The sequence below is a fragment of the Acomys russatus genome, chromosome X, assembly GCF_903995435.1.
Source record: "Acomys russatus chromosome X, mAcoRus1.1, whole genome shotgun sequence".
Classification (NCBI taxonomy): domain Eukaryota; kingdom Metazoa; phylum Chordata; class Mammalia; order Rodentia; family Muridae; genus Acomys; species Acomys russatus.
In genome coordinates, this window is record NC_067169.1 from 122809465 (window position 1) to 122944796 (window position 135332).

The 135332-nt window shown below is 49.0% G+C and overlaps 5 protein-coding genes and 1 long non-coding RNA gene across 9 annotated transcripts; 3 read left to right on the forward strand and 3 right to left on the reverse strand.

The window, feature by feature from the left end:
* Positions 1-23357: 23357 nt before the first annotated feature.
* Positions 23358-26014, forward strand: Dusp9 (dual specificity phosphatase 9). The gene is given in 4 exon segments (XM_051142144.1): positions 23358-23393; positions 23396-23852; positions 24394-24843; positions 25143-26014. Coding segments are annotated over 4 exon segments (1269 nt in total). The 3' UTR covers positions 25469-26014.
* An 11311-nt stretch (positions 26015-37325) lies between these two features.
* Pnck (pregnancy up-regulated nonubiquitous CaM kinase) lies at positions 37326-41361 on the reverse strand. 4 transcript variants are annotated; one of them, XM_051141257.1, is made up of 12 exons: positions 41280-41361; positions 40443-40512; positions 39981-40112; positions 39568-39642; positions 39333-39471; positions 39032-39155; positions 38750-38825; positions 38543-38655; positions 38383-38461; positions 38224-38311; positions 37953-38097; positions 37326-37681 (listed from the first exon to the last, which is right to left on the reverse strand). In XM_051141257.1, the coding sequence occupies exons 2-11, from the start codon at positions 40508-40510 to the stop codon at positions 37960-37962; spliced, it is 1032 nt and encodes a 343-aa protein (XP_050997214.1). In that variant the 5' UTR covers positions 40511-40512; positions 41280-41361; the 3' UTR covers positions 37326-37681; positions 37953-37959. The 4 variants fall into 4 exon arrangements, with proteins under 4 accessions (XP_050997214.1, XP_050997216.1, XP_050997215.1 ...); XM_051141259.1 differs by lacking the exon at positions 41280-41361 and adding an exon at positions 40998-41183; XM_051141258.1 differs by lacking the exon at positions 41280-41361 and adding an exon at positions 40976-41183.
* Positions 41362-44673: 3312 nt separating this feature from the next.
* LOC127184781 (uncharacterized) lies at positions 44674-53861 on the reverse strand. The gene is made up of 3 exons (XR_007830169.1): positions 53407-53861; positions 46276-46582; positions 44674-44806 (listed from the first exon to the last, which is right to left on the reverse strand). It is a non-coding gene; the product is annotated as an uncharacterized LOC127184781 (long non-coding RNA).
* Positions 53862-54908: 1047 nt separating this feature from the next.
* Positions 54909-62961, forward strand: Slc6a8 (solute carrier family 6 member 8). The gene is made up of 13 exons (XM_051141164.1): positions 54909-55291; positions 56895-57026; positions 57871-58120; positions 58537-58669; positions 59784-59918; positions 60011-60114; positions 60226-60350; positions 60855-60967; positions 61086-61223; positions 61302-61404; positions 61502-61602; positions 61681-61851; positions 62193-62961. Exons 1-13 carry the CDS (start codon positions 55030-55032, stop codon positions 62331-62333), a joined length of 1908 nt encoding a protein of 635 aa, XP_050997121.1. The 5' UTR covers positions 54909-55029; the 3' UTR covers positions 62334-62961.
* Positions 62962-67852: 4891 nt separating this feature from the next.
* Positions 67853-98386, reverse strand: Bcap31 (B cell receptor associated protein 31). Its single transcript, XM_051141279.1, has 7 exons — positions 98229-98386; positions 94571-94671; positions 88157-88304; positions 71094-71229; positions 70070-70190; positions 69373-69473; positions 67853-67916 (listed from the first exon to the last, which is right to left on the reverse strand). The coding sequence occupies exons 1-7, from the start codon at positions 98318-98320 to the stop codon at positions 67878-67880; spliced, it is 738 nt and encodes a 245-aa protein (XP_050997236.1). The 5' UTR covers positions 98321-98386; the 3' UTR covers positions 67853-67877.
* Positions 98387-99909: 1523 nt separating this feature from the next.
* On the forward strand, positions 99910-120802 carry Abcd1 (ATP binding cassette subfamily D member 1). The gene is made up of 10 exons (XM_051141230.1): positions 99910-101141; positions 104370-104550; positions 110073-110215; positions 110298-110466; positions 112185-112279; positions 115284-115429; positions 115782-115927; positions 118925-119009; positions 119226-119351; positions 119436-120802. Exons 1-10 carry the CDS (start codon positions 100242-100244, stop codon positions 119626-119628), a joined length of 2184 nt encoding a protein of 727 aa, XP_050997187.1. The 5' UTR covers positions 99910-100241; the 3' UTR covers positions 119629-120802.
* The last annotated feature ends 14530 nt before the right edge of the window (positions 120803-135332 follow it).

The window sequence follows — 135332 nt, forward strand, 5'->3', positions numbered from 1 at the left end:
GCTATATTATTCCAGTCATCAGGTTGGCCAGAAAGCATCTCAACTTGCTGAAACATCTTGCTGAAGAAGATTCTTTGTGCCCATATTACCAGGTCACTACACTGGTATGGGAGTCACCTTGTCAAGGCCCCTTCCCTTTGGCTTTGGCCATTCCAAAGACCCTGAAAAGTAACTTTCGCCGACACTGGGGGTGAATCAGCATACACTGTGAGAGGAATGACTTGGTGCACTAAACTTGCCTACCTGATACTACCCTAAATGCCCACTTGATAGTACCCTAGACAAGACAGACCAGGACCTTTATATGCACAATTAACTTCAGCCACTTGGAGTGAGCCTCAGTGGGAAGAGTGTCACTATGGCCACTTATCACAGCACACACACACTAGAAACAAAGGCAAGTACTGATAAGCCCATTGTGTCAGATGAGCCCTATTCTAGACTTTGTTCTGTGATGCGGTAGGAAGAATCTCCAAGTCGTGCCTGCCTGGAAAGAAGGAGCACTCCTCAGGCCCACCCCTCAGCACCTGAGCCTGATCACGTTCCTTGTCTCTTCCGTCACGGAGGCCACGTGGCCAGGACATTCTTGACACAGGCAACCTTCACCTCTGTAGCCAAAGAGAGAACCATTCCCTCACGAAACCCAGGTTCAGACCTTCAGGTCTCTGAACCTTTTTCCTCCAGAGTTGGAGGATGAGTATTCGGGAGAACTATGAGGCCGAGGTAATTTCTCTCAGATCTTTTAAAACAGTATTCATCCATGCAAACCAGAAGATTCTTGGAACAGAAACAAATTACTTTAGTTATCTATATGCTTAAACTTATTTCGTGTCAAGGCTAAAGAGGTACATCAATCTCACAGCCACACCTGGAAATAATAAATAACCTTATCTAAGGAGTATCTTGTCAGGTCCTTAAGGCTGTGTGAGAGTTATCAAGCCAAGGTCGCAAGTTCTCTGGCTTCCTTCTGTTATGCACTTCAAAGAAGTGGCTCCCTGACTCCCTGCCCTTGCTCATGCCACATGCAGTTCAAGGTATACACTGCTTTGTGAGGTCTGGCTGCTGCTTATTCTCTGCAGGCTTCTCTGTAGCACTGCAGGCTTTCTGTTCCTTTCAGCATGCTTCTAGGTTGCTGTGAAGGGTAGCAGGCTCTGGCCCTTTCTCTTCTAGCAGCCTCAAAAAAAGGATGTGTGAGGAATCACACACAGACACACACAGACAGAGAGACAGACACACAGAGAGGCTCATATATGTACACATGCCATATACATGCATGCACATACACATGCATGCTTATACATACTCACGCACAAGTGTGCACACATCTGCATACCACACACGTATGTGCATACATGTAAACATGCCAATCCATACCATGGAAACTTGTATGCACACATTGGCTCCTATCTTTCACAGTGTGTGAAAATCATTGATTCCAATGTACATGGGAAAGGCAGCTGAGCTCTGAGCTGTCTGTATAACCAGGTCTTGTAAGGGCACAACTCCAACTAGTGTGTGACTTGGTCAGACTGTCCCCCTGCTGTTGCTCAGGGAAGTGACTAGTTCCACGGCCAGCATGGTAAACAACAAGCACTGGAACTTGTGGCTTGGCTCTTTCCTTTACCCTACCAGAGTCAGGCCTTCTGGGTCCTGCCCTACCTCAACTCCACCCCCACACTCACCACTTGGAGGCTGAAAGGAGGAGGATAGGGATGGACTGAGAGGCAATGACAGCCACCAAGGGCTGTTTTGCCAATCTTTCACTCAGCTCAGGCCCAGAGTTCGGTAAGTGTGAGCAAGTGGGTTGAGTGTGTGAGTGTGCCGGAGTGGCAGCAGCAAGAAGGCAAGGGAGCGTGTGTAAATACACAGTCTGACGCAGGGAGGCTGTGCCTGCACTGTGGTAGGCAGAAGAACATCTGCACCTGGGAAGAACAGGCTCTGTGTCTGTCTGTCTGTCTGCCTGCGTGTGCACATGTGCACAAGCCAGAGAGCAAGCATGCTGTGTCCCCGGGACTCAGGGGCTGAGCTGGGATTTGGAAAGTATCATCAGGCCTTGAACAAAAGGGGCCCTCTGCTAACTCCTCCCACGCGCTTGCACAACACACAGAAGACCTGTGGCCCAGTGCACTCCAGCCATAGACATATGCCGGATGTCTGCTCTCTGAGCAGAAACGTTCTGATACCTCCAAACTCCTACCAGGCACGGTCTTCCTGCTTGAGGGGACTTTCTACCCCTGAGGCTTTTACTGAATACCTCCTTCAACAAGAAACCAGGTGGACCACCTTCTGGGCCACTTTTCTTGGTTCTGCCTGGCCGGGGGCTGTTGCAAGCTACTTGTTGAAATTGGTCAGCTTCTTTTTGGGTCCACTTACCACCCAAAAACTACATCCAGACCTGGATTGACTCTGAATGCTAATGAACCTGGTGCACTCATTCATTCTCCAAGAGTTTGTTGAGTGCTTGCTAGCTTGTACTTCTTCCCTGAGGAACACAACAAATAATCAATTATTACGCTAGATGCATATTTAAGAAAATTGTAAATGAGACAGAATTTAAATAAATATGAAAGTTGAAGTGTAGTCAGTGGTAGAGCGTTGGCCTAGCATGCACAAGGCCCTGGGGTCCATCCCCAGCACTGTTCTAATGTTGACGTGAACTCCTGCTTCCAGGTGAAGGAAATGGTTCAGTGGCCACCTCTTCATGAAGTCAGAGGCTCTGTATCCTTCTTCCTGACTCTGGGTATAGAACAGACAAAGAAACAAAGCTTCTCCTCTGAATCTCCCTACCTCCCAGAGGTCTTCCCCTGTTCCTAAGCTTCAAGCCACTTGAAAACTATAATTGTAAAATAATAATAATCTGTACAAACTTCTTAAAAATGTCATTTCAACATAATAATGAAAAAAAGAAAGTTAAGCCGGGCGTGGTGGCACACACTTTTAATCCCAGCACTCTGGTAGACAAAGGTAGGCAGATCTCTGTGATTTCAAGGCCAGCCTGATCTACAGAGTGAGTCCAGGACAGCTGAGGCTACATAGTGAGATCCTGCCTCCGATCAATTAATCAATAAACTAATAAAGAAATAAAATTTAAAAAGCAAGCATATTCCACCACAACTAAGCTAAGTAAATAATTTTTTTAAAGGACAAATCCAGAAGTGTGGATGAAGACTTCAAAAAGTCTCTGACAAATTCTGTGTCTCTCCCTGCCCCCTCCCCCGCCACCGCCCTTCTCTCTCTCTCTCTCTCTCTCTCTCTGTGTGTGTGTGTGTGTGTGTGTGTGTGTGTGCGTGCGTGTGTGCATGTGTGCGTGTGTGCACACTTGAGCAATTTGTTATATATGTGCACACCTCCACAAAACTGGAGGTCACAGGACAAGTTTGAAAGTCATACCTCAGGAACTGTGCGCCTTCCTTTTAAGATAGGGCATCTCACTAGTCTGGAACTCATATGAGCCAAGTCTGGCTGGCCACTGAACCCCAGAGGTCTATCTGCTTCTCTCTGCATCCCGAGTGCTAGGATTAAAAATTCATGCTACTTTGCCCAGGTGTTTGTTGTTGCTGTTTTGCTTTTTGTCTGTTTGTTTTTCAAGACAGGGTTTCTCTGGACTCCTGGACTCACCTTGTAGCCGAGGCTGGCCTCGAACTCACAGTGATCCGCCTGCCTCTGCCTCCAGAGTACTGGGAATAAAGGCGTGCGCCACCACACCAAGCTCATGTACACTTTTTAAATGGATTCTGAGAATTAAGCTCAGGTCCTCAGGCTTGTGAAACAAGCACTTTAATAATAAATCTCCTCAGACCCAAACTCTGTTAATTTTTACAACAATAACTAGACAGAAAATCAGCTAAAATAAAAATTAATTACTCAAAAACACCATAGACAACCAGGATCAAAAAGATATTTATAGAGCACAGTACCCAACAGCAGACTGTCCATTGAATATATACCAATAGAGACCATGACCTAGGAAAACATTAACAATAACAGCAAATTTTTTGTTGTTTTTTCAAGAGAACGTTTCTCTGTGTGGCCCTGGCTGTCCTGGAACTTGCACTGTAGACGAGGCAGGTTTTGAACTCAGAGGTTCTCCTGCCCTTGCCTCCAGGGTCCTGGCATTGAAGGGCGTGTCCACCACTGCCCAGCTCGACAAACTTTTTAAAAACTGAAATCATACAGTGTGTCCTTCAATCACAACACAAACTAGGAATCAATAACAGAGAAATCTCTATATCTAAACATACCTCTTGATATCAACTTGACTGTATCTGGAATTAACTAAAATCTAAGCACCTGTTAGAGATTTTTCTTAATTCAATCATTTGAAGTAGTAAGGCTCTTGGCCAGGCGTGGTGGTGCAGGCCTTTAATCCCAGCACTGGGGAGGCAGAGGCAGGTGGATCTCTGTGAGTTCGAGACCAGCCTGGTCTACAGAGCGAGTCCAGGACAGTGAAGGCTACACAGAGAAGCCCTGTCTCAAAAAAACAAAAAATGAATAAATAAATAAATAATAAAATAAAGAAATAAATAAAGTGAATTAGAAAGGCCCATTTGTAATCCAGATCTTTTGAGGTGGGAAGACACCTCTCTAATGTGGGCCGCACCTTCTGCAGGAAGCCTATATAAGGACATGGAAGAAGGAAGCTTTTGCTCTTTGCCTGCTTGCCCTTGCCCTCTGGCAAGTCCATTCCCTCACTGGCATCAGAGCCTACGTCTTCAGGAGTCTGGTGTGTACTGAAGAGCAGCTGAGACATCCAGTCTCGCAGACTGAGCAACAACGGGATTCTTGGACCTTCCATTGGTAGACAACCATTGTTGGACTGCTGGACCACAGCCTGTAAGGCATTCTAGGGGGGGAAGAAAAATTTTAATGCACTGAAATGAATGAAATTAAAAACTGGGAAAACTGGTTGAATGCAATGAAAGGAACCCTTGACTCGATCAACAATATCTATTCCATCTAAACTTGAGAACTACACGCTTTAAGAGAAAACTGAAAGTGTATATATGCAGTGCTGGATAGATCATTCAACAGCCAAGAACATTTAAAGGAACTACATTGGGTTCCCAGCAGCCATATCAGCTGAGTCACAGCTCTAGTTTCGGAAGATCTAATGTCCTCTGCTCTCCAACGGCACCTGCACACACATAGTGCACAAAAAACTCAGGCACACAGGATACACATAAATAAAAATAAATAAATATGTTTACTGTATAAAAACAAATTGCTCAGATATATGTATACAAAAATGTCATAATGGAACCCATTATTTTTTAAAGACTTATTTTGTGTGTATGAGTGCTCTGCCTGCATGTACACCTGCAAGCCAGAAAGAGAGCATCAGATATCATTACAGATGGTTGTGAGGCAGCATATGGTTGCTGGGAATTGAACTCAGGACCTCTGGAAGAATAGTCAGTGCTCTCAACCACCGAACCTTCTCTCCAGCCCAACACCCATTACTTCTATGCTAAAATTGATTTAAAATTTTAGAAGCCCACACCCAAAAATACTTGGATAACACAAATTGGAGTCATTTTTGTTTAGAAAAATGAAAGAACACAAAGTATAAATTTTTCAAGGAACTAATAAAAGTATTCTTTTTTCAAAATAGGAGGCCAGCAAGATGTTTTAGCAAGTAAAGATGTTGCTGCCAAGCCTGATGACCTGAGTTTGATTTCTGGAACCTACATGATGGAAAAAGAAAAACCATAAAAACAAAACAAAAGCAAAAACAGCTGGGCGTGTGTGATATGCCTTTAATCCCAGCACTCAGGAGACAGAGGCAGGTGGATCACTGTGAGTTCGAGGCCAGCCTGGCCTATAGAGTGAGTCCAGGACAGCCAGGGTTACACGGAGAGACCCTGTCTCAAAAAAACAAAACAAAACCACAAAGTCCTGAATCCCAGTGTTTTCATCTACGAAAAATTAGGATCATCTGCTTCGTACAGATATTTTACAATTAAGTCACATAATATATAAGAAGACATTTTAGAGATAGTTTTCTAGAGCTGTGATTGCAAAACACCACCCACAAGGAGCCTTGAAACAACAGACACTTATTTATTTTTCCCCTAGTCCAAAGAACAGAAGTCCGAGAGCTGGGTATTGACAAGACCTTCCGCCCCTGAAGGATCAGGGGATGATGTGTTCCTGGCCCTGGCCTGGATTCTGCTGGTTGGTTTCTGACCTTTGATCTGCTTTGTCTTGTAGATCTTTGCCTTCGTCTTCACATCTTCCTGTGTGTTTGTGTCCAAATTCCCCTCTTTTGTAACAACTGGTCTTAATGGATTAGGGGGCCACATCCCTATCTGCAAAGAGCTGATTTCCAAATAAAGTCACATTCCCAGGTACTGGAGCTTAGGACTTTAGCGTGTGGAAAAACAACCCATGATAAGTTCTTGCTGAGTGTTATGCGAGGGAACTTGGCTGTCTCACTATTATTGCTAACTCCTGTTGTCAGGTTAACCTGCTTGCCCACTGCTCCTTACTTGCTTCTCACTGTTCACTCTCAGCTCCCTGATACTCTGTCCCAGTCTTTGTTTCGGACATTTTCTTTCCCAAAATGCACCACAACAGTTCTGTTAGATCCCCTCAGCTTTCTCTACCTAGCCTCAAAATCCCTCTCCCACAGCAACAGTAGGGACACAGATCTTGGTGCATGTTTGTGGGTCTGTCTGGTAGGATTCTATGTTACCAAGGGGCCACATCCCTCACAGAGACATGCTCTCCCTCTTCCCTGACAACCCCTCATTATGGTTTCCTTAGTAACAGAGGTCTGCAGCTAAGTGGTAATGAAACCTGTGACAGAGGTGTCCCAGGGACCATTAATGTGATACCACAGAAGCTTGCCCTCCCCCTCCAGTGCCTGGGGGTTGGCCAGCTGAAGAAGGCAGGGAGGCCTGTGGCTAGTAAAGCCTTGATGAGCACATACTTACCTTTCAAAACAACTTCAGCCACCTGAAGTGCCCTGAAGCCCTAAAGAGCTACCATCACCAGATGAGGGGGTAGAAGGTGAAAACCTGGGGAGGAGAGAGCTGGGGCTGGCCTGAGATAGCTGAGGCATATCTGATAGTTGAAGGTATTTTCTGGGAAGGAAAATAGCAGAAACAAAAACTAAATTGCATAGCTGAGAGCAATGGTAATGACAGGTGAAGGACAATGAGAAAGGAGCCTGAGGGGAGCCTGGACCAGGAGGACCAAATAATATGGAGCCTCTAGGCTGCCAGGCAGTCCCATCAGGCTCTGGGGCACATCAGGAAATAGGAGGCAGCAATCTGAAGGCAACCGTCAGGGCTTACTCCAGGGAATAGGAATCCTCACCTGGAGCCAGAATGAGGCCACAGAGCAAATAAGACAGCAAGGTGCTTATTGACTCCATGGGTAGAGGTGATAGCCTCGGGAAATAACAGCAGCTGTCCTGGGACTGTGCTGGGAGTGCCACTTCTGTAGAAAAGCCCTGGCAGCCTAGTTCAGGACTAATCCTACAGTACAATGCTGTGAAGGTCCACTCTCTTTTCCAAAGATGGTGGTGAAACCAGCTGTTCACTGTCCTGTCCAGCTGCACATAGCCTAAGCAAACTATAGGGCAGGAGTCCCAGGTTTCCACCGTTTTTCATTCCTGGGCTCTACCCACGTTGTTGGGACCCTTCCAGGCTCCAGGCTGAGCTAAGGTACTAGAGACAGAGATAGCCCTTTCCCAGGCTTGGTGCAGCTGGTATTTAAAAAGGAATTGAACTCTGAGCCATGTGGTGGTGGCGCATGCCTTTAATCCCAGCACTAGGGAGTAAGAGGCAGGTGGATCACTGTGAGTTCAAGGCCAGCCTGGTCTACAAAGTGAGTCCAGGACAGCCAAGGCTACACAGAGAAACCCTGTCTCTAAAAACAAAACAAAAAAGAATTGAACCCTGGGCCGTGTGGTAGTGGCACACACCTATAATCCCAACACTCAGGAGGCAGAGGCATGGGGCTCTCTGTGAGTTCAAGGCCAGCCTGGTCCACATAGCAAGTCCAGGACAGCCAAGGCTACACAGAGAAACCCTGTCTCAAAAAAACAAACAAAAACAAAAAACAAAAAACAAAAAACCAACAACAAAAAGAAGTGAACTCTTTCCTGGGAGCCAGGCGGACAGGCAGTGATAGCAGGGATGGCATGGAGTAGACGTGTTTTCTACATGCTGTTGACGTGAAGAGGAAGAGGATTACTAAGTTAAATAGTAGCCTCACAAAACATGAGTCCACCTGGAGCCGCAGAATGTGACCTTATTTAGAATAAGGCAAAGGGACACTAAGTATCCCAATGTAGTCTGGAAACTGCAAATAAAAAGCTAGGGCTGGAATGTGGGCAGGGAGGAAGTGGGAGAGGGGAGGCCAGAGGGGCACAGGAGCCAGGTCACGTAGGATCTGCAAACTGAACTTTGCTCTCAAGGCCACAAGGACCATTAAGGGGCCCTAAAGGGAGGAGTAGTTCAGTCTCTGTCTTAGGACAATCCCTCTGGCTTTGGGATGGTACTGGGGGCTGGGAAGAAATTATGCTGCAGACAGAACAATAGAAGAAGCACACCTTTAATCACAGCACTCGGGAGGCAGAGGCAGGCAGATTGCTGTGAGTTTGAGGCAGCCTGGTCTATACAGAGAGTCCAGGACAGCCAGAGCTACACAGAGAAACTCTGTGTTGAAAAAAAAAATGTCAGGCGGTGGTGGCGCATGCCTTTAATCCCAGCACTCTGGAGGCAGAAGCAGGCGGATCTCTGTGAGTTCAAGGCCGGCCTGGTCTACAAAGCAAGTCCAGGACAGCCAAGGCTAACACAGAGAGACCCTGTCTCAGAAAAACAAAAACAAAAACAAAAAACAAAAAAAGAAAGAAAAGAAAAAAATAAAACAAAACACAACAGCAAAAAAAAAAAAAAGGACTTAACAGAGCCAAAGGGATACGCGTATAAACTTTTAAAAGTCTGTGACAGAATTTGGAGGTCATGGGAAGAGAGATGAGAATGGAGATGGGAAGGAATGACAAAACGCTCAAAGACACTGATGGCACAATTGTGACCAAGGAAAGAAACTGAGATCATCCAGTGACATGTAAAGAGACATTAGAAGTCATGGAATGCCTGAGAAAAAGATCTGGGGTACTGGCCAGGAGGAGAACAAACTAGAAACTTGGCCAGCTAGGGAAGGGTAGGGACCTGGGAGGGAGAATCACAGCAGCAGCTGCTTATCAGGGTAGGTCGAGGGCATCTCAGCAGGTAGGAAGATGGCTGGCCTTGAGTACAATGCCTGGAAAACAATTCCATCTAGGCCCCAGAGGTGCTGGGAGCCAGAGTGAAGCAGCATTCAGAGGGTTTGATAAGGGAAGCAAGGTGCATGCTGATAGGAAGATAGCAGGGTGTTGTGGCAAATGAGGGGGCCTGTGCCGCTGGGTGTGAGGTCAAAAATCGAGAGGCTGACTTAAGACAAGTAAAGGGCTCCTGTGAGGCTGAGCACCAGGTGGCCAGAAGGCAAACTGTTACAATGCTCTGTGAAATCTAGTGTTACCACTCCCGGTTGCTCATGCCCATCCCTTATCAGAGCCATCTAGCCTGGGGATGGAGTGCCGCATGGAGGGGGAAGGGACAAGGCAGCAAAGGGTAGGGGAGTAGAGCCTCCTCCACTCTGCAGTCTGACTACAGGGGACAAGTCACAAACAGAAATGTAGCTAATGGTACCTGCCTTGGACTCTGGGGAGATGCATGCAGGAAAAGGTATAGCATCCTCAGGAGGAGCTTGGAAACTGGAAGTTGAAATGCGGCTACTTGGTAAGCACTGATAGATGGAGGACAAATCCTGGAATGCTGCCAAAGAGAGCGAACAGAACCCAAGGGAAGTCAAGGCTAGTGATCAGTTAGAAGGTGGAAACTGGGCATGCAGAGACTAGAAGATGAAATCCATGGCAGTAAGGGCCGGGCACAGAGGCTAGCCTCGCTAAGAAGGAGAAGACATTCTAAGCTCAAAGCTCCCTGCCTTGGACACTATTCTTGTAGCCTTCAGAGCCTTTATCAGACAGCCTGGGAGTAAATGGAGCTGTCACTAGGAGACAGAACATGAGGTTTGCCTCTGGGACGCACAAATCTGAGGTATTTTCTGAGTGATCCAAAGATCAGAGCGCAACTGGGCTCAGGGATCTCTGAAACAGAGACCTTAGCATGTGGGTCAACGTGTGGATCACTGGTCAATGGTATGGCAGAGAAGTGTCCTTGAGAGTGTGAGCAGGGACAAATATGGAAGACAGGATTTTCCAACAGTCGGCCTCTGCCTCCACCTCCGCCTCCGCCTCCGCCTCCGCCTCCGCCTCCACCTCCTCCTCCTTTTCCTCTTCCTCCTCCTCTTCCAAGTGTAATTCAACAGCCACTTATCAGCAGAAGGGACAGGTAATGCCAATCGAGGCTCTGAAATCACAACATCCAGAAGACAATGAAGGAGATTCCAGAAGGTAGCCAGGCCCTCACAGAAACCTGAGCCTATAATTAGCTTTGCAGGGCTCCTTGAGGCTCTGTGAGGCTCTGGCCAGAGCTGGGACATGAAAGAGACATTCTGAATGTGATTGTAAACCGCCAGGTATAGTAGCGCATACCAGTAATTCCAGCACTGGGGAGAGGGAGGCAGGAGTGTCAGAAGTTCCAGGTCCTCCTCAGTTACACACAGAGTTAGAGGCCAACTTTGCCTACCTGACATCCTGTCTTTAAAAAATATATATTTATTTTATTCTATGTGCATTGGTGTTTTGTCTGCATGCGTGCCTGGATAAGGGTATCAGATCATGGAGTTACAGACAGGTGTGAGCTGCCATGTGGGTGCTGGGATTTGAGCCCGGGTCCTTCTGGAAGAGTGGTCAGTGGTCTTAAGTGCTAAGCCATCTCTCCAGCCCAAGTTAGCTTTGGTTTTGTTTTATTTTTGGCATTTTCGAGACAGGGCTTTTCTGTGCAAGCACTCTGGCTGTCCTGGAATTTGCTCTGTAAACCAGGCTGGCCTCCAACTAACAGAGATCTGCCCACCTTTGCCTCCCAAATGCTGGGATTAAAGGTGTGCACCACCACTGCCCGGCTGAGATCCTGTCCTAAGAAAAGAAAAGCACCATTGGTGAAAAGATGTTGGCCTGGAGAAAAAAGTCAATGAAATGATTCCTAATGGTACTCTGCTATACTCAGAGATGGTGCCTAGTACAATCATCACCAGATGGGCTTCATCCAGCAACTAAGAGGAACAGATGCAGAGAGCCACAGCCAAACATCTGATGGAGCTTGGGGCATCCTGTGGAAGAGGGGAAGGAAGGACTGTAGGAGTCAGAGGGGTCAAGGATACCACAAGAAGACACACAGAATCAACTAACCTGAGCACACAGGGGCTCACAGAGTCTGAACTGGCAACCAGGGAGCCCGCATGGGACTGAACTAGGAATCCTGCACATACGCTACAATCACGTAGCTTGGCCTTCTTGTGGGACTCCTAACAGGGGGAGCAGGGGCGGCCTCTGACTCTGACTCTGTTTCCTGTCTTTGGGACCCTTTCCTCCTACTGGGTTGCCTCACCTACCCTCAGTAGGAGAGGAGGTGCCTAGTCTTCCTGCAACTTGCATGGCAATTTGATATCCATGGGAGGCCCGCCTTTTTCTGAAGAGAAATGCAGGAGGGGTGGATGTGGGGGTAGGTGGTAGGGCAGGAGCAGGGATGAGACGAGGGAAGGGAAACTGAGGTTGGGATGTATAACTAAATAAACATATTAAAACAAATAAAAGCTTGAAAAGCAAACAAACAAAAAGATCCTGGCCTGCCACCAGCCACAGTAGGCCTAGCAATTTTCTACATCAGACGTCAAAGAATGGGGCTTGAACGTGAGCAGGCAAAGTATATAGCAAGCTCCCAAAGAAATACCCATTGAGACCAATAACCCCAGTCCCCAGCCACAGCCTGCAGGCTGCCCAGCATTCAGACATCAGAAAGTAAGCCGTGGCGCTACCCCTTCCTCAGGCTAGCCTGTGTCACTCTTCTGACCAGCCAATCCCAAACTGTCAGCTCTGACCGTTGGAAAGTCCTCCCAGGCTTGTAGAACTTCTGTCCTTGACTCATCTTTCTCCACCAAAGCTGCAGAGAGCAACTACCTTCAGGCCACACATGCTATGAGACATAGCCCTCATGGCTCTGGCCAGCTCTCCAACTACATGACCCCAGAGCTGAGCTTTGCTAGTTGAAAGATTGGGTCACCCTCACAGTCACATCCCATAATACTCATAGCAGCTCTAGGGATAAAAACCAAGTACACATGGCAACGGAACAGATCCCAGAGTCACCATGTTCTCTATTCTTTCTATTAGTGCAATGGCACTGGGCGCAACTTGGGTGGCTGCTTAAAGGACAGTTTAACATCTGCAGATAGGACAGTTAAAGCCTGCCCCAGAAGAAGCTTAGGGACATCATGGCTCCTCCCTGGGAGCTTTGGCTGACAGTTCTCCGCCCTCAGCATTTCTCAGGCAGGGGTTAGTCAACACTTGTCCCTCTGACACTTCACTGTTCCTGCCTCATCCCACCGCTCCTCCCTCCTTCTCACTGCCCAGGGCCTAACCTCAGGACAAGCCGACCACGTGTTGTGGCATCTGTGTCCTCCCTGTCGGGCTTTCTCTGAACGCCAATCAGTTACCAATGTGGGAAGTAGGTACTGAGTGGGAATAGCTGCTTGCTAAATTTAGACGGAAAAATCCCCATAGAGTTGGCAGAAATATCCTGAGCCTTCCTTGTGGTCGGAATATGGGAAGGGGTAGTGAGGGTGCCAGCCTAGGTTCATCCTCAGCCTGAGGCTCTACCTGCTGAGATGGCCTCGCTCTCTTTCCTGATCAGCATTTTGTCCAGTTCTTTGTAGCCTGAAGCTGAGGGATCTGACTTCTCCTATCCTGATGGCTGGATGGGGCCTTGCAGGAGCCAGTGGGAAAGAGCGACCCTAGTCACCAAGTTCAGAGGTCATGTCCCACCGTACAGGCTGATACCCAACTGGTAAGGATGTCAATGTGGCTCTGGCTCTTGGGTGATGGCAGTGGAACTGCCTGCATCTCTCCTTCCTGTGCCCCAGGAGCATCTAGGAGCACTAGATGAGAGCACGAGCACCTTGTCACTACCATGACTTGAATGAGACCCTCACACACTGCGCCCAAAAGCCTTGTGGAGAAGGGCTTCCTACACCTAAGGAGACTCCTCCCGACATGTCTCAGCTTCAAGGAAAGCTAAGATAGAGGCTGTAAGGCTTCAAAAAACAATCAGGCCAGAGTCAGGACAAGATGACAGGCCTAACCAAGTCTTCCTCCTGGAAGCCACTTAGCTCAGTCAGCACTGAATCTTTGCTTAAAAGGTCATTTCTGGTACCTGAAGGCCAGCCTCGGCCCCCAGATACAGCACAGATCATGACAGGGACTTGAGAAAGTCTCAGGCTGGGCAGGACAGCAGTGCTTGAGGCTTGGACAGCCTGTGAATCTAAGGAGGAAGCCAAAGGCACCCTGGGCTCTACAGTTCTGGGGAAGAGGAATAGCAGGAGAAGGGGGCCACTAGAGGAGCCAACAGACAAGATAGTTGGGGTTCTAAATGCTACATAGGGCCCACACAGCCTCTCCAAGAGGCACCTTCCCCCCACCACAGACATCTGAGGCAGGGAAAGGTTGTGAGGAGCCCTGATCTTGACTGCCCATGGCTTCTGTTTCACATATTATCTTGTTTCTTGAGGTGAGCAGTCCTAACCAGCAAGGCCTGTTCCAAGCAGGAGGCGGGAAGGCCATCCAGAGGCATGGCCAGAAAGCAATGGGAGGAGCTGGCACTTGTCTGTGTAGCCCAGTTCTTAAACACACACACACATACACACACGCACACACGATGCTTCTCTAGAGGACAAAACCAGGGGTGGGAGCATAGCAACTGCCAGAGGGCAGTTAAAACCAGGTTACTGGCTCCCGAGGTCCTGCCCCAGAAATCAATCACCCAGCAGACTAACTCTCTCTATCCCACCCTCTCCCTCCTGTTCTCTCACTCTCTTGTCCCTGCTTAGAACTTGTACCTCTGGGGCCCTGGGACTCTACTGCCTGGGTAGCCTGCTTTAGACCTCCCTTGCAACTGCAGCTTGTGAAGCTGTCACCAAGGGCTATTTTGTTGAACACATCTAAGTATGGCCCTGATCTTCTTCTAAATGGCTCGCTGATGTGCTTCTGAAAGCATTTGTACATGGTAGCAAGATGCAGCTAGAAGATGCTCAGCTGAAGCACTGCCGGTCAAGAATGGGGGCCAAGGAACAGGCTGGGCTGTTTACTCATAGCTGGTGCCATGGCACTCTGGGGCACCTGTGATAGCAGATGGCTTCAGCCACAGGCATTCTTGTCTGTATGATTCAGTGGTTCCTCAGAAATAAAAGCTGCAGGTAGGGGTGTGTGCATGTGTGTGCGCGCACATACCCCCGCGTGTGCATGCATGTGCACATGCACACACACACAAACATATGTGCTTCCAAACAGTGCTCCAAGATGCTAATAGGGTTTCCATGCAAGAAGCCTTCAGTCTGGGCACAGCACTCACATCACAATGCCGCAAGGCACAGAAGGGGCTGTGCAAAGCTGAGAGGAGCTGGGGCAGACAACAGACTTCCTCTTTGCCCCGCTTGGGAACCCTACACCAAAGCTGAGGCTTCAGCAACCATTACTGCCCCATGTCTCTCCCACAATTTCACTAACTTGGAGAGTGGCCCAGAATTGGGACAAAAAAAAAGTGTGCCTTAACAGTTACGGGTGGTCTTCAGCAAAGGATCACTATATCTTGGTGTGGCAGAGCTGGCCCAGTCCTGGGTGACACTGCCAAGCTAAAGACTTCTCTAGCCCAAGGAAAAGCTGTCATCCTAGCTCTTCCACCATGCTGAAGTCTGGAAGGAATGTCCCCAATGAACAGAAGGGAAAAGAAAGACACGACGGGGCTGGACAGATGGCCCAGCGGTTAAGACTGATCTTCCAGAGGTCATGAGTTCAATTCCCAGCAACCACATAGTGGCTCACAACCATCTATAGTGAGATCTGGTGCCTGCAGGTATACATGCAGGCAGAGCGCTGTATACATAATAATAAATAAATCTTCTTTAAAAAAAAAAAAAAAAAGCAAGACATGAGCTAGGTGGTGGTGACGCAGGCCTTTAATCCCAGTACTTGGGAGGCAGAAGCAGGCGGGTCGCTGTGACTTTGAGGTCAACCTGGTTTACAAAATGAGTCCAGGACAACCAAACCTACACAGAGAAACCCTGTCTCAAAAAACAAAAAAACAAAACAAAACAAAAGCAAGACATGACATGCTGGTGGCCCTGTGCTAGTGTTGAATGCCTTGGTCTTTCAGGAATTAACTCAGAGGAGGTGACATAGAGAGGGCAAGGGATAGAGCTGAACAGTCATCTTATCCAGGGGTTTATCAGGAACCATCAGGACCTAAGCATGTCACCTGACTGCTGCAGAGATGGGGGCCAGCTGTGTCCCCAGTTCAGCCATAGGAACCTTCACTCCAGTGTCTGTTGAAAAGCTTTTACATTTTATTCCCAACGTCAACAGAGCACAGGCTGGGCCCTGCTACTCAAGCAAACGTCCTCGAGATAAAGAAGCCGAGCAGGCCTGGGCCTTTCAGGTTCCCAGAATTCGGGTCTTCAGATCAGCCTGGCTTTCTGTCTTCCAGCAAAGAGTGACTTTTGTTGCCTGGAGAGCAGCGACCATTGTGGAAGGCCTGGGTGGGTGCTCTGCAAGGATGGGCCAGCAGAGTCAATGCAGATATATCTCCCCCAGCCTCTCAGCCCTGAGTCACTGACGTGTGGATGCAGAAGATTGCTTCAAACTTGTCTAGAAACGCATCTGAGTCAGTTCATGAGATGAGTGTCCAGGCCACATGCAAAGCTGCCCATGTCCTCTGTAAACAGAGTGTGGAACGGCTGTCCTCGTCTTTCTTGCCTTGTGTATTTTCCTGTGTTGACAGATAAAAGGAGAAGAGTCCCTTATGGTAGAGCACATCTCTCAGCTTCTTTTGGTTCCTAAAGAAAGGTCCCATAATCTTGGAATAAGACACAGTCGGGACTGGCAACTCGACCTGGATCCAGAAGCGAGAAGGGAGCAAGAGCTAACCTGTGTGCTGCCCTTTTAGCAGTTGCAACAGGATCAAGTCCTGAGCCATGGGCTCGTGCTGAAGGGCAAGCACCTAGAGTGAAATGGTCTAGAAAGCAAGCTGAAAGCCAATCTGGTGCCCCTCCAGGCCAGGGAGAGGGTGATAATGCTGGCCTCTGCCTAGAAGAGGCTGACCTTTGCTGAAGCTGAGGTGAAGAGTGGCAACCAAGGCCCAAGAGCATGGTGGTTGTGCCAGGCTGTAGAACTCACACTCTGCTCTGGCTCACACATCAGTGTCTGATATTGCTGTAAAACTCGCCCGGACATTACAGGATCTTGCTTCCCTTCCCAAAAGTACAGTCCAAGAAACCAAATCCCGGAGATGGGAGAATTGGTTGCTGGAGGCCAAGCTGCCACCTTCCCTCTTCTGCAGGGGGAATGACTCAGGGGAATTCTGCAGTGCTGCAGACACAAGCTGACAGCCCAGCAGCCAGGCCTCCCTTGGCTGCCCCCATCCATAGAGCTGCTGGCATCCCAGCCTGCCTGGCCTCACTAGATTCTGCTCCTCACGAGAAGCCAGCCCTTGGCAGTACCTGACCAAAGCCTGGTTCTTAGCATCTCCCCAGTATGAACTTCTGAGCTCACCCATGACTTGCTTTGGAGCCCTGGAAAGAACAGACCCTCCCTTCTTCTGAGTCCTCCCCCCCCCACCCCCAAGCTGAAATTGAGACCTGGAACCAGCTGGGATCCTGTACAACTGTTCAACTGTGGCTCTAGACTTCTGACTCAGTCAACTTGAGACCAGTATAGCTTCACCATATTACTGGGCACCCCTTTCCCAGCAACTGCCTCAGCTGATCCAGCTGTGACATGAGAGCTGTAACAAGCCTCGCTTGACTTCCACAGAGCTGATATGAGGATAAAATAAACTCCTGATTGAGAAGTCTTGGGACCTGTGGTGCAAAGCATAGTAAATGGGACCTAGTGCCAACATCCTTGTCCCCACAGGCTCCCCCCTCCTCCAACGTCCTAGCTCCACCCTTTCCAGGCACTGAAGCTCACGGTCTTCTTATTAGACAAAATCTGATACATAAGAAAGAGAGAAGACAGTGGCAGGAGACATGGGGTAGGGGCACCTGGCAGCACTGTCAGTCAGACCTTATTACACCCACTCCATTGTGGAGACTGGAGGTGGTCCTGGGTCAAGCTATAAGTCCTGTCCCTGATGGGCTCCTTAGGGTCTGCTTGAAACAGGGATGCCAATGTAGACTGCTGTGCTACCGCTGCCCAACCCAAAGGCAGACGAGGTCTAACCTCCCCCACATACTCTGGCGCCCAAGTTCGGGATACAGGGATAAGTAACAGTTCTTTGGGGCGGGGGACATGGGGCAGCAGGGCACATCATCTATCAAGCAGAAGTCAAGGACGCCAGGAGCTTGCAGGTGGGTGGAAGGCCGGTGGGGGTGGGAGGCAGAAGGAGATCCTGAGCAGGCCTCCGCCCCTCCCCATCCCTCCCGGGTCGCTGCTGGCGACAGTGCCCCTCCTGGGCATGGGGGCGGGGAAGACCGCCACAGGAGGGGAGGAGGCGGCTGTAGCTGTGGCGGAGGCGGCGGTGGAGGCGGGATTTGGAGTTTCCCTCCGCCGCAGCGGTAGCGGCGGCCCCTAAGCTCCAGGAGAGGCCGCGCCCGGAGCTCTGGTGTCCTTTGCTCGTAACAGGGCTGCTTCTCACTGCCTGAGCTACGGACACTTCCCGGCCGCGACGCACAGAGCAGGGATCAAGCTCAGGCTAGCAAAGGTGAGCAGAACACAGGAAGCCCTGACCCCCATCCCCACCCCCATCCCTCCTGGCTGCCTACCCCCAAGTGTGTTCCTCCACCTTGAACCCCCAAAGTCCTGCCAAACGCATCCCAAATGCCCCTCAGGCATGCCAGGGAACAAGAATCTACAAGATCCATCAGGTCCTATCACTACACAGCCCTGCTACCCTGCCTGTGCTCCTTCAGTGTCCCCTGCCATTTCCACCAGTTTCGCAGTCGTGAGTACTCAGGTTTCTGTACTGTACATAACCCACCACTCACCACTGTTCCCAACTCAGACCAACAGCATCCTCCCAGGCCCTGCCACGCCCCAGGACACACCCAGGTGCTGACACAGTGCCAATACATCCTGCGATGTCTGCACTAAAATAGCGCTCGTGCTCTCTCTCTCTCTCTCTCTCTCTCTCTCTCTCTCTCTCTCTCTCTCTCTCTCTCTCTCTCTCTCTCTCTCTCTCTCCACCCTCCCTCCCTCCCTCTCTCACACACAGTATGCCCCTACCATCACAAACTTAACATATGCCCATTACAAATACCCACCCACATCCCCACAGTCCAGAGACACTGAAATCCACCCACTATATAACACAAATGCACACCCCAGCGGCCGACACTCCCTAGTCCCCAGAACTACAGCACCAGCATCCCCAACACCCCTGCATACAGAAACACCTGCTGGATTGCTAGCTCTTCAGCATCCTGCTCCACCCCCATCACAAGTAGCCCTCAGCAAGCCCTCCGTCTCTGAGTCCCTCCCACCACCACCCCCCACACTTGGCACACAGGCTCTAAAGGCTGCAGCATTTGGTACCATCCCTACCAGGCAGTGGCTCACTAGCTTGGGACATCCCTCCAGGTGCCTCCCTAAAAGACCTTGAGGTTCCCCAGGAACTGACTTGACCTTTTCTTCTCTAAGAAATAAAGAAGGCACTCGAGGCCCAAGGTACCGTACTTAGATGTGGAGGCAAGGGGCCGTGGGGACGGAAAAACAGAGAGAGGCAGTTACTGAAATGGAGGAGGCCTGGCTGGGACCAAAGGGGTCCTGCGCACCGTGAGTTGCTTCCCTGAGGGCTGGAGTCAGCATGCACTGTTTGTGTCCCAGCCTGCGTGTATGCTGTGAGCAGTGCTGTGTGTGCACGTGTGTTTGTGCGTGTCTGGGAGGAGTGTGTGCTCAGTAGAAGGAAAAACCTTGAGCAGCACCCTTCTGGGCTCCCGCAGGCAACAATTGGTTTCATTCATTCATCCCTTCCGTGTTAATGAGCATTTCTTCTGCAAGCACCTAGCGCTTGTGTCCTCACTGGGGGGGCTGGGGCCAGCTTGGGACCCGGCACACACCCGTTCCTGCCTTGGAGGAACTCCCAGTCCCACGAGAAGCCCGATCAGGAAAAGCATAAAGCCATTCCCCGTGGAAAGTGGGTTTTGTGGGAAAGACACTGGATTTGATAGAAACGCTGTCTCTGGGAGTTGCGCTCCAGACCATGTGACCCAGCGGCGACAGCCGAAATTCTGCCACTGGGCCGGGCGGGAATCGTGCGTTTGGCTGGGGGCAGTGCCACTCTTAGGCATCTCAGGGAACCTGAAAGCGCCTGCGGCACGCACCTGACCTGTGGGGGGCGTTGGCCGGGCCAGTCTGAGGCCCTGGGGCTCCCAAGGTGGGCTGCAGTAGGCTCAGCGCCCACCCTGCGGCGAGTCGCGAATGCACAGCCTTACGCCACTCGCCAAAGGGGGCCTGGAGAGGCCCCCGCGTGTGGGGCCTCCCCAAATCCTGACTGCCCCCGGAGAAGCGGGCGAGAGGAGGGGCCAGCGCACAAACAGACGCTGCCGTGGGGACCTGTGTGGGGGTGGGCGAGGGTGGGGGCTTTGCTTCACCGAAGCCTGCAGTGCGGGGGGGAGGGTTTGGGGGGTGGCAACAGGTTCCTATTTGTCCTGTTTGCTAGCACTGCAGCGCGGCAGGCAAAGAGGACTGAGCAGTGACTTTGGAGACTGAGCGTCCCGCATCCTCTACCTATCTTATGCTAGGGTTGGGGCCTTGCCAGCCGGGGTCTGGAACTAGACGTAGGGGAAGTACTCTTCGGGTGTGGGCAGGAGTGGGCTGGCTGTTGCCGCTTAGCCTTCCCTTTCCTTCACCATTGCAGGGTGAGTCCCTCCCATGCTCATCCCCAGGGCAGTTCCTATCACTTCCTCCAGAAAGCCTACTCCTGAGAGCACACCTAGACTAATGGCAGTACCAATATTTCCCTCTGGTTGGAGATCCCGTCTCCAAGCACACAACCTCCAGGACTGAGAGGGTGGAATACTGTCTCTCTGGCTGGCTGCATCCACGGCCTCATGCCACCACTCCCCCCATCTAGGACATAATCAAGCCCCAGCCAGCCCTACTCACAAGTATGAGACCTTGCAGAACTCCTGCCCCCCCCCCCCGTGTTGTCTTCAACCTCTGCCCTACCCAAGCAAAGCCTTACCTACAGGCATGGTGGAATATGGAGGAAGGATTCAATCTAGATATCCATGGATAGACAGCACCAGTATGTAAGGAGGAGAAGGCAGAAGGTCCAGAAAGAACGCCATGGCGCTATGCCACAGCACTGCCTCTTTGAGGACACACAAAGAGAAGGAAGCCTCCAGGCTTGCCTATGAGACCAACAGAACATAGGGCTGGGCATGAGCAGCCAGCAGAGGGGACCACAGAGCCCCATTTGCCCAGAACCCTTGAATATCAACATTAGAACTCATCCTAAAAGCGGGGCTCAGTAGTTTGAGCCTGATGCTCCACTAAAGTGCTGGAGAAAGGGGAAAAACTGGAGAGCCCTCTGAAATAGTCTGAGTCTGTAGGGCTGACTTTTTTCCCCTCTTCACTTCAATCTCTCATCTTAATTCGGCCTCATGGGAGGAGTCTTTTCACAGGCATAGATGGTATGCAGTGGTGCTAAATGTTGCTCTGTCAGGAGGCTTTGCATTTTCACTCCTGAGAAAAATGCTTTGCAGCACGCATTCTGTATACGCCAGTCTGCTTTCTTGTCTTTCATTCCTTAAGCTCAAGTCCCAGAAAGTAGCCCATAAATGTGGGGTTTTCTTGTCTGGTTCTTTTTGTTTGTTTGTTTGTTTTTGTTTGGGGTTTTTGCTGTTGTTTTGGTTTGGTTTTTCAATTCAGGGTTTCTCTGTGTAGCTCTGGCTGTCCTGGAACTTGCACTGTAGACCAGGCAGGCCTCGAACTCACAGAGATCCAGTACCTCTGCCCCCTGAGTGCTGGGATCAAAGGTGTGTGCAACACTGCTCCCATCCAGCTTTCTTCTCTGGTTCTTGGTGCATACCATTACATTCATTTCCAAAAAGGTGCTGCCGAAACAAAATCTCCCCTAGGATGAGAGCAACGCCCCTGTTTCACAGCTACCTTGCCAACACTGGGTGTTCTCATTTTGAGAACATTCTACTAATGTAGTGACTGAGAAGTATTTCCTTTTTTTTTTTTTTTAATTGGCTTTCCTTCCACGCCTGAGCTTCAACCTTTCCCCAATATTCTTACCCCATCACATTCCTTCCTTTAAGCAGAGTGTGCAGTCCTTGAGTTCCTTTCCTATTTATCTGTGGGGGTCTTAACCCTTTGATTATTTGGTGCGAGCTTTATCTTATCTGTTGTGTGTTTTCCTTTAACACTGTTATTTGCTTTTCTTGGGCTTTTAGCAGAGAAAGGACATATGGCCAGATGGGGCATTTTTAGAGGCCTCCCCTGCCTCTCCTTTTATTGTCAGCACTTATCACCCCGATATCTTGTCCAGTATCTTCGCTTATTGTCCTGCTGGACTGAAAGATCCAGGCAAGGAGAGCCCTGGTGTGTCTTTCCTTGCCATCACTGGCCTGGTGGGCTAGTTGGAGGCCACCAGCCTTTGTGGACTGAATGGTGCTCTGGCGTGGGGCAGGGAGGAGGACAAGCTGAAGTTTCAGAAACTGGGACAGTGACTTCTTTAGCCATGGCCGGCGCATGGGGATGGAGACAGATTGCAGGGAAGCCGACTTCCCTCCACAGGAACCCATCCATGTGGAAGGAGGCTATGGGGAGGTGTCAGGGAGCACAGTGCCCCACTTTAGAGTTGGGTGTTCAGAATTCCTGCGTACCTTTAGTCGCGCCTGTACAAATGAAGCCCAGGTGGAAATAGGGCGCCCAGGAGCTGCCTCATTTCAGCGGCATCTCACAGTAGCACAAATTAGATGGTTCTGATTAGCCCATTATACAGATGGGGGCCATCTACTTCCAGACAAGGGCTGATAGTTCGAGTGAGTTGTTTGAGGCAGTTTCTGGTTCTGGGGCTCTGGGGTTTTGCCTCCACCCCTCTTCCTGCCTCCAGGGACCAGACTGGCGCCGAGCAGGGGCAACTGCAACATGTCCCCTGCTGGGCCCCCGACCTGCCCTTGGCCTCTGCCCCGACCCTGTCCCGCCTGGGTAGAAGCCCTGGCTCAGCCCGAGGCTTGCAACTCCCACCAGGCTGGTCCCTCGCACTGGTTGGCTCTCCTGCCCCCTGAGGCCGCTCCGCCGTCCCACTGCCCCGCCCCGCCCCGCCCCGCCCCGCCCCTCTGAGCAGCTACTAAGTCGGTCCGAAGCCAGAGGCTTCCTAGGTGGAAGCTGGATCCCGCTGCCAGGAAGAGGCCAGCGCACGAGTGGCGCGAGGCTTGGCTTCCACGTGCGAGCCTACTCCGCCTTCTCTGAGCGCTGTGCCTGGGGACTCCTTCTCCAGGGACGATACCTGCGTCCTGCCGTGGCACTAGCTGTGGCCAGGACGTCCACGCGCAGCTGCCTGCCTCTGGATCTCGCTCCAGGTCTCTCCTTTTGTTCTCTCCTGGGGTGGGGAGGAGTGGGGCCGAGTCAGCTCTTACCGGACTCATCGAGGCCCATCACCTCGGTGACCCTCTCGTTATCTGGGTCTCCTGGCCATAGAGGGGATCCAGGACTTGAACGCAACTTCTCCACACATCCGAAGTCCAACTTCGGGAGTGATGGAGATCGGAGCAAGTCAGAAAGTCAGGAAAAGGGTGCGGAGGGAACTGGTTTTAGTCCTCCTAGCACCTCAGAAAAAGTCTTCATTCAAGAGGCCTCTAGACACCCAGTTACCTTCTTCTGGGGGTATGTCTCACGCAAACTGCATCTAAGCGGGGTAGGGAGCAGCGCCCTAGTGGCAGCAGCCTCGGGTCTTTTTCCTGGGGGCGCCTTCCTTAGTGTTCTCACTGTGGGTGGAGCGCGAGGAGAGTAGCAGGCGGTAGAGGAATGTCCCTGCGGGGACACTGGGCGCCTGCCCTCAAGACAGGGGCTGACTTCCCGTCTCAGTAGCCTGGTCCACGCTGCGGGAGTAGAGACAAACTTGCCCTCACTCCGCGCCTTGCCTCTCTCCACAGCCCGACGTGCAGAAGTGCAGAACGGTGCGACCATGGAGAGTCTGGGTCGTTCGTGCCTGTGGCTGCACCCCAGGAGCTGTCGCCCCCGCGTCCACAGCTTCTGCTGCTGGACTGCCGCAGCCGGGAGCTGTACGAGTCGGCGCGCATCTGCGGGGCGCTGAGCGTGGCCCTGCCCACGCTGATGCTGCGCCGCCTGCAAAGAGGGAGCTTGTCTGCGCGGTCGCTCCTGCCTGGGCCACCGCTGCAGCCTCCCCCACCTGCTCCTGTGATCCTGTACGACCAGGGTAATACCGGGTGCCAGCGCGGAGAGGCCGAGGCTGAGGCCGGGGCCGCGGCCGCGGCTGGGGCCGGGGCTGAAGCCGGAGCCGGAGCCGGAGCCGGAGCCGGAGCCGAAGCGGGAGCCGGAGCGGGGGCCGAAGCCGGAGCAGGGGCCGAGGCCGAAGCCGAGGAGTGGGATGCTGATTCGGTACTGGGCATCCTGCTCCTGAAGCTGCGGGAAGAAGGCTACCCGGCGTACTACCTACAGGGTATGTGAGGGGCGGTGGGCTGAAAGAGGGTACAGGCCTGGAGTGGCCTCAAGTCAGGAGAATAGGTCCTGCCTTCCAGGGGGATTTCATAATTACTTTATCCTTTAGCAAACTCTGTCTTACTTTGTCTAAAATATAGCTAAGATTCTCCCAATAACCTGCCAGACAGCTTTTGGGAAGGCAGAGCAGAGCATGACCTTGGGGCAGGTCCTTCATCCTTTCAAGCCTATTTATAAGTCTGGGGAATGGGAAGAATTGCTGTGAAACAATGTGGTTCACAAGATGCTGAGATGGGCCAGTGGCTGCATCCGGCACTTACCATCCAGAGAAACAGCCACAAGTGCTGAGTGAGGGTGGAAGCGTGTCCACAGGACACCACACCACATGCAGCGCTCCAGTATAGACGGCCTTGTGCGTTCCCTTTGGCAATGTCTGCATCCACTTCCTCCTGGGCTGTGCAGGTTCAGCACTACAGTCTCAGCCAGGGGTACCTGACTGCCCAGAAGGCTGTATTAGCAGCGATTGCCCTTTTTCCTCACAGGTGGCTTCAGCAAATTCCAGGCCGAGTGTCCACACCTGTGTGAAACCAGCTTCAGTGGTCGCCCTGGCTTAAGCCTGGCCTCAGGGTCAATGCCTGTGGTGGGGCTAGTTGGCCTGTGCTTGACCTCCGAAGCCTCTGATGCAGAATCTGAGGCTGAGCGCGACTCCGTAAGCTGTGGCCCAGATTCTGAGAGCACCACACCCCCTCCAAGTGGGCTGATACCACCCTTCCCGGTCCAGATCCTGCCCAACCTCTACCTAGGCAGTGCTCGAGATTCAGCCAACTTGGAGAGCCTGGCCAAGCTTGGCATCCGCTATATCCTCAATGTCACCCCCAACCTTCCTAATCTCTTTGAGAAGAATGGTGACTTCCACTACAAGCAGATCCCCATCTCCGACCACTGGAGCCAGAATCTGTCCCAGTTCTTTCCAGATGCCATTACATTCATTGGTGAGTCCTCTCTCCCCACCAGTCTCCACCCACCGGACTGACCCCCAGTCCTTCCGGGCCCCTTACCCTCTCCTGTAAGGGAATTCTTGCCTTCATGCCCAGCTTAGCTCCCATTCCCGAGCCCAGATGACACTTGGGGGAGGTGCCCATAGAGCTCAGGTCAGCTGCCGGTGAAACCTCACAGATGTGGTCTCTTGGCAGGGTGGGGAGACCGCGATGATACCCCCAGAAATTCACTTAGCTTTAGCCTCACTCATGCTGACCCTTGTGGGGGGCCCTTTCTGTCCTGTTCTACCTAGATGAGGCCTTGTCCCAGAACTGCGGGGTGCTCGTCCACTGCCTGGCAGGAGTCAGCCGCTCTGTCACTGTCACCGTGGCCTACCTCATGCAGAAGCTTCAACTCTCACTCAACGATGCCTACGACTTGGTCAAGCGGAAGAAGTCTAACATCTCGCCCAACTTCAACTTCATGGGGCAGTTGCTAGACTTTGAGCGCACTCTGCGCCTGGAGGAGAAGCGCTCTGGGGGGAGGGGCAGTGGGGGGCCAGAGTCCACTGTCTCAGACCCACCCTCCTTCTTTACTACCCCTACCAGCGATGGGGTCTTTGAGCTCGACTCCACATAAAGCGCTATGAGAATGCTGGGCGGGTCCCTACCTATGATCCCTTGTATTAGCAGGGATGGGGTCCAGCCATAAGCAAGGAAAGGGGAGGGGGGAGGGAAAGCTCAATACCTCACATGGGGGCGGTGGAGCAAGGCAGGAACAGAGCAGAAACCTGCCCTACCCACTTGGGGCCAGCCCCAGATTCTATTACACGTGCCTATGGGTGGACCCGTGGCCACGGGTCTGACCCGCACCGCTTTAGGGCGGGACCATGCTCCAGAACCGGCCTCTTCTGCGACTGTTACTTTATTCTTTTGGGGTGGGAGTGAGACTTCTTATCCAAGAGACCATTCCAGATTGCCGCAGCCCGCTGCCTGGGCCCTGGCCCTTCTTGCAGTTTCCTTTTCAGGAAGAGCATGTCACACTCTGCCACAGGGACCTGCTCTCAGTTCCTTCCCTATCCCCAAACAGCCACCTGTGGGGAAAGGCCTCACTACCTTCACTGGTGTGGTCTCCTTCTTGCTACTCTGACTAGGGCATAGACCTCTTGGAGCACTGAGGTGTGAACCAGGAGACACAATGGCTGCTCTCGGCATCCACAGGGACAGCCTCTCTGGGTGGCTTTTTGCTGGGCAGTGTCACATGGGAGGACATGGGCCTGGAAGCCAATGGGTGGGATCCCAGCCACACATCTGGTGCCCTGACTGTTTTTTTCCTCCTCCCCCAGATGTCTTGACAGGATCACTGAGACTCTTTGTGACTGAGGGTGGTCAAACTGCCACCGGAGGAGATGGGGTCTCAGACTGAGAGCTGAGGGGGAGGGAGGGAAGGATGAAGGCCTCAATTTTGCTGCTGTGCGTCTTACACAGCCACTGTTGGTTTGGGGGGCAGGGAAGAGGCCGAGCTGCAGACACACACATGGTCATTCATTGCAATCCACACCCCGTTGTAGACAGTGTGTGTGTGTGTGTGTGTGTGTGTGTATGTTTGTGTGTTCACACGCACACTAGCCCACTCACATACTCTGCCTGGGACTGGCAGTACTTGTGGCGGCAGGACCTTCTTGTCTTTGAACCTGGAAAAGGTTGTGCTTATTTGTTTTTTGTGATCCACATCATAATTGCTTTCTTTAATTGTTCCTCCTAATAAACAGTTTATTTAGAATACTGAACAGAGAGGTTGTTGCTTCTTGGGCTCCTGGGGGGAAGGAAGGAGAGGAACGGAAGGCTGCCCTTCCCCCAGCCATATTTCCTATTGGTGTACTATGCCTGTTGGCAACCAGGTCCCTGACAGCCCATTTGCACTTCTATTCCCGCACCCGCTTCACGGGTAGAACAATGAGCTGGGCGTGAAGGGGGATGCAGTGCAGTGTGTGTGCCACAATGAGATCCCCCACACCAGTCATGTTGCCAGTGACCCCCCAAGCCATGAATCAGAGTGGCCTGATAGTATGCTGAGGGTGGGTGACTAGGACTTCAACAGGAAAATGTATGGCCTGTTTGTACCCCACAATGTGGAATGAAAGCTGAGGTGGGGTGTTCACTGGGCCATCTGAAATGTTAGCGAGAGCCTACATCCCTGGGTCACCGAAGTTTCAGGCGGGGCTCCACCCACACTACAGCCAGCAGGCCTCAGAAACTGTTGTCAGAGCTTAGAGATACAGCAGCAGGGAAGGGCAGCGCGTATAGGGGGGGGATGTAATGGAGGCTTGGTTGTTTTAATTGTGTTTCCAGTCAGCACAAGGAATACCTGAGACGATATGCTTGCAGAGTTCCAGGCCAGGCCTGCTTGGCCCCTTCACTCTGGGCCTGTGAGGCAGCACTGAAGGGGAGGGGCATGTGTAGTGAGACACAGTTGGACACTTCATTACCAAGAGGAGAAAAGAGAGGAAGAAGAAGGGCCTGGGATCCCGGAAGACCATTCAGGAGGACGTCTAAAACAAACGGAAACTGTCTCCCCTCCACCTGGGCTCCACTTACCAGCAGTAGCACTTGAGGGACTACGCCCGACTGCAGCAATGGGCTTAGGAACAGGAAGATGTTCAGGTAGCACTCCAGGTCCAAAAGCCCTGAAATGGCGCTTAAATTTAAAACCCTGTGTCCAAATGGCTGAGCTTGTAAGAAACTAAGAGAAAGGCTCTAAAGGAAAAAAAAAAAAAAAAAGTAAGGATCTTCTAGCTCCAAACTGCCTGGGGCACAGCCTAGGACCAGAAGCAAGGAGCCTCTACAGGAATGCAGCCTGTCATGCCTGTTAGTGTATAAAACTATGAGGTTTTTCTCCCTGCTACTACCCCTTCTTTCTGCCAGGGACAAATCTGGCTTTAGACTCACTGAATTCATCATAAGGCTGAGGGTACCTTGGAATTTCTGATCCTCTTGCCTCCCGAGTGCCAGAATTACAGGCAAAGTGCTGCTCTACGTCACTAAACTGATTTGTAAGAGCAGCAAACTACTCCCCCAGAAACAAATGAGTACACATGCTTATCTTGACCTTAGATTTGGGCCAAAGTTGAATGAACAGAAAATGTCGCCCCCTGATTACCAGGGGGAAAGGAACACTAACAGTCTCCAGTGCTGTGGTAGCTTCTCAGATTCCTTCCCTCCGCTCTCTTCCCCAGCCAGAAGCTTGAGGTAGTTCTTTGTGTGAGCCTTACTAGGCTTATAAAGAGAAAGTTCTCAAGCTGGGCTGTGGTGGCGCACACCTGTAATCCCAGCACTCGGGAAACAGAGGCAGGAGGATCTCTGTGGGTTCGAGGCCAGCCTGGTCTACAAAGTGAGTCCAGGACAGCCAGGGCTATTACACAGAGAAACCCTGTCTCGAAACAAACAAACAAACAAAGAGAAGGTTCCCAAGAGCATGCAATGCTGCAAGTTTTAATTGTCTGACTTCTCCAATCTGAGCCTCTGCAATCGGCAATTTCTGTGGAGAAGGTCTTCAATTGTACTGAGCGGCTTATTGTGTGTGCCTGCCCAATTCCAACCTGGTGAGAATGACTGATGGATTTGGAGGAGTGCTTTGTTTTTCAGCTGTTTTAGCTTTGTTTAGCGCGGTGATGACTTCCCAACTACTTCTGCAGTGGACCACACACTAGTTTTCTAGGACAACTTCTACAAAGAATACAGAGTACACTAATTCCAGAATAGAAGAGGAAAACATGAATGACGAAGGAAGCATCTCTATTAATGCAGAAGTCAAGAGAGAAATGAAGAAACAGAAACACTGCAATAAGTAGAAAGCATAACATACATAAGACGACAGCATTAAGCATCCAAAGGATATAATTGGAAATATAAAGAACGAGAAAGAGAAAAAAGCTGTTGATGACTTTTCCTGGGGGAGATAAAAAAAAAAACATACCAACTCTATCAGTGAGTTTATTGGGGTTATTAGTGAAGGTTTACTAACAAGAGCTTGAGAGCTCTTTAAACAACTTGCAGTCTGCTTGGCCTACTGGTGAGTCTCTCCTCAGACACTGTTTGCCACTGAGGCTAAAGAGATGTCAGTGGACTTGGCTTGAGTTCCCAGCGCCCACATCAGGCAAGTCACAAGCTCCTGTAACTTCTGGCTTCCAAGGGTACCTACATGCACGTACAGGTACTCAGGCCCACACACATATACATAAAGTACAAATAACAAATTTGACTGAGTAGTGGCGCATGCCTGTAATCTCAGCACTTAGGAGGCAGAGGTTGGTGAATCTCTGTGAGTTCGAGGCCAGCCTGGTCTACAAAGTGAGTTCCAGGACAGCCAGGGCTGTTATACAGAAAAACCCTCTCTTGAAAAAAAACAAACAAACAAGTCTTTTCGAAAAATAAAAGAAATTTCTTACTGCTTATATAATCTTGGGGAGGACCCCTGTGAATTTTGTGCTAAGAGCTTCCTGTGCCTACTAAGTTGTGTGGCCTTCCTGAGCTTTCTAAGCTGCCTCAGTCCTCTTGCATGGAGTGCTTCTATTAGGAGGAAATAGCTACACTACACAGGCAGAATAAATATTTGGAAAAAACAAACATTAAATACTTTCAAAGGTTTATGAAAAATAATCAGATGGAAGAAATTCAATAAACCCTACTAAGAAAAGCTGAGTATCAGTCAGTGTTTCATTGTAAAGACATAAAGACATACCTCACACAGGTTAATAATGAGAAAAAGAGGTGGATTTAGCTGACAGTTTTAGAAATTTAAAGTAGAAAGAGCATAAAGATTCTTAGGCCGGGTGCAGTGGCGCACGCCTTTAATCCCAGCACTCAGGAGGCAGAGGCAGGTGGATCGCTGTGAGTTTGAGGCTAGCCTGGTCTACAGAGTGAGTCCAGGACAGTCAGGGCTGTTACACAAAGAAACCCTGTCTTGAAAAAACAAAAGAAGGAGGAGGAGGAGGAGGAGGAGGAGGAGGAGGAGGAGGAGGAGGAGGAGGAGGACGAGTCTTAGGCAAGGGCCACCATTTAGCTGTATCAGCTCAGAGCATAGATGACAGCAATAACACAAGTACTCCCAGGAACAAGTAACTATCACATCTCAAGCCAGAAACAGAGATTGTGGGCTAGCCTTTCTCATTTTATAGCAGCCCATCTTAGAACTCAAGGGATCACACAGAACTACTTCCCAAGTGACCTAAGGTCTCCGCCACTTAAAGGTTCCACCTCCTTCCAGGCCTACCACCCTGGAGTCCAAGTCTTTCATCGCATAAACCTTTGAGGGAAACAAAATTAAACTCTATCCCAATCATAGGAAACACAAAGACAGCCACTCATAGATACTTCACTGTCAGTGTTTAAAGACAACGCTATACAAGTTGAAAAAGTAGGGCTGGAGAGATGACTCAGTGGTTAAGAGCACTGGCTGCTCTTCCAAAAGTCCTGAGTTCAATTCCCAGCAACCACGTGGTGGCTCCCAACCATCTATAATGAGATCTGGTGCCCTCTTCTGGCAAGCAGGTATAGGTGCAGGCAAAAAAGTGTACGTAATAAATAAATCTTTTTTAAATTTTTGAAAAGTAGCAAGAGGAAAAAATACCCACAAAGACAATCTAACAGCTTACTTCTGGTCAGAAACAATGTATGTCAGAAGGCAGTGGGATGATATATTCACAATGCAAACAAGCATACAATATTATCAACCAAAAAGTCTATACCTGACTTTTAAAAATAAAGGTTTTTAAGGCACAGATGTAGGCCAGTTGTTAGATTGCTTGTCCAGCAAGCACAAAGCTCTGAGTTTCATTCCCAACACTGCATAAAACCATTCTCTAAAATGCATTTTCTGTTTTTTCCAAAGATTTTTCTTTTGTTCTTATTTCTGTATATATGTGAACACCTGTCAGATTCCCTGGCGGCAGCCGTGACCTCATAACTCTAAGTTACTTTACTGTAACAGCTCTCCCTTCCTATCATCTTGGGCTCGAATCTTCCAACTAGTTCACGGGTTGGCAAGAACAAGTGTATGACTCGTTGCCAGTCAGCTTCTCGCTGTGTCCTCACCTGGCAGCTCTTCAGTACGCGCTGTAGAGGAAGGCAGCAAGTGAGCTCTCTGGTGTTTCTTCTAACATTATCAGATCGGGGCCCATCCTAGTGTCTTCATTAATTACTTCCTTAAAGGACCAATTTCCAAGTATTAGAATCAGAATTCTAATGAAAATTGGAATTTCCACACTTGACTTGGGAATGAACCCATTCAGTCCATCCCGATCTACAGAGCACCTGAAGATTCAATGACATCTCTGTCAAAACCTGTTGCCTTTTTTTTTCCAGAATTGACCAACTGGTGTTAAGAATGTTCTTTCCATGTGACCCTATTGTAGAGCTATGTCCTCCAAACTGAGCTATTCCCTCCTGGAGACAGGAGGAGGCTCAGGTAACTTTACTAGGTTTGGGAAAATAAGGGAATTTCTAAGGCTTTTGCGAGCTCAAACATTTACAAGATTCTTTCCCTAAGGTTAGAAAAGCAGTAAACAATTGTAAGCTGAGCTGCCAGCAAATTGTGCAGGAAGCTCCAGGGATGTAGTTTTCATGACTCATCCATCATCCATGCTGGGATGGGCTTTGCAAAGATACAGCTGCCTTTGAGTCACCCATGCTCCTGTAAGTAACCCTTCACCTGTGCTCCTGTAAGGAACACCAGTAAACTCGGCAATTCATTGAGCTCCAATTGTTAGAATCAATTCTTTGGACTGTCATCAGTGCCTCATCTGAGATGAACAGACATTTGTTCATATTTCCCCCATGAAAAGTTTGACAACATACATTGCAAGCACAGGAAACCAAAGAAAACTTAGGAGTGTATCACAAGTTTAAAACATTGTGCATCAAAGAGTGAAAAGACAGCCCAAAGAGAAGGAGAAAAGACTTACAAACTGCAGATCTACTAACTAGAAAATATAAAGAACTCATTAACAAAAAGGCAAATGACTCAAAAAATGAACAAGTAGAGGATCAGAAGTCCAAGGCGAGTATGTCTGAAATAAGGCCCTGCCTCAAATACACACACACACACACACACACACACACACACACACACACACACACACACACAAGATGAGTGACTGCTAATGAGTTCAAGGTTTCCTTTTGTAGTAATTAGACAGTGGTGATGGTTGTGAAACTCACTGAACTGTACATGATATTGGGGCTGAACAAGAAGCAGTATCTCATGGATCCCAGGCTGAGTGCTAGGGTTACAGGCCTATGCCACCATGCCTAGCCAAAAATTACACTTTAAAAGGTGAATTTTGGGCTGGGCGTGGTGGCGCACGCCTTTAATCCCAGCACTTGGGAGGCAGAGGCAGGTAGATCACTGTAAGTTCGAGACCAGCCTGGTCTACCAAGTGAGTTCAGGCTAGCCAGGGCTACACAGAGAAACCTGTCTAGAAAAACAAACAAATAAATAAGGTGAATTTTGTACTGTTTGAGTGAATTCTATCTCAATAAATAAATTTTATTTTCAGACAGGGTCTCAATGTATAGACCTGGTTAGCTAGAACTCCTGTGTAGACCAGGCTGGCCCTGAAGTCTCAGAGATCTGTCAGCCTCTGCCTCCGAGAGGCTAGAATTACAAACCTGTGCCACCACACTCGGCTTTTTTTTTTTAAAGATTTGTTTTAATTTATGTGTATGTGTAGTTTGTCCTTATGTATGTATGGGAGACCAGAAGAGGGCGCTGCGTGCTCTGGAACAGGTGTTACTGATAGTTACCAATCAGCTGTGGGTGCTAGGAATTGAGTCTGTGTCCTCTACAGAAGAAGTAAGTCCTCTGAATTGCTAAGCCACCTCTCCAGCCCAATAAAAAATTTTAATCTTGGAAGGAAAAACATTTTAACTAGTAGGAAAACATTAACAAAATGCAGTAGTTGCTATATTAATATTGACAACATGGATTTTAAAGCAAAGCCAACTCTAGTAGCACATTTTTTTTTTTTTGGTTATTTTCTTTCAAGACAGGGTTTCTCCATGTAGCCTTGGATATCTTTGAATTGCTTGTAGACCAGACTGGCCCCCAACTCACACTAACCTGCCTGCCTCTGCCTCCTGAGTGCTGGGATTATAGGCCTGCGCCACCATGCCTCCTCCTAGTACTACATTTTAAATAAAGTATTGGACCAACCTAAAATGCAGAACTGAAAAGTACATGAAGCAGCAAACCAAAATACTGCAAGAACAGTCTGGATAGATTGCTCAGTGGTTAAGAGCACTGGCTGTGACGGGCGTGGTGGCTCATGACATGTGGAGGCAGAGGCAGGTGGATCGCTGGGGGTTTGAGGACAGCCTCGTCCACAAAGTGAGTCTAGGCCAGCAAAAGCTACAGAGAGAAACCCTGTCTGGGAAAAAAAAAAAAAACAAAACCAAAAAAACAAACAAACAAACAAAAAAGAGCACTGGCTGCAGTTGTTCTTCCAGGAAGACCTGAGTTCAATTCTCAATGCCCAAATGGTGGCTAACAACTGTCTGTAATTCTAGTTCCAAGGAATCTTTGGGCCTCTGAGAGCACCAGGCATACACATGGTGTACAGACATGCATGCTGGTAAACACTCAGACACATAAATTAATTTTTAAAAAATATTTTAATGTTCTGCAAGGAGAATCTGTCAAAAACACTTGGGCCTCTGCTCAGAGGATCGTTTAAAGTAAGATACAGTTCCCTAGGGAAGGGGAGCTGTCAAAATCTCCTTGGACAGTGAGGGAGGCGATCTGAGGGCGGGTTTTTGTGTTTTGGGGTATTTTGTTTGTTTGTTGGTTGGTTGGTTGGTTGGTTTTTGTTTGGTTTGGTTTGGTTTGGGTTGGGTTTTTCAAGACAAGGTTTCTCTGTGTAACAGCCCTGACTATCCCGGAACTCACTCTATAGACGTGGCAGGCCTCAAACTCAGAGATCTGCCTGCCTCTGCCTCCCGAGTGCTGGGATTAAAGGCGTGCGCCACCACACCCGGCTCCCTGATGTCAGTTTAACAGGACATTAAATGAAATCACCAAGGATGGTTAGCAGGTACACAAGATCCTTTCAAGGCAAACCTGATATCTAGCCTCTCCCCTTGGGAACTCCGATAAGAAGGGGCTGGCGAGAACGCTCCTCTTCTGCAGTTACCCAACCCCTATGAACCGGGCAAGCCCTCTTTCTCACGCAGAAGGGGGCAGGATGATTTAGGGTGAAAGAGCAGGTTTTTAGATTCCCACCATGACACAGGCTGGGCGGCCTTTGCTCAGTTGCTCGGCTTTTCTATGCCTCAGTTTGCCCACATTGATAGTAAGGGTTAGGGCAATGACAGCAGCCACCTTGTTCACTGGTGAGGTTTCTATTTTGTTTTTGTGTTTTGTTTTGTTGGTTTGGTTTGGTTTGGTTTTTCAAGACAGAGTCTCTCTGTGTAGCCCTGGCTGTCCTGGACTCACTCTGTAGACCAGGCTGGCCTCGAACTCACAGAGATCCGCCTGCCTCTGCCTCCCGAGTGCTGGGATTAAAGGTGTGCGCCACTGAGCTGGGCTCACAGGTGAGCTTTAAGTGAATGCCCATTAAGGTTTCCAAAGTCTGGCATAAGGTAAGTGCCCAATAAAGAGTCATCAGCTTCCTTCTTCTTACAAGAGAGAACCCTTCCATCAATCTCAGCTATAAAACTAGGTACATATTTGTTAAGAGAAGGATAAAAAGTGATGTGCCAGTTGGGAGGCAGAGGCAGACGGATCTCTGTGAGTTCGAGGCCAGCCTGGTCTACAAAGTGAGTCCAGGACAGCCAAGGCTACACAGAGAAACCCTGTCTCAAAGAAAGAAAGAAAGAAAGAAAGAAAGAAAAGAAAAGAAAGAAAAAAGAAAAAGGAAGAAAAAATAATGAGTTGCTTTTTCTCTACTTAGGATTCCTCAGGCATAAAGAACTCAACATATCCAAAATTGATCTAATTACCTCCCTCCAAGCCATCCCAGGTGACTCTCCACATCTGTTGCCAAAGCCATCCACCCAACTCCTAAAGGGCTCCTATCTCAGGCTGGGGATGAGGTTCCATGGGGAGAGTGCTAAATCCCAAGTTGATCCCCAAGCACCACATTGCACAGCTGGAATTCCAGCACTCGGGAAGTGGAAGCCTTAGGATCAGAAGGTAGCAAGTTTGAGTGAGGCTAGTCAGGTCTACTACATGACACTAGTCTCAGAACAACAACAGAACCAGCTCTTAGCGTCACCCGTATGTCCCTACAATCTGAGCTTCTCTGAAACCTCTACCGCTCACTTTGGCTCCAAGATACAGTATGAGTCCTGTTTGGCCAAGATCTGGTGAGGCAATGTTCTCTTGTGACACCCACATTTCCTGCCTGCTCCTGAGACACTGGGCTTGGCTCCTGATTCACAGCACCTGGCTTTTACAGCCAACTCAAGCCCAGCTCTCGCCCAAAACTGAACAAGAATGCTGCCTCTGGAGAATACATCAGTGGCATCCTTGCTCCCCTTCCAGGTTTTGGTGTGGCTCCTTCCTCTGTTGTACAACCTCAGTGCCTGAGCCTGCAATACTATCTCAGTGCTCCTTTCTTCCAGAAACAGGCAGAGGTGACTGAAAGCACTGCTCTCTCAAACTGCCCTCTGCCAATAGGAAGATCTGGGAAGGATAAAGGACATGCTGCCTCTGTTTGACCCAGGGGTGTCCCTGGCAGTCCACTCCAAATTGAGCAGGATGGACCTCTCTCCCTAGTTCAGATTTATGTAGGACAGGATTAGGGGTGGGGTGGGGCTGGCAGGCAATGTACGGATTTGAGCCGCTGCCTCAGGTACTGAAAGAATAAGTAGCTCTTAGCTGTCTAAACATGTCTGTAGCACCCTCTGCTGGTGATGAGGGCATACTGCACCCCGTGTCAAGGCCACTCTGTCAAGCCTGGCAGAAGTGATCTGGCCTTATACCTGGTCTGGAAGAGCTGGTGGTCTGGGCTGAGTGCTGATTCTTTCTGGGAGGCTGGCTATGATACTAATGTTCAGGTCTGCTAGAGTAGCTACAAGAATGCTTTTCCTGTGCATATCATCTCCATAAAAACACCCACTTTGGGCTTACAGAAACTGAACCACCAACCAAAGAGCCTGCATGGACTAGGCCTAGGTCCCTCCGTGTATGTAGCTGATGGGCAGCTTGGTCTTCATGAAAGTCCCCTAGCAATTAGAACAGGGGTTGTCTCTGACATGGACTCTGTTGCCTGCTTTTTGATCACTTCTCCCTGGCTGGGCTGCTTTGCCCAGCCTAGTGGAAGAGGATGCGCTCAGTCCTAATGGGCTGGGGTGAATTGGAATAGGGGGGCTCCCCTTTTCTAGGAGAAGGGGAGAGAGGGAAGGGCGAAGTGGGTGGGAGGGTGGGATCAGGAGGAGGGGGGCTCTGGTTGAGTTGTAAAGTGAATTAATTAATTAATTTTTAAAAAACCTTCACCCACTAAGAGCCTCTCTTTGCAGAGTACACGTTCAGTCAGTACTGCATTAACCAAATAAGAAAGGATAGGTGTCCTACATGACTGAGGAAGAAGATGAGATGCACGGGAGGGACAGCCAAAAGAGACTGGCAAAGGTGACCAAAGACAGTGAGGCCCCAGGCCAGGTCACTGGAGGTGAGGAAAGCAAGCTGCTGAGGCCCATTTATGGTCCCGGATGTCCAAAGTTTCCCTCCAGTGACCCCATGGGGGTAACAGCAGGACACTGGGCAAGCATGTCAGGGATACATGGCCCAAAGCCTGAAGCACAGGATGGCCTGGGGTAACCAGGAGGACAGAGGAGGAAGCTATCCGCTCACTTCCAGACCTCCTGGCTCCAATCCTGAAACCCAGAGTAGCCTCTGCCCCAGAAACCCTCACACACACACACACACACACACACACACACACACACACACAAACACATCCCAGTCAGCTTTGTCATCCACCTCACATACTAGAAGGTAGAGCAAGAAAGGCAAGGAAACAGAGCCTCTTCCAATCTCTGACTGAGACCTAGCCCTGACCTGGCCCAGCAAAACAGGCTTCTGGAGTCCTGGCCTGCTGGTGGTAAGTGGGGCTAGGGCCACCAGAGCCAGAGCACGGCCCGCAGCTCATCACACCAGAACAAGCCATGGAGGGAAGTATCCCTTTCCAGCCCAGGGCATCCAGACAGCTGCTGAACTGTGCCTCCTGCCATCGCCCCCTGCTGGCCCCCCAGTAGAACTTGCTGGCATCCATTTTCTCTCAGATTCAAGACAATCAGGCAGCCTCTTCCTGGTGGTGTTCTGAGGGACAGAATCTTGAAGTCCTCAAACCATGCACAGTGCCTGTGCCATGATCCCAGCAAGGAGAGGTACAAGAGGCAGAGCACAGGACCCAGTGCAGGTCCCTCATGTCCTTCCTTGAGGTGACCCGCAACCCCATGCTCATCCCACACCCAGTTCAGCACCAAGGCATTGTTCTGTTTTTCTTTATTGGTTGAAAGGAAGAGGAACTGAAGGGCCACATACAACACGAGCAGGACCACCCACAGTCAGCAAAGCACAGGACAGCCATGCAATGCATGTGTGCGTGCAAGATGCAGGAAGGATGGCCCCCAAATCCACTTGTGAACACCTCCTCGGTTTCTATAGAGGGTGGCAGCACCATGGGGAGGGGACATACTGGGGAAGCCCCTACCCCAGTGCCATGCACCACACCCACAGTCTCAGACTTTCCAACAGAGGCCAGCCCAGCAGACAAGAGGCAGGAAGGAGACCGAAAGGGCCAGAGGGAAGGAAATCTGGGAGTCAGTCAACTTGGCCTTCTTTGGCATCCACCTGGGGTGAAGAAGAGGGGAAAGAAGCAGAGGAAAACAAGTTCAAGAGGTGCTCAGCCTTCCTGGGTCCTTCCCAACATCTTACTCAAGCTCTGGCTTTCCTTTCAGAGAGAGTGCAGGAGTCATCCCACTAGCATAAGGAAGATGCCTGCAGTACACCTTCTGCCCAGCTTCTCCTTTTCTGCCCCTAACCCTCTAGACCCCACTTAGTTCATTGCCACCCTCTAGGCTCCCTAAGAAGCCAGTTGCCAGAGAGTGCAGGGTCCACACACCTGGTTGTTACCATTTGGGGGACTGGCTAGTCCCAAGGCCTGGGTGGCTGTGCCGGGTCATACCCTGTCTGGAGGTCTCCTCACCCTCTGGGCTCTGCCCCAGCTTACGGATGTGACGCAAGAAAGATGTGGCATTGAATGCACGCTGTGGGAAGAGAGTGGGGTCAGGCCAAGCTGGGCCCAGCACCAAGACCAATTCTAAGACCGGCATCAAGACACCAATGGCCACACCCTGAAACAGGAGCATGCCAATCTCTTTCTCCGAGCTCACCTTCCAGTGAGTCCTGGCAAAATTCTTCTGGATCTGCTCACTGACAGAGCCCAGGATGTCCCTATCTAAAGCCGCATCCCCAGAGATCCTAGAGAAAGGTTGAGAGTCAGCACAGGTCTTGCTCCTGCCCCTGCCTCACCTGCCAGGCATCCCACTCACCAAAGATGCTGTAAGGCCTGTTGGCAGGTGAACCTCTTCTGGGGATCACGCTCCAGAAGGTGCCGAATGAAGTCTTTGGCTGGAGCAGAGGGAAAGGTCAGTCTGCCCTGTCCCCGGTGTCCTTTCTCACTCTCCAGGACAGGGCCAGCCTTGAACTCACCTGATTCTGAGATGTCATCCCAAAAGGGAGAGTCAAACTCGTAGCTGGCCCTCAGAATCTGGCTGAAGAGTTCAGGGTCGCTCTCGTCGTAGAACGGGGGGTACCCACACAGCCTGGCACCCACAGATGAATCACCCAGGTGTCCACCCCTCCCCAACCCAGCAGGGGCAGGCAGGTAGGAGTTGAGCCGTCGCAGCGGTCACTCACAGGATGTAGGAGATGACACCCAGGGCCCACACATCTACAGCCTTCCCGTAGGGTTTCTGCTCCAGGAGCTCTGGGGCTGGCGGCCAGAGGCAGACAGACAGACAGACATGTCTGCACAGGCACGCACATATGTCATGCCCTTGAGGGCCACCTGGTGTACCTATTCAGCCCCAAGAACAGACTGCCCCTGGCAGCAGTTGCCCCAGGTCAGAGAGCCTTGGCATCCCCAGGGTCACCAGCTCCCTCCCCACCACAGTGCGCCTTAGAGCACTTCCCTCTTACCCACATATCCTGGGGTCCCACAGGCTGTGCCTAGCATGTTGCCAGCTTGTATTTTGGACAGGCCAAAGTCAGAGACCATGATCTTGGAGTCCTCAAAGGGTGTGGCATAGAGGAGGTTCTCAGGCTGTGGACACATGGGGCCAGTAAAAGGGCCTCTGAGTTCCAGAACGGCTTGAGCATTGGGACAGGGTGGGCTGCAGCACCCTTAATTTCCCCAGACCCAGACTGAAGTGAATGCTGGGGGAAAATAACACTCAGAGTCAGAGATAGGTGGGATAGGGTGGAGGACACAGCCAGGCACCTTGAGGTCCCGGTGCACAATGCCCAGGCTATGAAGGTAGGAGACAGCACCAAGGACCTGCCCTACAAGGTGGCTGGCATCCTTCTCTGTGTAGGAGCCCCGCTCCATGATGCGATCAAACAGCTCACCACCTGTCACCCTGGAGGCGGAAGGAATGAGGCAGGAGGTCAACTGACCCAGGGACAGACTTGGGCATTAGACCCCTTCTGCCCAGCCCTCCCGCAGCCCTCCTCACAGCTCCATGGCCAAGTAGAGGTGGGAAGGGCTCTCATGAACGTCCTCCAGAGCCACAATGTTGGGGTGGCTGATCCTGAAACAGACAGAAAAGGCTCTTTGTGGACCACTGAAGCCTCTTCACCTGGGGGAGCTCTGTCCTGAGCCCTCCCTTTCTTCTCTTCCCTCACCTGGGCTCCCACTCCCTACCAACCCCTGCCCCCACTAGCCCAGGCCTTCCTAGAACACACGTCTGTAGGCCATTTATAAAGCACAGATGGATAAGGTGCCTCTAATGTTGCCATGGAGACATGCAGACTGAAAGGGAAAGAGCCGCCTAAGCCCCCACCCCCCCCCCCAGATTGGCAACCAGGCCTGATGAGTCCAGAGGACCTAGCCACAGGTCTTCCCAGCCCAAGGGGAAAGCTGGCGCACCTGCGCAGTACTGCGATCTCATTCTCCACCAGGGCCTCCTTGCCCCGGAGTGCTTTCTTGGGGATGCACTTGAGGGCCACAAGATGAGCAGAGCCCCTTTCCTGGGCCAGCATCACCTCGGAGAAGGCACCCCTGCCACAGAGCCATATGGTCGGAGGCAAGAAGGGAGGGGGGAGGTGGCAGTGAGAGGAGCAGGAAAAGCAGAAATGTAGATGCTCAGGCCATACCACCCACCCTAACACGCGCCCACAAGTGTGCACACACATCCCCACAGCATCTCATACACCTTTTCCGCACTGACACATTCACCGACATTCGCACACCACCTCCTACACAGACACCAACATACCTCACAATCCACCCCCTGTTCACACTCATACCACACACACTACTCACAAGCTCTCTCGCACCTTTGCTCACATGTGCAAGCATTCACTCCCACAGCCCGGCATGCACACTCACGAGCCCAGCTTCTCCCGGATCTCATAGACACTGCTGATGTCCTCCGTCTGTTTCTTGAGCAGCAGCATGTCTGGGGGGGAAGGGGGTTGGAGGGTGGGAGGTGGAGCGAGGCCCCCTTAGCACCGAGCAGCTCTCCTGCCCACCAAGTCAGATCATCCCCCAACTCAAGCTGGGGTCATTCACTCCCCAGCCCTATAGCCACTCCTTTCCTATAGCCAGGGCCACACTCCCAACTGAGGCAGGCCATTGCATGCAGGGCCTCCCACCCAGGTATGCTGCTGCCAGCCTGTGCTCCCGCACACCAGCATCCGGAGCACACGTAGTGTTGGCCACCAACACTATGACACCCCTTTCTGTTTCCACACATCAATCCAGTACCGCCGGCTATTTTCCAGAAGGCTCTCTACACTCCCATCCTGGCTCATCTAGGCCCATCTCCAACCATAAGAACCTTGCCCCTCCCCCACCAGACCTTCCGCCGTGGCACAGGCTCAAGCACACGCCACCTAAACCACCAACCCTCTCGAATGCACCTGCGACCCTGCTCACAGCCACCTGTCACGACCGCGGCCACCCACGCAGCCACGTAACCGCTGCCTGGCCCCTGGCGCCTCGGAGTGGGGGGACTCCTCAACCTAGGCCGCCTGCGTCCAGAGCTGCGTGGGCCGCGCTAGTGCGGGCAGGGGGCACGCCAGGCGTGACAGGTGTGTGCTGGGGGCGGGGAGGGGGGTGCTGCTGCGCTAAGGTGGCGCTTGGACTGGACCCTGTAAGCCCGGGCCCGCCCGCCCCGTTCGCCTGCCTGCCCCTAGCCCAGAGCGGCAGGCAGGTGGTGCGGACCTGCAGCCGCTGCCGCTGCTGCCACCGCCGCTGCCGCAACGTCTCCTAGCGCAGTAGCTGTAGAGGCGCCGAGCCCCCCGCCCGCGCCCCGCCAGCCCCGCCCCCTCCGCGCGCGCCACCGCCAGCCTCGGGCAGCCGAGCACGCGGTGGCTGTGGCCACAGCACTGCAGGGCGCCTTGTAAGGCAATTCCAGGGTTCTGGCCACCACTGTCTGGCTCCTTAGTACCCTTGCAGACTAGTGGGTGCTCGAGTGCCCTGGTAGCCCAGTGAGTGGCCCAGGGCCTTTGCACCACCGGTGACTTCGTGCAGAAATGTTGCCATACATGGGCCTGGCAGTCTGCCTTCCCTGCTCTGTTTTAATATGTTGTCCACAGATTATCAGGGCCATTTGCTATACAGTAGCCTCATTTCCTAGTCCCAAGCAGCCCACGAAACCCTGATGCCAGCACACCTGTCTCCACTAGCTGGCCCCCTCTGCTCCCACCCTTACCTCCTCGCCCTCCTCTCTGCACCACAGCATTCCCTTCACTGAGGTCATCTGGCTCCTAGAGGCACACATGCCACTCCCGGGCAGCCTAGACAGCTTTGCAGGGTCTGATGATTCTTTCCTACTTTGTCCAACTCTCTTCCCTTTTTCAGCCTCCTCTCCACCTGCCCCCTGGCCTTTGCGTGCGCTGACCATCTTCGTCCAGATGTCTACTCAGTTCAGCCCTCCCTCCATTAATTAGTCTGGCACACTGCCTCCTCAGACAGGCATCCTTTGCCTCTGCCTGCCAGTTTTCTAGGTCATGACTCTGTCCCCTCTTCAGGACACCTGCCACTGCAAATCACCTTGCCAGGTCTTCTTGTCCAAAGGAACAAACCCAGCCCAGGGGAAGCACGCAAGAAATACTGAGGTTCCATCTTCACACAACAATTAGAGGTTTCCTCCACACCATGCTCACCCAATCCTGCCCTATCACAGCTGCGTCCTTTCTGCAAGGATGGTCTATTGACTGTCATTGGAACACATCCAGACAAGTGTGTGTCACAAGGCCTCTGCCAAGTCACAGAGGCTGAAGGTATCTTGTTGACTCTAATGTTTTTAAGCTCCTGCCCCCTGACCTTTTCCAGTTGCCTCTTCTGGTTAACTGAGCCTAGATCCAACCCTGTCCACCTGCTCAGGTGTCATGAAAGGGAGGGGAGCTAAAGGGGCCCAACAGATCTCCATAGCCCCGAAAGTCATGAAAATCAAAGAAGTAAAATATTATCTTTCACAAATGTGTCACACACACTTGTTTCTGAGTAGCTGGAAACTGTTCACACTGAGCAAGATAAGAAGGCTGAAACTCCCGGTGAGCAGCAAATGCCAACCAGAGGCTTGGTTCCTGCTCAGGGACGTGCACAGTATCTGCACATGATATGATTTTGTGTCTTTGTGGGTTCCAATTTTTCTTTTTTTGTGTGGGGTGTGCTGGCTAGTTTTATGTCAACTTGACATGAGCTAGAGTTTTCTGAAAGGAAGGAACCTCCTTTGAGAAAATACCTCCATAAGATCCTGCTGTAGAGCATTTTCTTAATTAGTGACTGATGGAGGAAGGCCCAGTGCATTGTGGGTGGGGCCATCCCTGGGCTGGTGGTCCTGGGTTCCATAAGAAAGCAGGCTGAGCAAGCCATGGAGGGCAACTTTAAGTAAGCAGCACCCCTCCATGGCCTCTGCATCAGCTCCTGCCTCCAGGTTCCTGCCCTGTTTCCGTTCCTGTCCTGACCTTCAGTGATGAACAGTGCTGTGGAAATGTAAGCCACTTCCTCTTCAACTTACTTTGGTCATGGTGTTTTGTCGCAGCAATAATGACATTAACCAAGACATGGAGGTTTTGTTTATTTTTGAGACAGGGTGTCATGCATTTCAAGCTGGATTCAAACTCACTATACAGATGAAGATGACCTTGAACTTCTGATCCTCCAAAGTGCTAGTATTATAGCCCTGTATCACCAGGCCCCTTCTTATGCAGTGTTGGAGTGGGAACTCAGAACTTTATATGTGTTAAGCTAGAACTCTGCCAACTGAGTTTCATTCTCAGGCATCTTAAAGCAATTTGGATGTGCCCAGCCCCATGGGAAAAAGATCACATGCAGGTCCAGGTGGCCTGTAGTCCTGGCTATCTGAGGCCAAAGACGTGAATCACTTCAGCCCAGGATTTCAATGACAGCCAAAGCAATATACTGAGACCCCCTTCTACAGAAATGATATCACAAATTGGGTGTGATATTGTATTCCTGTAATCCCAACACTTGAGTAGTGGAGGCTAGAGTTCCATGGCAGCCTCGGCTAAATGACTCCCTATAAAAATGGCATCCTAGCCGGGCAGTGGTGGTGCATGCCTTTAAGCCCAGCACTCAGGGAGGCAGAGGCAGGTAGATCGCTGTGAGTTCGAAGCCAGCCTGGTCTACAAAGCGAGTCTGGGATAGTCAAGGCTATATAGACCCTGTCTCGGGAAAAAAAAGAAATACAATACATTTTTGTTTGTTTGTTTGTTTGTTTGCTTTGTTTTTCGAGACAGGGTCTCTCTGTGTTAGCCTTGGCTGTCCTGGACTCACTTTGTAGACCAGGCTGGCCTCGAACTCACAGCGATCCGCCTGCCTCTGCCTCCCGAGTGCTGGGATTACAGGCATGCGTGCGCCACCACGTCTGACTACAATACATTTTTAATATATTGACCCTGCCCCCAAATATTCTCAGATTTGCCCAATATTATCCAAAGTACCCCCACACTTGGGAGACAGAGGCAGGTGGATCTCTGTGAGTTCGAGGCCAACCTGGTCTACAGTGGGAGTTCCAGGACAGCCAGAGCTGTTATACAGAGAAATCCTGTCTTGAAAAACAAAAACAAAAAAAGAAAGAAAGAAAGAAAGAAAGAAAGAAAGAAAGAAAAACCCCAAAGTACACAGAACTTGAATAAGAAAATGAACAATCCAATTTGTTAAAACATGCCAAAGCTCTAAAGAAATGTAACAGGCAAGTGTGCACTTAAAAAGCTGTTTACCACCATATCTTATCATCCAATTGTAGGATGTTCTTAGACACATCTTAAAATGGACAAAACTCAGAACCCTGATAACAGCTAATGCTGACAGGGACAATGGGACAGTCATCACTGCTGGTGGGAATGAAAACTGTAACAGACGCTTTGGAAGGGTTGTTTTTTGCTTTTTGCCCCCCCCCCCCCCCCCGTCGTCAATTTTACCTTGTTTGGTGCTACTATACCTGGCTTGGCAATTTTGCTGTTATGATTTTTCAAGGCACGGTCTCTCTGTGTAGCCTTGGCTGTCCTGGACTCACTCTGTAGACCAGGCTGGCCTTGAACTCACAGAAATCCACCTGCCTCTGTCTTCAGAGTGCTGGGATTACAGGTGTGCGCCACCATGCCTGGCTTGTTTTGTTTTTCAAGACAGGGTTTCTCTGTGTAGCCGTGACTGCCCTGGAACTCTTTTTGTAGACCAGGCTGGCCTCGAACTCACATCCACCCGCCTTTGTCTCCTGAATCCTGAGATTAAAGGCGTGGGCCACCTCACAGAATTGAAAGCTTATGTCTACATAAAACCCAGCAGCTTTAGTCATAATTAGTGAAGACTGGAAGCAAGCAGGAAGATCAGGAGTCCAAGATAATTCTCAGGTACACAGCAAATCTGAGGCCAGCCTAGAATACTTGACACCTTGCACTCAACCACAAACAAACAAACAACATACTGCAAAGTGAAATGAGCCAGTGGGAACAAACCACCTACAATAGACTCCATTTATAGAACATGCCAAAAACGGAAAATCAAGGCATAAAATAAATCAGCAGTCATCAGGGAGTGAGGAGGAACAGTGTTTTACTAGGGGAAGCGCAGGGGATTTTGAGACCAGTAAAACTGTTGTGCACGGTAGAGGGCTGACATTCAGCAGGAGAGTCTGCACAGTATCTACAAGCCTGCTGATCTTCTAGGCGGTAGATGAGTCACACTACAGAGTGCAGACTGTGATAAAAGGATCTTAACTGTATCACACATGTGTATATATATGAAGTAGGGGAAAGGCTTGATTTAAGTCACTCTAGACAAGAGTAGGGTCTATAAGATTAAGTGCAGGCTGAGCACAGGGCACTGGGTTCCATCTCCAGCAATGCAAAGTATGGGAGAGGCTGGAGGGAAGAAAGGAAAGGGGGAGGAAGTGATATAATCATATTTTTTTTTTTACTTTTTTGTTGTTGTTGTTGTTGTTTTTTGTTTGGTTGGTTGGTTTTTGTTTTTCGAGACAAGATTTCTCTGTGTAGCCCTGGCCATCCTGGAGTCACTTTGTAGACCAGGCTGGTCTCGAACTCACAGAGATCCACGTGCCTCCCGAGTGCTGGGATTAAAGGCGTGCGCCACCATGCCCGGCACATTTTTTTATTTAAATAACTTATTCAGATTACATCCCAATTGTTATCCCCTCACTTGTATCTTTCCGTTCCCACCCTCCCTCCCTCTTCCTCCCTATTCCCCTCCCCTAGACCTCTGACAGAAGGGGACCTCCTCCCCCACCATATGACCACAGCCTATCAGGTCTCATCCTGGTAGCCTGCTTCCCCTTCCTCTGAGTGCTACCAGGCCTCCCCACCAAGGGGACGTGATCAAATAGGCACACCAGAGTTCATGTCAGAGGCAGTCCCTGCTCTCCACACAACTGTGGAGAATGAGCTGTCCATTGCTAGATCTGAATAGGAGATCTAGGTTTTCTTCATACATGGTCCTTGGTTGGTACAGCAGTTTGTGCAGGGCCCTCCAGGTCCAGATCCACCAACCCTGATGGTCCTCTTGTAGGGTTCCTGGACTCTCTGGGTTCTTCTATCTCCCCATTCTCCTATACCTCTCTCACCTGGAGTCCCAATAGCAGTTCCCAGCATCTGCCCCAACCCCCCCCCCCTGCTGAGTGAAGATGCTCAGAGGACATCCATATTGGACTAATATCCAGTTATAAGTGAGTATATACCATGCGTGTCTTTCTGGGTCTGGGTTAACTCACTCAGGATGATCATTTCTAGTTCCATCCATTTGCCTGCAAATTTCAGGATTTCCTTGTTTTTAATAGCCGAATAGTATTCCATAGTGTAAATATACCACAATTTCTGTATCCATTCTTCAACTGAGGGACATCTAGGTTGTTTCCAAATTATGGCTATTATGAATAAGGCTGCTATGAACATAGTTGAGCAAATGTCCTTGTCGTATGGTGGAGCAACTTTCGTATGTCCAGGAGTGGTATAGCTGGGTCTTGAGGTAGCACTATTCCCAAGTTTCTGAGAAAGCACCAGATAGATGTCTAAAGTGGTCGTACAAGTTTGCACTCCCACCAGCAACAAAGGAGTGTTCCTCTTTCTCCACATCCTTGCCAGCATGTGTTGTCACTTGAGTTTTTGATCTTAGCCATTCTGACGGGTATAAGATGGAATCTCAGAGTCATTTTGATTTGCATTTTTCTGATGACTAAGAACATTGAGCATTGATATAATCATATTTTAATTAAAATGAATTCTACACTCAAGAGGCATAGGCAGGAGGATCTCTGTGAGTTTGAGGCCAGCCTGGTCTACAGAGCAAGTCCAGGACAGCCGTGTCTCTGTTAAACAGAGAAATTGTCTCAAAAAAAAAACTTCTAAAAAATTAAAATAAATAGGCCGGGTGCCTGTAATCCCAACACTCAGGAGGTACAGGCAGGCGGATCACTGTGAGTTTGAGGCCGGCCTGGTCTACAAACTGAGTCCAAGGCAGGCAAGGCTACACAGAGAAACCCTGTCTCGGAAAAAAAAAAAAAAAGGTGTGTGTCACCATGCCCAGCAATCATCTGGCTTTCATCCACACATGGGAGAGAGAAAGTCAATTCTGAAAAAAAGTTCTCTGACCTCCACTTATTCAACATGGCATACACAGACACACAATAAATAAGTAAATATGTTCACCGGCTGTGGTGGCACAGGCCTTTAATCCTAGCACTCTGTGAGTTCGAGGCCAGCCTGGTCTACATAGTGAGTCCAGGACAGCCAGGGCTACACAGAGAAACCCTGTTTTGAAAAACAAACAAACAAAAAATAGTTAGTAAATATAATTAAGAATGTAACTAAGAACTGTAAATAAATAAATAAGGTGAAGAGTGAAATAGAGAAAGACATCCATAATTAACTTGTGGCCTCTGCATGCACATACGCATGTGTGCACACACGCGGACACACACACACACTTGTAAATACAGGCATGGTAGCACACACCTTTAATTCAGATATGCAGGAAACAGAGGCAGGTAGATCTTTAAGAGTTTGAGGCTAGCCTGGTCTACATAGTCTTTAGAAAATCCTAAAGGCAGATGAGGTGCAGTGGGACGGTGGGAGTTAAGAATGTAAGACAACTAGATCTTTATAGCGCGGTTAAACAATTACCTACCTGGTGGCCAAAGATGGAAGCCAGATTGTTAGCTCTTAGGGAAGCGAAGGGAAGAGGCTAGAATCATCCACATGGTAAAGAGACATTCATTTGAATTCCTATTTAGCTTTATGCAGACACCAATACCTGTCTATTTATAGTGGACAGAGTAGTTACTTTTGCCAGTCTCCTTGCTCTGTGTGCTGAGAAAGCCAGAAACACCAGTCCATAGCAATGAGCATTTTCAATGAATGACTTCTTGGAGAAATGGCTCATTCAAAATCCTCAGCAGGAACGACAGAAGCTAGGATGCAGCCAGAAAGCAAGACAATGCTCAAACAGGCATGTACACTCCCACACGTGAAGAAGGAGGTGTCAAGGGCGTACAGAGGTGGATTGGAAAAAGAAAATTGGTAGAGCGCATGCCTAGCATGAATGAACCCTACAGTGCCAAGAAGCAATTTTTTAGAAGGGCAGATGTTGTCTCATCACTACCTGCAACTCCAGTCCCAGGGTACTGGACACCCTCTTCTGGCCTCAGGCATGCAAGTAGTGCACAGACATACATGTAGGCAAAACACCCATACATATAAAAATAATAAAACTTAAAAGAGCCCCTGATATGTAACATTGATTGTCAACTTGACAGGATCTACAACTACTGCAAAACAACAACAACAACAACAACAACAACAAGCTTCTGGGCATGCTTAAGAGGGTTTATGTAGATTAACTTAATTGATGTTGGAAGACTCGCCCTAACTCTAAGCACCAATATTCCATTGGCTGGGATCCCAGACTAAAACAGAGGAAAAATAAAGGAAAAACAGAGAAAGCAAGCTGAGCCCCAGTGGCTCACTCCCCTCTGAATCTTGCCTGTGCGTGCCATGCGGCCAGCTGCCTCATGGTCCTGCTGCCATGGTTTCTCTGCCTCGATGGACCCTGAACCCAAAGAAACTCTTCCGTCTTGAAGTTGTATTTTGTCACAGCACCCAGAAAAGTCACTAGGACAGGGGGCCACAGAAGTCAATCGAAAGATCCTCCAAGGGTCACACACAGGAAATGTAAGCAACACATTAAGGAACTATTAAGTTATAAACAAAACCTACCCAGATCTAGCCAATGGTCAGAACATTCTCCACAGTTGAGTGGAGAGTGGGATATGACTTTCTCACGAACTCTTGTGCCTCACATTTGACCATGTCCCCTGGAGGGGGAGACCCGGTGGCACTCAGAAGAAGGACAACAGGCTACCAAGAAGAGACTTGATACCCTATGAGCATATACAGGGGGAGGAGGTCCTCCTCAGTCACAGTCATAGGGGAGGGGAATAAGGGGAAATGGGAGGGAGGGAAGAATGGGAGGATACAAGGGATGGGATAGCCATTGAGATGTAACAAGAATAAATTAGTAATAAAATTTTTTTTAAAGTTATAAACAAAAATACAAACTACAACACCTGCAGTCCTAGCACTTGGGAAGCAGAATAGAATCAATTCAAGTTTGAGACCAGCCTGGTCTACATGGCAAATTCCAGACTAAGACGGTGTTTCACAATAACAAATGAGAGCCAGAGGTGGTGGCTCTTTAATCTCAGTGCTGGGGAAACAGGGACAGGTCGATCTCTGTGAGTTAGAGGCCAGTCTGCTTTATATAGTGAGTTCCAGGACATCCAAGGCTACACAGTAAGACCCTGTCTCAAAACAGCAGCAACAACAACAGAAAATAAAAGTAACAAGAGAAAAAAAAGTATGAAGTAAATATTCTGTTTGGGTTTTTTGTTTTGTTTTGTTTTGTTTTGTTTTCGAGACAGGGTTTCTCTGTGTAGCCTTGGCTGTCCTGGACTCACTTTGTAGATCAGGCTAGCCTTGAACTCACAGCGATCCACCTGCCTCTGCCTCCCGAGTGCTGGGATTAAAGGCGTGCGCCACCACGCCCAGCTACTGTAATAAAGCCATTATTAATAAATAGATAGGGCTGGAGAGATGGCTCAGTGGTTAAGAGCCCTGGCTGCTCATCCAAAGGTCCTAATTTCAATTCCCAGCAACCACATGGTGGCTCACAACCATCTGTAATGGGATCTGGTGCCCTCTTCTGGCCTGCAGGTGCACATGCAGGCAGGTACTGTATAAATAAATTAATATTTTTAAAATATCAGACTGAGTGTGGTGGCACAGGCCTTTAATCCCAGCACTGGGGAGGCAAAGGCAGGTGGATCGGATTGCTGTGAGTTCAAGGCCAGCCTGGTCTATAAAGCGAGTCCAGGACCACCAAGGCTACACAGAGAGACCCTGTCTCAAAAAACAAAAAGCAAAACAAAACAACAAGAAAAAAATGCAAGGGTGAGCCATCCATGGTGGTGCATGCCTTTAATCTCAGCACTCAGGGAGGCAGAGACAGGTGGATCATTGTGAGTTCAAGGCCACCCTGGTCTACAAAAGCAAGTCCACGACAGCCAGGGATACACAGAGACACCCTGTCTCGAAAAACACAAACAAACAAAAAAGAATGCCACATTATCAATCACCTAGCTACTCCCATCTGTTCCAATCTGTGTTCCTGTCTGTTACAGTCTGTGCTAACTGTCCCTCAAAAGTCATGTATTAAAAGCTTGCTCTCAAGCCTATGATGCTCTGGGGAGAAATGGAACCCTTAAAAGGTAGGGCTTAGTGACAAGAAGTTAGGTCACTGGGATGTGTCTTTGAATAGGATATTGGGGACCTCTTCTTGTATCTTCCTGGACAAAATGGGTTGAGAGGTTTGCTCTGCCACCCTCCCTTGCCATGGTACTCTGCCTCACTATATGACAAAGACAGCAGCCTGGACTAAAAGGTCTCTAAGCCTGAATGTGGTGGCTCACAGTTATAATCTCAGGACTCAGGAGGTTCATGAAACAGGATCTATTCAAGTTCAAGGCCAGCTAGTATTCACCATGTCACCGCCACCCCTCCAAAAAATGAAAAAGAAGTCTTAATAACAAAATGTGGTCTAATCTAAAAAGGTCATGTCAAAATGTAAAACCTCAAACCTTTCAGATTGTTTGTGTGGAAGAGCACAACTAATAAACACAGCAGCCTGTGCTGGGGGAAGAACTTGTGCTGCTTCACCCCAGCTCCATGAACCTTGACTCCAGTGGTAAAGTATCTTTTTTTCCCTGCTTCAAATGTTTTCTCGGAGGCTTTACTGCCTCCTTGTGCTAACTTGGCCTAGTCCTGGAAGCTTCAAGCCTCCATACAATCTAACCTAGGCCTAGAATGTTTTCAGCTTCCGACACTTTCTGCTGAATAAGCTCTGGCTGGATGGTTCAACTCAGCTGTTCTGGCTCAAACTCCTCTCCAAGCTGTCTGATTCAATCTGGCTCCTCTCAGCTTCTGTCTGAATTGCTCTGCTTGGACTCAAACTAACTCAAGCTGCTCTAATCCTCTGGCTCCTTCTGTCCTCACCTGTGTCGAGCCTGTTCCCTCTCTCTGCAACCTGTCTCTGTACAACTGTCCTAGTAAAAATGCCTCCTCTTCCTTCCTCTTTCAATCATCTCTGTCTCTGTCTCTCTGTTTCTGTGTCTCTGTCTGTCTCTGTCTCTGTCTCTGCTCCCTTTTCAGTCACCTCTCCTTCCTCTCTGTTCTTGTGAGAGTTCGGCATATCTTATTCTTTTTTATTTTATTTTATACTTAGATGCATACATATACACATGTACCCACTTACACACCAGTACACATGAACATGCACAGATACCCATAACACATTTTTTAAGATTTATTTATTTATTATGTATACAGTGCTTGCCTGCATATACACCTGCAGGCCAGAAGAGGGCACCAGATCACATTGTAGATGGCTGTGAGCCACCCTGTGGTTGCTGGGAATTGAACTCAGGACCTTTGGAAGAGCAGGCAGCCCCCTGGCTCCCAAACCCAAGCCCCCACCCTCACATATCCTATTCTGTCAGGTCTTTCTCTGATTCACCACTTTGTCTGCTTGTAAATTAGACATCACGTTCAAACATTGGTGTTTCCTTCTACCAACTAACTTTACGTTCATTATTTGGGATTAAAGGTGTATACTAAGGGTGTGTCTGTGTTCCAGCCAGAGAAATGAAAGGTTTGTGCTACTGGCATGTTTGTATTCCAGCCAGAGTAGCCCTGTTGCTGGATTCAAACCTCTCTACACCCCAGCCCCATTTGTCCCCCTTGCCTGCTGGCTCAAGAGATGCCAATATAAAGTCCTACTAGGTATAAAGTCCTACTAGGTAGACCCCAGATTTCCCTTTGTGTCTGGCTCATTCTAATTCCAAAGCTCATCACACTGAACCTCCAGAAGAAGAAAGTGCACCACCCTGCCCTCAGCTGCCAAGCTCCTTACAGAATCACTGTAGAGGGTGCCAGCCTTCTCCCAGTCCGTGACCACCTCAGGCTTGGCAGGCACTGGGTCCAACCTTAGCCCTGCTTGCCAGCCTCCACCACCACCAAGGACCCTGTGGCAGTCCTCTCCCAATTTGCTGCCTGTACCTCAGCCTGCTCTCAGCTTCTACCCCAGCTCCTAGGGGCTCTTGGCACAGTTCAATGCCTTTTTAAGGGGAACATCGGGGCTCTGAATGACAGTGCTAGTCGGGAAAAGCCTGTGGCTATCAGCTGAGATCCTGGGGAGTTCACCATGCTCCTCCCTAGCAACTTGCACTCACTCATAAGCCCCAGCAGGAGCCTACCCAGGATTAGAAAGTCTAATGCCTTTGTTCCCCCTTAGTCCTTTGCACCTCCTAGGAACTGGACCTAGACACATGAACTGTCTCCATCAGTGCATGCACTTCCGCAGGCATCTGGGCTGAATCACAGACCACAGGCACAGAGGCTTCCAGCACACTGTCTGGTTTGCTCTCCTCTTTGAATTCTGGACCTCCCACACACAGCAGAGGCCATCTCCTCAAAGTGTCCCTTTGTTTCTCAGGCCACTATGTTCTTTCCCTCCCATTCCTGCTCCCTGGACAAAAAGGATCTTCAATTCTCACTCTGCTTTCACTTCCATAGTCTGATTTTCTAGTACTGGCCTACACCTCATTCAGATCACTGTTGCAAGGGCGCCTCTCCCTTTGCAGTTCTCACAGCCACACCCTGTCCTTCTACTGCAACGGGGGCCTCTCTGTCCATTCCTTGTGATCCTCCTTTCTCCCCCCCCCCATTTGGTTTTTTGAGACAGGGTTTCTCTGTGTAGCCTTGGCTGTCCTGGACTCTTTTTGTAGACCAGGCTGGCCTTCAACTCACAGCGATCCGCCTGCCTCTGCCTCCCGAGTACACTGCTTCTTTCCAGTCTTAAATGTGCCCTTTCTTTGATCCTTGGTGGCTCCAGCTCTTCCAAGATATGTGTGCTATGGCCTTTGTTTCTCCAGGCGGACTTTGGTACCAGGCTGGGAGCAAGGAGACTGTACCACAACACAGGCACACAGGCACACAGGCACGTTACACACACACACACACACACACACACACACACACACACACACCCTGAGCACAGCATGCAGCTCCTGCCAGCCTGGGTGGAGATGCTGCCCCTCCCTCCTCCCTCACCTATCAAGCTCAATCTGGCTCTGACTGGAACTGCTTTTCTTTCTAAAGCTGCCTGACGGCTGCAGGCTTAGCATGATGGGATGAGCCATCTGGGGACTTTGGTGTCTGATCAGATCAGAGACCTTGGGATTGAAATGAGCATGCCTCACCTTCCTAGTCCACCCCAGGCTAGTCTTGGCCTTGGAAAATCCCCAAGAAGCTGCTCAGCTGCTGATGGAGAGGCCTGGAGGTCCCTGAGGAGCAGAGCAGGCAGGTGCTCAGCTTGGGGGGGAGGGTCTGTACATCCACCAGGCACCAGGGGGCAGACTTACCCTACTTTTACCCCAGTATCCATAGGTCACACGCCCTAGCCACTCACACAACAGGCAAAAGATGGGCTGACCTGAGTTATCATGGAGTCCCCTTCCCTACCTTGGTGACAAATTCTAACTTTGATTCTCGACCAAGCAAGCTACCCTATGCCCACTCTGGAGACAAACAGAAATTGGTCACACCCAGAACTGACACCTTGATCCTCAGCCTCCAGGCTGTATCTTTGGGGAGGCCTAAATGTCTTGAGGAGACAGCTCAGTGCTTCCACAGAGTCCCTAGACTGAGAAATCCCATCTCCAGGCCCGCACACGGCCAGCCCTTCAGGAGGCGATCGAACTTACTTTGGAGCAGGGACCAAGAAACTTTGCACCTGGGTACCCACTCAAATCTCCCATGGTTCTAATTGGGAGTGGAGATGAAACGTAAGGACGGACCTTTTAGGAGACTCCAAGCTAGAAAGAGCGGCGAGAAGGATGAAGGCTGTTAGGGAGAAGGACTAAGGATGTCTGGAAGTCAGCCAGAGACTCCGTTTTCCTGTTGGATCAGAAAAACCTGAGGGGACTTTCACCTGACCCGGACCAAGTGATCCTGGAACGAATGGCGGCTCGGCCCACTAAAAAGGAGGTGCTGACCAGCGCCCTAGGTAGTAGCCATCCTGCTCCCTACAGGAGCGGCCTCTCCGGAGGAGGAGGAGGTAGGCGGAGTGACTGGGAGGGCGGGATGAAGGGAGGAGGGGGAGGGGGAACCAGCCGGGTCGTGGGGGTGGGGCGACAGTGACATCACCGGGAGTCGGTTCTTAAGCAGCAGCTGGTCGCGCCGGGAAAGAGAGGGACTGTTGGAGTGCGGTGGCGAGTCTTGGAGTCCGTCGCGGCCCGGAGAGCGGCTGTAGCCGCCGCCGCCGGGAAGGAGGGGCGAGGCGCGCCCGGGGCCACCGGAGCCGCTATAGTGCCGGCAGAGCCGCGGGCGAACAGGACAGCCGCTCGGGGCTGAGCTGGGCCGGGGGTGGGTGGGGGGTGCGGGCCGCAGGCCCCTTGCTCTGGCCGCTGCTTGTAGACAGTGGGCGTCCGATGCCACCCGTGCCGCGCTAGGGTGAGCCTCCGGCCGGGCAAGGAGTCGTCGCTGCAGCAGCCGCCGCCCGAGCCGCGGGCAGGAGTCTCCGGAGCCGCCGCCGCCCGGCCAGGCTCCGCCGCCGCCCGCGCGCTCCCGGGCCCCCGACACACATGAGATTCTTCAGGCTCACTTTCAAGTGCTTCGTGGACTGCTTCTGACTGCGCCGCCCCCGCCGTCCCGCACCCCGCCCGCCCGCCCGCCGCCCCGATCCCCCGGCCCGGCCGCCCCCGAGGCCCCCGGGCGGGCCCGCGCTTTCGGGGCCCTCTTTCCAGGTGCCACCGGAGCCCCTTGCCCGCCCACCACCCTCGAGGCGCCGCGACCCCCGGCCCGGCCTCGCGGCCCCAGGGGCCATGGCGAAGAAGAGCGCCGAGAACGGTATCTACAGCGTGTCTGGCGACGAAAAGAAGGGTCCTCTTATCGTGCCCGGGCCCGACGGCGCCCCAGCCAAGGGCGATGGCCCCGCGGGCCTGGGGGCGCCTGGCGGCCCCCTTGCCGTGCCGCCGCGAGAGACTTGGACACGCCAGATGGACTTCATCATGTCGTGCGTGGGCTTCGCCGTGGGCCTCGGTAACGTGTGGCGCTTCCCCTACCTGTGCTACAAGAACGGTGGAGGTGAGTTCGCCCGCCCCTGAGCACCCCGGCTTCTCATCAGTGGTCAGTTCCCACCCCCAGCCTACCACAGGCCCACCAGAGCAGTGGGGCAAAGTCCAGAGGTTGGGGAGGCCCGCCCATAGCGCGTGGGGGACATGGTGCCCCCTCACCAACCAAGCTGTTCGGTGACCCAGCACAGCGGCCTCCACCCCCCTCACCGGTCATGTGCCTGGCAGGGTGGGGGGGGGGAGGCAATCAAGGAGTCCTTCCTGATGAAACTGAGGGGCTGCCTCCCAGACTTCCAGCCCAGACTGGGAGTGATTGGCCACTGAGGTGGGAAGAGAAGGCCTGCCCCCAGTGGAGGGGGCTCCAGGAGGTGAGGAGCCCTGGCTACCCCCATGGGTCAGGCACACAAGTAACACATTGTGTACCCCCCCCACATGTGCACACAGGAACACACACACACACACACACACATACACACACACACACACAATGGGCCACTCTGTCCCTCCCCCACTCTCTCCATTCCCCTCCCTCTTCTCCCCTCTCTCCTCTCCCCTCCCCTCTGGCCCAGGCTTGGAACACTGGGTGCTTGAGCCAGCCTTGGGAAGTCTGCGGCCTGGCCTGCCTGGCGCCGCCACCAGACACGCTGCATGCACATCTCATGCCCAGTTGCCGAAGCCCAGCTTAGCAACAGTAGTGGGTACTAGTCTGTCCTGGGACTGCAAAGCAGCACTGGATTGCTGGAGAGCTGAAGAGGCTGGGTGATAGGTGGGAAACTGAGTCCCACCCAGAGGGGAGGCCTCTGCTCAAGGTCACACACACAGGAAAGATGCTGGGAGCAGGAGCCCAGCAAACTGCAATTAACTCTGTCACTGAGTAGCTGAGAGGCCTGATGAGGGTAAGTGGGGGTCCTAGAGAGCAGTAAGGGGGAGTAGGTCAGAGATGGAGCTACTCAGTTCCCCCTTCCTTTGCACCACCCCATGTAATTACTGGAATCCTGCCTCAACCCCTTTCCTTGACTTGTCTCCCTTTGTCCTACGCCAAATACACCCCATAAGCAGAGAAGTGCCACCGGCCCAGCTTCCTCCTGGGACCCTCATGATTACAAAGTAGAGGGTAGTTGGACTCACTCACTGTCTTTGGACAAGCCCCAAAGCCTGAGCACCCAGCCTAGCACACATGAACACACCCTAGCCATTCCTTCCTGTTCTGATGCCTGCCAAAAGGAACTGTGACATAAGAGATGGCCTGCATGCACAAGCCTGTGTGGTTTTGATGCCTCTTAGGTCACCCTGGTGTCCACAGGTTCAGCTGTGTCTGAGCCAAGGGTTCCCTGGGGTACAGGGGACACTGGTTAAGCACTGCTGTTTGCCTCTTCTCAACAGACCTAGAGCTCATCTCTTGGGATTGTTCACCTTGAGCCTCTGAGTCAGTGGCCACCCCTGCACTGATTCACTCACTGGGAAGTCATGGGACTGGGGTGCAGGCTGGAGCTGGGGCTCTGCCTGGACCTCCTAGGACTTCCGGACAGCTTGGCGGATGGGTTTGGGTTAAGCCTCTCCTGCTCCAGGGGGTCATTGGGAGGCACCCTGAGCCCACTCCAGGCTTCCGCCCCCAGGTGTGTTCCTTATCCCCTATGTCCTGATTGCCCTGGTTGGAGGAATCCCCATTTTCTTCCTGGAAATCTCACTGGGCCAGTTCATGAAGGCCGGCAGCATCAATGTCTGGAACATCTGTCCCCTATTCAAAGGTGAGCCACCCTGGGCCAAACTCTGTTCTCCTCTTTCTACTTATTGGATGAGAGGGCTGGGGAGCAGAGTATGGCTGTGACTCACTTCAAGATATCTTATCTTGTCCTGAGCACTGAACTTGGATAATGCCCTCTTGAGCCTACGAGAAAATCTGCAGGACACAAGATGACAGTTAACTTGAAGAGTCAGGAACTAGGGTAGGGTGGCAGGCTTGTGTAAAGGGGAAAGGATGGAGTAGAGACAGCCAGGCTTAGGGACAGGACCTGTTGGACACACTTGACTCACTGCAGAGGTCCTACTACTGTCCTTGAAATTGGGTACACAGGAGTGAAACAATTTGCCAAGGTTGTCCACTGAAGGAGCGAGTACTTCTCGTATGCCCTCAGGTTGCTGGGAAGCTCTCCTAGGTGCTGCGGAGTAGAGGCTACGGGGTGACATGGGGTGGGGGCTTGCCTTTGTGACTGCACGATGGCAGTGAGTGGGACCTGGGAAGGGGCAAGCATTTGAAGCTGGACCATCAACAGGATGTAGTAGCCACATAAGGGAGGAGAGGACAATTGGCTTTAGCTCTGGCCAGGGTGGAGGAGCTGGAGCAGAGAGTCCCGGAGGAACGGCAAGTGTTTCGTGGGAGACAGACAGGAAAGGCAGGCTAGAGCTAGGCTTAGAAGCCTCTGGCAGGATGGAGAGAGAGAGAAGATACAGGGAGAGACGAGCCATACATGGAACAAGCTGTCAGGAGCCGAGCAGGAGTCAGTGCCAGGTCTGGAAGGGGAGATAATGGGGGAGGTAGGAAATGGCCACAAAGGAGCCCAGAAGAAAAAGACGTTTGTCCCTCGTCCTCAGGTCTGGGCTATGCATCCATGGTGATTGTCTTCTATTGTAACACGTACTACATCATGGTGCTGGCCTGGGGCTTCTATTACCTGGTCAAGTCCTTCACCACCACTTTGCCCTGGGCCACGTGTGGCCATACCTGGAACACTCCTGACTGTGTGGAGATCTTTCGCCATGAAGACTGTGCCAATGCCAGCCTAGCCAACCTCACATGTGACCAGCTTGCTGACCGTCGGTCCCCTGTCATCGAGTTCTGGGAGTGAGTCAGGTGCCTCTGGGCCAAGCCCATCCTATCTCATCCCTTGGGATCTCCATATGTGGTCAAGTCCTGAGTGCACATGCCCAAGGATGCAAAAACAAGCATTCCTGGGCTATGTCTGTCCCCATCCTCCAAGAGTGCCTACCCCAATCCTGGGGCTTGAATAGACATTGCTCCTGCAGCAACATGACATTTGCCATTCTCCTGTCATGTTGACCTCATTATGGAACTGAAAGTGCATATTTGTCAAAGGTTGGGGTGAAGGCCATGACCTGGGGTAGTCCTCCAGATACCTGATGGTGGGGCCTGGACCACGCCTGAGATGAGGGAGGACCTGGCAACTCCAAAGCAAATCTCAGTCACTGTGCTGTCTACTGACATGACCCTCAGGTGCCTTCCTTTCTTCTCTACCCTAGGAACAAAGTCTTGAGGCTCTCTGCAGGGCTGGAGGTGCCAGGGGCCCTCAACTGGGAGGTGACCCTGTGCCTGCTGGCCTGCTGGGTGCTGGTCTACTTCTGTGTGTGGAAGGGGGTCAAGTCAACAGGAAAGGTATAGCTGGGAGCTGGCTGGGTGGGGCAGCATTGATTGCGTGGGAGGTGTGCATGTCTGCAAGGGACACAATGACAATCTTCGCATCCAGGGACAGTAACCTTCAGCCCTGAGAGTGAAAGGTGCAGGCAGTAGCTCCTCTTCCCTGTGTTCACCACCCCGTCTTGGCCCTTTCCACTTCTCTCTCTCCCACTGCTTCTCCCTCTGTTTCTCCCTACTCCTTCCTAGATGCCTAAGTCGGTTTTGTAACTCTTGGTGGACCTGATCTATGGGGCTCTCCTCAGCTCTGTGATCCTCAGCCCCCCAGGAAGACTCCATATACCCCCTCCTCAGAGGTTCCCTCTCAGATTACAGAGATAGATGAACCAATACACTAAAGCTGCTAAGCTGTGGGACACGGTCAGGTCCCTGGAGGGCCAAACTCCAGTGCATCACGATTCATTCACAGCAGGGTCCTCAAGTGCTGGCTGGCTCCTTCCCTCTCCTTTCTCTTTAGCACTAATAGCAAGCTGCAAACCCAACCCGGCCTTTCTTTCTCTTGCCCAGCTAGATAGAATCCTTAGCTGCTAAGGAGCCCACCAAGGATGACCTGGAGCTTGGGACCACAGGGCTCTGAGGAATATGTGCTTATTTTAATCCTCTGTAACAGTGCCACAGATTCTTCTTGCCCATACTCTTCAGACATACCTTCCTGCCCCCGTATAGGGATGCCCCCACATGGACATACCCAGAAGATGCCCCTCAGGAGACTTCACATTGCCTCACTCCCCATGACCTGATTTCCTTCATTAGACACTAGACACACCTAGGGACCCTCACTTTGGAATGCCATGGCCCTGTTTCTCCCCTCCTTCTACAGCTAACTAGTGCCTGCTGTGAGGCTGCCCGGGCCCCCACCTAGCCCCTCGCTTCCCTGGGGGTAGTCCCTCACTCAGGAATAGAATGAGTGCTCCTGGCTTTCCTAACAAATTCTGAACATGACTACAATTTGGGGAGACTGTGGCCCATGTTATCAGCTCACAGTAGCACTGGGAGCCAGTCCCTAAGCTTAGGCAGGAGGCCTCTTAAGGGGGAGCAGGGATCCAGAACCTCTCTGAGCACCCTGGCCCCCCAGATCGTGTACTTCACTGCTACATTCCCCTACGTGGTCCTCGTTGTGCTGCTGGTGCGAGGGGTGCTGCTGCCTGGAGCCCTGGACGGCATCATCTACTATCTCAAGCCTGACTGGTCAAAGCTGGGGTCCCCTCAGGTGAGGAAAGGTAGATTTAGGCAACAAGATTGGGAGACTCAGCCTGTTGAGCAGGGTCCCTTGTGACTCTTTTCTTGGCTCACCCCTTCCAGGTATGGATAGATGCCGGGACCCAGATTTTCTTCTCTTACGCCATCGGCCTGGGGGCCCTCACCGCCTTAGGCAGCTACAATCGCTTCAACAACAACTGCTACAAGTAGGCACCCGCCCCTGCCCTGCCTGCCCCTGCCCTGCCTGGTCCTGCCTTGCCCTTCCCTGGAGCAGTGGAGCTGCTTAAACCCAAAATATCCTGCCCCTCCACCCCCAGGGATGCTATCATCCTGGCACTCATCAACAGCGGGACCAGCTTCTTTGCTGGCTTCGTGGTCTTCTCCATCCTGGGCTTCATGGCCACAGAGCAGGGTGTGCACATCTCCAAGGTGGCAGAATCAGGTGAGCTGCCTGACCTCAACCCTCCTCCAGAGCAGCAGAACTGCCCTGATGTAGGGCACACATAAAAACATTCTGAAACATGACAGACGGGTTCAGCTAGCTGTTTAGATGCTTCTATGCAACTGAGACAAGCCCCTGCCACCCACCCCTAGGGCTGCAGGATGTGTCCTCATGGTTGTCGAGTGCCACAGATAGAAAAGGAGATATTCCTTTGGCCCCTGCTGTGTCACCTTGGGGGAACCAGCAACTGCTGTGGCTGCTGGAGCCCAGGGCAAGTAGTGTGAATCAGGAGCCCCGCTAATACGGGCTGGGGCCGCCAAGGACCACAGCCTTCCAGAACCCCGGTGTGAGATGTCTGTAGGACTTCAATAGGCCTAGACATGCTGAGGCACAAATAGTCCCCAGATTTTTATTATTTTATTGTCTGGGAGATGTGTGACCTTGAGCATCAGGGTACTCAGGATGGTGCTGAGGACCAGTCTCACCCTGTATCTTTGCACGCAGGGCCCGGCCTAGCCTTCATTGCCTATCCACGGGCTGTCACACTGATGCCTGTGGCCCCACTCTGGGCTGCCTTGTTCTTCTTCATGCTGCTGCTGCTCGGTCTGGACAGCCAGGTTTGCAGGAGCTCTAGGGCAAGAATGGGGTAGGGGCTGGTAGTTGGGGGACTTAGCACATTGGGCAAGAGATGCATGGGAACATGGGGGACCTGGGCCTGAGCTGCCCTGGACACAGTTTGTAGGTGTGGAGGGCTTCATCACCGGGCTCCTGGATCTCCTCCCGGCCTCCTACTACTTCCGTTTCCAAAGGGAGATCTCCGTGGCCCTCTGCTGTGTCCTCTGCTTTGTCATCGATCTCTCCATGGTGACCGATGTGAGTGGGGTTGAGGTGGGCTACTGTCAGTCTCCAGCCATGGCATATCATCTTCCCTGACTTGACTCTGTTCCTCAGGGCGGGATGTACGTCTTCCAGCTGTTTGACTACTACTCAGCTAGTGGCACTACCCTGCTTTGGCAAGCCTTTTGGGAGTGTGTGGTGGTGGCTTGGGTTTACGGTACGTCAAGATGAAGGGCTGGGCTAGAATTTGTACAGTGGAATGGAGGTGAGTGGTTTCCAATTCTAGCCTTCCTGTCCACCTCACCCTGATCCAGGAGCTGACCGCTTCATGGATGACATTGCCTGTATGATTGGGTACCGACCTTGCCCCTGGATGAAATGGTGCTGGTCCTTCTTCACCCCACTGGTCTGCATGGTAAGGCTGAGGAAGCTGGGCAAGTGGTGTGCTGTGGTGTAGTGAGGAAGCAATGACTGCAGAAATCTGTGTCAACAGGGCATCTTCATCTTCAATGTTGTGTACTACGAACCGCTGGTCTACAATAACACCTACGTGTACCCATGGTGGGGTGAAGCCATGGGCTGGGCCTTTGCACTCTCTTCCATGCTGTGTGTGCCCCTCCACCTCCTGGTCTGCCTCCTCAGGGCAAAAGGAACCGTGGCAGAGGTAAGGTCAACTCTTCCCTCGAAGGAGCAAGCCATCACCTCAGGTTGTAGGGGGCGGTAGATAGATGGAAGGAAGGTGAAGCTAACCTAGTATGCCGCCCCCCAGTGTGGCAGCCGGGGAAGCGGGAGACCCACCTCGCAGCACACCCCTGGCACCACACAAGGAATACTCACCCCACCACCACTTCCCACTGCCGGGAACAGGGTCCGAAAGGGTGCCCTAAGGGAAGCAGAGCCTGCCTCGGTGGCAGACAGTAGGAGCTAGAGAGACACAGAAGCACTTGCCATGGGGTAGAGCACATGACCCAATGGGAGGTTCAGCACGCCCTCCTCTCCTAACAGCGCTGGCAGCACCTGACCCAGCCCATCTGGGGCCTCCACCACTTGGAGTACAGAGCTCAGGATGCAGATGTCAGGGGCCTGACCACCCTGACGCCGGTGTCCGAGAGCAGCAAGGTCGTCGTGGTGGAGAGTGTCATGTGACAGGCACCCTCGGCTCATATCACCAGCTCATCCTTTGGTAGCCATAGCAGCCCCTGCTTTAGCCCCCACCCATCCCTCCAGGGGGGCTTGCCTTTCCTTGACAGTTTGGGGGTCTGCCTGGGGGGAGGGGGAGAAGCACCACGAGTGCTAACAAAAATAACTTTTTCCATTTTTAATAAAACACCAAAAATATCACAACCCACCAAAAATAGATGCCTCTCCTCCCCACCCCACAACCACGCTGGTACTTGCATTGCTTCCAAGCCCCACCTCCTGTCCTTCCTCCCGGTGCCCAGGACCCATCTCCTAGCCTTGCCAAGCCCACCTGCCTGCCTCCCAAACTCTGCTCTGTAACACACCTTCACCTTAGAAACAGTGGCAGCTTGGGAAATCAGGAGAGGAGGGAAAGAATATGGTGGGACAGGAGGGGAGACAAGAGGAGGACAGTGGAACCAAGGCAAATGTTTCCGTGGGATTAGACCCCTCTTCTCACCCCTATTCTAGAAGCTAGAGAGCCAGTCAGCAATGGAACCTTGTGTTCCTGCGCCAATTGCCACCAATGTTAATTGTATGAGCTTGGGTCTGAGTGCCTCTCTGTCTCTGTCTGTCTGTCTGTCTGTCTGTCTGTCTGTCTCTCTCTCTCTCTCTCTCCCTCTCTCTCTCGTGTGTGTGTGTGTGTGTGTGTGTGTGTGTGTGTGTGTGTGTGTGTGTGTGTAGCCGACATGTAGATCTCTTAGCGAAGGTGAAATACCAGAAGTAAACAGCCTCTGGGCAAAGGAGGCTTGTATTTTGCACATTTTATAAGAAAAAAGAAAACCTGAGAGTGAGACTTCTGCTTGTATATTTCTAAAAAGCCCCCATCCATCCATCCCCACCTTACCATTCCTTTCCTTAGCATCCCCACCTTTCTTCTCTGACCTTAGCCAAGGAGTGTGAATTTATAGACTTAATTTTCATAGGCAAAACAAAAGCTTCAGGCTGTTGAGTATGTGAGTCTGTTGTATGGATGTTCCATGTACTCTCCAGCCAGACTGGAGTAGGAAAGTGGGGGCCTTGAGAGTATCCCACGCTGTCCCTTTGCCTCTAAGTCTGTGGGGTGGAAAGCTATGTTATAGCATTGTCCCAGGATCTGGGTCTGCTTACCTGGCATGCTCAGGCTTGCCCACACCCTGCTCCCTGGGCTGGGCATGATTGCAGGGATCGCCCATGGACACAGCCCAGGGAAGGGATCCTGGGCACAGCTCCCACTTCCAAGCTGATGTACTTTTTACACCTCAAGTCTTCCGTGTAGCAGCTTCAACCCATCCCTGTGTCCCATCAAGCCTGAGACAGCCAAGGAGCCCCTCAAAAGTCTTCCTTCACAGACTAAGCCAGGGAGGTGGGGCAGGGGAAGGGTGCAGGCCTTTGGGGACATTCTTACTGTGCTAAAAAAGCCACTGCAAACATAGCAATAAAAACACTTCATTTTCCAAAGTTGGCTTCTGTTTCTGCTTCTGTGGAAGAGGAATGGGGTGGGAGAGCAGGTGTGAGAACCTTTCTCCAGCTCCAGCTTTGCCTTCTGCCCATTCTGAGGGATTCTGCACTTAGTACTGTATCAGAAACTGGATATAGAGCAGGGAAGGAGAGCAAGCATGAAGCCTCAATCCCCTAGAGTGAAGAGCATGTGGTGACAGGAAGTTCAACAGAAACAAATGCAGCACAAGGTACAGCCATGGCATGGTGGCTCACGGCTAGAAGCCTTGAACTCAGGCAGATGGACATGTGCTCCTGAGCAAGGGGCTTTCCAGGATCTAAAAGTAAAGGGCACCCCAGGATCACAGGTGGTAAGAGGTTAAGGTGGGGCAATGATCCAGGGTCAGGCACCAACATCTAGACTTGTGGAAAAGGTTCTTTGGATTGGGGTGAATGATTACATGATGCAGGATTGAGAGGTCAAGACAAACTCCACAGATTTGGCTTGAGCCACAGGAAGAATGGTACTGCCAGGTCCTGTGATGCGGACAATTGGGAGTTGGCTTTGAGCATGTCATCTGGGAAATGTCATCCAAGTAGAGATCTCTAGTTGGCAAATGGACATACGACTTTGCCGTTCGAAAGTCTGGCCTGGAGCTAAAACTTCTGAAGTTCTCACATGAGTTCTGTGTTTGGAAGGGATGGGGTGGAGTATAAGTGGGTACAAAGAGAGACTCAGCAAAGAACTGCTAGCATCCTGGGCACTGGCTGGTCTTCAAGGTCAAAGATGAGGGAGATATAGTTCACTGTATGGCAAAGAAATAATGGAGACTCAGACAAGAGTGGTCTTGGGTAATATGTAAAAGTCAGCTGGGCTAGGTATCATAGGCCTGTCAAACCAGCTACTCCAGTGGCCGAAGCAAAAGGAATAAAATTTCAAGGTTGCAAACCAGGCTGTGGTGGCACACACCTTTAATCCCAGCACTTGGGAGGCAGAGGCAGGTGGATTGCTGTGAGTTCGAGGCCAGCCTGGCTCTACAAAGTGAGTCTAGTACAGCCAAGGCTACACAGAGAAACCCTGTCTCGAAAAAACAAAAACAAAATCAAAGTTGCTTGTGCTTCACAGTGAGTTCAAGGCCTGCCTAGTAGCTAAGATATGATCTATGACAGAGCACGTACTTTGCATATATAAGACCCTGGGTTTAATTCCAGGGTTGCCAAAGGCACAGGGGTGGGGTCAACTGAGTCTGGCAATCCCAGCTATTTGTGGGGGCGGACTGAAGCAAGGGAATAGAAAATTAAAGTCTTCCTGGGCAACCTATCAATACTGTTTCAAAACACATAAAGAACAGGAGTTACAGTTCAGAGGTAGACCAGTTACCCAGCATGTGCAAGACCCTAGGTTCAATGCCCAACAGAGGGAAGGAGGAAGGGAAAGACCCAAATGTACATGAATGAATTAAAGAATGGCTTGTCCACAGAATGCAGTATTACTTAGACTGGAAAAAAAAGAAAAGAAAAGAAAAGAAAAGAAAGAAATTGAGATGTATGCTGCATGGATGGCCCTGGAGGGCACTGTTGGTGAGATGGGCCACTTCCAAAAGAACACTGTATGATTCTACTCACAGGAAACCCCTAGAACAGAGAGAGACTGATAGAACAATGAGGCTTAAGCCCAGACCAGGGGCTGGAGGTAAGGAATCATGGTGTGATGGGGACAGTGGTGGTATGGGGAAGATAAGCGCTTATCTGGACGGGGTGTCAAGTTCTACATGTGCAAGTGCTTAAAGCCATTAAACTATGTACTTGAAAACAGTAAAGATGTTTTATGTGCTACAAGTGTATAAATTTATGCTTTACCACAATATAAAAGTGACAGAGGTCTTGGAAGGGTGGGACCTAGTGCAAAAACAAGAGAGGGCAGCCTCTGATGAGTATATGGCGCCAGAGGAGGGATGGTGACCAGACAGCCCTAGTTCTGTTCCCTGCAGAGCAGGAAGCAGTCATCACCTGGGCAGACTCTGGCCTCCCTACGCTCTTCTCAGCATTCTTCTGCAGTCTCTGTCTTCCTTCACAGAGCCCTGCTCTTGCCCAAAGTGCCACTCCCTCAATCTCAGCCTGTTATCTTTAGCTGCAAAAGATCTTCCTAAATTCACCAGAACATTCCCCAAGCCTCACACCACCCCTTCTTTCAACTAACTCCACCCATGAGTAGGAGCTCACAGCCTCAGGCTCTCTCCACGAGCACTCTCCATTCAGGATGGGAGCTCTGGTCTACACTCACCGCCTCTTCAGACCAGAGGTCTTCCCAGCAACCTGTCACAACTCGAGAGACACAAAATGGTGACTTCACAGAAAGCCAACCAACTTCACAGACCCGTGCCTCTAACTGGGTGCAACAACAGCAGATGGGGCCTATGAAGGCAGGAAAGCTGCTCCTGTAGAAAGGCTTAAGAAACTGAGATCAAAAAGTCCAAGCAAAGTGAGCAAATGGAATGGCCAACCACCAGAAGAATGCCCCAGAAGCTAGGCCGGAGAGGATCCTGGCCAGGGTCTGAGTAGAAAGGCAGGAGAAGTGGTCTGGACTTTAACCATCCAAAGCACAGACAAGCAAGCTCAGGGAGGCCCAAAGTAGTGCAGAACACTTCCTGGAAAAGTGAACTAGTCAGTCTTAAGGCTTGGCATAGCAACCAGAGGGTGTTACCTGAATGCTCCTGCCCCCACAGGCACCACCTCTAGACTGCTGGGAAAGGGATGAACTCCTCACAGCACATCCATGCTTCGATGGTAAGGAAGAGTGACAGGATACTTGAGAAGGCAGCTGCTTGGCGTAGTCCCAGACAGGTCAGACAGGAGTAGGAACACAGTTAGCTGTCACCCATGTAGCCAGTATGACCATTTTCAGGAGGTACTCCAATTCTAAGAGACACCTCTAACCTGCTGCCACAATCCTCCACCCAGTCTTCACAGACAGTAGGCACAGCACACACCCAGCAAGGGAAAGCTGATGGAAAGGGGGAGGGGAGGGTGGGGGTAACAAGCACCTGATCGGGGACAGGCCCTTTCTTGTGCTCTGCTGGAGAGCAGCCTGGCTGTAGGCTGATCTTGCTCTAAGGATGCAAGCAGTGAGGGCATAGACCCACCAGCCAAGCAAGCCAGTGCAGAGGTGGGGCCACATGCAATAATCTTCAGGGCTGGTGGGCAGCAAAGATCCAAGCACTATGCAGTCCTTTCTCAATTGCTTTGCAACCCCTCCCCACTGCCTTGTTCTGTGCTAGCAAGCGCTAGGTCACTGCCAAGGACAGTCTCCTCTCCCAGTCAGCATTAGTCAGAGGTCATGCTGTAAACCTTCAGGAGGGGGCTGGGCAGGGAGTGACTGGTGGCACTCTGCCACATTCTATCTGTCCTGAATGTGATGAATAGGAACCAGAGAAGGCACCAGGAAGTCCTGCTGGTTTACCGGGCTTCCCAGACAGTTGCCAACTCCCAGGGAGACTGACAAGACAGACACTCCCCAAGAGCCATAAAGCAGAGTTGTCCTGGCTGAAGGGGAACAAGACAGGGAAAGGCAGGGAAGGGAAGAGAGCTTTGAGGGCAAGCATGAGGCTTGTGTTGAGGGACTAAGAACAAGCTCAAGGGAAGGTGAGTGCCACCCTGAGCACCTGCAGCCTTCCTGGGCACCCTGCAGCCTGAGGAGCAGCACAATCAACCCCAAAGCCTCAGTTAGACACAAACACCTTGTAACATAACAGCCTTTATTGACCCAGCATAAAACAGTTGACCTGCTTCACGGCCTCCTTTAGGACACATGGCAAAACAAATGGGATTCAACTGCAGGCCAGGCCACAAGTGTTCTTCTACCACTTCTAGAAGTGGAAAGTACCCTGGCCAGACAGGACAGTGACAAAATTACTCTTAACGATGGCTGTATGTGTAAAGGGGCCAAAATGACGATCTATAAGCTGTGACAGAAATGTAGGGATGTAGAAGGGTATACACCCAAGTACCAGAAGGATAGCCTGAGCTCCCAGGAAGTAGTGAGCGCGGGTCGGGTAAAGCCAGCTGCAGGCGGGGCAGGGGGGGGATGAGCTATTACTCCTCCTTCTTGTCTGAGGGACCTTGTACTGAGGCCTGGAAAAGAAAAGAAACCCCAAACAAGTAAGTTACCAGGGTCAAGGCGCCTCTAGTACCATGCTCCCAAGTACTTGGTTCCTCCCTTCCTCTCTCCCTCTTCGCCCCCCTCCTTTTTAAAAGTTTTTCAAGACAGAGCTTCTCTGTATAACAGCCCTGACTGTCCTCGAACTCACAGAGATCCTCCTCCCGAGTGCTGGGATTAAAGGCGTACGCCACCACACCCAGCCCCCTCTCTCCTTTTGATAACAAGTACCCAGGTAAGCAAGGTGCCCTGTCCTCAAGAGCACCCAAAACCTGCCAGGGTGGGTGTGCCAACCTATCCCATCCACTAGGGAAGACCCTAGACCTAATGCCAGAGGATGACTGGTGAGCCCCATTGGGGTGGAGTGGCAGTTGGAGGCACCCACTGCAGCTCTCTTACTGCACTGAGAGCAAAACAAAGACCTTCTCGAAGCACACGGCAGGCTAGCCTTTAAGTCCTAATTTAGGGCCTTTTCACCTCTGTGTACCTTCTGGTTTGTGCTCTTAAAACTCAAATCCTTAGGGGACAAGAGATAGCATTTGCCATAAAAGCATAAGGACCTGAGTTCAATCCCAAACCGTACAAAAAGCCATTTGTAGCTAGATCCCTAAGGGTAGTCAGCTTAGTCTCCTTTATAAGATCCAGGCAAATGAGAGATTCTGTTTCATCAAACAAAATGGATAGCTCTTGAGGAGTGATGCCCGAGGTTATCCCCTGGTGTCCATATACATGTGTGGATCTGTGCATGGACAAATTGGACCCCAAGCCCCAAGTCCTGTTCAGATAGCCTGGTATATTCTGAGTGAGGATCTAGGCACTCCCTGTAGCGCTGGGCTCTTCCTCCTACCCACTACCTGATGTAAACCATACAGATGCAGAGGTATTTACTTGGCTCCTTTCACTCATCTTCCTGACTACCTGAGCTTCCAGCTCCATCTGTGAGGCTAGCCTAGTACTTAGCAGGTGGGGTGCCCTTTGAAGCTTTCTCCTCACTTTCTACTTTGTCAAAGCCTAGCCCCCATCCCACAGGAGAGGTGGACAGAAGCAGGGTCTCAGTATGCAGCCTAGGCTGACCTGCAATTTTATCAATTCTCCAGCCTCAGCTTCTTAAAGCAGTGGCATTTCAGGTGTGGCTACCACATTCAGCTTTCCCATGTATACTAATGAAACTCCACACCGCAGCTGGGATGGCCTAGAATGTTAAATACTTTCTCTTTAGGGGCTTGAGACTAGATTTAAGGTGGGAAAGGCTCAGAGGCGAGAGAGCCAATCTACTGACAAGGGCTGCCCTTAGTAGGCTCTAGCTCATCATCTAGTGCCATGCCACACCTCCTGCATGAAGGGTTCAGGCAGCTGGGTCTTCAGTGCCCCTAGGAACTGTGCTGTAGGACCCGAACTCTAACCTGCACCTACAGATAGGGAAACACTGACCTGCAGCTTGGCATGCTCTTCCAGAAGGCGGTCATACTCCTTGGTAAGGCCCTCGGACTGTTTCTGCATGGCCAGAGCCTCGTTTTCAGCTTTCTCAAGTTCTAGCAACAATACAAATGAATACAGGAAGAAATTAAAAGAACCAACAGCAAGATGGAACAAAAACTCAGAGCACCAGCCCCCTCAGTCCCTTCAATGGAGGGGCATTCATGGTTCTCAGAAGGGGTGACCTTTTAAATGGCTGGCAGTGAGAGGCAATGAACAAAAAATATCAGCATCGAGACAGAGGACCCCCAGAATGGCTGGCAGTGGTACCATACAGAGCATCAGTGGTCAATGCCTACAGTGCTGAATGAGTCTGGACTTAATCTAGGCATGATGAGGGGAAAGAAAGGAGAAAGGGAAGCTGGATTACACAAATGCTTCTTCCTGACTCTTTTGTTCTGAACTCCAAGGCATGTCTGGGTTCCCCCTGCCTGCCTGTCTTGACAGGAAACTCCTAGTGGGCAGTGCTAAAGCATGCACAGCAGCTGTTAGGACCTCTCACTTGTTCACATTTGCTAGCGAACGTTCCGATTGCTAAGTGTTTGTTTCTACCCAACTCTTGATTTCCCATGCACTGTGCTATCAATACTTGATACAAGGGTGCAGCAACGCGCAGGGGAGCGCCTGGGTGCATCAGGAAGGCAGTCCTCACTTTTCTGGGTGCTGGCCAGCTCGTCCTTTAGCTTCTTCAGGTCATTCTTCAGGCTCTGGTTCTCCTGTAACCTCACCTCAGCACTCTCCACGTCCAACTTGCCTCCTTCCTCAGCAGCTCCCTAGGGAAAGTGCCAAGCACCTGGGTTAGTCAGAAGGGAGTGAAGATGAAGTTCCAGACAAGTCCACTCCAAAGAACTCTGATTTCTCAAGCTACTTCCGCAATTACTTGCCCTTTTGGAAGTGCCAAATCAGAACTCAGCCAATAAGAGCTCCCCGGCACAGACCAGAATGTGGCTAGCTGTTGAGGAAAGGAGGAAGGCCACATGGGCTGCAAGCTCACTCTGCCTGCCCCAGCCCCCAGACCTACCTTCCCACCAGTAAAGTTGAGTGGCTGTGTGTTTGCCCATCTAACAAGTGAGTCAAGTTGCTGTCACCTGGAGCTCTCTGTCCTGATAACCTAACAAACCACTCCTACTCCTTCTCTTCCCTGACTCTTGCAGCTCACTGTAGCCAAAGACCCTAAAATTTGTTCCTATCCAGCTGCACCCGACCAATCTCGAAACCATCACTGTCCTTCCCAGCTTGGCTTACACTCTGCCTCCTCTGAGAGGCCAACAACCTGGCCTCTGCTTCTTCTCTACTACCAAGGGATCCATCAGCCCCATGTTCCTGAAGGGTTGCAGCTCACAGCTAACTTCTGGAGAATTAGGGTGTTCTTTGCGAGGCTGAGAGTCCCAGCACACCCTCTGCTCCCCGAAGACTCATGCTCATCAGAGAAGACTGCCAGTGGACCAGCATAGGGACACTCAACAGTGCCAATGGGCTCTTTTTCTACCATGTCCTCACAAGCTAAGAGAAGGCAGCAGACTGAGCCTGGATCCTTCCAACAGGCATACTCTCCCCAAAAAAACTCATTTGTGACACAACAGCGTTCTCACACAGTCCCAGCCTAATAGTAACTATTGGGGACCCTTAGAAATGTGGTCCTGGGCATCCCACTCAGATTGTGAAGGCAGACTCACCTTCTTTAGCTGGTCATTTTCCTCCATGTATTTCTTGGCCGCCTCGCTGGCACTTTCTGCCTGCTTTTTAAAGGCTTCATTGGAGGCCAGCAGTGTGGCCTGCTGGGAGATGAGAGTCACCAGGCGTCTAAGCAGGCTACAATTGTTTACAAAGGAAGGGAGAAGTGAGAAGCACAGAGCAAAGGCCCTGGCAGGAGCCCTTCTTGGCTGCTACCTGCTCAGCCTGCCTCCAGCCTGGACCTGGCAACTCAAAGTGGGGCCCAAGGAACCAGCCTCTGCCACCTCCCCAAACAGCCACACCAGGCTCTGGGAAGTATCTCAGGAAGGGATCAGAAGCAGGAGCACAGCCAGACGCAGCCTCGGTCTGGAAACGGCAGCCCTTTCCAGGCAAGGGCCTAGATGTGCTAGACAAGCCTCAGCACTGTTTGCCTCCCTGCGAGGCCAGGCTTGCCTCCCTAGGAGAACAATGTCAGACACTAAATTCGGGTACGTCCAACATGCCAAGTGAATTCCTCAGAGCTACTTCACGAGGTAGTTACTACTGCTACTCTCATTTGACAGAAAACTGAAGTTCAGTAGGGTGAAGCGCTGTGTCTAGTTCAGCAGGGTGAAACAAGTGTCTAAGGTAAAGAATTGTCTAAGCGCCAGAAATGTGCATAGCTATAATCCCACCTCCCATCTACTAGACCCCAAAACCTACATTGGGATACATACTCTCTCAGCTTCCAGGTCCCAACAAGAGTAGGGGGAAAAAACCTCTCTTCCTCGAAATCCCCTTCCCAAACACATCTTATAACCAGCTGGCACAATGCGTCTGTTATGTAACAGCACTTAAACTGCGGCTGTCTTCCACTAGTTGGGGCAGAGAAAGAAGAATCAAGACTCAAGTACTGGTTGCCTGTCTCAAGCAGCTGGAAAAGTAAACAGGTAGCAGGATGGGCAGAGAGAAGGACTTGCTGGAGCCTCGAGAAAGGCACTGCTCAGGCAGCCAAGAAAGGGGAGTATTTTCCTACGTGCCTCAGAAAATCTAGCCACAGGACTTGGAGTCAGGCAAAGTACATGCAGAGGCCTAGGGGGAAAGGAAGAAAACATGCCTGACGCCTGCTCCAGGGACATCAACAAAAGTGCTTGCTCAGAAGAGTAGCAGCAGCCTTGGTGGCCTGCTCCAGGGATGGCCTCTCTGATCCACCAGGCATTGGCAGACTCTTGTCATCCCCACCTCTAGCCTGGGCAGGCAAGGAAGCCAGAAGCACAGAGCAGGTGAGCTCTCTTCTCAAACTCAGCCCAGGCTCTGCAGGGCTCTAGCTTTTTGGAAATGCACATGTGGAACAGAGGGGCTCTATGGGTCCTGCTTTGGGGAGAAGCTCCCAGGGGTCCCTGGTGGCATGAGGAGAACCAGGCTGTTGATTCCTGGCATGAGAGGAAAGTTTCCAGTGACATGTGCTCTCTAAAATTAGCGGCCCAGACCTCGTGGCCTAGAGCTCAGGTTTCCCTGCCTCAGCCCCAAGCTGCCCACCAGCCTGCCCCCCACTGGGCTGGAGCCCTGAAAGTAGAAGAAGCTACCAAGCACCCAGCAAGAAGTCATGGGCCTGACTCCCAGTGGCCAGAAATCACAGAGAAGCCAGAAAGAAAGGCAAGTGTGACTAGCCCCAACTCCCAGCAGAGAAGCTTAGTGGTTCCTAAAGAGGTCCCTGACAAATTTAATAGGGCCCTCCCTATAGCTAAAAAATAAGGGGAGGGGCATGTGTGCCACCTGGTGGTAGAGATGGGGCCCATGGGCATTGCTGGGTCCTAGCAAAGATGAGTAAAACCAAGGGTTGCCACCTCCAGCTGGCCAGGCAAATGGGTGCTAGGGAGTGTCCACAGCTGTCACCCCAGTTACCAAGGGAAGGAAGCCAGCTGGTAGATGATTGACACAACCAGAAAGGTAGTGCTGTTAAGAACGACAGACTTAGTACAACAACTCTCTTCAGTGTTAACCTAGGCCTTCCTCAGATATTGCAAATCAGGGTTTCCTAGATAGTCCAGGATACCCACAGAATGCAGCATCTACAAAACCCAAGCACAAGACCCTGGAGAGTGTCTGCTCATAATTCTGGCCTTTGGTTTTCAGCCATTAACTAGAGAATCACACTGGCCCTGATTTTCCTTCCTCTGGCCAACTGTCATGGACAAGTTTCCCACATCCTTTCCAGGGCACCCTAGTTGGCCTCCAAGGGCAAACACTTTAATTCTACTCCAACACACACACACACACTGTGCTGGAGATACGCCTCTAGCCCACCAAGGCTGACTGTGGGTCATTTTCCCTGGTATGTTCTAGCTCATGCCCATAACTTTCCCTCATCAACTTTCTTGCCATTTCCACTGAAGCTATCTTCTTTCCTTCCCACTGTCCCTGCCCTAGCCCTCTAACTGCTTCATCCTTCAACCACTCCAGAGGATGTGCACTCTAACATATGCTGCTACTGACGGGTCAGCTTTAAGAGGTCTTCCTCATCTGTCAACTCTGTACTCTATGTTTTCTTTGAGCTAACTTTATCCCCTAAAGGGTTTATCTGCCATCAGAGTCATAACTCAACTCCAAATAAACACTCCAAACACAGCCTGCCAAGATGGGTCTTCCCTTACTCCATCAGAAGCTACCAAGTGTGCCCCTCCTGTAGGGACAAGTATGGAAGCTGTCTTGGACTCTGTTCCCCTTGCCCCTTACCTCAAGACACTATCAGTGCTTTCCTTTTCAGTTCTAGAGACAATAATCCCTAATCGTCTCATGGTCAGTGCCTGGTGCTTCCTCCCTACTGGCATCTGTACAAAGTTCCCATCCATCCCAGACCTGACAAATTTGACTGGTTGCTCCTCTGGTTGAGCCACTGTGCAAGAGTAAGGCCAAGCCCTCACCATCCCTCGAATATGCCTAGTTCTACACATCGGACACCATGTCATTCCTAGCCAGCTCAACCATCACCTCCCCAATGAAAGCCTCTGCTGTCTGGGGGTGGGGTCCTCTAGTGCTCCCACAGCAGTCCCCCGTACACTACAGCCGCTTGTATTTCCTTTCACAGGCTAGTCAGTCATCTGGTTGCCTGATCAGGCTACAAACACCTTTAGGCTGGCCCCATACATGTCACCTCTACTCCCTTCCCCAGACTAGGTACAATGAAAAGAAAGCTTCCAGGTGACCTAATTCCATTCCTGGGACAGGGAACACTCCCTCAAAGGTAAAGGGGCATGTTTGAGGCTGTTTGTCAGGTCCAAGCCTGGCCCTTTTTTCTTGCTAAACCCACGTCTACCTGGCAGCCTGACATGTGGGTGGGGGCACATTAAGCTAATATAGAATTCCCCACCATATCTAACAACAGAAGAGGCAGAAGACAGAAGCCGGAAGATGCTGGCTCAGACTCTGTATCAGTGAGCAGGCTGGGCTTCTGGCCGAAGTGGCAGCTGAAAAGCCACATGGGAAATTCGATTCACTACCTCAAGCTGGGGAGAGACCCAAGCTCTGGCCTCCACCCCAAACCTTAGGACCTTGGCAAGACAGATTAGGCCCTTCCTTCGTGGGCTGGCCAGCATTTGCCAGCCCAAGGAGCCAGCCTTCTGGAACATTTTACTGTCCTCTTACACTGAGCTACCCATCCCGACCCCAATTGATAGTTATCTCTCAGGTACTCTCTCCACTGTTCTCAATGGCATTTGCCATGTCCCTAGAATTGAGTGTGGCACATGGTAAACAGGGACAAGCTTCAGAACTGCCATACTCTGGTCCAAAACCACATCAGCTTCATGGCCTCTATTACTGCTGTGTTATGTATCATGCATTGTTCTTTGTTTCATCCCCTTAAGATTGTTACCCAGATATACTGTCCATACCTATTCACTTGGTCTACAGTCTGGTCTACAGAGTGAGTTCAAGAAAGGCTACACAGAGAAAGCCTGTCTCAAAACACCAAAACCAAACCAAACAAACAAAAAACCACAAAAAGAAAACAAAACAAAGCATAGGTTAAAACCTAAGAGCCAAAGAAAGTTCCTAAAGGTAGTCACTGACGTAACAGCTCAGGGTTCAGATCAACCGAATCTAAGCACAGACATGAAACCCAGAGAACACCACTTAACAGAATACAGATGTGTCCTTGGCAGACACATACCTGAACTCAATTTGTCGTTCTTGGTAAAATGTTCTTGGATGTTAATCGGAGCTATCATGATTTTATAAAAGGCTGAGTAAACAAGAGAAGGCAGGAGAAACTGAATCCATCCTCCCTCTCTCCCCCTCCCTCTCTCCTTCTCCCCTTTCCTCCCTCCCTCTCCCCTCCCCCCCACAGGCATTTTTCACCTATCTGCCTCAGTGAGGATAGAGGAAGAAAAACATCAACAAGAAGTGGGAGAAGGAGTAAATTCCAACTGAAAGGTCCCATGATGTGGCCCAGAACAGACTCAGCTGAAAAGCCACCCCTACAGACATAAGTTGCATACACAACCTCTTCTGTTTCTGCCCCATGCCAAGTAGGACCTTGGTGTCACAGTGCCACCTGCTGACTTCATGCTGTCACAGTCTAGCAAAGTCCTACAGTGTGGCCATGGCCTTGAGACTGACTCCCTGTGAATATGTCTCAGCTATTAGAAGAAAAGATGCCGTAGCTACTTTGGCAAGGAACCATAACCAGGACATGCCCAGGTGATAGAAAGTGGTAGCACCAGGGTTTCCATTGCCCCAGACCTCTCAACCTCAAGCACCAGCAGTCATTAAAATAAGGAAGAGAGACAGGGTGTGGTGGCTCACGCCTTTAATCCCAGCACAAGGGAGACAGAGGCAAGCGGATCGCAGTGAGTTCAAGGCTAGTCTGTGCTACAAAGTGAGTCCAGGACAGCCAAGGATACACAGAGAGACCTGTCTCGAAAAAAACAAAACAACAAAACAGAAAAATAGAAAAAGAAAAGGGGTTATATGTTAACACTCAATACTCTCCAAAGAGACCTACACAGCGGACTCATGACAGAGTAGAGCAGAACTCCTGGGATCACAGCATCAAGGATCTATGACAGAAAGATCCCTTGTCCAAGGCACAGTAGGCAAATTAGATAGAACAAGGCTGGCGGTAGAACAGTAGGCGAGGCGACTGCCACTGGACACCAATGGGTAACAGTGGCTCTGTTGCAGTAGTGGTCTTAAGGGTAAAGAAAGAGGGCTTACAAAAGGGGACTACCCACAGGCTGTGTCATGGTACAGTTTAAGATTTGAAGGAGAGTTCTGAAGGATACTGAGGAAGAATATGAAAGTTTGTTAATATTACTTAAGATGGTGACAATGGCAAGTGTACAATTATGTGTTTGCTATTAAAATTGACAAAACATGGGTTCAGGCAGACAGTGTGCCCTCAGTTCCTGGGTTCAGAGACAGTTAAAGGAGTTGTTTTCAAGCATAGTACATCACAGGAAAAGAAACACAAAAGGTAGGAAAGCGGCCCAAGTCTTATGTAAAGGTGACAGAAGCAGGCTAACCCCACGTATTCTGACTTTGGACTAGTAGAAACCATACCATTCTCCTAAGACTCCAACTTCCCAGTCTTTTGCAGCTCCCATGCCTCTTCCTTTTTCTAGAATCCACTCAGTCCTATCTGTGCCCAATCCAGCTTGCCTGCCATGTCCTCCCAGTCACAGAGCCCACATCCATCCCCCACCCTTGGTTGCCACCAAATATGCTGCCTTTATATAAGGCCTGCTCCCTTAGAAGCTATCCCTAATGAAGCTTTCCACAGAGCGACCCCCCCCCCTTGGGCTTTGTTTTTTTCAAGACAGGATTTCTCTGTGGAATAGCCCTAGTTATCTTGGAACTAGCTCTGTAGACTAGACAGGCCTTGAACCCAGAGATCTACTTGCCTCTGCCTCCCAAGTGTTGGGAATCAAAGGCGTGTGCTACCACCACCTAGCCAGAAGTTGCTTTCTAGCCAGCAACCAGGTCCTCATGTTCAATATGCTCAGAACAGGACATCTCAGCTGTCAGTGCCTGTCATACCACCCTTCCCAACTCCTGCTTTGGTTCAGGACATCAGCTTTTTTCATGGTGACTTTTCACTTCCAGATTCTCCTGTAACACAGATATCCCCAAAGAGGAGCAGGAAGCCCAAATGAAGTCAGATTCGCTACAGCATAGGAAAAATGACAACTAAAAGGTATTTTTCACTGTTTATATTAAAAAATAGGGCTTTAGCCAGGAGTGGTGGCGCATGCCTTTAATCCCAGTACTTGGGAGGCAGAGGCAGGTGGATCACTGTGAGTTTGAGGCCAGCCTAGTCTACAAAGTGAGTTCAGAACAGCCATGGCTGCACAGAGAAACCCTGCCTTGAAAAACAAAACAAAATTTAAAAATAGGGCTTTATATCTCCCAGTTGGAAACCAGTAGACACATGATCCTAGAGAGATAGATGAGCTGTCTTGAAAAGGCATTCATGGAGGCGGGCATGGTGGCGCACACCTTTAATCCCAGCCCTGGGGAGGCAAAGGCAGGCAGATCTCTGTGAGTTTGAAGCCAGCCTGGCCTACAAAGTGAGTCCAGGACAGCCAGGGCTCCACAGTGAAACCCTGCCTCGAAACAAAACAAAACAAAAACCGAAAAGGCATTCATGGGGCTAGAGAGATGGGTCAAGAGTTAAGAGTACTGGCTGCTCTTCCAGAGCTCCTCAGTTCAATTTCCAGCAACTATATGGTGGCTCACAACCATCTATAATGAGAGCACTGTATAAATAATTAAATCTGTAAAAAGGAGAAAAAAAAAAAAAGAAAGAAAGAAAGAGCAGGGCCCAGGGGTCCTGCTCAAACTACGGCACCAGCCAAGGACAATACGTGCAGTAAACTTTGAGCCCCTACCCAGATCTAGCCGATGGACAGGACATTCTCCACAGTTGAGTGGAGAGTGGGGTCTGACTTTCACATGAACTCTGGTGCCCCATATTTGACCACGTCCCTGGATGGGGAGGCCTGGTGGCACTCAGAGGAAGGATAGCAGGCTACCAAGAAGAGACCCTATGAGCATATACAGGGGGAGGAGGTCCCCCTCAGTCACAGTCATAGGGGAGGGGAGCAAGGGGAAAGTGGGAGGGAGGGAGGAATGGGAGGATACAAGGGATGGGATAACCATTGAGATGTAATGTGAATAAGTTAATAAAATATATTAATAAAAAAAAGAAAAGAAAGAAAGAGCATTCACAATAAGCTAGTCCGAAAGTTCAAGTTCAAAGCTAGATGAAGGTGGTAATGTGTGCCTTTTTGTTTGTTTTCTGTTTTTCCAGGCAGGGTTTCTCTGTGTAGACCAGGCTGGCCTCAAACTCACAGAGATCCTCCTATGTGTCTCCCTGAGTACTGGGACTAAAAGTGTACACTACAACGCCCTGGTGGTAGCGCATGCCTTTAAGCGTAGCACTTAGGAGGCAGAGGCAGGAGGATCTCTGAATTGGAAGCCAGCCTAGTCTATAGAGGGAATTCCAGGACAGCCAGAGCTACACAGAGAAACCCTGTCTCAAAAAACCAAAACCAAACAAAAACGAAAACCACAAAAAACAAATTCCTTGTGGTTTTAGTCATGAAACCCAGAGTCTTGGGCACAACAGGCAATCCTTGTACACTAAGCCATGTCCTTTGCCCCTGAGAAATAACCATCAATGTGAAGGTAAAATGATGTCCAAATATACATCTTCCTGAAATGTACAAGTAGGGATGTTGAGCTGCATTGAAGGAAGCAACTTCTAACCCTATATAGCTCTGGCTGACATGGCACATGCTATGAACCTCCTGCCTTTGCCACCCTGGAATAAGCAGGTAAAGCCTGACCCTGTTTTTTAAAAATGAGATGGATGCTTCAGGTGGCAGCTCTGGGAGTCGGAGAGGCTTCTAAACTACTCCTAATGTCAATTTATTCCTTGCAGAGGTGTAAAGTTTTATTATTTGCCTTGGCTAAAGAATGCTTAATGAGTAATACTGTTATGTACAGAATGGTCTAGAAAAGTATACTAGGGCCTGGCGTGGTGGCGCACGTCTTTAATCCCAGTACTCGAGAGGCAGAGGCAGGTGACTTTTTGTGAATTTGAGGCCAGCCTGGGCTTCACTGTATGATCGTGTCTCAAAGAAAAAAAGAAGTTGTAAGTATAACCAGGGCTAGAGTGGCGGCTGGGTGGGTGAGAGTACTTGCTGTGTAAGCACGAGGACCTGAGTTCAAGTACAAAGTAGGCCATGGCTGAAGGCACCTGTAATCCTAGTACCGTACAGGACAGAGACAGGAGGAGTTCAGCGGCTTGCCTACCACTAGCCAGCCTAGTTTCAGGCTCAGTGAGAGACCTATCTCAAAGAGAAAATAATGTGGAAAATGACAGGGCCAGACATTTGATGTCTTCCTCTGGCCACCCCATCTCCACGTATCCCTGCACATACACCACACACACAAAGTGCTTGTACAACCTATTTCTGTTCATTTAAAGACTCATTTGGGTGAAATGTAGGCTAAGTGCAGTTGAGAAGAGCTTATTTAAAAAGGCTTATTTATATTCCTCTAATAACCATGTGCTACTGTTTTACTTCCTGATCTTCAAATATATGAAGGGTAGTAAGACAGCAGTCATTGACTTCTTACAAGAAGACTAATACAAACAAGGAAGTGGAGTTTAGGTCACAGATTGTGCCAACACCTGCCTACCAAAAGCTAGAAAAAAAGCATTCTGCTGTGTGATCTGTAGCTGAATGTGAGCTAAACGCACTCACAGCGTCCCAGCAGCTTCCATCACCACAAGGACTCTGGAACCTGAACCAAGTCAGGCATGGACTCTGGGCATGGCAGTCTCTCCTGAGCATCCTCTATTTACAAAAGCCCACCTAACACAAAGGATTGTAAAGGTCCCTCTTGGTTTTAGCTAGAGAAAACACACACACACACACACACACACACACACACACACACACACACACACACACACAGATGACATTATGCAGTTGGTCAATGTCCTAAATAAGCCCTTGTAAGCCCTTGTTTAACAAATGAGAAGGCTCGGGGATGAATGAGGAAGGCTGGTTATTTAAAGCTACACAACTACTGGGAGAGAAGCCAGGGTATGGGAACACAAGCCCCCTGACCTCTCATTCTTCTGTGAAGGGTCTACTGTCCAGCTATGCTTCCACAGAACATGACCATTTTTTTGCCCTAATGCCAGGCTGAAAAGCGAGTCCTATCCCTTTGTTGTGTTTGAGACAGGGCCTCACGCTCAGCACCCTGTCAGGCTCCTGGCCTGGCATTATGTAGATACACACCATCATGGCTAGCCCTTATGTACTAGGATGGTGAACGTGAAGCCCTGTCTCAAACACAACAAAGAGACAGTATCCGCTTTTCTTTTTTATTTTTATCTTATTTTATTTTATTTTGGTTTTTCAAGACAGGGTTTCTCTGAGTAGTCCTGGCTGTCCTGGACTCACTTTGTAGACCAGGCTGGCCTCGAACTCACAGCGACCCTCCTGCCTCTGCCTCCGAGTGCTGGGATTACAGGCGTGCGCCACCATACCAGTTTAGTATCCACTTTTCAGCCCAGCATTTACGAAGCAGAAGCAGGTAAATCTCTATGAGTTTACAGACACCCTGGTCTACACAGAGGTCCAGCCAGGGCTACATAGTAAAAGCTTGTCTCTTTTGTAAAAAGTACCTAAGTTTACAGGGGCTTATATACAAGAAGACATGTAAAACAGAAACAAGGTATCAAAGGTATTAGCCTATTCATTTATTATTAGGGCCAACCAACAGCATTTGTTGGCAGACTCAAGAGCATACTTCTAAAAGAATGTAGACAGACTATTGGCAGTCTGAAGCTAGCCTGCTGTGCTATACAGCAAGACTCTTAGCTCACATAAGTATATGAATGAATGAATGAATGAATGAATGAATGAATGAATGTTACCTGTAACTACTTCTGGAATAACACCACAAGGGAGGTTGACATTTCTCTAGTTATTTGTGCTTTTTTTTTTTTTAATTTATGTCAGTCAGGCATGGTGGTGCACACCTTTAATCCCAAGTGCTTTTTTTTTTAAATTTATGTCAGTCAGGCATGGTGGTGCACACCTTTAATCCCAGCACTCGGGAGGCAGAGGCAGGCAGATCTCTGTGAGTTTGAGGCCAACCTGGCCTACAGAGTGAGTCCAGGACAGCCAAGGCTACACAGAGAAACCCTGTCTCAGAAAAACAAAATAAAAAATTATGTCAAGGGCCTTGCATATGCTAGGGTCTAACTCTAAACATATCCTTAGCCTGAAATTTCTGGGTTTGCCTTTTCCCACTCAACATTCACTTTCTCTGTGTGTGTGTGTAACTGTGTTTATGCACACTGGTGAAGGCCAAGGGACAATATCTAACGCCCTGCTCTATCACTCTATCCATGTACCATTTATGCTTTTTATATAACTGCTGATGATTGCAACTCAGGACCTCATGCTTGAAAATAAAGGATTTTCATCCATTGAACTATCTTTCCATCCTCCCAGTCTGCCATTTCTACTACAGTTTGAAGAACTAAGGCTCTTGTTTATACCTGTTTGTGACCGAGTAGAATAATTCTGTAATTAAAAAATTTAAAGGATGGTTATAAATGTTTCTGGGTAACACCTAAGAGTTTTATAGATACACAGTATAAGAACAAATATTTCTGTGAGTAAGAGCACACAGAAACAGCAATTCTAGGTGGGTGGTGGTGATGCTCGCCTGTAATCCCAGCACTCGGGAGGCAGAAGCAGGCAACTCTCTCTGAGTTCAAGGCCACTCTGGTCTACAGAGCAAGTTCCAGGACAAAGAGAAACCCTGTCTTTAAAAAAACATAGCTATATTGGGGCAGGGTGACAGGAGAGGACTATAGTGAATTCAAGGGCAGCCTAGAATACAGTAAGATCCCATCTATACCCCACCCCACCCAAAAAAACGAAAAGAAGGAAGTAACTTCTTCCAGCTGAGTGGAATGGATATACTTACAGTCCCAGCTACTCAGGAGGCTAAGACAGGAAGACTGTCTAAGAGACTAAGAAGTTGAGATAAGCTTAGGCAACAAAATGAAATTGCCTCAATAAATAAAGATTAAAATTGCTTAAGGGTTCCAGCCTTTATCATAGAATCTGACCCTTAAAGACCATCGACATGGATGTATTTCCAACAAAAGTCCACAAACAGTTAAATAGATGTGAGCAACTGGCAAGCCTACACTGATCCTTGGAATTGCTCCATCTTTGTACAAGATGTAACACAAGACCCACATGATGACTAGAAGGAGCCACAGGAGGGTGCTATAGGCAGAGCAAGGTAGCTGGCATGTAGCTCATGGAAAAGACATGTGTGGCTGATTAAGCAACCCGAGCAATAAGTTAAACCAGCTATTTGTCTTGCCTTATATGCTTGTCAAAGGTCAAAGGGAAAGAAGTAAGCATTTGTTAAATCACTTGTGTAGACTGCACAAATCCTTGGGTTTCATCCTCTGCACAAGGAAAAAACAAAACAAAATAGAAGTACATGCCCAAAAGTGAGGATTTTACTCAACATTCATACACTAACAGTTTGTTTAACAATACACCACATACGACAGGGCTCGGATGAGATTATAATATAAATTTTGCCTATAGTAAATACACAGTTAAAACAGAAAATAAAACTGTACATTAGAACTGCAGAATTCGCCTGGCGTGGTGGCGCATGCCTTTAGTCCCATCACTCAGGAGGCAGAGGCAGGCAGAGCGCTGTGAGTTCGAGGCCAGCCTGGTCTACAGAGTGAATTCCAGGACAGCCAATGCTACACAGAGAAACCCTGTCTCGAAAAATCTTAAAAAAAAAAGAAAAGAAAAGAAAGAAAAAGAAAAAAATTATCCTTACTGAATAATAAAGATCTTATGTTAGTACAAAAGTCAAAAATTTAAATTTAAAAGAAAAACAGCCCAACCTGCAGTATTTCTAAAGCTTATAGTATGGTATTCCTTGACATTCAATTCTCAGCCCCTCCTGCCACCAGAGCAAAGGCCTGTACTACAAGACTAGCTCCTAAATTTGCTATGTAGCTTCGGATGACCTTGAACATCTGATCTATTTACCTCCACTGTCTGAGTGCTCAGATCCCAAGTGTGCACAGCATTTGATGGGCTCTCGGGATTGCAGGCCAGGGCTTATGTGTACTAGGTGAGTACTCCATTAATACATTCAGGCACCATAAAGATACTTTTATTTTTTTGTACCTTTCCTTTTCATTAATTTCATTTTTGTTTGTTTGGGCATTTTTTTTCTGAGACAGGGTTTCTCTGTGTAACCCTGGCTGTCCTGGACTCACTGTGTAGAACAGGCCGGTCTCAAACTCACAGAGATCCACTTGCTTCTGTCTCCCGAGTGCTGGGATTAAAGGCTTGTGCCACCATGCCCAGTTTCATAAATTTATTAGTTTATTTATTTAAGAGTGTTTTTCTTGCTTATATGTATGTTCCCCATGTGTATGCCTGGTGCCCACAGAGGCTACCGGGCTAGAGAGAGGGCTCAGTTGTTAAGAGTACTGCCTGTTCTCCCAGAGGACCTGGTTTCAATTCGTAGCATCCACACAATAGCTTACAACTGTCTATAACCAGACATGCATGTACTGCACAAAGACATACGCAGACAACATACCCCAAACATATTAAACAAAGTCAGGCATGGTAGTGCAAACCTTTAATCACAGGACTTGGGAGGCACAGGCAGGCTGATCTTTGTGAGCTCGAAACCAACCTGTTCTGCTTTTTTTTCCCCCCAAGACAGGGCTTCTCTGCGCAACAGCCCTGGCTGTTCTGGACTCACTTTGTAGACCAGGCTGGCCTCGAACTCACAGACATGCACCTGCCTCTGCCTCCTGAGTGCTGGGATTAAAGGCGTGTGCCAGCACTGCCTGGCTGAAGCCAACTTGTTCTACACAGTGAGTTCCACGACAGTAGAGCTCCATAGTGACACTGTGTCTTGGAGGGGGCGGGGGTCAGATCCCTGGAACTGCTATTAAGGATGAATGTGAACCACCACCATGTGGGTGCTATGAACTGAACTTCTTGAGTCCTGTACAAAAGCAACTGCTTTTAACTGCTGAGCATTTTTTTCTTTTTGGGTTTTTTGATTTGTTTGGTTTGGTTTTTAATACTGAGGACTGGCTCCGTCCTTGCCTATGAGCTTTTGCCACTAATTCAACTAAGCTGCACCAAGCCCCATTCCCCAAGTCTTTGTATTCCTATTTAACACAGTCTTTCTTGGCCTTGATGAACCCCATATGCACATTTATAAATGTCTTCCCATTAAAAAGTCAAGTCTCACATTCCAGCCAGCTATCTCAGTGCAGCCATCTAGACAGTTGGGATGCTGAAAGGTCATTCATTCATCTATTTGCTATTTCTGTTAGTGTCTATTTCTTGCCTTATCTGCTCACTATAACTTTATCAAAAGCAAACAAACATTTCTAGAATATGACTTCAGATCTAACTCAAATCTTCCTATCCTAAGCCAGCCGTGGTAGCACATGCCTCTAAACCCAGGCGTGGTAGCGCATGCCTCTAAACCCAGGCGTGGTAGCGCATGCCTCTAAACCCAGGCGTGGTAGCGCATGCCTCTAAACCCAGCCGTGGTAGCGCATGCCTCTAAACCCAGGTGTGGTAGTGCATGCCTCTAAACCCAGGCGTGGTAGCGCATGCCTCTAAACCCAGGCGTGGTAGCGCATGCCTCTAAACCCAGGCGTGGTAGCGCATGCCTCTAAACCCAGCCGTGGTAGCGCATGCCTCTAAACCCAGCCGTGGTAGCGCATGCCTCTAAACCCAGCCGTGGTAGTGCATGCCTCTAAACCCAGCCGTGGTAGTGCATGCCTCTAAACCCAGGCGTGGTAGCGCATGCCTCTAAACCCAGCCGTGGTAGTGCATGCCTCTAAACCCAGCCAGAGGCAGGCGGATCTGTGAGTTGGAGTCCAGGACATCCAAGGCCAAAGAGAGAAACCCTGTCGCAAAAAAAACAAAAACAAGGGCAGGCATGGTGGCCCACACCTGTAATCCCAGCACTCGGGAGGCAGAGGCAGGTGGATCTTTGTGAGTTCAAGGCCAGCCTGGTCTACAAAGTGAGTCGAGGACATCCAAGGCTACACAGAGAGACCCTGTCTCAGAAAAAAAATAACCCTGTCTGGGGGTGGCAGGGAACAATCTTCCCATTCTAGTCACTTCCCGTCCACCCTTTCTCTTGGCAATTGGGAAGTAAGCATGTTCATTGCCTTTCAACACTGATCCCATCCTGCAGTTCCTAAAGCATCAGTAGCAATTCCATCTCTAACTGATCTTAGTTTCTGGATATAATTTCATCATGTGTAAATAAAGTTTTTTGGTTTGGTTTGGTTTTTCGAGGCAGGGTCTCTCTGTGTTAGCCTTGGTGGGTCTGGAACTCACTCTAGACTAGGCTGGCCTCGAACTCACAGCAATCTGCCTGCCTCTGCCCCCCAAATGTTGGGATTAAAGGCATGCGCCACCACAGCCCAGCAAAACTTAGCATTCTAATATGGCCTTATATGGGGGTTTCATTCTGTCCTCCAACTCCTTATTTGACATAACCATGCAAAATTAACAACAGGTTTTCACTCTTCATAGTCTGTGCGTGCGTGCGTGCGTGCGTGTACACAAATTAGGGATGTCACCTAGGGCCTCACACACACTAGGCACTCTGCCACTGAGCTACACCTCCTAGTCTCATCCCTACTATATTTTTTAAATTCTATATATTTAGGGTATGTGTCCACCTCTCCCAGCATTATTTCCTCAGTTTCCTAACTATGATGAAGCTAAACTCGAAGGTGATCAAACATACTACTTTAAGCCAAGTTTTTGTGCACTGTGTAAAGATTGCCTTTGCATTATTCAAATGCTGATTTCTGTACCTGCAGTCGTCTGAGTACAGGCCACACTTTGTATTGTTATTCCTATGGCTGCATCATATTTTATAAACACTCCCTCCAACACCTTTTGGTTGGTTTAATGAAGAGCTGAACAGGAAACAGCAAAAGCTGAACAGGGGAGGCAGAACTTCCAGAGATAGGAACTCTAGGAAAGAATCAGGCACAAGAGTTGCCAGTACACTAAAACACTCAAGAGACACAAAGGTTTACTTGCCTTCACATTCCACTCTCCTCCTCAACTTGGATCCAGAAAACCCAAGATCATCTGACAGGCTGTTTTCTGGATAGGCAGTGAAGTACAACATGCCGGGTGATTAAGAAGGTAAAAAAAATTCCTTTAAACACTGAAGCTTGAGTCTTTTGGCCCAAAACCAAGTGGGACTTACTATCTGCAAACCTGACATGAGGGCCGGGTGTGGTGGCACATGCCTTTAATCCCAGCACTTGGGAGGCAGAAGCAGGCGGCTCTCTGAGTTCAAGGCCAGCTTGGTCTACAGAGCGTGTTCAGGACAGCCAGCGCTACACAGAGAAACCCTGTCTTGAAAAACCAACAACAAAAAACTAACATGAGAATCCACACACTCACATGGTACCACTGTCTGAATAGCCTCCAAAATTCATGTGTTGAGTTTAATCTCCATTGTGATACTAAGAGATACAGCCTATTAGGAAATCATTAAGCTTTGGGGGCTCTGTCCTCATAAACAGATTAGTGTCTTATAAAGGTCCACAGGAAACTGGCTTGGGCTTTTCATACTGTTGCCATGTGAGAACAGTGTTCTTCCCCTCCAGAGAATGCCGCATCAAGGTACCATTTCAGAAACAGAAAGCAGCCTTCACTAGACACCAAGCCTGTCCGTGCCTTGACATGCCAGACTCTAGAACAGTGAGAAACACATTTCTTATTACCACACAACAAACAGACTAAGACATTTGGCCCTGAACCACAGAGCAACCAACATTTTAGGTTTGTTTTTGTTCTGTTTGGACAATGCTAGGGAATGCATATAGCAGGCAAATGCTTTACTATTGAGCTATATTCCCAGCCTATTATTGATAGCTTTTTAATACCCACACCTGCCCTAGCCTGAGCATGTCTGTCTACTTCGCTACCAGTCCCTTGGATGAAAGCCTAACGGTGAAGTGGGTATTGTGGTGCACGCCTCTAAACCCAGTACTCGGGGAGGCAGAGGCAGGCGCATCTCTGTTAGAGGCCAGCCTGGTCTACAAAGTGAGTTCTAGGACAGCCAGGGCTACACTGAGAAACCCTGTCTTGAAAAACCAAAAAATAAAGGGAGTGGGAAAGCAAATAAAACAAACAAAAACAAAGCCCATGGGTGAAACTGGATGCAGAAAAAAGGGCTCAGACATTTAATAGGCATTTTCTACTTGTCTGACCTTACCAAGTTAGCCACCCTTGCAGTCTTAAAGAAACGAACAAAAATACTCAAAGTACCACAGTTCATCACAATATCCTCTGAATACAAATTTCCAGTAGGGAGGGCCTTGAGAACAAGGTCAGTTTCAAACCATTAGTCACGCTACTCAGTGCCCCATATACAAAAAGCCCCAGACCAGTTAGTCCCTTTTAAGATGGGCTCTAAAGATGCTTTCCCAGAGGGAAATTTTGCCACTTATTTCAGACTGCAAGCAAACAAAGCACATGATGGTAAGTCATTTGACCTAGCACAAAATGTGCTAAGATAGGGTCTTTTGCTAGACATGGTCGCACAGAGCTATAATCTTATCATTTGGAAAGCAAAGACATCTGGATTTTAAAGAGACAGAGGCAGGCAGATCACTGTGAGTTCAAGGCCAGCCTGGTCTACAAAGTGAGCCTAGGACAGTCAAGGCTACACAGAGAAACCTTGTCTCAAAAAACAGGAAAAAAAAACAAAAAAAGATAAGGTCTTCCGCAATTTGTTCTACCCATTCCCAATCCCCACGCTGTCTCTGGAGGTCAGGGGCAACTGTGCAGTTTATCAAACACAAACAGGGTCTTTGGGCCCAGGACACAGAGAGGAGGAGTTGAAGTCACAGGAAAGGCCAAACTCACAGCTCTATACTGTTGGCTAGCTCAAGGCTTCCCCCACAAGCCCCTGGCCCTTCCCTACTCACAAGGACAGCAGCAAGGAAAAGCCAGCAATATAGAGATTCCTCTGAGCACGGAAAAGCTTCATGTGGAAGTGCTCCATGGCACCCGGATTGTTCTGGAGGTTCACCTTTTCTGTCACATCATCATATTTCCGGATCTCACGTACAGCATCTATAGTGGCGCAGAGATGAACATTGAGGTATCATTTTGACAAGTAAAACAGGCAGCAAGATGCGCCAGACTGCTTTCCTTAAAATGCATCTTTCTCAGTCTTTACAGGCTTTATCAAACGTTCCCAAGACCTTCTCCCATTAACTGTTTATATGCTAAGCCTCACCTTACTCTAGTTAAGATCATGAGTTTACACTAGACTTCAAGATGATATCCAAAGTTGAGGCACTGTTAGCACTGGGGACAGATCCCCTTCCGTATGATGCTCCCAACCTCGGTTTGTTGTTTTCTCTTAAGTGCTAGCCACTATAGACATAAGTCAGGGGTCCTGCTGGTAGAATGCTCATAAGACCTATTCAGGAGGCATGGGCTACAATGAGTATTATGTTTTATTTACTTAAAAACTTCGTTCTGAGGAGATACTCTGTGGATAAGGGTACTTTCCATCAAGCTTGACAGGACTCTTTTACTAGTTGTCCTCTGGCATCTACATGCACACGGTGATATGCATGTGTCCCCCATCCCTCAATAAGCTATAATTAAAGTTTATTTAAGAGGAATTCATGCTTATCGAAACTTCAAACAGCAAAATTAGAAAAAGAAATCTCTCAATACAATCACCTACAGCAGGGTATCCATATGTGCAAATATACAGCTGTCAGATTTAAAGTCAATTGGTCATATCACCATTATAGGCTTTGCAACATATTTGTCACTGAAATTATCTTCAATTTGTGTTTCCTATCTTCTTCACAGCAAAAGCCTTCTCCTCTATATGCCCTAGAGCCTACCACAAGACTCCTGTTTAGTAAGCAAGCAATGCTCTGATTTAATAACATATGTCCTCAGAATCTTTTATCTGTAATGCAGAAATGGAACCTTAGTATATCTATGAATCATCCCCACCCCGTACCTCAATAAAGACTTTTAGAAGGGCAATGGTGGCACTTGCCTTTAATCCCAGTACTTGGGAGGCAGAGGCAGGCTGATTTCTGTGAGGTTGAGTCGAACCTGGTCTATGTAGGAAGATCCAAGTCAGCCAAGGCTACACAGTAAGACTATCTCTCACCACCACCACCAACAACAACAAAAAGGACTTTAAAAAAAGATTTATTTATTATGCATACAGTGCTTTGCCTGCATACACACCTGCAGGCCAGAAAAGGGCAACAGATCTCATTATAGATGGTTGTGAGCCACCATATAGTTACTGGGAATTGAACTCAGGACCTTTGGAAAAGCAAACAAAACAATAATAAAAAAATCTACCTGAAGAAGGCTTTTAACATACCTCCATATGAGACAGGCAAGATATCATTGGGTACTGATCAGTTTGTAGTTACTGGTTTGAGACTACTTGGTTTTCTTTTTGGGGGGAGGTGGGTTTTTTTGTTTTTGTTTTTTTTAATATTTATTTATTATTATGTATACAGTGCTGAAAAGGGCATCAGATCACATTGTAGATGGTTTTGAGCCACAATGTGGTTGCTGGGAATTGAACTCATGACCTCTGGAAGAGCAATCAGTGCTCTTAACCGTTGAGCCATCTCTCTAGCCCCTTGGGGAGGTGGTTTTTTGAGACAAGGTTTCTCTGTGTAGCCTTGGCTATCTTAGACTCACTTTGTAGACCAGGCTGGCCTCAAACTCACAGCCATCCGCCTGCCTCTGTCTGCCTGCCTCTCGAGTGCTGGGATTAAAGGCGTGCGCCACCATGCTGGGCGAGACTACTTGGTTTTCAAGTTCATCTTGCATTATAACAATGTGCCTGCCCTCATAGCACCTTTGCATTAAATCTGTGCCATGAAGCAAGCACTCTTAAATGCTGCCAGTATAATCTTAAACTGATATAATACACCTGATAGAAAATTTTAAAAAACAAAAAAATTCATACCTTCAGGTTCAGCAATTCTACCTCTATGAATTCATCTCACAGAATCATTTGTATAAAAATTCAAGGATGAGGCCGGGGTGTGGTGGCGCACACCTTTAATCCCAGCACTCGGGAGACAGAGGCAGGTGGATCTCTGTGAGTTTGAGGCCAGCCTGGACTACAAATTGAGTCCAGGACAGCGAGGGCTACACAGAGAAACCCTGTCTCAAAAATCAAAACAAAACTAACAAACAAAAACCAACAACAAAAAAATGCAAGAATGAGGCAGGCATGGTGGTGCAGGCCTCTAATCCCAGCACTTAGGAGGCAGAGGAAGGAGGATCTCTGTAAATTCAAGGCCAGCCTGGTCTATAAAGTGAGTCCAGGACAGCCAGGACTGTTACAGAGAAACCAGCTCAACACCACCCCCAAAGTGTGCATGAGATGCCAGGTGGTAAATATTTCAACACATAACCAAGTATTCATGATAGTTATCTGTGCAATATGTACTACAAGAGATTGTAAGTGTTTAATTTTTGTATTTAAAAAATATGCATTATGGGCCAGGCGTGGTGGCACATGTCTTTAATCCCAGCACTAGGGAGGCAGAGGCAGGCAGATCTCTGTGCGCTCGAGGCCAGCCTGGTCTACAGAGTGAGTCCAGGATAGCCAAGCCTAACACAGAGAGATCCTGTCTTGAAAAAACAAACAAACAAAAAACAAGCTCAAAATGTTTTCTTTACGTTGTTACTTGTATTTAGAAATCTCACCATTCCAAGTGGGAATGAGAGACACTGTGTATTATCAATCCAAGGACAGCAGCAGAGCCCAGCTCTTCCTCTCAGGCCTCAGTCTGCAGAAGTTAAACGTACTCCTCTTTATCTCTATTTAACCCAGAAAGCTCTGATGTCCCTCCTAGTCTCCCCTAGTGAGGAAGGGCTCTGGCGAGTTATACCCACTATCTTCATCGTATTGTTATCAACGAGTACCTCTATCTGTACAGTGTGGAGCCTTCTCTAGACTGTGCTTTTAAATTATGGGTACAGTGTGTACATGTGCATTCGTGTGTGAATATAAATACAAATGTGTCCCAGGACACCTGTGGAAGTCAGAGGACAACCTCCAATCCATCCTTGCCTTTCCTCCTTGTTTGAAACAGGGCCTGCAACCTTCCAGGGATTCTTCTATCTCCCATCGCCCTATAGAAGTTCTGGGATTGAAGAGACTCATATCCAACATCTGGCTTTTATGTGGGTTCTGGGAATTTGAAATCAGGTCCTCACACTTGCGTAGCAACTGCCTTTATCCACTGAGCCATCTTCTTAGCCTCCTAGATTTTGCTTCATAACATTAAAGTAGGAAGTCACCAGTTGTCAGAGCCATATTCATCGCTGGAATTCCTAAGCCGACACCTTCAGATCTATGATCTCCGAAAATAGTCAAGTTTTTGTCAAATAGTAGCTTCTACATAATTCTCTCTGGCCCACTAAGCTGTACTACAAAATCAAAGACTTGTGGCTCTAGTTAAGGGACAGGGCAAGGCTAATGGAATTATCCCAACATGTGTCTTGTCTCCATAATTCCTGGCTCTACCCCAACTCAAAAACAAGCACACAAACCTAGTTTTTAAAAAATAACTCTTATACCTTGACATTTCATGAAGTTCAACTCTAAGCAAGATCTGCACACTCCCTATGGGCTCCTATCCCAAAAACTGCTCAGACCCTAAGTGGAAAAAGCTGTCTCTTGGAGTCTAGCTAAAAGCATTTCAAGAATATGTGAGCAGCTGGCATCCAACAGCTATGCCTGGGAAACTATAGGCCACATTTAGCCTGGTCAGAGAAGTTCTGCCTGAACAAACGCCATCAAACCCTGAAGAGAAACGTCCAGTGCTGCAGCTAGTGGATGGGGCTATGTACAGCACTAACTACAGCACTAACCTCCACTCTACCCTGCTATGTTTCTGCTGGGAACTTGAGGAAAGGAGTACTCTACACTGACGTGGGTATCACACCTCTTACTTAAAACAGGATATGATGTTTCACAGTAGAGTCAAGAGAATACAGTCTAAGTGGGAGAACACTCTTTTTTGCTTACTATAGCAAAACAACAAACACCCACAGCCAGACAAGAGCTTTATTGCTTCCTTGTCTCTCTTTGAGCTCACTTCCACCTCAATGTAAAACACCACATCCCACCCCCCTTTTGAGACAGGGTCTTTCTTATTAATATATTCAGACTACATCTCAATTGTTATCCCATCACTTGTATCCTCCCATTCCTCCCTCCCTCCCGCTTTCACCCTATTCCCCTCCCCTAGGTCTATGACGGAGAGGGACCTCCTCCCCCACTATATGGTCATAGGCTATCAAGTCTCATCGTGGTAGCCTGTTTACCCGTCCTCTGAGTGCCACCAGGTCTCCCCACCAAGGGGAAGTGGTCAAATATGGGGCACCAGAGTTCGTGTCAGAGTCAGTCCCCGCTCTCCACACAGCTGTGGAGAATGTCCTGTCCCGTGGCTAGATCTGAGTAGGGGTTCAATGTTTACTACTTGTATTATCCTTGGTTAGTGCAATAGTTTGAGCAGATCCTCTTGGGCCCAGGTCCACCCGAGACAGGGTCTTTCTATATAGCCCTGGATATCCTGGAACTTTCTATGTAGACCAGGCTGGACTCAAACACACAAGGATCCAAGCAGGCAGTGGTGGCACACACCTTTCATCCCAGCACTCGGGAGGCAGAGACAGGCAGGTCTCTGTGAGTTTGAGACCAGCCTGGTCTACAGAGTGAGTTCCAGGACAGCCAGGGCTATGTAGAGAAACCCAGTGCACAATTAGCTTCTCTTAGCATCAGCTCTAAAATAACAACAACAACAAAACAAAGCAAACAAAAACACCCAACTCACAAAGATTCACATGCATATACCACCCTGGTGCTTGTCTCCCTCCATCGTGATACCACTTAAGAAAGCCAAAGACCTGAGCCTGCCCTCTGATCCACTCATTTCTCTTCCAAGGTCTTGTGGATCTGCATATTAATGCTGGAGTTACTGTCTCTACGACACACTGTCAAACACCTACTTTTCTACCTCATACTATAGGAGAAGACAGAACTCCCTTTCCAGCTAGGCTGTTTACTTGGTTGCTCAGTTTTGTACTTGGAAGCCCTGTATCAGCAGCTGTTCTGTACATATATATAATCCTAGTAGTCAAGTGACTGAGCCAGGAGGATCAAGAGTTTAACAATGAGCAAGGCGGCGGTGGCCCACACCTTAATCCCAGCACTTCCGGAGGCAGAGGTAGGTAGATCTCTGAGTTCTAGGCCAGCCTGGTCTACAGAATGAGTTTTAGGGCAGCCATAGCTATGTAGAGAAACCTTGTCTCAAAAAAAAAAAAAAAAAAACCTTTAATGCCAGCTTAGACTACAGGGTGAGACACTGTCTCAAAATAAAAGGGAAAAAATGTTCATGTCCTTTGTTTTTGTTTTTCGAGACAGGGTCTCTCTGTGTAACAGCCCTGGCTGTCCTGGACTCACTTTGTAGACCAGGCTGGCCTTGAACTCATAGAGATCTGTCTGCCTCTGCCTCCCGAGTGCTGGGATTAAAGGTGTGTGCTACGGCATCTCATGTCCTTTTAAGATGAGAAAAAAAAAATTAAAACAAAACAAAAAAGAAGCCAGGCAAACACACCCTTTCAATCTCAGCACTTAGAAGGCAGAGGCAGATGGATCTCTGGAAACTCAGGCCAGCCTGGTTTACAGAGCAACTTACAGGATATCCAAGGCCACAGATAGAGACTCCATCTCAAAAACAAATAACAATGATAAAGACAAAATAATTTTTTAAAACAAGAAGTCACCGCCCTTTCAAGGGAGAAGACCTCACTGTTACCTACATGACTGATGAGCAGCACTATTTGCACCAAGGTCACAGAACAATGAGCCCCACCCCCTCTCCTTTTATCCAAGACACGGGTTCTCTGTGTAACAGAACTGGCTGTCCCGGACTCACTCTGTAGACCAGGCTGGCCTCGAACTCACAGAGATCCACCTGCCTCTGCCTCCCTAGCGCTGGGATTAAAGGCGTGAGTACACCACCACACCCAGTGCACAATTAGCTTCTCTTAGCATCAGCGCTACAATAACTAGGGTACCCTGGAAATGCAGGTGGTCATAAGAGCATATAAAGGCCATTGAGTGTAAGTCTACACGGCCTGCTATAGGAACCTCCTGAAATGAAGGCCCTACTAATAGCACTTCCTTAACAGATGAACAAAAGAACACGGAATCAGCTTGTCTCTGAGAAAGTCTGTTTTCTATTCATCCAGCGCAGCACAGGACTTTAGAAGCCATGAGACAGGTCTGGTCAGGCAGCAACCCCCTGCCGCAGCTCACTCACCAATGACCAACAGCACAAGTATGACGATAAGAACCACGAAGAAGGTGTTGCCATAGGTCACTACCAACTCCACCAGCCGGGATTTGAAAATCTTCTGCCATCTGTGAAGGAGATGAAGACAGACACTGAAGAAAACACATTTGTAAACCAAACCCGGAGCAAAACAGAAAGACAGCTGGGTGCTCTTCTGTAGTGGCCACGGAGCCTGTACAACACCAGTCTCAGGTATTGCTTATATTTCTCCTATTTATTAAGTTCAAGAGGATTTAGTAAAAAAATGTTTGGGGGCTGTAGAGATGGCTCAGAGATTAAGAGCACTGGCTACTCTCCCAAAGGTCCTGAGTTCAATTCTCAGGAACCACATGTTGGCTCACAGGCATCTATAATGAGATCTGGTGCCCCCTTCTGGCCTGCAGGCAGAATATTGAGTAAATTTTTGCTTTACTTTGGTTTGATTTTTTTCGAGACAGGGTTTTCTCTTTGTAGCCTTGGCTGTCCTGGACTCACTTTGTAGACCAGGCTGGCCTTGAACTCACATCAATCCGCCTGCCTCTGCCTCCCGAGTGCTGGGAGTAAAGGTGTGCGTCACCACAGCCCGGCTGTAAATTAAAAAAGAGAAAAACAGCAACAAAAACGTTTGAACGTTTGGAAAATCAGTCTTAAAACTGGCAATTTCCAGTAAGGGTTACTTACTTTTCGTTGTACTTCCCTTTGTAGTAGGTGAAGCACCTGCTGCAAACACAGTTATTCGTATATTAGTGCTCTATTTACACCTGCATGCCAGAAGAGGGCATTAGAGGGTATAGATGGTTGTAAGCCACCATGTGGTTGCTGGGAATTGAACTCAGGTCCTCTGGAAGAGCAGTGCTCTTAACTGCAGAGCCGTCTCTCCAGCCCCTCTTTATTTATTTATTTTGGAGACAGGGTCTTACTATGTCGCTCTGACTTTCCTAGAACTCACTATGTAGATCACACTATTCTTGAGCTCACAGAGACCTACCTGCCTCTGCCTCCCAGTGCTGGGATTAAAGAAGTATGCCACTAGCCAGGCACAGTGGCACACGCCTGTAATCCCAGCACTCAGGGAGGCAGAGGCAGGAGGATCTCTGAGTTCGAGGCCAGCCTGGCATACAAAGCAAGTCCAGGACAGCCAAGGCTACACAGTGAAACCCTGTCTCGGAAAAAAAAAGCAATAACAACAACAACAACAAAAAGTGTGCCACTATGCGAAGAAGAGAAACCTGCTCTTTAGGAGCCCAAGTATGGGATCGAACGCTCTAGTGAGAGAACAGGTGATGTTAATTCACTAGAAGAGCAACCACCTCGTGCAGGAGCTTAATTGCTACCAGATGAAAACGATTCTGTGAACAGACTCTGGGAGGAGAGATAGAAATGAGCCCAGAACTGGCGGCTGGGCGGATTGGAGACTTGGCATAGATTTGGCTGTTCATCGCCGCCCTTCAAGACGCTCCTAGAGAAAACCACCTGAAGGAAGGCTTCAGAGCTCAGGCTCCTGCTGAGGCTCTGGGGTTTGGTTACCCCAGGTTCCAGTGGAAGAAATCCTGCGGCTCGTGACCAGAGAATCTTTCCTCAGAACTGATATCCTTAAGGTTTTGTTGTTGTGTCAATTAATCCTCATTTCCTACTGTTTTGGTTAATCAGGTTATAATTGATGTATGCTCGGTCAATAAGTTGTTAATAAAATATTTTGGTTAAGAAAATTGAGTCAACAACCATGCCTGGCTTCTCTTTGTCTTTCTACTATGTCTAGACTCCTATCACCCCAGGTTATAAAAAAGAACCCAGATTCTCTATCATTTCTATGAACAAATATTTAAGATAAAACTCTAAAGAGCCTTCAGAGGGGGCTAGGGAGATGGCTCAGTGGTTAAATTTCTGAACCACCACATGGTGGCTCACAACCATCTATAATGTGATCTGATGCCCTCTTTTATCATGCAGACATACCTGGAAATAGAACACTCATATACATAAATACATAAATAAGTAAACCTTTAAAAAAAAGAGCTGGGCAGTGGTGTGGCACACACCTTTAATCCCAGCACTTGGGAGGTAGAGGTAGGTGGATCTCTGAGTTTGAGGCCAGCTGGTCTACAGAACAAGTTCCAGGATAGCGAGGGCTATACAGAGAAACCCTATCTCAAGGGGAGAAAAAAAAGCCTTCAGAAGGAGCTCTATCCTGTTAAAAATCAGCAAGCGAGGCTGATCATGGTATTGTACACCCTTTAATCTCATCACTTGAGAGACAGAGGCAGGTGGATCTCTGTAAATCCCAACCCTACATAGTGAGACCTTATCACCTGCATCATGAGATGCAGAGTTAAAAATCAATAATTGATCCATTAAAAACATGACCCGACATGATTCTGAATTCGCATTTAGTGTTTTAAGTAGGTCTTAACCAGTCCCTACTTCATTCTCCTTGTTTTCAATTTTGTCTGTTTGTCTATTATGTGTATACACGCTTGTGCTGGTGCACATGCATGAGTGTGGGTGCCTTAGGTGGGCATCTCCTCTAATCACTCCCCACTTTATTCCCCCAATGGTCTCACCGAACCTGGAGCTCCTGATCTTTGTCTCTATTAACACTGTAGAAGTATGTCATCATGTTCAGCTTTTACATGTGTGATGGAGATGAAACTCAGATATTCACACTTTTACAGCCATCTCCCTAGCCCTCATTCTTTTCAGACAGGATCTCATATAGCTCAGGCTAGCCTCAAATTTGCTATGTAGCCAAGTCAGGACTTGAACTCCTGATCTTGCCTTCACCTCCTGAGTAGTGGGAAAATGTTATTTGTCCTAGAAAGCATCTAAGACTATTACAGTTCCACCAGGGTTTTGTTTTTGAGACAGAGTTTCTCTGTATAGCTCTGGCAGTCCTGGAACTCACTCTGTAGACCAGGCTGGCCTCAAATTCATAGAGATCCACCTGCCTCTGCCTCCCAAGTGCTGGGATAAAGGTGTGAGCCACCAAGCCCAGCTCCACCAGGATTTTGGTCTGTGTTTTTACTGGGCATTGAATGCCAATGTGGGTTCTGGCAAGAATATCCTTTAGATATCATTAACTATGATGACTTTATAACATCCTAATTTAAATAGGAATAGTATTGTTGATGTACTACAAATAATTTAAAAGCTAGTATCTAATTAACTTTTAGCAAACCCTGTTTGCTAAAAGGGAATATGGCTTCATCCTTCACAGGTTGAGTAATGCTCATGAGCCTACTACTAAGCAATGTCGGTAGGAGCTAGTTAGGAGGACAAAAGTCAGCAAACAAGCAACAATGTGAACCAGTGGTGCAAGCATTCTGGTTTCCACACAACTCTCCCCACTGCCCTAAGGCCCATGGATAGGCAAAGGAATCGTATTTATAAAACTGAAGGTAGATCTTCTTTTTCAAAGACCAGAAGGCAATGTGCAAAGGAAAGCAACTGGGGTGGTGACAAAGCAAAATAGTGTTCAGGACTAGTGATAAAAAACAATTATGGTCCTGCCACCCTCACTCCAGACATATTTTACTTGTTTCCATCTAGCCCCAATTTCAGGGTCCAATTCTGTACCCAGAAACTATAAGGTTCAGGCTTCAACAGGCCCCCTCCCCGTATGCTTGCCTTGTTGCTGCACTAGCCATACCTTTTGGGAGAAATGAAGGGAATGCAGAGGAGCAACACAGCAAAGACCTCTGCGTAGAGGAAGGTGGCAACTGCAGTCCACTGCAGACTCATCCTGTGCCTTAATGGGTTCCAGCAGTGATGGGAGCTTGTTTCCTGGCAGGACACAAAGGGAGCAGAAGAACCGTGAGAGCTAGGAACCCTGGAGAGGGTGGGGCTCCTATTCTACACAGCAGAGCCCAGGACTCTTGTTTCAGAGCTTTTGAAAGCCTGGCTAAAGCAGGGCTTAACCCAACAGGGATACTTGCGGCCCTCCAACATGTGTGTCACCAGCTCCAGGTAGGTGCCTTTGTGGATGATTCCTTTCCCCAGGGAAGTACAGGAGACTCCTTAGACCTGCTTAACTAAGCCCATATTCCTCATAAGAACAGTGCGAGAACAGGAGGGCCTTCTCAGCACCCATCAGCCTCCCTTCCCAGAACAGAAGCCTCTGCGGCAGGAGCTACATGTCTTTCAGTCGCTGCAATATTCAGATTGTACCTTCTGCAAACAGCACTGTCTCAGCCTCTGCACAAAGGAGGCGGCCCATTCCTCCCTTTAACGCTTGGGTGGGATGGAGAAATCTAAAGTCTCCAGCTTCCTTCTATGACTGCTTTTTCAAAATCAAACAGGCCTTCCCACGGCTCGTGCTGATGCATGAGGGTGTAAGGCCTCAATGTACTCTCAAAAGGCCCACAAGAGCGACCCCTAGAGGGCAGAAATCCAGGCCAAAAGCCAATGCAGGTCTCCACAGAGCACCTCAAGGCCTTACCCGGAGAAAGTTCCAGAACCAGAAAGTCTCGCCCGAAGCCAAAGGAGACCTCCCTGCAGCCCTAGTTCGCCACAACGTCCCAAGTCCACCTCGCCTTCGAGGAGCTGGGCCTACCTGGGCAGCTCTTCCGGGTGGGACTTCACTACAAGTCCCCGCCCTCGCGCCCCTAGAGCTGTGCTCTCACAGGCCATCCCAACATCCCTCTGCCTGATCCTACCCTAAACTCCCAAGTCAGCCCGGATCCCAACATTTCCCAGAATCCCAAGTCTTTCTGGGATGCTCGCCCTCGTCCCACATGACGGGGCTGGGAGAACTACGGTGATCTCAGAGCCAGCCATGCTCGCGGACCCAGCTTACCGAGTTTCGGCACGACCCACCGCAACTACCAAACTCTCACCAACGTTCAGACCCGCCTCCTGGCTCGCGGCCGGAAACCGGAAACGTGCATCGGGCCCCGCCTACAAGCCCACGGGAGGGCCCAACAGTTCCGCCCACTGCCGGTTCCCGCCCCGCCTCCAGGCCTCGGGCTGGTTGCCAAAGGTCTCGAGAGGAAGTGGAGGCTGGCGGCTGACGCCGACTGCTGCGCCTCTGACACTTCGGGCACGCAGGGGTGGAGCTCGGAAGAACCCTGGCGGGAAGGCTAGGGCCGCTTCTCTAGCCTTCGCAGTCATCCCTCCTCGTCTCTGTGGTCGGAGAGGGGGCGGGGCCCAGCCGTGGGGCGAGACCGGGGTGGGGCGCCCCTAGCCCGGACTCCGCCTCCTTCCCTCGTCACCCCTGGGGAGGGGTAGGTGGGAGGGAATACACGGTCGCTACAGCCGGGCTGCGGAGCAGACAAACACGCCTGGTGCCCCGGGGAGGGGCGTCACCGGGGGGGGGGGACGGAGGAGGAGCAGTAAGAGGAGGGAGGTGGAAGGGAAGAGACTGCCTCTCTGCTTAAGACTCTCGAGGTACTGACCTCAGGGGCTAAGGGACTATCAGTAGAGGGAAGCCAGTTTCCTAGGCTGCCTGAAGAGGCCACGACCCTGGAGAATCCAAAACCAACCGATCCAAGGGCCCCAGCACCACCCCGGGGGCCTAAAGCAACAGTCTCAGGGACCACTTCAAGGTTTCCAGTTGTCTAAACAGCGAGCCCTTGGTCAGAGCAACAGCCCTTCCAGCATCTGCCTGCAACTGCAGCCTCAGGCAGCAGTTCCAGCCCTCAGCCTGCCCACCAGTCCAGGTGACATGCCGGTGCTCTCCACTCCACGGCCCTCGCGGGTGACCACGCTGAAGCGCACAGCTGTGGTCCTGGCCCTCACAGCCTATGGAGTCCACAAAATCTACCCTCTAGTACGGCAATGTCTGACTCCTGCCAGAGGCCCTCAGGTGCCAGCTGGGGAGCCCACACAAGAGGCCTCTGGGGCCACCACAGCCAAAGCTGGCATGAACCGGGTATTTCTGCAGCGGCTCCTGGTGCTCCTGAGGCTGCTGTTCCCCCGAATTTTGTGCCGGGAAACAGGGCTGCTGGCCCTGCATTCTGCTGCCCTGGTAAGCCGAACTTTCCTGTCTGTGTATGTTGCCCGCCTGGACGGCAGACTGGCCCGATGCATTGTACGTAAGGACCCGAGAGCCTTTAGCTGGCAACTGCTACAGTGGCTCCTCATCGCTCTTCCTGCCACTTTCATCAACAGTGCCATCCGCTACCTAGAGGGCCAGCTGGCTCTGTCTTTCCGAAGCCGTCTAGTAGCTCATGCCTACAGCCTCTACTTCTCCCAGCAGACTTACTACCGAGTAAGCAACATGGATGGACGGCTTCGAAACCCTGATCAGTCTCTGACAGAGGACGTGGTAGCCTTTGCTGCCTCTGTAGCCCACCTCTATTCCAACCTGACCAAGCCACTTCTGGATGTAGCTGTGACCTCCTACACTCTACTTCGAGCTGCTCGATCCCGAGGAGCTGGCACAGCCTGGCCCTCAGCCATTGCTGGCCTGGTGGTGTTCCTCACAGCCAATGTGCTGCGAGCATTCTCTCCCAAGTTTGGGGAGCTGGTGGCTGAGGAGGCACGGAGGAAGGGGGAACTGCGCTACATGCACTCTCGAGTGGTGGCCAACTCAGAAGAAATTGCCTTCTACGGGGGCCATGAGGTGGGGCAGGTTGAGATGCTTCTTATACAGGAGAGGAGGTGGCCCGGAGACCCGTGGCAGCCAGCTATAAGCAGTAGGGAGATCCCAAAGTGTACCCAGGCTGATGTTAAAGTTCTGAAAAGGCACTGGGATGAGGCTTGGGGTAGGCCTTACATCTTAAGATGCAGAGTCTTAAGATGCAGAAATGGAGAAATAGCACCACTGGGTGGGAACTTCCCTGTGCTGGCTGCCTGCAACCTCCAGGCCACTTCTGCTTCCTTGGTAAAATTGTCTTGGACTTGGAGCTTTGAATTATAGCAATCTGAGATGCTACTAGTTTAGCTCACTCTAAACTTGCAGTCCACCGTTCCTGCAGCCAACTGGGAAGAATTCGATTCCCCGACCATCTGGGAGCGGGGATGGTAGGACACAGCCTGCTACCTAACCTCTCTTGCATCTCTGGGCCCTTTGAAGGCCAGCGTCCAGCAGAGCTAGCTGGCTGGGCTGTCCGGTATTATGGGCATGACTCAGCCCAAGCAGAGGTTAACAAGCAGAGCTCAGCACAGCGGCTGCTGTGGTGTTAGTGCTCAGGGTCAAGGCTGTCAGAGCCTCAGGCATGCCTGACTAGTGACTGACAGGCTTGGCAAGCAACGTGCCTAGCTGCCTCCCTCCCTCCCAGGGATAGGGATGCCTGGCCTCAGCCTCTGTCATGGAGGCCTGACAAGCTTCCTCTCCCACCCTCCTCCTTGCCCCTCCCACTCCCAGTGTGGCTGCCCTTAGCCGGCCCTTCCGCCCAGATCCCAGCCACTCTATGAGGTGGGCTGGGGCCAGGAAAGCCTGGCAGCCACCAGGAAAGGCTGCTTTAGTCCAATGCCAGCTTTACTCTGTGGCAGCCCCTCCCCTTCCTTGTCCCTGTGCTTGCAGCTGCCTCAGGCCTTGTTCTGGCGACTGGTTTCGGTTCCTCAGTGTTTGGAGCGGGGGGAGGGCCACAAAAGCACCCATTTCACCGAGGCAAGAAGGTGTGTGTGTGTGTCTGTGTGTGTGTGTGTGTGTGTGTGTGTGTGTGTGTGTGTTTCTTGGGTCAGGTAGCCACTTGCCCAGGACCTTGTCCCTTCAGCTGCATATCATACAGAGAAACAGGCTTGTCTTTGACTTTTAGAAAGGATTTGTCTCTATATTCTGCAAAAAGAGGTATTGCTGGTCCGGGTCAGGTTTCAGATTAGGAGAAAAAGTACCTTGCCCTCACTGTAACCCCTCTCCCATTCTCTTCTCCTGAATGATGGGCTGCAGGGCCTTGGCAAGCAGCTGGGGGCCTTGGGTGAGGCACTTGGCACAATACCCATAGCTACACCGTCAGCCTTAGCTGGCACTGCTACCGGCTGGAGGCACGAGCCTAGATTACCAGAGTGCTGCAAGGTGGTGCACTCACTTTAGGAGTGAGAGGCTTGGTTTGAGGAGAGCTGGGCTATATGAGCAGACCTAGGCAAAGGGTACAAAAGAGAGAACACTGGTGTTTAAAAACACGTCCTCTGGGATAGCTTCAGGAAATAACACATTCAACACTAGAGTTCACTTGCTGGGGCCCACAGACCTTGTGTACCCCCTCGGCCTGCTTGCCTAAGCCTTGTCTATAAAGCTTTATGGGGTGGTAGGCCACCACAGGTACATGGATTGCCCTTGTATAGGCACATGTCCCACCAGTCCCACTGGCTGATGTACTGTGGACATGGGCTTAGATTCAAGTTAATACTTTATGACAAAAGGAACTAACTGGGTGCCTGGCAGGCAAACAGCAGGGTATAATATTCTTACTTGAATTTCAGAAAGTGCACATGCATGTATACACACACATGTACACAACCTCCTGCTTGAAAGAGCAAAGGAAGTCCTAAATCATGTTCATTTGTAAGAATCTGGCTATCAGGCTGAGGCAGGAGGGTCACTGAGTTCAAGCCAGCCTGGGCTACAGAGTGAGGCTGTCTCAAAACAACAAAAAAGCCAAGCATGGTGGTGCACACCTTTAGTCCCAGCACTTGAGAAGCAGAAGTAGGAAACTTGCCACAAATCCGAGGTTGGCCCTGGTCTACATAAAGAATTCCAGAGCCGGGCGTGGTGGTGCATGCCTTTAATCCCAGCACTCGGGAGGCAGAGGCAGGCGGATCGCTGTGAGTTCGAGGCCAGCCTGGTCTACAAAGTGAGTCCAGGATGGCCAAGGCTACACAGAGAAACCCTGTCTCGAAAACCCCAAAAAAAAAAAAAAAAAAAGAATTCCTGTCTCAAAAAATAAAAAACAGAAGTCTGGTTCTCTAGGGCTGGGAATATAGTTCAGTGGTAGAGTGCTCACCTAGCATGCTCAAGGCCCTAGGTTCTATCCACAATACCTCAACCTGAATAAAAAGCTGCTTTCCTTAACAGCCCAGCTCATGCAGTCCACATTTCTACACTGCTTGCCACCTCCAGGCTATATGAGCTTGGACAGGTCACTTTGTTTCTCTTTGCTTCTGTGTCCTACATGAGAATATGCACAGTGAGGTGTGTGGCAGTAAAATGGAAGAAAGAAGTGAAAACACGTGGCAAACAGAGCCATGCTGTTTGAGCAAGGGGGTGGGGGCAGGGCAATCCAAAATATCCCAGTCACCCGGCCATGAGTCCTTCCCGACTCTTCTTGACTCTTCTGAGGCCTGTCTGACTGCAGCTTCCACCAAGCTTCAAAGCATATTCTCCTGGTTTTCGTGGGAAAATTAGGTGTAGGTTTCTCAAAGAAAAGAGCCTGGGAAAGTAGCAGGAAATGGGGCCTAAGTAGACTGAGATTGTTGGCTGAGTTTTGTAAAACCAAGAACTTTATAATTTGCTGTCTTGTGCTGCTCTTTGCTTGGGTCAAGGTAGAAGAGCTATTGCTCATGATGCCTGGGGTGGGAAGGCACTAGGAGGGAGCCCAAAGAAATGGGGTCAGCAGAAGATGAAAGGCAACTGCCCTCAGGGGCCTGGATCCAGAAACTGCCCAGGCAGGGTACCCAGAGGGGAGTGGGGAGTGCCCCAAGCACAGCAGTAATTGAAAGAGAGGACAAGAGGTGCCCTATAACATCAGACAGTCCCTTACTATCACCCCTATTTGAAACTTGGCCCCACCACAAATACAGTCCCCAAGCCCTTGGCCTTGTTGTGGCCATCAGACAGACAGCGTGTGTGGGAGCCCTACTTGGGGATTCTCACTGTCACCCCCCAGGAGTCGTCACAAATGTCTTGCAGGTGGAGCTGGCACTACTGCAGCGCTCATATCAAGACCTGGCTTCACAGATGAACCTCATCCTGCTGGAACGCCTATGGTATGTGATGCTGGAACAGTTCCTCATGAAGTACGTGTGGAGTGCATCTGGCCTGCTCATGGTAGCTGTCCCCATCATCACAGCCACTGGCTATGCAGAGTCAGGTAAGAGCCAAGGCTGCAGGGACTAGGGCCCAGGGTCAACCAGCCCGCTTCCCCCTTCTGCCTGGGTCCACTGAGGCCGTGATGATCCCAAGTCTGGCCAAGCACAGGACCACAACCTAGGAACACCACATAACACTGCTCCACAAGTGTGCACCCTTTACCCACATGTCTTCAGCCCGCTTTAATTGGAGATAAGCATAAAACAGGCTTGGGTGAGCCCCTTCAGGACCCCAGCCTTCGTTTCTTCCAAACAATGCTTCTTACAAATTTCCAGGATATCAAAAGAAAAGAAAAGAATGACAACAACAAAAACAAAAACAAAATGCCAGGATAGCCAGGGGTGGTGGCACACACCGGTAATCCCAGCACTCAGGACGCAGAGAGGCAGGAGGGTCTCTGTGAGTTCAAGGTCTACAGAGTGAGTCTAGGACAGCCAAGGATACACAGAGAAACCCTGACTTGAAAAAACAAAGCCAAACAAAAACAATAACAAATCGACAGGATAGAGGCCTTTGGGGGGGCGGGGCTACTCAATAACTTTGGCGATAGCCAGGTTGTCTATTTTTGTTTGTTCCTCTATTAGTTTGCAGTCTATTCATTCAACTTTTATGATTGTGCTTGAAAGCTTCCTTAGGTTGACCAATAGCTCCCCTCCTCCCAAGCCTTAGCATAGTTTACCTAGAGAAGCAACCCTCATGACACCTGTCATTACTTCCCTGCCTGAAGTTAAGTTTCCTTAGTTTTCTTGGGGTGTTTTTTTTTCTGTTTGTTTTGTGTGCTTTGATGTTTAAGACAATGTCTCTTATGGCTCAGGCTGACCTTGAACTCAGTATGTAACTGAGGATGATTATGAATTATTGATCCTGCCCATTTCCCAAGTGCTAGGGATTACTGGTGTGTGCCAGCACAGCTGACTGTTGTGTGCTTTCCACTCTCAGTTATGGCTTTATGTGATATGTAAGCTCACCGGTGTGCGTGCTGACTTCTCTGCTCCTTAGTCCCTTCCTATATCTCAACCATCCTTCCTAATAGACTTATTTCAGAAGTTTATTCTTTCTTCTTTTGCTTTGCTTTGATTTGAAATGTGATCTCTTTTTGTAGCCCAGACTAGTCTTAAACTTGCCTTTCTCCTGCCTCAGCATCCTCAGTGCTGGGATTACACTGTGCCTGGCTAAAACACTCTTTCAGCTAATGTATCATGGGTCTTTTTCATTTGTTGTCTGAAGATATCTTTCCCATTTATTCCTGAGCTACTTAGGTTAAGCATAAAAATTTAGCACAAGGCTGAGTGTGGAAGCAGGTGGATCGCTGTGAGTTCGAGGCCAGCCTGGTGTACAAACCGAGTTCATGACAGCCAAGGCTACACAGAGAAATCCTGTCTCGAAAAACCAAAAAAAAACAAAACCAAAAATTTAGCACAAAGGCAATTTCTTCTAGTCATTTGAGAAGATTCGATTGTCTTCTCACTTCTTGCATAGCTGTTAACATTTTTAAATCAGGTTATTAGTATTATACATTTTTCTCTCTAAATACCTTTATTGTTTTCTTTTGCTTTGATATTCTTCAGCTTTAGTGAAATGTGTGTTTAGCTGTAGGTTTTGCTTCTCCTGCATCAGACTTGTTTTTTTTTTTTTCAAATATGCATGCTTTTCTTTTTTTTATTATTTTTTTATTTTCTGTGTATGGGTGTTTTGCCTCCCTGTATGTTTGTGTACCAAGTGTATGTCTGCTACCTGCAAAAGCCAGAAGAGGGCATTGGATCCCTGGAACTGGAGGTTACAATGGAAACCTCTGAACCTAGGTCCTCTGGAAGAGTAATGTCTTAGTTATTTTTCTATTGGTATGAAGAATCACCATAACCAAGGCAACGTATTTTAAAACTCATTTAGTCAGGCATGCTGGCACACACCTTTAATGCCAGCACTTGTGGGTCTCTGTGAGTTCAAGGCCAGCCTGGTCTACAGAATGAGTTCCAGGACAGCCATGGCTACACAGATTAATCTTGTCTCAAAAACAAACAAAACAAAACAAAAAGCATTTAATTGGGGGCTTGCTTATAGTTTCAGAGGATGAAATTCCATGACCATCATGGAAGAGAACATGGCAGTAGGGAAGCAGGCATGGCACTGGAGCAGGAGCTCAGAACTCACATCTTACCCACAAATTGGAAGCAGAGAGCCAGAGACACTGGCCTGTTGTGGGGTTTTGAAACCTCAAAGCCCACCCCAGCCCCCTTACCACACCTCCTCCAACAAGGCCATACTTTCTTCTTCCTCCTCCTCCTCCTCTTCTTTTGTTTTTTTGGTTTTTCAAGACAGGGTTTCTCAGTATAGCCTTCGCTATGCTGGAACTCACTTTGTAGACCAGGCTGGCCTCGAACTCACAGTGATTCGCCTGCTCCTGCCTCCCTAGTGCTGGGATTAAAGGCGTGTGCCACCACAGCCTGGCTCCAGCAACTGCTCTTAACCATTTAGCCATATTTAAGCTTTTTAGCTTCTCAGTCTTTCTTTTTGCTCCGTAATTCTCCAGGTTACCTGTTGTTTTTCTTCCAGTTGTGTATAACTTGATTTTTTTAAAGCATTTAACTATCTCTGCCTACCTTGACCACCAAGCCTTTATGTGCTTGGCCTTACTGCTCCCCCAAGTACTGCCTCCATGTGTATGTCACTTCTTTGTGTGATTTGTCTTCCTTTCCTTTTATGGTAAAGTGGATAAGGGTGTATGTAGATGTGGCAAGTGATATTCCTAGTGCTTCAAGGAGAGCCAGAGAGGAAGCCACTTAACCACTGGGGATGATTTCAGATAAGCTTTGTTTGCTGGCCTGTAATGGCAGCCTCAGGGCTGGAAAGAGGTAGACTTGCTCCTCCTCCCTAGCCTTAACTCCAAAGGTTAAGAGGAGGTTCTGCCTTTGGAAAGTGCTAGCTGCTACCAGAATGTCTTAGCCACAAAAACCTGCCAAAGGAAAAGCTGTAGGGATGGTAGGAAAGAAGGCTAGTGTTCGTGCTGCCTACTGGAGCTGCCTTTGAAAGGGGGCTATTTAGACAGGTTATCACACCTCTAGTGCATTCATTTCTCCTCCCCCATTTCCTGGGCCAGGCCCCAAAGGCATATCCATCCATCCTGTTTCCCTATCCTACTAATTTCTGAGCTGATTCTTTGTCCCTGACCAACTCCTGAAGGTCACATATATCCTGGATACCTCTTCCCACAGCTTCCATCCCAGAGCCCTGCCCTGCCATTTTGGTTTTTTGTTTGTTTGTTTGTTTTTGAGACAGGGTTTCTCTGTGTAGCCCTGGCTGTCCTGGACTCGCTTTGTAGACCAGGCTGGCCTTGAACTCACAGCAACCGGCCTGCCTCTGTCTCCCGAGTGCTGGGATTAAAGGTGTGCGACAGCACTGCCCAGCAGCCCTGGCCCTTTGATGACTCCTCAGTGGGCACTCATTATTTTACCCATCTGCACCCAAGGGCCCTTGGAGCTTCCTTCCTGTTCCCTACCATCATTTCCAGGCCCCACCGCTTCCCAGCCTGAGTTTAATTTCTGGAGCCCACATAAAAGTGGAAAGAGAGGGTTGGGTGTAGTGGCACACCCCTTTAATCGCAGCACTCGGGCGGCGGAGGCAGGCGGATCGCTGTGAGTTTTAGGCCAGCCTGGTCTACAAAGCAAGTCCAAGACAGCCAAGTCTAACACAGAGAAACCCTGCCTCGAAAAACAAAACAAAAAACAAAAAACAAAAACAGTGGAAATAGAGAAGCTATTCCACAAAGTTATCATTTAACCTCTACATGTATGCTATGGTATACTACATACACACATATATATTACATACATATGTGTGTAATGATAATAATAATAGCCTTGCTCTTCTGTGGATCACAAAGTCAAAAAACTTAAAACTGTCAACTAAGAAGATTTAAGGGCATGACCATGGGATGTAAACTGTGACTAGAAAAGCAAGTTTACACAGGAGTGACTCTTTTTGGTTTCCCAAGACAGGGTCTCTCTGAGTAAGGCACCAAGGTCAGGGCTTTCAAACAAAGCTCACTGGATATTGGATGAAGAGATCCAGCTGTTCAGCAGAAGTGAATGCTATGGTGCCCAACAGAAGAAGGTAGAGGCATTGTGCTTGATAGGAGCTACTTATGCCAAGAAATGAAACTGGGTGCCTAGTGCCTCAGTATCTTTTAATTATGTGTATGTGGGGCTGAAGTATGTCTATGTGAGTGCAGATGCCTTAAGATGCCAGAGGCACTGAATCCCCTGGAGTGGGAGTGACAGGCAGTTGGAATCCATTTGACATGGGTTTGGGGAATCAATTTCAGATCCTCTGCAACGGTAATAAGTGCTTTTAACCACTGAGCTATCTCTCTAGATCCTTTTCTTAATAGATGTTATTGAAATAGATGTGACTAACAGACCAGACAATTCAGTCATTTTAAACATATACCTCAGGCTGGTTTTGTTTTTTTTTTTAATGTATTCACAATTGTGCAACCGTCACCACTATCCAAGTCCAGGACATTTTTACTACCTCTAAAGGAAACTCCAGCTCAATTAATCAGTCACTCCTAATCCTTCTTTGCTCCACCCCTGGCACCCTCTAATCTCCCTTCTATCTCTATGGATTTGTTTATTACAGAAATCACATAGAAATGGAATCTTACGGTATGTGACCTTTGCTGTCTGGCTTCTTTCACTGACAATAATTGTTTCAAGGTTCGTCTATGTTGGCAGATGAACAAGTCCTTCGTTCCCTCTTATGGCTGACTAATATTTCATTGTATGTTCATTTGAAACATGCATGTGTCATCACATCTGGCCTATTATAATTGCTTTTGTAACTATTTATTCATTATATGTAGTAATAGATTTCATAAAGAAAAGACGTTTTGTTTCTTGATTGGATTTTTCGAGAAAGGGTTTCTCTGTGCAGCCTTGGCTGTCCTGGACTCACTTTGTAGACCAGGCTGGCCATGAACTTACCGTGACCCACCTGCCTCTGCCTCCTGAGTACTGAGTGTACGCCACCACTGCCCAGCCTTTCTCAGTCTTTATATTACTGTTGCTGTTTACTGATGATGTCCCTCAGTGCTCAGAAGTATTTAATTTTGAAGTTCAGATTGATCTGTCTCTTTGGTTGCTTGTTTTTCTGGTGTTATAGCTAAGAAATAAAATGCAATGACAAGTTTTACCTATTTTCTCCTGTGAGATAGAGAACTCTATATGCTCTGTATGTCTCATCTGTTTGTTATAACATTGTATGCACGATTCTCTTTTTTTTCCTTTTCTTTTTTCTTTTTTCTTTTTTTGAGACAGGGTTTCTCTGTGTACCCTTGGCTCTCCTGGACTCACTTTGTAGACCAGGCTGGCCTTGAACTCACAGGGATCCTCCTGCTTCTGCCTCCTGAGTGCTGGGATTACAGGTGTGCGCCACCATGCCTGGCTGGTATGTACAATTCTCATCTTTTCCATAGTGGCTCTGTGACTTTCCACTGTCTCTCTTACCCTCACCTTTGGCTTGCAGACTCAGAAGCCATGAAGAAAGCAGCCTTGGAAATGAAGGAGGAGGAGTTGGTTAGTGAGCGTACAGAAGCCTTCACCATAGCCCGAAACCTCCTCACAGCAGCTGCTGATGCCACCGAGAGGATCATGTCATCCTACAAAGAGGTAACCCCAGTGCATCTCCTATCCTGCCTGCTCTCCCACTCCCAAACTGGCTGTGCTTGAGCTCATCTCACCCTCCTTATAGGTGACAGAGTTGGCTGGCTACACAGCCAGGGTGTACGAGATGTTCCAGGTATTTGAAGATGTCCAACACTGTCGTTTTAAGAGGACAGGAGATCTAGAAGAAGCTCAGGCTGGGTCTGGGGCCATGATACAGTCTGGTTTCCATATAGAGGGGCCCCTGAAGATCCAAGGTAAGGTACTCTCTGTTTACAGTGCTTCGTCTGCCTCCCTACCCACTGATTTGTCTCCTCCCATGCTACCCCAACACACAGAAGCCCCTCTGTAGCTGGGTGGTGGTGGCACACGCCTTTAATCCCAGCACTCGAGAGGCAGAGGCAGGTGGATCTCCGTGAGTTTGAGGCCAGCCTGGTCTACAAAGTGAGTCCAGGACAGCCAAGGCTACGCAGGGAAACCCTGTCTCAAAAAAAAAAAAAAAAAAAAAAAAAAAAAAAAAAGAAAACCAAAAAAGAAAAAAAAAGAAGAAGAAGAAGCCCCTGTGTACCCTGTCTCATCCACTCAGGACTCATTGCCCAAAAGTCATTTAATACTAGGTCACTCTTCAGGGAGGCAGAGACGGGTGGATCTCTGAGTTCAAGACCAACCTGGTCTACAGAGTGAGTCCTGGACCCCAAGGCTAAATAGAAAAACCTTGTCTTGAAAATAAAAATAAAGCCGGGCGTGGTGGCGCACGCCTTTAATCCCAGCACTCGGGAGGCAGAGGCAGGCGGATCGCTGTGAGTTCGAGGCCAGCCTGGTCTACAAAGTGAGTCCAGGATGGCCAAGGCTACACACAGAGAAACCCTGTCTCGAAAAACCAAAAAAAAAAAAAAAAAAAAAGAAAAGAAAATAAAAATAAAAATAAAAAGGCTAGATCATTCAGGAGGGGACTGGCCCAACAGCCTGCATTCTCCAAACACTGACTACCAGTTGAGCTGATGACACACCCTCCCAAATATGTTGCTCTTGGTTACCAGGAAAGGGAGAGAGGGTTCTGGATGTCAATGCTTGGTATTTCACACCCATATAAACCAGCACTGCAATAAAAACAAAAGATCTGGGGCTAGGGAGATGGCTCAGCAGTTAAGAGCACTGACTGTTCTTCCAGAGGACCCAGGTTCAATTTCTAGCAACCACATGGCGGCTCACAGCTGTCTGTAACATCAGTATCTAACACCTTCATACAGACATACATGCAGGCAAAACACCAATGCGCATAAAATAAAATTTAAAAAAGAACAAAAGATTTACATGGCTAGGGCTATATCTTACTGTGTTTGCCCAGCTTACATAAGGCCCTTGGTTCAACCCCTACTACCACATAAAGTAGGCGTGGTAGTGTCAAGATCAGCACTCTGTCTTTAAGTAAATAAATAAGATATTTTAAAATAAGTAAATATTCAAATTCATAAGTATCTAATACCTGTAATCCCAGCCTTTGGGAAGCTGAGGCAAGCTTGCTGCATATTTACGACTAGTGATGGCTATGGTATTAGGCCCTGTTTCAAGAACAAGCAAAAGAAAAAAGAAGTCAAGACAAAGTGCAAGCACAAAAGAAAGTCCAGCCAGCTTCCAGTTCAGAGGAGTCAGAATGCTTCAGCAAAGGAGCCCAGGCACCGAAGCTGATCTTACAATGTTGCTGTCATAGAACAAGACGACACACTAAATGCCTTGGCTTCCAGAGGACCAAAGGGTGGCAGCTTAGGGCATGCTGCTTGACTCTGAGATTATCGGCTTGTTGGAAGACCTCTGTTTTCCCATGTAGCCCTGAACCACACCATACTGTTTGGGGACCCAGGGGCCTGCTGTTGAGATAGGTTCAACCTGTGCCAAAGGAACAAGGGGTAAGCACCAAGGCACAGGAAAGCAGCAAACTGTTGTGGTCCTGTTACTCTATGCCTTCTCTCTGCAGGCCAGGTGGTGGATGTGGAGCAGGGGATCATCTGTGAGAACATCCCCATCATCACACCCACAGGAGAGGTGGTGGTGGCCAGCCTCAACATCAGGGTAGGTCAAGTGGAAGAGCATGCCCAACCTGAACTGCTGACCAGTCTGGGCCAAGTAGCTGGGGACAGGGTACACTTCCCAGGTTATCTGGCCACCTACATCAGTGAACCCTTGCCCTTGGCATCTCATTTAGGTGTGCTAGCAGTGACATTGTTCCCAGGTCTGCGTGGCATGTAGACCAAGGTCAAGCTGAGAGACCAGTGTATCTCTGACCATGAGTTCTGAAGCAATAGTGTGAGTGCTGATAAAGGAGACTATCAATTACCAGGGTTGTTCAAGGGTTACCCAAGTGCTCCTAGTCTGATCATTTGTTCATCCCACCAGGTTTCTGTGAACTCTGGGCTGCATATTAGAAACCAAAGAGAAATCAGAGAATGGCCTGCCCTTAAGTACCCATTGCTTGGTGGTGGTGCACCCTTTAATCCCAGCACTCCAGGAGGCAGAGGCAGGTGGATCTTTGTGAGTTAGAGGCCAGCCTGGTCTGCAGAGTGACTCCAGGACAGCCAGGGATGCACACAGAAAAACCCTGTCTTGAAAAACAAGCAAACAGCGGGGCGTAGTGGTGCATGCCTTTAATCCCAGTGATCGGAGGCAGAGGCAGGTGGATCGCTGTGAGTTCAAGGCTGGCCTGGTCTACAAAGAGTGTTCCAGGACAGCCAATGCTACACAGAAAAACCCTGTCTAGAAAATTAAAAAAAAAGAAAGAAAAAAAAAGAAAAAAAAAAAAAAACAAGCAAACAAACAAAAATGGGGGGGGGGACCTGAAAATAAATAAACAAATTAAAAAGTCCCTAATTAGACTGTGATCTAGAGTACAATAAAGGCCACCAAAAAGTTGGTCCTCATTGGATGAGCGGAGGCCCTATAACCCTTTTCCTCAAAGCATAGGATGTAGATAGGTGGACACAAAGAGGCCCTGGCCTGCCATGTCCCAGTAAGGGAGGAAGCTGGAAAGAGCCAAGAGGAGGTGGAATATGAGGCTCCTGACTCCGCTGAGGGCTTGGCTGAGCCTGAACTTGCCCCTCCCTAAAACAGCACAGCGTCGTAGGGTGATCCCTGATGGGCCTGGTAGGTAGCTTCCTGGCTGTCCCTGGGAAGAAACAATAGGAAGCAAAGACTCTGTAGCCTGGGTGAACAGACTGTAGCTAGGTAGAGAGTGAGACTGCCAAGGAGTCAGGTAGAAGAGGGCTGGGCCCTGAGGGAACCTCAAACTTCTTGTCACTCCTGTTCTCCAGAGGCAATTGTCTCATGCTGGCAAGTGTCCTGGGCTGCTCTAGACAAGCCTCCCTGGACTGGGCAGCATTATCACCAGAAATGGAGTCCTTTCATATTCTGGAGGCTAGGAGGCTAGCTTCAAGGGGCAGGAAGGGTTCCTTTTTTGTTGTTTGGTTTGGTGTTTTTTTTTTTTTTTTTTTTTTCTTTTTTTTTTTTTTTTTTGTTTGTTTGTTTGTTTGGTTGGTTGGTTGGTTGGTTGGTTTGGTTTGGTTTGGTTTGGTTTTTCAAGACAGGGTTTCTCTGTGTAGCCCTGGCTGTCCTGGAACTCGCTTTATAGACCAGGCTGGCCTTGGACTCACAGCAATCCCCCTGCCTCTGCCTCCCTAGTGCTGGGATTAGAGGCGTGCGCCACACCTGGCTGCCTCTATCTTCGTGCACGTACACAGCCGTGTGTGCCTGTTCGAGTCTTCCCTCTTAGGATTTGGCCCACTCCCCTCCAGTATCCCATGTACAGTGACACATAGGACTTCAGATAAAATCAGGGGGCACAGGTCAACCTGTCACATTGCTTAACGTAAATCAAAAGCCAGAACCTGGATCCTCCTGGGAGCCCTATGCAATAATAGCCTTATCGCTTGCAGATAAGCAAACCCCATCATAGAAAGAAGGAAGGAACCAAGGATTTTGGTGCTGGAGATGGGCAAGCTGTCTCTGTTGCAGGGTGCTGTGCCTCCTCTGTGACCCAGTCTCTGCCTAGTGAGCAGTGAGTGGCACTAAATGAACTAAACCCTCCTTCCTGCCATTGCTGCCAGAACTCCAGTGCTCAGCTACTCTGCAGCCTAAAGGCCACGGGAGGCCCTTAGTGCTGAGCCCAGGGGCCATCCTCTGTGACCCTTGGTACCTGAGGGCAGAGTAGACCATGGGGGAAGGGGTTAGCCTTGCTATCTAAAACTTTTGTTTTCATTTTTCTCTGTATAATGGCCCCACCTGTGGCTGTCTTGGAACTCTTTGTAGACCAGGCTGGCCTTGAACTCACAGAGATCTGCCTGCCTCTACCTCCTGAATGCTGGGATTACAGGTGTGTACCACCACACCTGGCTTTTTTTTTTTAACCAATAGTTCCTTTGGTGTGTGTGTGTGCGCGCGCGCGCGCGCATGTAAGAGAATAAAATAAACAAGGTTTCATTGTATAGCTCTGGCTGTTCTGGAACTTGCTAGAACTTGTTAGCTTTCCCAAATGTTGAGATTAAATCCATGTGCCATTTCCTCCTGCTTCCCTACACAGTTCTAGAAAACCTCTTGATACTGCACTTGAATCCCACTAAAGTAGAGTTCAGAGGGATCGAGTTCTTTGGACTATCCTAGATTGCACTCATTCATTTGACCATAGCAAAAAAGTTCTTGTCCCTGTGTTGGGCTCCTGCTATCCAGGCCTTAGGTGACAGAACCAACTCTTGTCCATTCCCCTATATCCTCGACCTGGCATTCCTTGCTTTTCTTTATTCCTTCCTTCCCCCTTCCCTCCCTCCCTCCCTCCTTTCCTCCTTTCTTTCTTTCTTTCTTTCTTTCTTTCTTCTTTCTTTCTTTCTTTCTTCTTCTTTCTTTCGTCTTTTTCTTTCTTTCTTTTTTCTTTCTTTCTTTCTTTCTTTCTTTCTTTCTTTCTTTCTTTGAGACAGGATCTCATGTAGCCCAGGAGAAGACTTTATGAGACTGAGAATGGGGCCACATTAGTCCAGTGGCTGGGGGAAAAGCCTTAAGCTCTGGATGCTATGCCCCGATGCTTCCACAGGTGGAGGAAGGTATGCACCTGCTCATCACAGGCCCCAATGGCTGCGGCAAGAGCTCACTGTTCCGAATCCTGGGTGGACTCTGGCCCACGTACAGTGGTGTACTCTATAAACCACCACCCCACCGCATGTTCTACATCCCCCAGAGGTGAGTAAACTCGTTCACTATGCCTTCCTCACCTCTTCCCATCTGTGCATTGGAAGAGTCTCAGGAGAGGAAACTAAGATGTTACCCCAGATCCCAATAGCCAGGAGCACAAACTAGTCCTCTTCATTTCAGATTTGTAGGTGGGGGCGGGGGTCTTACACTTAGATCCACAGATGGTGTGATATATTACTTATGGCCTTGCACATATGTGAGTATATGGACATTTTAGCTGGGAGACCGCCTGCATATGGTATGTCAGCTGTTGGAAAGCACTCTGGGGCCTATTAAGGCACAGAGCATTGTTGGGAAACAGGGCTTCCTTGCCCCCAGTGGACATGCAGCTTTCCTACAGGCCCTACATGTCTGTGGGCTCCTTGCGTGACCAAGTGATCTACCCCGACTCTGCGGAGGACATGCGGAGGAAGGGCTGCTCAGAGCAGCAGCTGGAAGCCATCCTGGGCATCGTGCATCTCCGCCACATCCTGCAACGGGAAGGAGGTAGGGGCAGGGCATGGGTTACACACTGCTCTTCCTTTGTCCCAAGACTCTGATGGGGAACCTATTTCCACCCTACCTCTGGCCTCCACCCACAATCCCAGGTGACAGGAGTTACCTCAGCATCCAGGAATTCAAAGTGCCTGTCAGGAAGGAAGTGTAGACAGGGTTCTGTGGTGCCAGGAAAGGAGACTTGTGGCAGAACACTTTCTTCATTTGGAGCATTAAGAGACCCTTTGTCACTGGGTGTGGCGGCTCACGCCTTTAATCCCAGTGCTCAGGAGGCAGAAGCAGGTAGATCACTGTGAATTCGAAGCCAGCCTGCTCTACGAAATGAGTCCAGGACAACCAATGGTACACAGAGAAACCAAAAATGGAACCTGGGACAGGTTGCAACTGGGGCATGGCATAGGGAGATGTTGGCTGCCCTTGTGAGACACTGAAAGCTCTGAGGCTTTAGGTAACTAACTGACAGATCAGTTGTGCATTTGAGCAAGCTGACCCTTCTCTTGAGCTGGGCGGTGATGGCTCATGCCTTTAATCCCAGCACTTGGGAGACAGAGGCAGGCAGATCCGCTGTGAGTTCAAGGCCAGCCTGGTCTACAAAGTGAGTCCAGGATACACAGAGAAACCCTGTCTCAAAAAAACCAAAAAATAAAAATAAATTTTAAAAAATGACCCTTCTCTGACAGATCAATTGTGCATTTGAGCAAGCTGAGCCTTTTCTGGGTAGGGTAAGATGGCCAAACGCATTTCTTTCTTTCTTTTCCCCTTGGTTTTTCGAGACAGGGTCTCTCTGTGTAGTTCTGGCTATCCTGGACTCAGTCTGTAGACCAGGCTGGCCTCGAATTCACAGAGATCCACCTGCCTCTGCCTCCTTTAAAGGCGTGTGCCACCATGCCTAGCAATTTAGGGGTTTTTTTGTTTGTTTGTTTGTTTGTTTTGTTTTGTTATTTAAAGATTTATTTATTGTGTATACAATGCTCTGCTTGTATGTACACCTGCAGGCCAGAAGAGGGCACCAGATCACATTACAGATGATTGAGCTATCATGTGGTTGCTGGGAATTGAACTCAGGACCTCTGGAAGAGCAGTCAGTGCTCCTAACCTCTGAACCATCTCTCCAGCCCCCTTATTTTTTTTTTATGTGCATTTGTGTTTTGCCTGTATGTGCATGTCTTTATAAGGGTGTCAGACCTTGGAGTTATAGACAGTTGTGAGCCACCATGTGGTTGCTGGGAATTGAACTCAGGACCTCTGGAAGAGCAGCCAGTGCTCTTAACCTCTGAGCCGTCTTTCCAGCCCCAAGTACATGTTTCAGTTTGCAAAGAGGCTTGGAATGTGAGTGGACAGCAAAGTCATGGATGACTCTGAGAACAGCCCTTGAGAAGGAGGGGCAGGTAGCAAAAGAAAGTGTTTTGAAAAGAGAAAGGTTATTGAGGTGCATCTCCTCTCGTGTCCTGTGGTTGCCCTGAATGGCTGGTACCTGTGGCCAACCATTGCCACCTTTTAGGATTGAATTCTACTCTGAGTAACAGTAGCATGCTAGTCCCCATAGTGGTTCAAATCATTTATAGACTTTTCCTACTGTGCTCTAAATCCCAAAAGGTAGGACCAAAGTTGGGAGGCAGAAATGTTCACTGTAGGCTCCGAGGATAAAAGCTCTTTTACAAAGTTACAATGCTTTGCATGGCTTCCATTTCTAAAGTCACCTTATGAGCCAATACGACTGCTATAGCTAACACATCTAATCCCCAGACTATAGGATGGAGGAAGTGGTTAGGGCAGAGCCAAAGGATACTTGCTTTCTGTCTTCCCAGAAGTTTCCATGGGTACTACATGTATGATAGTGGCTAGAATTAGCATCATGGTTACCCTTCACAGGGTAAACTAAAGTGTTTTACATGCCCTAAGGGAACTTTTAGTCATGTAAAAACACAGGATGGTTGATGGGAGATGACTTCTGTCACACACTCCTGACAAATCGCCTTCCTTACATGCTTACTCAGTCCTGGGGAGAACACTCAAACCATCAGTGGGGCTCTTTGTCCTCATCACCTGCTGCCTGCTGAGGGCAGAGTTGATGGGTTCTTCATTGGTAACATTAGGTGTCCTGGGACTGCCAGGATTAAGTACCATGGACTCATAGGCTTCAGTAGAGAACTTTGTTTTTTGGCATTCTGGAGACAGATTTAGGTGTGGCAAGGCTAGCTCTTTCAGAAACTGTGAGAGAGGCTGTGCTCAGCTGGTAGCAAGCCAACTTCTCACAGTGTGTCTTCACGTCATCTTACCTCTGTACATGTCTCTGTTTCAATTTCTATTTTCTATAAAGGTACCAGTCACACTAGATTAGGGTTCACCCTCTTGGCCACAGTCGTCTCTCCAAAGCCTTCTGGGGGTAAACTGCAGCATGTGTTTTGTCGAGGGCAAAATTCTTTCCCACCTCAACTTTTTTTAAAATATTTATTTTATTTTATTTTGGTTTTTCTGAGACAGGGTTTCTCTGTGTAGCCCTGGCTGTCCTGGACTCACTCTGTAGACCAGGCTGGCCTCAAGCTCACAGCGATCCACCTGCCTCTGCCTCCCAAGTGCTGGGATTATAGGCGTGCACCACCACACTCAGCTTGGAGAAAATCTTTATTCCAAGTCTTTCAGTTATTAGTATTACAGGCCGATGAAGACACCAAGCAGAAGTCTGCAGGGAGACAAGTTCTGCTAAGGTCAAATATGTCCTGGATGCCAGGCGTGCTAGCGCACGTGGAGGCAGAGGCAGGAGGATCACTGTGAGTTTGAGGCCAGCCTGGTCTACAGAGCTAGTCCAGGACAGCCAGGGCTACACAGGGAGAAACCCTGTCTCGAAAAAACAAACAAACAAACAAACAAAAACCAAAATAAAAAAGAAATATGTCCTGGCTTTCCATCAGCCTCATTTAACCCTGGCCCTACCCCACATCCCGCTGGGTTCCTGTTTAATTGAGTTGAGCCCCTGACTCCTACCAGGTTGGGAGGCTGTGTGTGACTGGAAGGATGTCCTCTCTGGAGGGGAGAAGCAGAGGATTGGCATGGCACGCATGTTCTACCACAGGTAAGCACTGCAGTGACTTTCAAGGACCTTCAGTAATTTGGACCCAATAAGAGGGAAAATGGGTGCTTCCTGTAGGAGGAAGACAGCTGTATGGAGGAACCTCACCCCTTCTCCTAGTGCAGCAGGCCCATGGGTCGCAAGTGGTTGGCCAGGGTCTGGAAGTTGTACAGTGGTGGAGAATTCACAACTTTCCTCTTTACCCACTCCTACTCTAAGGCCCAAGTACGCCCTCCTTGATGAGTGCACTAGTGCCGTGAGCATTGATGTGGAAGGCAAGATCTTCCAAGCAGCCAAAGATGCTGGTATCGCACTGCTGTCCATCACCCACCGGCCCTCCCTATGGTAGGTGTTCTTGGAATTGTGGGTGAGGCTGCCACGTGAAGTGGAAAAGCAGCTGTGACAGTCTCCCATCCCTCTCCTGTTCAGGAAGTACCACACACACTTGCTGCAGTTTGATGGGGAGGGAGGCTGGAAGTTTGAGAAGCTGGACTCTGCAGCCCGCCTGAGCCTGACTGAGGAGAAGCAACGACTGGAGCAGCAGTTGGCAGGCATTCCCAAGATGCAAGGGCGCCTTGAGGAGCTCCGCCAGATCCTTGGCGAGGCTGCAGCCCCAGTTTAGCCCTTCGGTCCCAAGTATTCCCCATTTGACCGGGCACCTTGTCCCCACCCCCCACCCTTCTCTAGGCTCTCGGATCACATGAAGGACACCCCCCTCACTGCCCTGCATGCCTTCTCCTCCCAAGCCTCCTAGCCAATTGCCTGACTTCCCTAAAGACCCCACTCTTGGGCAAGTAGATATGAATGAGGACACTCTGCTTCCCACCCCCACCCCATCCTTCACTCTGGGATCTGCTCCATGAACTCTGCCCCGTTCTGGGCAATGTGTCCTTTACTTCTCTCTGGAGAGGGGTGGAGGGTTTGGAAGGCCCCAGTCCTGACCCTACACCAGTATGGCTGAGCCATAGGAAGCAAGCAGCCAGAATGTGGCAAGCCTGGTGGTTGTGGGTTCTATCCCTCCTGAAACCCAAATCCTCATCATTCTTCTGATTCAGCCCTTTGTTGCCATTCCCTTGAGTGGCCAGCCAATCCCTCTGTCCCACAGGACACCGCCCTGCCATGGAAACAGCCGAATGGGGCCCAGCATCAGAGAGGGCCCAAAGTGTGCCCTTCCCCATGTTAACCCCCAGAACGGCAGGTTTCTCCTGAGCCATGAGAAGAATGTACCCCTGGCCCTCCGACTCCTCCACCTTCTACAACCTAATTTATTTGACTCCCAGTTTATAGCTGTCTGAATTGCCAACATGAGCACCCTGCCAGCACAAGAGGTGACTGGGTGGTCTCTTCACTCTACCCAGCCTCTGGTGCCAAACCTGGCCCCTCACCAGCCTACACTGCCAGTTGCCACTGGGGGTGCCCTCTGCCAGCTAGGCAGGAGTGAGGGCACCATGTTCCCAGCTCAGTGCCAAAGAGGGGTCATGGGAGGTGCTGTGTCTGCTAAGCCAGCCCTCACTGAGAAGGAGACCCCCCCCCACGCCGCCACTGTGTGCCTTTCCTGGGCCCTCAGCCTCTGGCTGGGATGCCCCCCCCCAAAGTCCTTTCAGTAAAAACCTCCGGAAAGCATGTTCCTGCCTCCTGGACGTGTTGTCTGGTATAAGTTCTGGGAAGTAAGCCAGGCATGGTGGTATACACTTTTTAATCCCACACTCGAGAGGCAGAGGCAGGCAGACCTCTAATGGGCTCAAGGCCAGCCTGGTCTACAGAGTGAGTTCTACGACAGCCAGAGGTATAAAGTGAGACCCTGACTTAAAAAGAAAAGTTCTGGCTGGGTGTGGTGACACACACCTGCAATCCCAGCACTTGGAGGCAGAGGCAGGCAAACCTCTGTGAGTTCAAGGCCAGACTTGTCTACAAGGTGAGTCAAAGACAGCCAGGACTAGAAGAGAAGCCCTGTCACTGGGCGATGGTGGTGCACAGGCAGGCAGATCGCTGTGACTTTGAGGCCAGCCTGGTCTACAAAGTGAGTCCAGAAGAGCCAAGACTACACAGAGAAACCCTGTCTCGGAAAACCAAAAAAAGAAAAGAAAAAGAAAGAAAAAAAAAAAGGTCTTAGAAGAGGTCACAATGTTGGTTGGGAGAAAAAAAAAAAAAAAAAGAGGAGACCTAGCCGGGCGTGGTGGGGCACACCTGTAATCCCAGCATTGTGGAGGCAGAGGCAGGTGGATCTCTGAGTCCCAGGCCAGCCTGGACTACATAGTGAGTCTAGGACAGCCAAGGCTACACAGAGAAACCCTGTCTGTCTCAAAAAAAACAAATAAAAAAAGAAAGAAGCCGAGTGGTGGTGGCGCACGCCTTTAATCCCAGCACTCGGGAGGCAGAAGCAGGCAGAGCGCTGTGAGTTCAAGGCCAGCCTGGTCTACAAAGTGAGTCTAGGACAGCCAGGGCTATACAGAGAAACCCTGTCTCAAAAAAAAAAGAAAGAAAGAAAGGGGGAAAAAAGGGGATACCCGACCCCAAACATGGGCTCAAGTGAGAAACTGGTCAGCTGTTAATCCCATGGCACTCAAAGTCAGTGTTGTCTGGTTATAGCATCTGAACCTTAGGGAGGCAGAGCTCCCAATCATTGCTTTTTAGGCCAAATGACTTTGATTCCTTTTCTGAAGAGAAGAGGCCCCAGCCTAGTCCCTGCTATAGAAAGCCCATGAGCTGCCAGGGAGGTAAGCTGAGCACTGAGAGCCACAAGGAAGAACTGATTTCTCTATTGAGTTGGACCTTCTAGGAAGAGGAAACAGCTTCTGCAACGGCCCAGGGGTGAAGAATCCAGTGCAGAGAAAGAATTTAGTTCCCGTGCAGAGGGAAGGAAAGGCCTCCACTGAGGGAACCAGGCACAGTGGCTGTAATCCTAGCAGAGGCAGAGGCAGGCAGACCTCTGTGAGTTCAAGGCCAGCCTGGTCTACAGAGGGAGTCAGGACAACTGTTCACACACACACACACACACACCCCTCACTGAGGCGATATGCAGGATGGGAATGGCCTTGGGTTCTGTGTGAAGAATGGGGAAGAAACACTGTGGGCAGCTGTCATAAAGCTAACCTGAGTTCCCATGCTGCCCGCCATCCTACCCTCAAGTCAGAAACCCAGGTATACATGTATATTTGTAGATTCTGTACAATATCCACAGCAGCCCGAGTGCCCAGCAACAGATGGACAAATGCATACAGTAAAATATTATTTGACCATAAAAGACAGTGAGGCAGCTACAACGTGCATGGACATAAAGAAGCCAGGCACAAGCTGTGTGTGGTGGCCCACACCTGTAATCCCAGTACTCAGGAGGCAGAGGCAGGCAGATCGCTGTGAGTTCGAGGCCGGCCTGGTCTACAAAGTGAGTTCTAAGGCTACACAGAGAAACGCTGTCTCGGAAAAAAAAAAAAAAAAAAAAAAAAAGCCAGGCACAAAAATCCTTTTTTTTTTTTTTTTTTTTTTTTTTTTTTTTGCATTTAAATGAACTATCCGGAAGAGACAAGTCCATAAAACCACAAATGAACAGTTGTCAGGGCTGAGGCTCCGGGAGAATGGATATGGGGAGAGGTTGCTTAATGGCTACAAGGGTTTTTTGGAGGAAGGTGATTAAAATGTTCCGAAACAACAGAAGCAATGGTTGGGCAATATTTATAAAACATAGCTGAACTGAATACTTCAAAGACTTGTGTGAATTTCACCACAAAACAAGTGATTAATGGATGTGTATAGATGGATAGACAGATAATAGATTGATATTAAGATAGAAAAATAGGCCAGATACAGTAAAAACAGAAAAATAGGTGGTAGATTGGTAGAACAATAAATTAGCCTGGCATAGTGGTTCAGATCTCTAATCTCAGCAGTTAAGCTGCTGAAGCAGGAGGATTGGAATAAGTCTGAGGTGAGCTTGAGCTATCCAGTATATTCCTGGTGAGCTAGAGCCAAGAGTTACACCCTTTATCAAAAAAGCCAAAAAGAAAAAAACAAAGATAGCAGATGCAGAGATGATTCAGGGAGGATTATTTATGGATATTAGATAAAGGAAGGATAATGATAGATGGATAGATGGATAGATAGATAGATAGATGGATAGATAGATAGATGATGGATAGATGGATAGATAGATGAGAGATAGATGAGAGATGGATAGATAGAGGCTGAGAGGATAAACCAGAACCGATCAAGGCCCTTGCCTCAGCTGAGGCCTCAGATCTTGAGGAGGGGATCTGACAGTTGGGAGAGGCAAGGTGGGGCCTTGGTTTGGGCTGTGTGTGTGTGTGTGTGGAGGGAGTAGCACCCCTTTCAGCAAGAAGCAGATTAGCAGAAGGGACTGATTGGGAGATGGTGGAGTCCCCCAGGGCGGGGAGGAATCCATGAGTAGCAGCCAGTACAGCTGAACAGGCCATCAAAGAGGCAGGTAGTAGAAGTTGAGGAACTGAGATGACTTCAAAAGTTTTGTTGTTGTTGTTGTTTGTTTGTTTTTCGAGACAGGGTTTCTCTGTGTAGCCTTGGCTGTCCTGGACTCACTTGGTAGACCAGGCCGGCCTCGAACTCAGAGAGACTTCAAAAGTCTTAAGCACCTTGAGTGACACATGGGAGATGGGACACGTGATTACCTCTTGATCCTCTTCCAGACTTTGCCGAAATGACAGCAAGTAATTTAGCTCTCCAAAGGAATATAGTTACAAGGGGAAATAAGAAAAGTACCTAATGAGGCAAAGTGTAGGAGGTTGGGAGTGAGAGAGGCAGTAGGCGATTTAGAAGCAAAGCAAATTGAGCAAGTGACAGGAACCACCAAGGCCTCTGCATCCAGAATAAAGGCTACAACCCAAGGCCTCAGGAGAAAGCAGCCCTGCCAACACCATGGTCTCGGACTTCCCACCTGCACACCTGGCTGTGTGGCATTGAAGAAGCACTGAATGTACACATGCTCTTGCCACATTTTCAGAAGGGGGAAAGGCAGCTGCTGCCATGGTGTAAAGACACTCACGAAAGCTGTGGGCTGGGCGTGCTGGCCCACACCTAGAATCCCAGCACTCGGGAGGCAGAGGCAGCTGAATTTCTGTGAGTTCGAGGCCAGCCTGGTCTACAGAATGAGTCCAGGACAGCCAGGGCTATTACACAGAGAGACCCTGTCTCGAAAAACAAAAACAAACAAAAAAACACAAAACAAAACAAACAAAAACAAAAAAGCAAAGTGAGTCCAGGACAGCTAGGGTGACACAGAGAAACACTGGGGGGGGGGGAGGGCAAGGAAATTATGGGGACACAGGAAAGGAAAGAACCTCTCATTTGGAATTCTTGTGGGGCCTCTCTCCAGAAGATAACGAATTTCAGCATGATTAATATTTCCCATCTGAAAACCTATAGTTTTCTTTTATGTGCATTGATGTTTTGCCTGCATGTACATCTATGGGTGTCTGATTTTGGAGTTACAAACAGTTGTGAGTTACCATGTGGGTGCTTGGAACTGAACCCCAGTCCTCCAGAAGAACAGTCAGTGCTCCCAAACACTGAGCCATCTCTCCAGCCCAAACCTGCAATTTTCTAAATGTGTTTCATAGCTATCCTTATCTGATGCCCTCTTCTGACCTCCCACAGTACTAGGCACATACATGGTGTACAGACAAGCATGCATGGAAAACACTTAAAAACAACATTTTAAAAAGAGAGATGTGCTTGCAGGCAGATTACTGTGAGTTCAAGGCCAGCCTGGTCTACAGAGTGAGTCCAGAACAGCCAAGGCTACACAGAGAAACCCTGTCTCAAACAGTTACCAAAATAGTATATATGGTTAATGTTAAGACACTTAGTTTCTACTCTTTCCCTTTTTAAAAAGATTTATCTATTTATTGTTATGTATACAGTGCCCTGCCTGCCAGAAGAGGGCATCGGATCTCATTATAGATGATTGTGAGCCACCATGTGGTTGCTGGGAATTGAACTTAAGAACTTTGGAAGAGCAGCCAGTGCTCCTCACCGCTGAGCCATCTCTCCTGCCCTAGTTTTTACTCTTTCTTGAGAAACCCTTTCAGTATGCCTTATGCTTTCCCTAAGTGACTCTCTAGCCCCCATATTTAAAAGTATGCCTTTCTGCCAGGTGGTGGTGGTGCATGCCTTTAATCCCAGCACTTGGGAGGCAGAGGCAGGCAGATCTCTGTGGGTTCAAGGCCAGCCTGGTCTACAAAGCAAGTCCAGGACAGTCAGAGCTGTTACATAGAGAAACCCTGTCTCAAAAAGCAAAACAAAACAAAACAAAATTATGCCTTTGTATCCCAGTTCAACCTTCTCTGTTTGTTTTTTGTTTCGTTTGTTTGTTTGTTTGTTTGTTTGTTTTGGGACAGGGTTTCTCTATGTCGCCCTGGCTGTCCTGAACTTGCTTTGCTGGCCTCAAACTCACAGAGATCCACCTGCCTCTGCCTCCAAAGTACTGGGATTAAAGGTGCCACTATGCCTGGTTGTAATATGTACTACTGCTGTGTTCTATAGTGAGGAATTCTGTAATTTTGGTTTCTTTTTTTTATTTTTTTTATTTTTTGTTTTTTTTTTTTTTCGAGACAGGGTTTCTCTGTGTAGCCCTTGGCTGTCCTGGACTCGCTTTGTAGACCAGGCTGGCCTTGAACTCACAGTGATCCGCCTGCCTCTACCTCCCGAGTGCTGGGATTAAAGGCATGCGCCACCACGCCCGGCTCTAATTTTGGTTTCTTTAAACAAAAACCAAAACAAACAAACAAACAAAAAAACAGGGCTGGAGAGATGGCTCAGAGGTTAGGAGCCCTGTCTGCTCTTCCAAAGGCCCTGAATTCAATTCCCAGCAATCACATAGTGGTTCCCAACCATGTATAATAAGGTCCAGCGCCCTCTTCTGGCCTGAAGGTGTACATGCAGGCAGAACACTTTATACATAATAATTTTTTAAAGCTGCTAGGAAAAATAAAAACTGAAGTAAATTTTTAAAAAATTAAAAAAAAGAAGCTGCTGGAAGCCAGGCATGGTAACATATACCTGTAATTCCAGAACTTTTTAAGGATTAGGAGGATGTGTTCAAGGTCAACCTCTGCTATATATCAGACTTCACGCCTAAGACTAATTGCTGTGGGAGTTGGGGAGGTGGAAGGAGGAGGGGAGAAACAAAGGAAGGGGAAAAGATGAAAGGGAGGAAGGAGGAAGGCAGGGTGAAAGACACTGCCAGCAGCTGGGTGAGGTAGTGCATGTGTATAATTCCTGCATGTAGGAGGGAGAGGGGCAGTCAGGACTGCAAAGCAAGCACCTGTCTCAGCATTCCCCAACACATGCCTACAGGACAGGCACACACATACACACACTGAGCGATGCACATGGGGCCGCACGTGGTGGCGCACGCCGTTAATCCCAGCACTCGGGAGACAGGCAGATCTCTGTGAGTTCGAGGCCAGCCTGGTCTACAAAGCTAGTCCAGGACAGTCAAGGCTACACAGAGAAACCCTGTCTTGAAAAACCAAAAAAGAAAGAAAGGAAGGAAGAAAGAAAGGAAGGAAGGAAAGAAAGAAGGAAGAAAATGCACATGTATCTGCCTCATCTGGTGCCTCTGACCATGGGCAGAGAAGAGGGTCTGTGGAAATGCAAATTAAAGTGACAGTGATTTGTGTGAGCAGTGACTGGCAGGAATTTGAAAGTCCAACAGTGGCAGTTGTTTACACTAATGTGGAGCATAGGAACGCCCCTAGCTGGTGCATGCACACTCGGGCAAGCCCTTTGGAAAACAATAGGTATTTTCTGTTGTGAGAAGCAAGACTCACAAATGAAGAGCCGACTCCCAGGCTCCCGCTGGAGAATTTAGTGACACTGACATACACTGGTAAAGTTATTCTGTTTCTGGCATGCAAAAGCCAGGAGCTATCTAAATCAATACCCATTAGCAGAACAGAAAAACATATCAGTAAGAGTCACATACTGAAATACCACACAGCAACACAAATGAACAAGCTGAATTTGTACACATTAGCTTGGATGTCTCAGATGTAACATGGAGTGAAAATAGTAAGTTTCAGAAGAAAGATATATATATATATATAAATCCTTTTATATAAAACTTAAAAATCCCTGAATGAAGGACCAAGAGTATGGATGGCTCAGTAGCAAGCGCATGTCCTGAACATTACAGAATAATGGCAGCAATAATGCCCCCTGGGGCTGGAGAGATGGCTCAGAGGTTAAGAGCACTGGCTGCTCTTCCAGAGGTCCTGAGTTTAATTCCCAGCAGCCACATGGTGGCTCACAGCCATTTATAATGAGATCTGGTGCCCTCTTCTGACCTGCGGGTGTACATGCAGGCAGGGCACTGTATACAAAATAAATAAATATATCTTTAAAAGAAATAATGTGTTTCTAGGACCCTCTGGATCCTTCTATTTCCCCATTCTCCCATACTTCTCTCACCTAGAGTCCCAATAGGATGTCCTCCCCTCTGTCCCACTTTCCTGGTAAGTGAAGACTTTCATGGGACATGCCCCTTGGGCTAGTGTCCAGATATAAGTGAGTATATACTATTTGACTCTTTCTGCTTCTGGGTTAACTCACTCAGTATGATCATTTCTAGTTCAATCCATTTGTCCACAAATTTTCGAGAATTCCTTGTTTTTAATAGCTGAGTGGAGAGTGGGGGGTCTGACTTTCACACGTACTCTGGTGCCCCATATTTGACCACATCCCCTGGATGGTGAGGCCTGGTGGCACTCAGAGGAAGGATAGCAGGCTACCAAGAAGAGACCTGATACCCTATGAGCATATACAGGGGGAGGAGGTCCCCCTCAGTCACAGTCATAGGGGAGGGGAGTAAGAGGAAAATGGGAGGGAGGAAGGAATGGGAGGATACAAGGGATGGGATAACCATTGAGATGCAATATGAATGAATTAATAAAAAATAAAAATAATGCACCGAGCCAGGCAGTGGTGGCGCACACCTTTAATCCCAGCACTCGGGAGGCAGAGGCAGGCAGAGAAAGAAAGAAAGAAAGAAAGAAAGAAAGAAAGAAAGAAAGAAGAAAATGCACCAAGGACAATGCATGCAGTAAACCTAAACCCTCTACTCAGATCTAGCCAATGGACAGCGAATTCTCCACAGCTGTGTGGAGAGCGGGGACTGACCCTGACATGAACTCTGGTGTCTCATATTTGACCACTTCCCCTTGGTGGAAGGCCTGGTGGCACTCAGAGGACGGGTAAACAGGCTGCCAGGATGAGTCCTGATAGGCTGTGACCATATGGTGGGGGAGGAGGTCCCCTTCTGTCACAGTCCTAGGGGAGAGGAATAGGGTGAAAGCGGGAAGGAGGGAGGAATGGGAGAATACAAGTGATGGGATAACAATTGTGATGTAATCTGAATAAATTATTTAAATGCATTTTTTTTGGCTTTGCGAAGACAGGGTTTCTCTGGGTAACAGCTCTAGCTGTCCTGGAACTCACTCTGTAGACCTTGAACTCACAGAGATCTGCCTGCCTCTACCTCTCAAGTGCTGGGATTAAAGGCATGTGCCACCACCACCTGACCTTAAATAAAAATTTTTAAAAACTGTTTTTAAAAAGTTAAAAAAAAAAAAAAAAAGAGAGAGCCTGGCGTGGTGGCACACACCACCAGGCTACCTCATTCTTTTCGCAGAATATATATATACTTTTTGTTTTGTTTTTTTGAGACAGGTTTTTTCTATGTTATCTTGGCTGTCCTGGATTCAGTCTGTAGACCAGGCTGGCCTTGAACTCAGCGATCCACCTGCTTCTGCCTCCCGAGTGCTGGGATTACAGGTGTGCCACCACGCCTGGCTCCAGACTACACATTCTTTTTTTTATTTTTTTAGATTTATGTATCCATTTATTCTTATTTTAAATTTTATATTTTTAGATTTAATATTTATTTATAATACAGTGTTCAGCCTGCATGTACACCTGCAGGCCAGAAGAGGGCACCCGATCACATTATAGATGGTTGTGAGCCACCATGTGGTTGCCGGGAATTGAACTCAGGACCTCTGGGAGAGCAGTCAGTGCTCTTAACCTCTGAGCCATCTCTCCAGCCCCTGTACTACACCTTCTTAAACCAGGCCTGTAATCTTGGCACCCGGAAACCTGAGGACTGCTGTGAGTATGAACCTAGCCTGTGCACTGGTTTTGCCTGCACATTTGTCTGTGTGAGGGTACCATCCCCTGGAACTGGAGTCACAGACTGCTGTGAGCTGCCACGTGGTTGCTGGCAATTGAATCCTGTCCTCTTAACTGCTAAGCTGTCTCCCCAGTCCTTGAGGTTATGAATTTGAGAGGGAGCAACAGGATATGTGGGAGGAAGGAAAGGGAATGAGGGAAAGGGTATATTTAATTGTGTTTTAAATTTATAAAAATAATGTTTAGCAACGACAAAAATATTTTATTCAATAAAATAAATTTTAATGATAAATAAAAAAGAAATGTAACCATACTTTTGTCTATTTTGTTGGGTTCTTTTTCCTACCTTGCTACACCACCCCTACTCTAGGTAGAGAAAGGATAGAGGGGAATGGCACATAGAGCTCTTTATTTGTTTTTGCTTTTGTTGTTTTGATGACTTTGTTTTGTTTTGTTTGAAACAGTGTTTCTTTGTGTAGCCTTGGCTGTCCTGGACTTGCTTTGTAGACCAGGCTGGCCTTGAACTCACAGTGATCCTCCTGCCTCTGCCTCCCAAGTGCTGGGATTACAGGTGTGCGCCACCACGCCAGGCTGCTGTTTTTGTTGTCTTGAGACAGGGTCTCTCTGTGTAGTCTTTGCTGTCCTGGACTCACTCTGTAGACCAGGCTGGTCTCGAAGTCACAGTGATCTGCCTGCCTCTGCCTCCCGAGTGCTGGGGTTAAGGGTGGGTACCACCACACCTGCCATAGATCTCTTTAGACTACTTCCTGCTGATTAGGGACCTCGAGTTCCTTGGGGCAAGTCCAATCTTCATTGTCAGAATATTTCCACCAGCAACCAACAATCCTGCAACCAGAACAGCAGCAGGAACCAGCTCTAGCATTATATACCCTCTGAAGAGTCCCCAGAATTCCAAATGAAAACTACTTTCAGCTGGCAAAACCACGCCCCTGCTAGAGCATGAGACAAATCCTAGTCACTGCTGAGGTTAATCTGAAGCAGCCCCATCCACACCTAGGATTGAAACAAAAAAAAAAATGTATTTCCAACATAACTGACTTTTTCTTTTTTCAAGACAGGGTTTCTCTGTGTAAGCCTTGACTGTCCTGGACTACTTTGTAGACCAGGCTGGTCTCAAACTCACAGTGATCCACCTGCCTCTGCCTCCTGAGTGCTGGGATTAAAGGTGCGCGCCACCACGCACACAGCTGGTACAGCCAACTTTAAGAATCAATGAAAAGATCCATGAAGCAGAGTGCAAGGCAAAGGTCAAAGTGGTGCTGTGTCTCCTCTCTAAAGAAGAAGTTTGATATACGTGACCAGGATGAAGGAAAACCCTGAGAGAACCTGGAAGCTAAGGATGAGGAGCCTTGAGGAAATTAGGTGATGAAAGAAGCTTACATTTCCCAGCTCCATTGAGGTAGAAGGGGTGGGAAAAGCCCAACTATGCTTTCTGGACCACAGTCTCCTTGGCACTTCTGATCACAGAGAGAGCCAGTGTCCAAATCTGAAGCAGGACAAGCACAAGACCAAATCTCCAGCAAGTTTATTGTCACCCCATAATTTTGCTATAAAGCATTTTATTAAATATACAATATAATGAAATATGTGGTCGTTATTTTTTATTTATTAGTGTCTAAATGGGATAATGTACCCACCTTGATTTCCAGCCCTGAAGTTTTGCTTGATTTTCTGTATTGGCAATGTTCTCTACAAAATTTCTCTGCTTAGTGTATAGGGATTTTAATGTAAAATAATACAATAGTTTTCATGTTCTTTTTTTTTTTCCCCAATATAGGGTTTCCCTTTGTAGCCTTGGGTTGTCCTGGACTCCACCTGCCTCTATCTCCTGACTGCTGGGATTAAAGGTGTGCACCACCACCCCCGGCTCAGTTTTCACATATTTTCTCCTGAGATTCTCATCCAAATCGTATGTTCTTCTCTTTTCTTTTTTCTTTTTTTTTTTTTTTTTTTTTTTTTTCTGTTTTTGGTTTCTTTTGAGACAGGGTCTCTCTAATGTAGCTCTGGCCATTCTGGAATTCCCTCTGTAGACCAGGCTGCCCTCAAACTCACAGCAATCCACCTCCCTCTGTCTCCCAGTGCTGGGATTAAAGTCGTGTACCACCACAGGCGTCCGGCGTACCTGTGCCGGTAGTAACGGGCAGTGGTGACTACTTGATGTGGGCTCTAAGAACAAAAGCCACTTTAGCCACTGCACAATCCTCTAGCTCTGGAGTTAGAGAGGTTTAACTTAAGATATAAACTATATAACTTCCCCCCCTTTCCTTCCTTGGCCTCCTCCAATGCTTCCATGCTGCACTATCGCCTCTTTTTGAAAATAATTCTTTCAGACACATCCACCCCAAATAGATGAATGTAATCTGCTGAGTGATTTCATGTTGCTTGCGTGTATGTATGCTACATTTGTATTATCCATCCATTTATTCTTTAGAATCATGTTATTTTGGTAACATTTATAACAGTGTTGGTTTTCAAATAATTCATACAGATATTTCTTTTCTTTTTTTCTTTTTCCAAGACAGGGTCTCTCTGTGTTATTTTGGTTGTCCTAGACTCACTCTGACGACCAGGCAGATCTTGAACTAACAGTGATCCACCTGCCTCTGCCTCCTGAGTGCTGGGATTAAAGGCATACGCCACCACGCCTGGCTTATTTTTAAATCTTATGGCATTATGGACAAGAAGCCTGTTGGAAATTTTTGGATGCCATATGGGGAATCATGGAAGCCTTGTCTAACTGACTTGAGAGGCATTTGTCAGATTTTTCAGGTTAGAGTCCCTGGCTCCTGTGTGCCTTTCTGTTCCTGAGAAACCAAGGCGCTCCCTCTCCCTCTCTCTCTCTCTCTCTCTCTCTCTCTCTCTCTCTCTCTCTCTCTCTCTCACACACACACACACACACACACACACACACACACACGTGCAGTGGAGCATTCAGGCTGCCCACATTTCTCTGTGTTCCCTAGAAGCCATCAAAGCATGTAGAACCCTTGTTGAACAATTAGTGTTAAACATTAATCCCTGTATTCTAGCAACTGTCACTGCATCGATCCCAGCAACCATGATTGTATTCTGATCCTATAAGGGTATTAAAAAGTCTGATTGCTTGCAATAAACTTGTGACAGCCTCAGTCTTGCTGTTATTTCTCCAAAACAAGCAAACAAACAAACAACCTCAAGTCAAATAGCCTTCCTCAACCTGGAGCAGGCTTTGGGGAATCCGATAGGTGCCAGGCGGCTCATTGTCAGCATAATTAAAACACAGTACACTTTGGGGAAAAGTTTCCAGGCAACAGACATTTCCAGGTTTTAAAAACCAAAAAAGCCAGGCGGTGGTGGCGTACGCCTTTAATCCCAGCACTTGGGAGACAGAGGCAGGTGGATCTCTGTGAGTTCGGGGCCAGCCTGGTCTACAGAGCAAGTTCCAGGACATCCAAAGTTGTTATACAGAGAAACCCTGTCTTGAAACACCAAAACAAAACAAACAAACAAACCGATCTGTCTAATTCCATGTGCACAATAAAGCTGAAGGTGTGACTGCTTAGGAAGGCCACGTGACCATGAGGGTGGGTTCTATAGCTAAAAGGCCTATACTCTAGTGTGGTCTCCAGCTGAGATAGCGGAGACGTCAGCAGGCTGTAATGAACGTGTAAACAGCGAGTGGTGATGGTGCACACCTGTAATCCCAGTACTAAGGGAGGCAGAGGCAGACGGAGCTCTGTGAGATCGAGGCCAGCCTGGTCTAGAAAGTGAGTTCCAGGGCAGCAATGGCTACACAGAGAAACCCTGTCTTAAAAAAAAAAGAGAGAGAGAAAGAGGAAAAAAAGGAACATGTGACATTCCCCACACCCTGCCCCACCCCCCCGTAAAGATGGAGATAGGGAAGGAGGGGCTGGGATAAACATTCTGAGAAATTTGGGTGAGGTCTGCCTCCACAGATAGCCAAAAGGTCGATGATATCCACTTCCACCTTTCTGGCAGGTATTTTATCTTCTCCATTGAGGAGAGGCCCCTGTATGCTTAACATTCCTGGGTCCCTAGTGCTCTGTGTCCCCAAAAATGTGGAATGTAAAAAAGATTGAGCTTCTTGGGTGTGGTAGTTCATACATGTAATTCCTGAACTTGAGAGGTTGAGACAAGAGGATCAGGAATTCAAGGACACCCTAAGCTAAAAAAGCAGACTAGGAGTGTAGCACACTGAGAGCATGGCTTCCATTCCCAGCAAATAGGAAAGTGGAGAAGGCCAGAAGAGAGGAGTGGCATGTTGGGTGACAGGGGCTTTGTGGTGGCGGAATGGGAAGGGTAAAATCAGTTATAGGCCAGGCACAGTGGTGCACACCTGTAATCCCAGCACTCGGGGAGGCAGAGGCAGGAGGGTCGCTGTGAGTTCGAGGCCAGCCTGGTCTACAAAGTGAGTTCCAGGACAGCCAGGGCTGTTACACAGAGAAACCCTGTCTTGAAAAACCAAGACAAAAAGTTATAATAGGAACAAGTTCTCCAGATGCATTACTTTGTGATTGTAATTTGATAATTTAAAAGAACAAACCACGGGCTAGAGAGGTGGCTAGGTGGGTTAGAAAACTTGATATTCTTCCCAAAACTCAGAGATAGATCCCATCAGCACATCAAATGGCTCAGTTCAAACTCCAGGTCCATTGCTTTTGGCCTCCTGGGGCACCTGACCTCCCATTCACATACCCGCATACTTAAAATAATGCTTAAAAATAATAATAAAAATATCCAGGTGTGGCAGTTCACATCTTTGATACTAGCACTTGGGAGGGTTTGAGTCCAGCTGCTCTACAGAGTGAGTCCAGAATAGCCAAGGCTAGACAGAAAAACCCAATCTCAAAAAATCATATATATATATATATATATATATATATTTTTTTTTTTTTTTTTTTTTTTTAAGGAGAGGGCATGGTGGTGCACGCCTTTAATCCCAGCACTTGGGAGGCAGAGGCAGGTGGATCACTGTGAGTTCGAGGCCAGCCTGGTCTACAAAGCGAGTTCCAGGACAGCCAAGGCTACAGAGAGAAACCCTATCTAAAAACACCAAAAACCAACCAACCAAAAACAAACAAAAACAGAGTGAGTTCCAGGACAGCCAAGGCTACATGGAGGAACCCTGCCTCAAAAAAACAAAAAATACCTGGGCACGGTGGTGCACCCTTTAATCCCAGCACTCGGGAGGCAGAGGCAGGCAGATTGATGTGAGTCTGAGGCCAGCCTGGTCTACAAAGCGAGTCCAGCACAGCCAGGGCTACACAGAGAAACCCTGTCTCAAGAAACAAAAAAACAAAACAACAACAAAAAAACTGTCGTCACATTAAATATAACCATCTCTTAGTTCTGTATTCATTAGGCCAAATACAAACAAAAGCAAAGCAAGGCAGAGCTTTGGCTCTATGGTGTGAGAAAAAAGTCACATGGTGGCTCCAGGGATGAGGAGATTGTTCTCCAGCTGCCTGCCTTCATTGTCACTCCCCAAAGACTTCTAGAAAGGGTTTGTGTTTCTTATGTGTATTGACTTCAACCAGATGAAAGAACCACGTTTACTATTACAAATAGTTGGTCGGGCTGGTGTCTCGATGCTGGAATGCTTGACTGACAGGTGTGAGGCCCAGTGTTCCACCTCTGTATGCTACTGCATTTTTTTTTCAAGACAGGGTTTCTCTGTATAACAGCCTTGGCTGTCCTGGACTTGCTTTGTACAGCAGGCTGGCCTCTTGCATGGTTGCATGGTAGGTCCTAACCAAGGCTACATAATTTTGGGGTTTTTTTGTTTATTTGTTTGTTTGTTTTGTTTTTTCAAGACAGGGTTTCTCTGTGTAGCCTTTGCTGTCCTGGACTCACTTTGTAGACCAGGCTGGCCTCAAACTCAAAATGATCCGCCTGCCTCTGCCTCCTGAGTGCTGGGATTACAGGCGTGCGCCACACTTGGCTGGCTACATAATTTTTAAAGCGCCTCCATTTTGGTTAAACAATGACAATTTCACAAACTAAGTAATTTGATTCCCAAAACTAAAGTAACTTGTTTTTCTAGATTCTTGTCCTCCTGTTCCAAGGACCACCCCCAGTCAAAGCCATGAGAGATGTTCATCAGTCACCTGACATTCTTTACCTCAGCAACAGCAGGCCATGACGCAA

Bases quoted from the DNA above. Each gene is read 5' to 3' on its own strand.
- Slc6a8 (XM_051141164.1), top strand. From the start codon at position 55,030: ATGGCGAAGAAGAGCGCCGAGAACGGTATCTACAGCGTGTCTGGCGAC. The intron at 61,405-61,501 runs GTACGTCAAGAT...ACCCTGATCCAG, and splicing joins GGTGGTGGCTTGGGTTTACG to GAGCTGACCGCTTCATGGAT. The intron at 61,603-61,680 runs GTAAGGCTGAGG...CTGTGTCAACAG, and splicing joins TCACCCCACTGGTCTGCATG to GGCATCTTCATCTTCAATGT.
- Abcd1 (XM_051141230.1), top strand. From the start codon at position 100,242: ATGCCGGTGCTCTCCACTCCACGGCCCTCGCGGGTGACCACGCTGAAG. The intron at 104,551-110,072 runs GTAAGAGCCAAG...TTTGGCTTGCAG, and splicing joins CACTGGCTATGCAGAGTCAG to ACTCAGAAGCCATGAAGAAA. The intron at 115,928-118,924 runs GTAGGGGCAGGG...GACTCCTACCAG, and splicing joins CATCCTGCAACGGGAAGGAG to GTTGGGAGGCTGTGTGTGAC.
- Pnck (XM_051141257.1), bottom strand. From the start codon at position 40,510: ATGCTGCTGCTCAAGAAACAGACGGAGGACATCAGCAGTGTCTATGAG. The intron at 39,156-39,332 runs GTGCCTGGCTGT...ATGTGTCCACAG, and splicing joins TTGTGCACCGGGACCTCAAG to CCTGAGAACCTCCTCTATGC. The intron at 38,098-38,223 runs GTGAGCTCGGAG...CTCTTCCCACAG, and splicing joins TTGCCAGGACTCACTGGAAG to CGTGCATTCAATGCCACATC.
- Bcap31 (XM_051141279.1), bottom strand. From the start codon at position 98,320: ATGAGTCTGCAGTGGACTGCAGTTGCCACCTTCCTCTACGCAGAGGTC. The intron at 71,230-88,156 runs GTGAGTAGGGAA...AAACAATTGTAG, and splicing joins TTTTCCTTGCTGCTGTCCTT to CCTGCTTAGACGCCTGGTGA. The intron at 67,917-69,372 runs GTCAGTGTTTCC...TTTCTTTTCCAG, and splicing joins AAGAGCATGCCAAGCTGCAG to GCCTCAGTACAAGGTCCCTC.